The sequence below is a fragment of the Salmo salar genome, chromosome ssa05 (genome assembly GCF_905237065.1).
Source record: "Salmo salar chromosome ssa05, Ssal_v3.1, whole genome shotgun sequence".
Lineage (NCBI taxonomy): Eukaryota > Metazoa > Chordata > Actinopteri > Salmoniformes > Salmonidae > Salmo > Salmo salar.
In genome coordinates, this window is record NC_059446.1 from 73,658,218 (window position 1) to 73,770,485 (window position 112,268).

Here is a 112,268-nt window from a genome sequence, read left to right on the forward strand (position 1 = left end):
GAGAGTTTAGAAAGAAAAAGTAAATCTGAAACAATGAGGAAAGAATTGGAGAATATCAGTAGCAGAGGAAAAGTGGAATAAAATTCAGAAACAGAAGTTGGGAAAAGCAATGTTGTGTAAATAGAAGACAGCAAGAGGAAAGATGAACCAAGAAAAAGGACAATTTAGGGGAAAATAAAGGAGAAATGCTGTTGGGAAAATAGAGAAGAGGACAGCAGAAGTATGAGGCAAGGAAGGTAACATTACAGTGAAAGAAACTAGGAAATGTACAATTTAGAGAAATACATGATAAGATACAGAGTCAAGATGGTGAGGAAATGATTTGAAAGCGTCAAAGCAGAGAAATAAAGTTTAGAAAATGAAGACAAATGTGTCAGTAAAGAAGAAGACAAAGGGTGAAGAAAGAAAGCCTTAAGATTAATACAGAAAAGGTGAAACGGATCGAGTGAAGAAACACGAGAAACAATGTAACTAAATAAGTTTAAAATTGCTATTAGATTGAAAGAAGGGGAAATTATAAATCTGATAGCCATGCATAAAGAAAATAGGAAAATAAAAGACTTGAAAGCAGAGGAGTTTGAAAGAGAGAAAGAAAGAGCGAGAGCAAGAGAGAGGACAGCAGAGTAGAAGTAAAAAGGCATATTTTTCCATATTATACATTTTTACTAGATGTACAAATACCCTGATGAAGGCATCACAGTCAAACCGTTGTTGAAATTGAATAATACCATGGTAAAGTGTGACTTTAGTTTCTATTTCAAATTGATATTGTAGGCATGGTTATCCAACCCTCAATTATATCTCGTAGGGTTAAGGTTAGGGTTAAGCTCCCCTTAGAAATAGTGAGAAAAACCAGAACAACAACAGTAAAGCTTGGAAAGAGAAGTCTTTTTCCACTTCCAAGAAGATAGGAAAACGAAGCAGTAAAGAAAGAGGGGAAATTAGTATACAAAAACTAAAGCTGAACTTTGCATAAAGAAGAGGTTTAGCCCATAGGTTGAAACACACGCAGTAAGACCACACACTAAAGCAAGGCAGGCACAGGGCTGGGTGTCTAGGTACTATACTGTAGCCCCTCTAGAACCACACATACAACATTTGAGAAACTAAACTCAAATATGAAGTTATATGCGCTGATCTTACGTTAAGATTCAGTCCATACACTACAAAGGTACTGAACCAGAAACAGTTGCATAAACATATGCAGACAGTCATTTCTGTAAAACACTCACAACCTTTTTGCACTGGTATCAGTCAGCCTCAAAACTTACAGTTATAGTTGAGAAAAGGAACACTGAGAATATGTTTGAGCAGAAGAGTGAAGGACTGCAAAAAGAGGCATTGAAAAAGAGAAAGGAAAATGACATGAATCAAAGAGAAGAGAGGAAAGGGAAAAAGAAACAATGTTTTATTGAGAGGTCAACAGCAAATAAACAACAGTGAAGCTAGAGTACAGGATAGAGAAGGAGAGATGGACCCATAGAACTAGAACTCATCTGATTCTTTCTATGGATGGAACACAGATTCTCAAACAGAATGGAGAGATGCAGGCGAGAGAACAGGAAGAGGAAACCAGACACAACGTCATAGAGTTTAACAGGACAGAGGAAATAAGGGAAAGCACCATAGAGGTTACAGGCTCGTCAGGCAGAGCGAAGTAAAACCCAGAATGAGGCTGCCATAGAAAAATGATAAAGTGGGTTAGGGAAGTTTGTCGAATAGCTAGTATTTAGCATTGAGCATTATGTAAGCAGAGAGAAGATGGATAGAAGCTCAACAATGAAAATAAGAAAAAATGTTTTGTTACAGTTAATTTGTTGACAGAGAAGTAATGGCTCCTGAATGCTTTTTTGACAAGTGAAACATTTTTAGAATCAGAGGTAGATTATTAGGAAAGCAAAAACATAAGTACATTTTATGCAAACTATAGTTTTAGGGTTCTACAAGCATTTAAAAAAAGATTACTGTGCACATTAACAATACCAGTGACATTGCTGTCTCTCATAGCTTGTGCTTTGAATATTGATGTCATCACATACTCCCACACACAAGCACACACACACTTCAACGTCCTCAAACATCATTGACAAAACCAGTGTCATCAAAAAGAAGTAATTTAACTGTATAAAATGTCATTGTACTCTACAATTTGACTCTTGAAAAGTCAAAAGCTCAGACGTTGATCAAAACCTTTTTTACAAAGGTCACCATGTAGAGAAACCAGTATTGTTGTGCCACTTGAGTTGCAGTATTGCACCATGAAGTCCAGCCAATGAAAAATAAAATGGCTCACATTCAACTCTCTCTGTTAGAATAGTGAAAGAGTAGCTTATAACCCAGGTACAGAGGCAGAAATCTTTACATTCTTAAACCCTGGAACAAATCAGTGGCACAAACAATACAGATTAAGTGTAAAATAAAGGTTTTAAATAACTGTCTATACATTAGATCAGGCTCTTTATCCTATATGTATTCTCTGATAGAATAAATAGTGAAAAGCTACTACAGTATTTACACGTCCAGTCGGTTGGATTTGACCGTCTCCAAGTGGAGGGAGTCAGACAGGAGGTGACACAGAGCTCAGTGATGTCATAACCTGTCCTGCGTTGTTGTCCTGGGACTGGCCAATCCCGGACGAGGTGGCGGGGTCACAGAACGGCTTCCAGGCTCCCATTGGGCAGCTCAGTAAGGGGTGAAGCGGTTGTATCCTCCTCTGTACAGACTGGCCTAGAAATAAGTACAAGATATGATAGATGGAGGTGAACCCTTTTTGAGGCTCGATTAAAGTCTGTCTCGTGGCTAGAAACAATGGTCTGGATGACTTAGTGGGTCACATGAACACTTTAAACGTTGGTACTGCTTATGAGTATTAAAGAGGCTCACCATTGTTCCGACGCCGTATGTTGCAGTGGGTCCCACTGAATGGTGGTAGGGATCCGTTGCAGCAGCATAAACTCGGCCATATCTGATGGACAGACAAAACAAAACCCCAAATGAGAAAACATACTAAACCAGCATGGTCTCATAGACTAGACAAAACATAGTTAACAAGAATCTGGGACACTCAAGTTAGTATGATATGTAACGTTTGATACAGTTACATTAGACAGAAGGTTACTTAAGGCAAAACCAAAAGGAGGGTGGTTGGTCAGGGTGGATGGTTGGGCGTTTAACGCAAACGTCATGTTCGAATTTCGTCACGGACAACTTTGGCATTTTAGCTAGAAACTTTGCAACTACTTACTACTTTTTAGCTACTTTGTAACTACTTTGCATGTCAGCTAACTCTTCCCCTAACCCTTTAACATAACTCCTAAACCCTAACCTTAACCCTAGCCTTAACCCCTAGCCAATGTTAGCGTTAGCCACCTAGCTAACGTTAGCCACAACAAATTGGAATTCGTGTCATGCATATTGCAAATTCTTAACATATTGTACAAATTGTTGTCATTCGTAACATATCATATGAAATGGATGATGGACATCCACAAATGAATACATACCATACCAAACGTAACATATGATTCTAATTTGAGTGTCCTGGATTTTCATTCACTATGTCTGTCCAGGTTACTAAACAGGTGTGCTAGTATTGTGTTAGAACTAACAGTGAGACCCCATAGACCAGACTTGAAGACCACAGAACCTCAACATTAGAGTGCTGCTTATCTCATGTTCTAAGTCCCTTTTTGAAGGAAAAAGTCCTTGGAATCCTCATACAAACACAGTCAACATTGTCAGTCATTGGGCGCTGCTGCTCACCCATCACTGTATGTTGCTGTGGCAGCGGATGGTGACTGGGCAACTCTGTACGCTGCAGGATACCCGCCCTGATAGGGAAAAAGACATTCAGAGACAAGGTAAGCTTTTAGCTAAACACAAGGTAGACAGCCTGAAATAAGCTGAAATCAGAAGAAAAATGTCCACTTACATAGACTTCAGCTCCATATAATCCATCTTGGTACAGGACACTGAAAGGAGACATTCTATCATTCACACATTAAACAGTGAAAATGAAATCATTTACTTACACTCACAATGGAAATGGTTATTCATTTTAAAATAGATTTTTTGAAGCTAGAAATGATCTTACCCAGGGTAGGCGGGCATGGCAGTGGGTGCGGCTGCAGCAGCTGAGCGAATTGTGTTGTAGACAGCCCGGCCCCGCCCACGCAGTGGTGAGCCCCGATAGGCCAGGGTGGGAGCAGCTACGGGGTAGGGGAAACTGGCAACTGAGGAGAGAGAGAAAGAGAGAGAGCTTACAGTACCCACTAGGATATGTACTGTAGCCACCCTGCCTTTATAAGCAGGTTTATTGACTACCCCAAGGGAGCATGCTTTCTTGGAGCCATCGATAAGAGAGATTGAGTATCACAGGTGGGATCTGAACCTGGGTCTCCCGCTCGGGAAGCCCACGTCTTAACCATTAGACCAACATAGTATTCCTCCTTGGTGATGAGGTAGCAAGGCCTCAACACAAGAGTCTGACTGACCTCCGCTACAAGGGGTCATGAATTCCGATTGGGTTTGATAGGGATACAGTACTAGAACATATATTACAAGGACAAGCTAATATTGAAGTAATCAAACTCACCCGAAAACTCACATTGAAACTCACCGGTGTAGAGTTCAGGTGCATACATCGCTCCCATGACAGGGTTGATCTTCCATCCAGGGGCTACGGAGAGAGAGAGAGAGAGAGAGAGAGAGAGAGAGAGAGAGAGAGAGAGAGAGAGAGAGAAGTTAAGAGAGAGAGAGAGAAATAGAGAGAGAAATAGAGAAAAGGATAGAGATGTTGAGAGAAGGAGAGAGAGGTTAAACAACAAGTAAAGGAAGAAAGAGACAGTGGAGATCATGGAGATTAAGGGGAACACACAGACACAGTTCAGAAGTACAGAGTGCATGTCCAACCCCTCCCACATGCCACGGAAAGATGTGTCCAAATAACTTTAGGTATCTTACTTGAAACCTCACCATTCACAAGAGGTGTTTGGGGCTTCTTGGTGACGATTCTGGCTGTAGCATTGTTCACCTGCACAGACAGAGGGTACAATTTCTTAGACAGACAGACAGATAAACAGATATTCAAGATAGACATACTATAGATAGTTATTCCTCACTTCAACCTTCCTCCCCTCAACAATCGTTCCGTTCAGTTTTTCCCTTGCTCGGTCTGCCTCCATTGCGCTCTCAAAGGTCACGAACCCAAAACCCTGAGAGACGGAAGGAGAAACATTTCTGATTGTCCAACTTGTCATTGTCTTGGTAAGGCAAAAAACAATAGGGCAACCAGGTTTCATTCGTTCAGTTTGTAATTTCTGATATTGAGGGGTCTCTCACCTTTGACCCTCTCTCATTAAAGATAATCTCCACATCCAGGATCTTGCCAAATTGCTGAAAGACAAAACCAGATCACAATCTTGTCCACAGGTTATCACTGAGGTTATAAGAGATTACATAATGTTTCGTAGGATAATAAACCTGGACATAACCACTAGTTGTGTCTCTCACCCCAAACATCTGTCTGAGGTCCGGGTCTCTGAAGCGGAAGGGGATGTTGGAAACATGGAGACGCTTGGGCTGGGCCTTGCCTGACCCCTCCTCATCGCTACCACTTCCTGCTCCGCCCCCTGATGACACTGACACGCTCAGAGCCTGGGAGTCAGAGGTCACCGGAACCAGGGCATCGTCCTGGGAGACAGAAGAGGAGGAGGAGAGGAAGAAGAAGAGGAGGAAAAGGAAGAATAGAGGAGATGAGGAGGAAAGAAAGGAAGTGAAGGAAGGGGAAAGGAAGGAGAGAAGTGAAGGAAGAAGAGGAGGAAGAGAATAGACAGAGGAAGAGCAGGAGAAGAAGAACAAGAAGGAGGAGAGGAGGAGGATAGAAGGACAGAGAACAGGAGAAGAAGAAAAAGAAGGAGGAAAGGATGGGGAGAGGAGGAGGATAGAAGGACAGTGAGCAGGAGAAGGATATAAAAAAGGTTTCAAGGGAAAGGCAGAGAAAGAAGGGGGGAGATTACAGAGGAAACTAAGGACATGTTACCAATTGGTCCATGCACTTGTACACCTCTGAATAGACAACTAATACCATTCCATCGATTCCATTCCAGCCATTACAATGAGCCCGTCCTCCTATAGCTCCTGCCACCAGCCTCCTCTGATGTACATTAACAAAATATTAGGCTACATAGTCATGTTGATTCAGTTATAACAACCAGCCAATACCGAAAGTAACAGCTCCCCCAACAGAAATACTTTGGAGGAACTGTAACTAAATACAATATCATACTGAACATAATTGTGATGAATTATACTTAGAAATTCATAATAACTAGGTAGTTCAGGTGACATAGATTATATAGACACGTAAACGGTAAACCTGCAGGAATACATTTTCATAATATAATCTCATTAAAATGCCCCCATGCAAAACCATACAGGATATAGTAATGTGCTTCAAAACCAAAACATCCACTATCCCAAAATGCACCACGATGCCAGTGTCTGTCTATTGGTCCTCCAAAAACCAAGGGATTATATGAGTCCAAACAAGAAAATTAAGATGAAAAAAATATTACACCAAAAAATGAGTGAGCGAGAGCAGTGGGGGAGATAGGAGAGAGGGAGCAGAGTGCAATGTGAAAGGAAGAAATATCTTTAAATTGAAAATCAAAGTGAATGCAGGCTTGAAAGAAGTCAGATAAATATTAATGCAAATCAAAATACAGATCCTAATATGCAGAAATGAAAACAGGTATTATTAGCATAATATAGGAAGGCTGATAGAAAGAGATGTGCACAATGTCTTCAGAGCAACGATAAATAATAAATTAAACAAAAAGATAAAGTGAACAAGGCAGAAACTTGGGCAAAAAGCTTAGGTTGGGGTGAGGAGTGGGAGCTGGGAGGCATAGTGCCGGGCAGGGTCAAAGTTGAACGTTCTAAATGTCAGTTTGGGGTCACGGTGCTGCTTTTTTCTGCCAAAGGTTAAAGATCATTACTCAAGATTCCGAGGGGGCATGTATTAATAAGTGGGGTAGAAACAGAGGGAGAGGGATAGAGAGACACATTCACGCAGAGAGAGAGAGAGAGAGAGAGAGAGAGAGAGAGAGAGAGAGAGACAGCTTCACACAAACACATACAGTACATACAGGCTACTACTGTGTTGTTATATACTGGCTTCCCATGGCAGCATGGTTCACACAAACACCACCACCTCCTCATCATCCTCACACACACACACCAGAAACAGGCTTTGGGGAAGTGGGACAGTGAAGAGAGGGGAGGAGGGAGTGGAAGAAAGGGGTGGGTGGGTTGGGTTGGATGTTGGTGTCATGTCACGATGCAAAATTGATTTCTGAACCTGGCTGATATTTCGGAGGGGGAGGGGTCACCCGTTCGGCCTCCCCCGTTGACCCCACCTCCATGATGTGTGGCGGCGTCTCAACTTTCCCCGAAAATCAGGACGGACCTTGTAAGTCAGGGGCTCTAGTGATGGAATATATAAATGTGGCCATGACATCAGAAAGAGCTGCTGAGGCAGGGAAAAGGACTTCACAGTCACAATGCATTGACCTTTATTCACCATTCACCTCTGTCTTTGTCTAGAGTAATAACCTACAGTATATAAAACCTACCAGGACACTGGACATAAACATTCATGTTCATGTTTTCCTCATTATAAGTTCATAAACTGGGCCTTGTTCCTAATGAAAATACATAAGATCCCATCAAATACATGTCATTTTGTGCTGTAGGCAATATGAAAATAAATAGTAGGAAATATTACATTGAACCTTGATAACTTACCTAATAACTTATGCCATACAATATACCAAAATACATTTAAATTATAATCCTACATTTAAATACTGTGTTGTTCCATTCTCCTGTGTTTTCTCCTGTAACTTCTCCTTTCTCAACTTGCTTTACCCCAAACCCCTACCAGTAACCCGGTGCATGATTTTACACAGACATACTGCATGTTAACGGCTTTGGGATTACCTGCTCTATTTCCAGATAAATGGGAGAGGGAACGAGAGAAGGAAAGAGATAGAGAGAGATGGGGGGGATTCACTTTCAAAAATGAATCTCCTCTCAGCTGCCCCTATCTGCTCTGCTGTGCGCCAGAGGAGATTCCCCTACATGGGCACAGGAGTGGAGGTGGGGAGCTAAACATAGAAGTAGCAGGGGCCTCTGTGTGTGTGTGTTCCATGTTACTGACAAAGAATTTCCTCAAACTTTGTGTGACATGTTGTCGTTGATTAGAATAAAGTCCCCTCCTAGAAATAGGTTACAAACAACATGTGATTCCCCCATATACACATACAGTAGCTACATAATCTTGATTACAAAGTATCTCTGTCTCTCTATCTTTCCTGGACACTATTTCTATAGTCCCACACCTACAGTCTATCATGTTGTTCTTACCGTGCTAATGGCTGCCAGAGTGTCAGCCCCTTCGTGTTGCGGGCCCTGATAGACTCTGAGCTGGTGATGCTCCTGGTACTCTGAGTTGGGGTGGGCGGGACTATAGTCTAGGGGAGGAAGTCTGCCTGCAGGTGTGGGAGGAGCTTGTCCTGGTGGAGGGTATGAGGGAGGCTGGGCATAGACCTGGGGGAGGGTGGGGTCACCACTGCCGGGGCCGGCCTCCTGGCCAGGGCCTCCCTGGGATTGGATGAGAGAAGAGAATCAGTCAATAATCAATCAAAATAACATTGTCATAGTATCTATCCAACCTAGCTGTAGGATAAACCATATTGAAATTGTAATAGTGGGTGACACTTGTTATAAGAAACAAAATAATCAATTACTAATCACCAGATTATTCCTGAATTACATTAAAAATAGACCTTTTCGATTCACAGCATACATTCATTGACAATGTGTGACTGCCCATAGAATCATCTCTAATTTAAGCACAAAGACCTCGGGCTTCTTAAAAGTCATTTTCTCTGAGTCTTTGAGTCTAAATATCACCTGGGAAATGTCTTATGGTTGAGTGGTGCTGGGCAGCTTAGATTTGCACAGCTGGTACAAAACTAGAGGACCTTAAGAAAGATCCACACAACAAACCCATTCATACAGTACAGCTCACTGTGATATGTATACTATTCCTTTTGAGTATTCATTCAGGATTCAGCATCCTTTGGAAAAGAGTATCTGGCAAATATCCAATACTTTACCACTTATGCCAAAACAGTGCACCTACAAACACTTCATTGTAATGAAAAATCAACTCAGCACAAAACTTATTCCAGACTAATACCTTCAACATCATCATATAATCAATGTACCAAATCCATTCCAATCCATTGATTCTTCAAAGTACCAAAATAAACAGCAAGAAAGCAGAGAGTTCACACAGTGAGGTGACCAGTTCTCACACAATGAAAAGTGATAGTGGTGACACAGACACAACAGGAGAATAGATGATTGTCTTACCCCGTCACTGCATATCTGATTCTCTGGTACATTGTCCAACAACTGCCACATGTTTTAATGCCGGCTTCCACCCGCCCACTACACCGTAAGTTCTACTTAACCACCAATCACATGACAGGAGTGCTGGGGGGAGGTGGAGCTGGGGGGGCTATGCCAGCTGTGGTCATTTGTACCTGTCAATCACTTTTAACCGCCCCCCTCCGCACAGAAACACACAAAAAACTTAGGAGCTACACAAAAATGTGTAATTTCTACATGAAAAGCTAAAACTGTAGCCGTACTTCAAATTGCCCACTAAAAGGCCACCTCTAAGAATACTATCCTTATTATTACCCTGTAATTGCTGACGTACTGCCTTTTAAATATTCCTATGTCTTGTAAATATTCATATCATTCCAATACCTTCTTTTTGACCAGACTCTTTGAAGAGACAAAAGCAGGCAGGAAATATCTGGGTAGCTTTATATCTTTCACATTAAAACACAGTAATAAACCCTTATATCTCTACTCTGAAACTGACCAGAAGTCAACCAGAAGATTGGCAGAGCCATTAGAAGATTTTTATGTTGTCCTTTACAGTTGTAAACATAGTAAGTGTCACACGGTCTAAAGGTAATTTAATACAGATTCATGTTGTTCTCTCCAACCTCTTCTCCTCCTCCTCCCTCATCTCTCTCTATCTGTCCATCAGCTGTTGCACTCATCGGATGGGGGGAGATAGGACTGATGGTGAAATTGAAGAGGGCGAAGTGGAGGGAAGGTATGAAAGCTGATCTGATCATTTAAACCTTGTATGATCAGCTGATTCTGATATGTAACACAGGGAGAGTGTCCTACATTCTCATAGGTCTAACAGGACAGTGTGGCTACTGCAGGTAAAACCGCAGCATCAAAGGTCTTACTAAAATATAAACTAACACTCACACTTGTCTTTTCCTACTAGCACCGACTTTGCTGATAACTTCATTTATTGAGGAACAACGTAGTTAGTTTCTATGACAGTGATGTGTGGTTGTCCCACCTAGCTATCTTATGATGAATGCACTAACTGTAAGTCACTCTGGATAAGAGCATCTGCTAAATGACTAGCATGTAAATGTAATGCTAAATATAAGATATACTATCTTAGTTCACCAGGAGTGGAAAAGGAACACCTTGTCTGTGTAGGTCTCAGATTCTTCCTATCAAACATCAGGGGTTTTAGTACAAAGTACAGGATTTCTCTTCACAGACCACACAGGTGTTCCTCCTATACCTCTGAATTCTTACTTTAGAAATTCCACTAGAAGATGGTCAGGAATGAGACTGATACCATCTTGAATGTATTAGGTCCCTAGAATAGATTTACAGGCATATCATTTACAAGGTTAGTCATTTAGCAGATCATCTTACATAGTGCTTTCAAATGGGCCAAAACAACAACCATGTAAAAAGATCATAGTAAAACCTTTAAAGATAAAATGTTTTTACATGTACTACTCTGCATCCTGTCTGCTAATATTGGAAGGCATGGGTGTTGTATATCTGGGTTTATTCCAGGGTTGACGCATAATAATTCAGAAACTGTCCTTTTAGCTTTCACATGGCAGATCCTGGCGATCAGTACACACAGTAACTGGGCCATGTTAGAGGACATGTCAACACCGACACACATGCCTGTATTGTGTCCCCCGCCCCACCTCACCCCCCCAATATCTGACCTTCCCAAGCTCACACCATACATGGAGTGTCTGACAGGGGGAGATAATAGAATCTATTTGATACTAGCACTGGCCACCTTCACACACACTCCCTTTCTTTGTCTCCCACTCCCAGTACAGTATTACATTGTCAGCAAACAAACATTATACACAGTATCTCTCCATGTGTCTCAACTTTATTCCTTGCAGTCTTTTTTTGATTGCCATTTGTTCCCCTCTGTCCTTCCTCCCCCTATTCAGCTGTCAGGTCTCAGGGTCAAAGGTCACCGGCTCTGAGACAGGTGGTTGCTGGGACAGCTGCTGGAGGATTTACACTCCGAAGACGACAGGAAACTGCTGATGTGCCCTTTAAGAGGGCTCATATAGTGGGGGATACAAACGCACAGACAAAAAAACACTGACACACCCTATGGCCTACTTCATTCACTATGTTTACACTGAGTGTACAAAACATCTTTCCATGACACAGACTGACCAGGTGAATCCAGGTGAAAGCTATGCTACCTAATTGATGTCACCTGTTAAAACCACTTAAGTCAGTGTAAATGAAGGGGAGAAGACAGGTTAATGAAGGATTTTTAAGCCTTGGGACAACTGAGACATGGATTGTGTCGGTGTGCCATTCAGCGGGAGAATGGGCAAGACAAAATATTTAATAACGGGGTATGGTAGTAGGTGCCAGGCGCACAGGTTTGTGTAGGTCAAGAACCGCAACGCTGCTGGATTTCACGCTCAACAGTTTCCCATGTGTATCAAGAATGGTCAACCACCCATCCAGCCAATTTGGCACAACTGTGGAAAGCACTGGAGTCAACATGGGCCAACATCCCTGTGAAATGCTTTTGACACCTTGTAGAGTCCTTGCCCCGACGAATTGAGGCTGTTCTAAGGGCAAAAGGGGGTGCAACTCAATATTAGGAAGGTGTTCTTAATGATTTGTACACTCAAGTGTATATTACATAGAGTACAGTAATATGGAACAGGTAATATGATCACAAACACAGATCGTCAGACATTTTACTCCGCTGGTATGTTCTGATCATAGCACAGTACACTGGTCCTCATCCCCCTACTTAGGCTACACACTATCAGGATATCAGTGTCCCCCTTATCTGCATGACATGGGAGCCTTCTCTCTCTGTGTTAATCTACTTTTCAAGGAACAGGCTAAAAATACAGGGGCTGTGACACAGAGAGACAAGGAAGACAGATTCCAGACACACATCATATCTGTGCTGGCATTCACCAACGGGTTGTCAGGGACTCTCTCAAACACACACACACTAAAGTATTTCTATTTACTTCGGATCTGGAATCCCTCAACTGAAGATAACCAGCTAACTACCTACCAGCTATCAGTCAGCAAACCATTGCTAGCGGTCATCAGCGAACCTTTAGCTCGGAAAGCTCCCGCCAGTTCGAACAACGTGACTCAAACCAGACCATAACAGACCTATTATTATTATTATTTTTTAATTCTCCCATATCCCCGGATTCCTACCGCAAACTCTGAACATTTTCATCTGGATCTTCGCAAATAGCTAACCGCAATCCCGGGTGACTACTCCTGGCTAGCCTTTCCATCCCGGAGCAAGCACCAATTAGCCTGAAGCTAGCCCGGCCAGGGCTCCTGTGCTACCACCGAAGCCCACTCCTGGGCTACAATATCCGGACCCCTTCTACTGCCGTCACGGGGCACGGAACCCCGCCGATCCTCTACGACTGGAATACCGACATAATCTGCCCAAGGATTCCAACAGGCCCCTCAGGCGCGACGTCCGCTGAAGGCCCATTCTGCTAACCGCGGCCTACTAGCTACCTAGAGCTACTTAGAACCCTACTAATTCCACGACTGGTCTATCGACGTCACCGCACGAAGAGGCAAAAACAGACTTACCCCCATCGCGACGTCCCCCAAAAGCTAACTTGCTAGCCCCGGTCTGTTAACTGCTAGCTTGCTTGCCCTGGTCTGCTAACTGCTAGCTTGCCTGCCCCGGTCTGCCAACTGCTTGCTTGCTAACCCGGTCTGCTAACTGCTAGCTTGCCAGCCACGGCCTACTAACTGTTAGCATCGGCCTGCTAACTGTCTGAATCGCCGTGTCCCCAGTCAGCCCAACCACTCACTGGACCCATATGTTCACTTGGCTACGCATGCCTCTCTCTAATATCAATATGCCTCGTCCATTACTGTCCTGGTTAGTGATTACTGTCTTATTTCACTGTAGAGCCTCTAGCCCTGCTCAATATGCCTTAACCAACCATGTTGTTCCACCTCCTACATATGCGATGACATCACCTGGTTTAAACGTCTCTAGAGACTATATCTCTCTCATCATTACTCAATGCCTAGGTTTACCTCCAATGTACTCACATCCTACTTTACCTTTGTCTGTACACTATTGCCTTGAATCTATGCTATCGTGCCCAGAAACCTGCTCCTTTTACTCTCTGTTCCGAACGTGCAAGATGGCCAGTTCGTATAGCTTTTAGCCGTACCCTTATCCTACTTCTCCTCTGTTCCTCTGGTGATGTGGAGGTTAATCCAGGTCCTGCAGTGCCTAGCTCCACTCCCACTCCCCAGGTGCTCTCATTTGTTGACTTCTGTAACCGTAAAAGCCTTGGTTTCATGCATGTTAACATTAGAAGCCCACTCCCTAAGTTTGTTTTACTCACTGCTTTAGCACACTCTGCCAACCCGGATGTCTTAGCCGTGTCTGAATCCTGGCTTAGGAAAACCACCAAAAACCCTGAAATCTCCATCGCTAACTATAACATTTTCCGCCAAGATAGAACTGCCAAAGGGGACGATGTTGCAATCTACTGCAAAGATAGCCTGCAGAGTTCTGTATTACTATCCAAGTCTGTACCCAAACAATTCGAGCTTCTACTTCTAAAGATTCACCTTTCCAGAAACAAGTCTCACTGTTGCCACTTGCTATAGACCTCCCTCTGCCCTCGATACCATATGTGAATTGATTGCCCCCCATCTATCTTCTGAGCTCGTGCTACTAGGTGACCTAAACTGGGACATGCTTAACACCCCGGCCATCCTACAATCTAAGTTTGATGCCCTCAATCTCACACAAATTATCAATGAACCTACCAGGTACCACCCCAAATCTGTAAACACGGGCACCCTCATAGATATCATCCTAACTAACTCGCCCTCCAAATACACCTCTGCTGTTTTCAATCAAGATCTCAGCGATCACTGCCTCATTGCCTGCATCCGTAATGGGTCTGAGACCAAACGACCACCCCTCATCACTGTCAAACGCTCCCTAAAACACTTCTGCGAGCAGGCCTTTCTAATCGACCTGGCCGGGGTATCCTGGAATGACATTGACCTCATCCCGTTAGTAGATGATGCCAGGCTATTCTTTAAAAGTGCCTTCCTCACCATCTTAAATAAGCACGCCCCACTCAAAAAAATGTAGAACTAGGAATAGATATAGTCCTTGGTTCACTCCAGACCTGTCTGCCCTTGACCAGCACAAAAACATCCTGTGGCGTTCTGCATTAGCATCGAATAGCCCCCGTGATATGCAACTTTTCAGGGAAGTTAGGAACAAATATACACAGGCAGTTTGAAAAAGCTAGCCTTAGCTTTTCTAACAGAAATTTGCATCCTGTAGTACTAACTCAAAAAAGTTCTGGAACACTGTAAAGTCCATGGAGAATAAGAGCACCTCCTCCCAGCTGCCCACTGCTCTGAGGCTAGGAAACACCACCGATAAATCCACTATAATTGAGAATTTCAATAAGCATTTCTCTACAGCTGGCCATGCTTTCCACCTGGCTACCCCTACCCCGGTCAACTGCCCGGCACCCTCCACAGCAACCCGCCAAAGCCCCCACCATTTCTCCTTCACCCAAATCCAGATAGCTGATGTTCTGAAAGAGCTGCAAAATCTGGGCCCATACAAATAATCTGCCGAAATTGTTGCAACCCCTATTACTAGCCTGTTCAACCTATCTTTCGTATCGTCTGAGATTCCCAAAGATTGGAAAGCTGCCGCGGTCATCCCCCTCTTCAAAAGGGGGTGACACTCTAGACCTATATCTATCCTACCCTGTCTTTCTAAGGTCTTCGAAAGCCAAGTTAACAAACAGATTACCGACCATTTCGAATCCCACCGTACCTTCTCCGCTATGCAATCTGGTTTCAGAGCTGGTCATGGGTGCACCTCAGCCCCGCTCAAGGTCCTAAACAACATCATAACCGCCATCGATAAGAGACATTACTGTGCAGCCGTATTCATCGACCTGGCCGAGGCTTTCGACTCTGTCAATCACGACATTCTTATTGGCAGACTCGACAGCCTTGGTTTCTCAAATGATTGCCTCGCCTGGTTTACCAACTACTTCTCTGATAGAGTTCAGTGTGTCAAATCGGAGGGCCTGTTGTCCGGACCTCTGGCGGTCTCTATGGGGGTGCCACAGGGTTCAATTCTCGAGCCGACTCTCTTCTCTGTATACATCAATGTTGTTGCTCTTGCTGCTGGTGATTCTCTGATCCACCTCTACGCAGACGACACCATTCTGTATACTTCTGGCCCCTCTTTGGACACTGTGTTAACTAACCTCCAGATGAGCTTCAATGACATACAACTCTCCTTCCGTGGCCTCCAACTGCTCTTAAACGCAAGTAAAACTAAATGCATGCTATTCAATCGATCACTGCCCGCACCTGCTCGTCCATCCAGCATCACTACTCTGGACGGCTCTGACTTAGAATACGTGGACAACTACAAATACCTGGGTGTCTGGTTAGACTGTAAACTCTCCTTCCAGACTCACATTAAGCATCTCCAATCCAAAATTAAATCTAGAATCGGCTTCCTATATCGCAACAAACCATCCTACACTCATGCTGCCAAACATACCCTCGTAAAACTGACCATCCTACCGATCCTCGACTTCGGTGATGTCATCTATAAAATAGCCTCCAACACTCTACTCAGCAAACTGGATGCAGTCTATCACAGTGCCATCCGTTTTGTCACCAAAGCCCCATACACTACCCACCATTGCGACCTGTACGCTCTCGTTGGTTGGCCCTCGCTTCATACTCGTCGCCAAACCCACTTACTACAGGTTATCTACAAGTCTCTGCTAGGTAAAGCCCCGCCTTATCTCAGCTCACTGGTCACCATAGCAGCACCCACTCGTAGCACGCGCTCCAGCAGGTATATCTCACGGGTCACCCCCAAAGCCAATTCCTCATTTGGTTGTCTTTCCTTCCAGTTCTCTGCTGCCAATGACTGAAACGAACTGCAAAAATCTCTGAAGCTGGAGACTCATATCTCCCTCACTAGCTTTAAGTACCAGCTGTCAGAGCAGCTCACAGATCACTGCACCTGTACATAGCCCATCTGTAAACAGCCCATCTAACTACCTCATCCCCATACTGTTATTTATTTATTTATCTTGCTCCTTTGCACCCCAGTATCTCTACTTGCACATTCATCTTCTGCACATTTACCATTCCAGTGTTTAATTGCTATATTGTAATTATTTCGCCACCATGGCCTATTTATTGCCTTAACTTACCTCATTTGCACTCACTGTATATAGACTTTTTTTTATTTTGTTCTACTGTATTATTGACTGTATGTTTTGTTTATTCCATGTGTAACTCTGTGTTGTTGTATGTGTCAAATTGCTATGCTTTATCTTGGCCAGGTCGCAGTTGAAAATGAGAACTTGTTCTCAACTAGCCTACCTGGTTAAATAAACATGAAATAAAAATAAATAAATAAATAAACACACACACTAACAAAACCACCTGCTGGCACCACTGAGACCTGCAGATGAAATATAACTGCCAGTGTGTCATTGCATTTAAAACCAATGGGTTTGGCCCTATCAACAGTATTTAGGCCTCGATGCAGCCATTAGCAATCTCATGACACAAATCTACACTGGCAACCAGTTGCTGTGAACAACCACATCATTTTGCTGTGAACTACTCTGAACTAAACATCATAATTTGGATTATTTTGAAATCTAGTTCAATAAACCACTTTGCTATCATCATCATGACAAACACAAACAGTTTCATTTATAATGTGTAATACCGGGTCTGAATACATTTAATCTGAATGTCCCTTTCCATTTCACAAACAGGCCCTCCAACCTGTTGTTTGTGTCATGATGACATGTCATTCCCCGGGCCAGTGATTCAGCATATCCAGTGACTCAAAACCAAACTATCTCAATGACGCTTGAGATGAGAGCCATGTATACAGAATTCAATGGGGACCATGTTTGCACCAACAGCTATGCAGGATAGTTTGCCAATCTCTGTATGTGGCTCTGGGTCTACTGACAGAGTACCAAGAAAGACATCCAATGTTACACACCCGGCCTAAAACATGGTAGGAACAAGGAGAGAGAAGGAAAAGGAAAACAGAGGGATTGAGAGAAAGAGACAGAGGTAGATTACCTGTACTAGGCTGGGGTAACATTGGGCACCCTGGGGATAGACGGGCAGTCCGTAAGGCTGAAGAATCATTGTAGGAGAAGAGAGCATGGTGCACAGCCCGAAAACCACCAGGAGAGAGGGAACGGTGGGGAGATGGGAGGACAAGAGAAGGTGAAGGGGGAAAGGGAGAGGATGGTATGCTCAGAGGAGATGAAAAAACAAGGCAGGAAAATCTAAGAAGTTTGAGTAGAATCCAAGTGATGAAAACACAGAAGGTCCAAGTGAATGAGAGGAAGAGCTGTAAAGTCAGAAGGATAACTGTCAACAGTCAACCTCTCAGCTTTAAAAAATAAAAACAAACTCCCTAAACTAAGAAACAGCCAGCCTGTCTAGGTAGGAAGACAGGATATGGCAGAGAAGTTAGAAAGAACACTGCTGTCTGTCTGTCAGCCTGTCAGTTGGTCGGTCTGACAGACAGAAACACATGTAAAGGGTCTCGTTTCAGGGTGTTATAAATAATCCCCGTCTCTCTCCCTGCCACCCCCCTCAGTCTGTCAATTAGCCTACTACTAGGTACCATATGCACGCTCTTCTGTTGTGAGCGCACGTGCAACATGTCGTTTGAGTGGGTGTGGTGGTTAGTAGGCTATCACTTTTCTAAAAGCATTAGCTACCCTTACAAAAAAAATGAATGAATCAACACACTCAGACTGGTCCATTTGTGGTGTGTACATGTCTGCTCTCTGTCTCCCAGTAGCACTAACAGTGGTGGCTGTCAGAGATTTGTGACAACTGGGTCTCTTTCACACACACACACACACACACACACAGCCCCTACATACTATGCCGGGCTAACACACATAACGTTACAAATTTTTTGAGAGATTTTCTAAACAATGTTCAATAACCGAACAGACGCCTACACAACAGCTCACAAAATAATACATGGCATACCTAAGTGATCCAACGTTCATTCCGTGTAGTACATTAGACTAGATAGTTGTTTGAAAAGTTAGTTGTTCTTGTTCAGCAAGTAAACAGAAACGGTTTTAGTTTGACGAACAAAGCTGTAGTTTTAAAGTTGAACAACAGATGGAGCTATTTCACCAACTGCTGCTTTGAAGTGGTGTCGTCACATATTTATGGGAAATGTAGTTCGCGGGATCCTTATAAATATGGAGAGATCCAATTTGACTTCCTCTTTATCGCGCTGGCCTGTGGAACACAGGTAATAACGTACTTTGCGCTTCAGTTTCTTTTTTTTCTCCATAGAAGTAGGGTCGCAATGTTGAGAAGTAATGTTTAGTTGTGCAGTTCGGTTACACCGACCAACATCTTTTGTATATTTTTGGCATAACTTCTGCCTTATTCGGTCATGTCAGTCGTACACGCACTGTACAACGTTGTTAGCACGTTAACGTTAGCTAGCTAGTAAGAGTGACATAGCGCCGGTGAGGCCTGACATTACTGTGCTGTAGTTCTCTTCATCTTAAAATCTTTACACTTTATCAAACTACATTTACAATTTGAAATTGTATAGGTCGGGGAAACAAATTCCTTAATATAAGTGTTCTATTTGAGTCATTTGACACTAGTTAAATGACTAACAAGTTCCCACTTGGTTTCGCCAGCCAAGTTACGGAGTAACACTATCGGAGCCTCGGTGAACTGACCTTAATCAATACAATTAAATCTACTTATATTTTGCTAATAGCGTAAGTGCCTTATTAAACGTGTTAAGTATTAATGGGTGTGACTTAAAATGGTCTGCAGAATAATTAACATGGGTTGAAATTCAGTATAATCACTTGTGTAATCGCAATGTTGGAACTGAACAGACATCAATTCTTATTCCTCAGGCACTTTGATCCACCATGCCCGTTGCCAGGAGTTGGGTTTGTCGCAAAACATACGTCACCCCCCGCCGCCCCTTCGAGAAGTCTCGTCTCGACCAGGAGCTTAAACTTATCGGTATGTGTGCAAATAGCAAGTTTTGATTTATATTGAATCTGCTGGGCTTTAAATAAAATGTCGTTTTTTTCAGTAAATTGACTTTAATCTCTCAGGGGAGTATGGTCTGAGGAACAAGCGTGAGGTGTGGAGGGTGAAGTTCACCCTGGCCAAGATCCGCAAGGCCGCCAGAGAGCTGCTCACTCTGGATGAGAAGGACCCCAAGCGTCTTTTTGAAGGTACACCACAGTTAGATTGAGCTATATTTTGACTGTTTGTAGAAGTCCTTTGAGCTGTTAGTTAGTGAGATCGGCCAATGATTTAAATATTCGATATTCAGATTGTCTGTGGTGTCAAGAATTCCTCGTGAATGAGGCCGTCAGTCAGATTTCCAGATGCCTTAAATCGGGGGTATTCAGACTTTACCCTAAGAGGTCCAGATGACTGCTGGTTCTGTTCTACCTGAATTAATTGCACCCACCTGGGGTTCCAGATCTCAATCAGTCCCTGATTAGGGCCAGATTAGTGGGCCCTACTTTGATCAGTGACTAAATTGCTGCATCCTGTCTCCTAGGTAACGCCCTGCTCAGGCGTCTGGTGAGGATCGGTGTGCTGGACGAGGGCAAGATGAAGCTCGATTACATCCTGGGCCTGAAGGTGGAGGACTTCCTGGAGAGGAGGCTCCAGACGCAGGTTTTCAAGTTGGGCCTTGCTAAGAGCATCCACCATGCCCGTGTTCTCATCCGCCAGAGGCACATCCGGTAAGCTGTTGGCGATGGTCACTAGATGGCCATGCTAGAAAGGACAAGTCAGTAGGTCATTACACTGATCTGTTATTTTAAATAGGCTCTATGAGGAATTTGTGGTTGTTTAACCATTTTTAACATGTACATTTCTAAAATTCTCTCATGCCTTCACTAACTGTTCAGGTAACGTGTGAGTTTAAACTGCACAACTCACGAGTTACTTTCTCAATCCTTAGAGGGCCTCACAAACGATAGCTCATCCGAGTGTGGTTTAACATTCCAGCAAGGTCAATTCGGTAACAAACCGTATACCTTGTCTATGACTGCCCAGGGCCAAGCCTGCCCATCAACAGTAGGCAAACAGTTTCAGCAAGGTCAATGCAGTAAGACTGTATACCTTGTCTATAAGACTGCCCAGAGCCAAGCGAGAGGCAGACTGCTACTGTCTTATTTGCTGACAGGTAATGTATGGAGGATTCCACCTCAAGCAGATGTGGACCAATGGTCACAGCAAACTGTCAAGTGTATTTGACTTAAGGCAATTGCATGGTCTTCAATTTAGTTTGGTAAGAGTACTTTACCTCATCAGGCAGGCCAATGATTACAATTAATATTCAGACTTCCTGTGGTGTCAAGAATTCCTCGTGAATGAGGCCTATCATTGATGGCAAACTATTCCCATGTAGATGGTTATTTGTCTATGCTGTTAAGTGGGGAGGAACAAACCACTCACTGAGTTCTCCTTTCTCCCTCCAGTGTGCGCAAGCAGGTGGTCAACATCCCCTCCTTTGTGGTGCGCCTGGACAGCCAGAAGCACATTGACTTCTCCTGCGTTCACCATACGGTGGCGGACGCCCTGGCCGTGTCAAGAGAAAGAATGCCAAGAAGGGCCAGGGTGGTGCTGGAGGAGCTGATGAGGAAGAAGAGGATTAAAATGGAGGCTGACTGACACTTCCTGTTTTCCAATAATAAAAACATTTGACCACAAATTTAAGTGATAATTTTTACTTGATATGTGGTGGAAACTACGCTAGTTAAGGCCTCTGTACAATAATTGACTACATGTAATGGCTGCATTAGGGTTAGATGTGTGATTCTGACTTTTGCTCAGTTGGCTATTGGGAGTGACTAATCAAATGTTTCACATGCTTTGTAAACTAACTGAATTGGTTTATGGGCTGTTCCCAAAAGTGAAGAGAAATAAATGAAAAATAACTGACTAACCATAACTTGGCTAGAGACATGGTACCAGGTTGATGTGTGGTGGTATTAAGGAATTGAAGTAGATGGTAAGTGACTAGGCAATGGGATGAATGGTGACAAATCAAGAGGGCAATAAAGGGTGAATGCAGATCATCTATAGCTATTGGGGTGGCAGGGTAGCCTGGTGGTTAGTGTTGGACTAGTGGTGTTACAAGTTCAAATCTGTCGTTCTGCCCCTGAACAAGGCAGTTAACCCGCTGTTCCTAGACTGTCATTGAAAATAAGAATTTGTTCTTAACTGACTTGCCTAGTTAAGTAAAGTTAAAAAAAAATGGTTAACTAGCAGGTGGGTAGGAGCTGTGCAGTGTCTTGTTGGTTCCAGACTTGGTGCATCAGTTTTCTCTTATCAGAACTGTCTTGGGTGGCTGGAGTGTTAACAATTTTCAGGGCCTTCTGACACCGCCTGGGTTAGGGGTCCTGGATGGCAGGGAGCTCGGCTCAAGTTGTACTGGGCCATAAGCACTACTCTCTAGTCTAGCGACTTGTGGTTGGATGCTGAGCAGTTGCCATACCAAGTGGTGATGCAGCTGTAGAACTTGAGGGCCCATGCCAAATCTCTTCAACCTGAAGAGGTGTTCTGCCCTTTTCAACTTGTGTGGACACCAAGGAACTTGAAGCACTCGACCTTCTCCCCAAAAATGTGGATGGGGGCATGCTCGGCCCTCCGTTTCCTGTAGTCCACGATCAGCTCCTTTGTCTTGCTGAGGTTGCCCCAGCACCACACTGCCAGGTCTCTGACCTCCCTGTAGGCTGTCTCAAGAATAAGCAAATAGGACAGGGTAGGTGCTTTGTCTGCCATAACTCAACAATAGGATTGTGGATTCATGGGGAAGAAATGTAGTTAAAATGCATGTTTTATCATACAGCCTAGTTAGATTGACGATATTCACAAATGACACTTGAAATTTAGGCCAATCTGCGGTTAAAATGATAAAGCAGTCATCCCTCCACTCCTTTATGGGGCTGGAGAAATGTAAACACATTCATAGACGGCTATGGATGCAAGGAACAAATATCCATAATATGAAATGTTTAACATTGGTTACAATGGCATAAAACAAGCTTAGAGCCTTGGCGTGACCCAGGACAACACCCTGTCGTTCTCCGCTAACATCAAGGCGGTGACCCGATCCTGTAGGTTCATGCTCTACAACATTCGCAGAGTACGACCCTGCCTTACACAGGAAGTGGCGCAGGTCCTAATCCAGGCACTTGTCATCTCCCGTCTGGATTACTGCAACTCGCTGTTGGCGGGGCTCCCTGCCTGTGCCATTAAACCCCTACAACTCATCCAGAACGCCGTAGCCCGTCTGGTGTTCAACCTTCCCAAATTATCTCACGTCAACCCGCTCCTCCGCACACTCCACTGGCTTCTAGTTGAAGCTCGCATCTGCTACAAGACCATGGTGCTTGCCTACGGAGCTGTGAGGGGAACGGCACCTCTTCAGTCCCTACACCCAAAGAAGGGCACTGCGTTCATCCACCTCTGGCCTGCTCGCCTCCCTACCTCTGCGGAAGCACAGTTCCTGCTCAGCCCAGTCAAAATTGTTCGCTGCTCTGGCACCCCAATGGTGGAACAAGCTCCCTCACGACGCCAGGACAGCGGAGTCAATCACCACCTTCCGGAGACACCTGAAACCCCACCTCTTTAAGGAATACCTGGGATAGGACAAAGTAATCCTTCTAACCCCCCCCCCAAAAAAAAGATATAGATGTACTATTGTAAAGTGGTTGTTCCACTGGATATCATAAAGTGAATGCACCAATTTGTAAATCGCTCTGGATAAGAGCGTCTACTAAATGACGTAAATGTAAATGTTATGTTGGGTCCTGATGGGGAATATACACTGAACACAATGAATGGCACAACAATGGGCCTCATCGTGGTATCTCTGTGCATTCAAATAGCCATTTATAAAATACAATTGCGTTTGTTTTTCCGTAGTTTATGCCTGCCCATACCATAACCCCACCGCCATCATGGGGCACTGCTCACAATTTGACATCAGCAAATCGCTCGCCCACATGACGCCATACACGCTCCATGACGGGCACACTTCTCCAGCATGTCAATGGCCATCGAAGGTGAACATTTGCACACTGAAGTCGGTTACGTAGAACTGCAGTCAGGTCAAGACCCTGGCGAGGATGACAAGCACGCAGATGATATTCCCTGAGACGGTTTCTAACAGTTTGTGCAGAAAGTCTTAAGGTTTGCAACAACATTTTTTTTTTAATGAGCTGTCAGGGTGGCTGGTCTCAGACAATCCCGCAGGTGAGGTCCTGGGCTGGCTTGTGATCTACATGTGGTCTGCGGTTGTGAGGCCTGTTGGACATACTGCCAAATTCTCTAAATCGACGTTGGAGGCGGCTTATGGTAGAGAAATTAACATTCAATTCCTCGGCAAAAGCTCAATTGGACATTTCTGCAGTCAGCATGCCAGTTGCACACTCCCTCAAAACTTGAGGTATCTGTGGCATTGTGTTGTGTGACAAAACTGCATATTTTAGAGTGGCCTTTTATTGTCCCCAGCACAAGGTTATGTTATGTTATGGACAACTTGTTTAATTAGCTTCTTGATATGCCACAACTGTCAGATTGTCTTGGTAAAGGAGAAATGCTCACTAACGGATGTAAACAAATGTGTGCTCAACATTTGATAGAAATAAGCATTTTGCAACATTTCAGGGATCTTTTATTTCAGCTCATGAAACACGGGACCAACACTACAAGTTGGGTACGACAGTTGAACAAAGCTTATGAGACATTAAGTAATATTCCTCAAGAATCAATGGGTTCGCTATATTAATGTAAAATTCCAAACCATTTCAAGCAGAATGATTGATTATTTTTTAAATGTACTGCCTTCATTTATGGACTGTGCAGTGTCCATGGGAGCGGTTTTGGTTGTGAATGGCACGTTGTTGCGGTAGTAGGATTTACCAAATTATCACTGTACTTGAATATTTGTTCCAGGGATTGTTAACTATATTGAATGTCGGCCTGATTTTAAACGTGAGTACGTTTACTGTAGAAGTTTAGCTACATCCTTTGAACAGAGGTGTACATCTACAGGGAATACAATCATTGAGCTAATAGCTAACGTTGGCTGCTACTGTTGCAAGTTAGCTTGTTGTGGTCCTGGGGGATAGCTAGTCACATTTGTGCGTTTCTAGAATGAGTAACATCTCGCCTATAGAAGATCCTCTAGAACAAATATGTCCCCTGTCTTCTGTCACTGCGGTACTTGCTTTGGTGTCACGCACGGCTGCAGTAGCTAACTAGTTTAGCGTGTGTTAACATTTGTAACGCGTATGTTGCAATTCTGTGATTACTCCATCCATGGCATGATCAGGCGAGCTCTGATTCAGTCCACACACTAACTCACGTCAGTGGTGTAACATTTCTATCATGACGATGTGATGTTGAGGCATGTGTATGTTATAAACACTTTCTTATACTACTTAGCTTGTACCAATATTTGTGTATTGAGGAACCAACATGCATAGCAACTTCGAATATAACAGAGGTTAAGTTGTCAATCACAGGCTTTATCACTGTCATAATGATGCTGTATGCAAACTGCAGTCAAATTTCTCATAGCATTTTTCCATGCAACACATAGGACCTATTTAAGTTACCATGATCATACTGTATACTATGTGTGTGCAGAGAGATGTCTCCTGATGAGCTGGTCTACTTGAGAATTCTAGCTGCTTCCTTCCCCATCGGGTTCCTATTCCGGTACCCGAGTGAGTATTCTATCTGGGCCGTCGAATAAATTCACCTAACCTATATGGTGTCTCCTAGAATAGATGAACACTGAAAACAAAATCTTTATTTTCAATACATTCTGGTAACACGCAGGACAGAATAATGAAAAGGCAGTTGCAATCACGATAACATGTCTAAAAAATTTTTTTAACACATGATGCGTAATAGGCCTATCTGCTCTGCTCTGAAGGTTTATTGTAAGTGAAATGTGTGTGGGTATTATTGTTGCTGTAGGTCCTCCAGTGAAGCAGGGTGCAGCGTTGCTCCTGGGCCTCTAGATCACCATAGCAACCTGTCAGGTCTGTGCCCTCCACTCGCTGGTGACAGTGCTTGGAACATGGATCATCATCAAGAGCAGCTGGCGGTGAGACATTAGTGATGGGGGGGGAAGAAATCCATGCAGTTACATACCGAGATATTATTTTTGACAATATGTTGTATCGTTTTGACAATATCGCAATATTTTTTGCACTAGTTGGCTGTACCTGCAACAAAACTCCAGTATTTTTTTCTTCATAACTTGTTCTCCATCTTCTTTTTAAATCCGGAGCCTATTTGTTTTCAGCACTTACTTCCATGACTGATCACAACTTGTGTTCTCAATGGCTCTCTTGTCCCTTTGCAGCAGACATGGTGAGCAGTATGTTTGGAACATCGAATCGCAAAATAATTACAGTATCGAATCGCAATACATATTGTATCAGCGCCAAAGTATCGTGATAATATCTTATCGTGAGGTCCCTGGCAATTCCCAGCCCTAAGAGACATTATTCAAAATATACAAATGATATACAGTTGAAGTCGGAAGTTTACATACACTTAGGTTGGAGTCATTAAAACTCGTTTTTCAACCATTCCACAAATTTCTTGTTAACAAACTATAGTTTTGGCAAGTCGGTTAGGACATCTACTTTGTGCATGACACAAGTAATTTTTCATGTTGACGCAACATCAAGACATCAGTCAGGAAGTTAAAGGTTGGTCACAAATGGGTCTTCCAAATGGACAATGACCCCAAGCATACTTCCAAAGTTGTGGCAAAATGGCTTAAGGACAACAAAGTCAAGGTATTGGAGTGGCCATCACAAAGCCCTGACCTCAATCCTATAGAAAATATGTGGGCAGAACTGAAAAATCGGTGTGCGAGCAAGGAGGCCTACAAACCTGACTCAGTTACACCAGCTCTGTTAAAAGGGAATGGGCCAAAATTCACCCAACTTACTGTGGGAAGCTTGTGGAAGTCTACCCGAAACGTTTGACCCAAGTTAAACAATTTAAGGGCAATGCTAACAAATACTAATTGAGTGTATGTAAACTTCTGACCCACTGGGAATGTGATGAAAGAAATAAAAGCTAAAATAAATCATTCTCTCTCCTATTATTCTGACATTTCACATTCTTAAAATAAAGTGGTGATCCTAACTGACCTAAGACAGGGAATTTTTACTAGGATTAAAATGTCAGGAATTGTGAAAAACTAAGTTGAAATGTAGTTGGCTAAGGTGTATGTAAACTTCCGATTTCAACTATATGTGACTTATACATAACTTAACTATATGCCATGTGTCACGATCGTCCAAAGGAGTAGACCAAGGTGCAGCGTGGTGAGTGTTCATCTTTGTATTTATTTTAAATCAGAACACTACAAACAAAATAATAAAGACCGTAACGTCTTGCAGGCTTAACAAGCTGTACTAAAATAAGATCCCACAACTACAGGTGGGGAAAGGCTGCCTAAGTATGATTCCTAATCAGAGATAACGATAGACAGCTGCCTCTGATTAGGAACCATACTCGGCTCAACACAAAGAAATAGACACCATAGAATGCCCACCCCACAACCTGACCTAACCACATAGAGAAACAACCCCCCTCTCTCAGGTCAGGGCGTGACACCATGCGTCCTCCCAAACACAACCCAACCTAGCCGCACTGCTTCTTGACACAACGCACATCCAACCCGGAAGCCAGCTATATGCACTTGTTAATGCATACACAATCACCTCACATATAGGTTAAGTTTTCCCGAGGCTTTCAGCAATATCTAAAAGGCCTCGGTTCCACACATTTCTACTGCACTGGGCTAAATCAGTGTCACACAGAGTGTTTCTAGGTAGTCTTAAACACATCTACTGTGAAACTAAAATACACACCTCATACACATGGTTATGGGCTTAAAACAAAGAAGACCCCTGTACCATGTCAGATATAGGAGTTGGAATGTATTACATTCTGACATTGCATCCCAATATATGTTATTTTTATCTAAATGAATTATGAAATTATGAAAAATATGAATAACATTCCAGGGCTACTGTCGTTGTTAATTATGTTGCCTTCACATTCACCACATGGCCCTGTGACCCCTGTCTTTGCAGGCCACTTTGGCGGTGGTGTCCAGTCCTACTTCATGTTCCTGCGCTTCCTGGTGGGGCTCAACTTCCTGTCGTTCTTGCTGATTGCTGGGTTCATCCTCATCCCCAGTATCGTGTTCAGATCCACCAGCACCAGTAACATGACAGTGGACAGCACTGGTAAGGCCAGCACTGGAGGATGCATTTTCAAACCAGGCCTATGATTGGTTAAAGGGTGATGGCATTGGAGTGACATTCACTATCTCTATTCCAGTCCAGTCTATTAACATTATTCTGTGTCTCCAATATAAAACAATGTCTTCTCACTGTTCCCTGTAGCAGTATCATAGCAACAGATCTGCCTTAGAGGATGGGCTTTTAATTGAATTGAGGGATTGAAACTGCAAATATTGCAGTAGTTGTTACTGGTATTCTCTCACGGGTTTGAGAATGGAGTCCCTAACAAAGTAGCAGGTCATGGAACTGAGGTATTCGGTGCCAAGGCTGCGGTGGGAAACATGATCAAATGTGACCTTGGCTTATCTTCAAACAGCTGAGAATATGTGTGGTGTGTGTGTGTGTGTGTCTCAGGTCCAGAGAAGTGTAGGGTCTATGATCCAAATCTTTAAGATCTGGTGGTGTTTTACCAGTACTTCCTGGACTTACTCTCTGGAATGGTGAGAAAACACAACATGTGTAATCTAGTCCTGTGTACCACTGGTTACAGATATACTGAATACAGCACAGAGAACAACACTTCTCTGAAGTTCAGTATGCAAAACCATGCAGCTCTGTTTTAAGTGGCCTTTCACACACTTTTGTCTGTCTGTCTGCACATCCGTCTGTCTTTCTGCCTGTGTATGCTGGGGATTCTCTGATCCACCTCTACGCAGATGACACCATTCTGTATACATCTGGCCCTTCTTTGGACACTGTGCTAACAAACCTCCAAACGAGCTTCAACGTCATACAATACTCCTTCCGTGGCCTCCAACTGCTCTTAAATGCAAGTAAAACTAAATGCATGCTCTTCAACCGATCGCTGCCCGCACCCTCCCGCCCGACTAGCATCACTACTCTGGATGGTTCTGACCTAGAATATGTGGACAACTACAAATACCTAGGTGTCTGGTTAGACTGTAAACTCTCCTTCCTGACTCACATTAAGCATCTCCAATCCAAAATTAAATCTAGAATCGGCTTCCTATTTCGCAACAAAGCCTCCTTCACTCATGCCGCCAAACATACCCTCGTAAAACTGACTATCCTACCGATCCTTGACTTCGGCGATGTCATTTACAAAATAGCCCCCAACACTCTACTCAGCAAACTGGATGTAGTCTATCACAGTGCCATCTGTTTTATCACCAAAGCCCCATATACTACCCACCACTGCGACCTGTATGCTCTCGTTGGCTGGCCCTCACAACATATCCGTCGCCAAACCCACTGGCTCCAGGTCATCTATAAGTATTTGCTAGGTAAAGCCCCGCTTATCTCAGCTCACTGGTCACCATAGCAACACCCACCGGTAGCACGCGCTCCAGCAGGTATATTTCACTGGTCATCCCCAAAGCCAACACTTCCTTTGGCCGCCTTTCCTTCCATTTCTCTGCTGCCAATGACTGGAATGAATTGCAAAAATATCTGAAACTGGAGTCTAATATCTCCCTCATTAACTTTAAGCATCAGCTGTCTGAGCAGCTTACCAATCACTGTACATGTGCACAGCCAATCTGTAAATAGCACACCCGACTACCTCATCCCCATATTATTACTTACCCTCTTGCTCTTCTGCACCCCAGTATCTCTACTTGCACATCATCTGCACATCTATCACTCCAGTATTAATGCTAAATTGTAATTATTTTCACCTCTAGGGCCTATTTATTGCCTACTTCTACATTTGCACACACTGTACATAGATTTTTCTCTTTTTCTTTTTTGTTATTGACTGTACGTTTGTTTATGTATAACTCTGTGTTGTTGTTTTTGTCGCACTGCCTTGCTTTATCTTGGCCAGGTCGCAGTTGTAAATGAGAACTTGTTCTCAACTGGCCTAACTGTTTTAATAAAGGTGAAATAAAAAAATAACGTACAGTCTGTGTCTGCTTGTGGGTTTGTGTCATTTTGTGGGTTTGTGTTGTCTGGTACGCTTCTAGTCTAGTAGGCTCCACTCTCACCACTTTCCACCCTCCACCTATCTCCCACTCTCCCAGGGTTTCATGGAGTACTCCTACGTGTTCTAAGGTTACTATAACAACCCTGGCAGAGAGCAGTGGCTTCCACTACAACCTGCCCCTGAACTACCTCCTCACCTCCGTCTTCTACTCTGCCTTCTGTCTCATCTGCATCATCGCACGGTACCTTCTGGAATGCCCTACACTTCCATCTGCACAGAAATAAAATGGATAGAATGGACATTAACCCTATTGACTTACTGACCCCCCCCCCACTTTGATTTGTCACTTATACAGCATGGGGAGTACATTTTGCGTTGCTGTGGCAACAGGCAGTTACAGCAAGATGGTGTTCACTGGTTGGGACTACGGTTGCCAGGGAGATCGGGCCATCAAACTCAAACAGAAAAGCATCCACTACCAGCTACAGGTAGGAGTTCTCTCTGCCTCTTACTGCAGGGTCACTGAAGATGCACTCCTCTTTCCTCAAAACTAATTTCTCTGTATGATCTCTCCCCTTTATTCTTACCATCTCCACTCTCTCGCCCCTCCATCAGGTGGACCTGGAGGAGGAGAAGCTACAGAAAAAGGCTTTGTCTCTAACCTTAGGTCTGGGTCTGTGTTCTCTACACATCTTCCTCATGCTCGTCTCCCTCGCCCTCATAGGAGGAGCTTTCTTTGGCATCTTCAAGGCTACTGTCTTCAGCCAGGTCAGTCAAAAACACAAAGAAACAAAACAAAAACTATTGATTGGATGTTTGGCCTTTCATCCTCTCCATGTCATATTGAGTCAGTACAGGGAGGTGGGTATCCTGGGGCTGATCTAACCTTTTCTGGTTGACCTTTGCCCCCTCTCCTTGTGGTTTCTAGGCACAGGTTGGAGCAGAGGGCATTCTGGGCCTGTTCTGTTGTGCCCTTCATGTGTGACCAGATAGCCCTGTTTGAGAGATATTCTCCTAGTACCACCATCATCGTGGCACTGTTCAGGTGTGTGTGGTGTGTGTGTGTGTGTGTGTGTGTGCAGCCTCTGCCGAGTCCCTAGATTCAGGCATTTCTTTTACGCCTGCTACGTTAGGTTAGTGTGTGTGTGTGTGTGTGTGTGTGTGTGTGTGTGTGTGTGTTTGACCTTATCGCTTTGCTAGATCTTCACTCAACCAGTGTGTGTGCGTGCATACGTGTGTGTGTGTATGTCTGTGTGTGTGCATGTGCTCGTGTGTGTGAATATTGCCTGTGTCCCTCCCTCCTGTGTTCAGGTCAGTGTTTCTGCGTATGATAAGTCTGGGAGTGCTGCTGTTTACTCTGTGGAGTCAGATCACCTGCTTTAAAGACAGTCCAAAATGTGAGCTCTGCCAGTACAACAACAAGGAATATCCGGTAACCACTCTCTTAATACAGCATGGTAGCCTGGGTAGCAGTCAGGGTCTAATTTAGCAGATTGGTCTAGAAAAGGCTGAAAAGATGATATCTCCATCCGATTCTACCTACAGTACAGAACCGGTATCAACCATGTTGCATCATCTTCTATTCTTTCCCACCCATGCTATGTCCGTCTGTCTTGCTGCTGCCACCCAGTGCTGGGAGACGCGTGTGGGACAGGAGATGTACAAACTGGCCTTGTTTGACTTCCTCATTACCATCGCCATGCTTTTCCTGGTGGAGTTTCCACACAGGTAGTGTACACTGTAATCAAATCAAATCAAATGTATTTGTCACATACACATGGTTAGCAGGTGTTAATGCAAGTGTAGCGAAATGCTTGTGCTTCTAGTTCCGACCATGCAGTAATATCTAACAAGTCATCTACTAATTCCACAACAACTACCTTGTACACACAAGTGTAAAGGAATGAATACGAATATGTACATAAAAATATATAAATGAGTGATGCAATTACGGTCTCTCGATGTGCAAAACTGATAGAGACATACCCCAAGCGACTTACAGCTGTAATTGCAGCAAAAGGTGGCGCTACAAAGTATTAACTTAAGGGGGCTGAATAATTTTGCACGGCCAATTTTTCAGTTTTTTATTTGTTAAAAAAAGTTTGAAATATCCAATAAATTTCGTTCCACTTCATAATTGTGTCCCACTTGTTGTTGATTCTTCACAAAAAATTACAGTTTTATATCTTTATGTTTGAAGCCTGAAATGTGGCAAAAGGTCGAAAAGTTCAAGGGGGCCGAATACTTTCGCAAGGCACTGTATATACTGTACTCCATACCATCTATTACATCTTGCCTATGCCGTTCGTACATATGAGATGAGTATTGTAGGGTATGAAAACATATAAATCAGCATTGTTTAAAGTGGCTAGTGATACATTACATCAAGATGCAGTAGATGGTATAGAGTACAGTATATTCATATGAGATGAGTAATGTAGGTTATGAAAACATTATATAAAGTGGCATTATTTAAAGTGGCTAGTGATACATCTAATTACATCAAGATGGCAAGATGCAGTAGATGGTATAGCGTACAGTATATACATATGAGATGAATAATGTAGGTTATGTAAACATTATCTAATATAAATAATATAAAGTGGCAAGTGATAAATTGATTACATCAATTTTTCCATTATTAAAGTGGCTTGAGTTGAGTCAGTATGTTGGCAGCAGCCACTCAAGGTTAGTGATGGCTGTTTAACAGTCTGATGGCCTTGAGATAGAAGCCGTTTTTCAGTCTCTCGGTTACAGCTTTGATGCACCTGTACTGACCTCGCCTTCTGGATGTTAGCGGGGTGAACAGGCAGTGGCTCGGGTGGTTGCTGTCCTTGATTATCTTTTTGGCCTTCCTGTGACATCGGGTGGTGTAGGTGTCCTGGAGGGCAGGTAGTTTGCCCCCGGTGATGCGTTGTGCAGACCTCACTACCCTCTGGAGAGCCTTCCGGTTATGGGCGGAGCAGCTGCCGTACCAGGCAGTGATACAGCCCGACAGGATGCTCTCGATTGTGCATCTGTAAAAGTTTGTGAGTGTTTTTGGTGACAAGCCGAATTTCTTCAGCCTCCTGAGGTTGAAGAGGCGCTGCTGCGCCTTCTTCACCATGCTGTCTGTGTGGGTGGACCATTTCAGTTTGTCCGTGATGTGTACGCCGAGGAACTTAAAACTCTCCACCCTCTCCACTATTGTCCCGTCGATGTGGATAGGGGGCTGCTCCCTCTGCTGTTTCCTGAAGTCCACGATCATCTCTTTTGTTTTGTTGACATTGAGTGCGAGGTTATTTTCCTGACACCACACTCCGAGGGCCCTCACCTCCTCCCCTGTAGGCCGTCTCGTCGTTGTTGGTAATCAAGCCTACCACTGTAGTGTCGTCTGCAAACTTGATGATTGAGTTGGAGGCGTGCATGGCCACACAGTCGTGGGTGAACAGGGAGTACAGAAGAGGGCTAAGAATGCACCCTTGTGGGGACCCAGTGTTGAGGATCAGCGGGATGGAGATGTTGTTACCTACCCTCACCACCTGGGGGCAGCCCGTCAGGAAGTCCAGGACCCAGTTGCGCAGGGGCGGGGTCGAGACCCAGGGTCTCGAGCTTAATGACGAGTTTGGAGGGTACTGTGGTTTTAAATGCTGAGCTGTAATCGACGAACAGCATTCTTACATAGGTATTCCTCTTGTCCAGATGGGTTAGGGCAGTGTGCAGTGTGATGGCGATTGCGTCATCTGTGGACCTATTGGGTCGGTAAGCAAATTGGAGTGGGTCTAGGGTGTCAGGTAGGGTGGAGGTGATATGGTCCTTGACTAGTCTCTCAAAGCACTTCATGATGACGGAATTGAGTGCTACAGTGCGGTAGTCATTTAGCTCAGTTACCTTAGCTTTCTTGGGAACAGGAACAATGGTGGCCCTCTTGAAGCATGTTGGGACAGCAGACTGGGATAAGGATTGATTGAATATGTCTGTAAACACACCAGCCAGCTGGTCTGCGCATGCTATGAGAACGCAGCTGGGGATGCCGTCTGGGCCTGCAGCCTTGCGAGGGTTAACACGTTTAAATGTTTTACTCACGTTGGCTGCAGTGAAGGAGAGCCCGCAGGTTTTGGTAGTGGGCCGTGTTAGTGGCACTGTATTGTCCTCAAAGCGAGCAAAAAACTTGTTTAGTCTGTCTGGGAGCAAGGCATCGTGATCCGCGACGGGGCTGATTTTTCTTTTGTAGTCCGTGATTGGCTGTAGACCCTGCCACATACCTCTCGTGTCTGAGCCGTTGAATTGCGACTCCACTTTGTCTCTGTACTGACGCTTAGCTTGTTTGATTGCCTTGCGGAGGGAATAGCTACACTGTTTATATTCGGTCATGTTTCTGGTCACTTTGCCCTGATTAAAAGCAGTGGTTCGCGAGTTCAGTTTTGCGCGAATGCTGCCATCAATCCACGGTTTCTGGTTGGGGAATGTTTTAATAGACGCTGTTGGTACGACATCACCGATGCACTTGTTAATGAACTCGCACACCGAGTCAGCGTATTCGTCAATGTTGTTGTTCGCAGCAATGCGGAACATATCCCAGTCCACGTGATCGAAGCAATCTTGAAGCGTGGAATCCGATTGGTCGGACCAGCGTTGAACAGACCTGAGGGCGGGAGCTTCCTGTTTTAGCTTCTGTCTATAGGCTGGGAGCAACAAAATGGAGTCGTGGTCAGCTTTTCCAAAGGGAGGGCGGGGGAGGGCCTTATATGCGTCGCAGAAGTTAGAATAACAGTGGTCTAGGGTTTTGCCCGCCCTGGTAGCACAACCGATATGCTGATAGAATTTGGAGAGCCTTGTTTTCAGATTAGCCTTGTTAAAATCCCCGGCTACAATAAATGCAGCCTCAGGATATGTGGTTTCCAGTTTACATAGAGTCCAATGAAGTTCTTTCAGGGCCGTCGATGTGTCTGCTTGGGGGGGGATATACACGGCTGTGATAATAATCGAAGAGAATTCTCTTGGTAGATAATGCGGTCGGCATTTGATAGTGAGGAATTCTAATTCAGGTGAATAAAATGACTTGAGTTCCTGTATGTTGTTATGATCACACCACGTTTCGTTAATCATAAGGCATACACCCCCCACCCTTCTTACCAGAGAGATGCTTGTTTCTGTCGGCGCGATGCGTGAAGAAACCAGGTGGCTGTACCGACTCAGATAGCGTGCCTCGAGTGAGCCATGTTTCCGTGAAACAAAGAAAGTTACAGTCTCTGATGTCTCTCTGGAAGGCTACCCTTGCTCAGATTTCGTCTACCTTGTTGTCAAGAGACTTGACATTGGCGAGTAGTATGCTTGGGAGCGGTGCGCAATGTGCCCGTCTACGGAGCCTGACCAGAAGACCGCTCCGTCTGCCCCTTCTTCTGCGGCACCGTTGTTTTGGCTCGCCGGCTGGGATCCGATCCATTGTCCTGGGTGGTGGGCCAAACAGAGGATCTGCTTCAGGAAAGTCGTATTTCTGGTCGTAATGTTGGTGAGTTGACGTTGCTCTTATGTCCAATAGTTCCTCCCGACTGTATGTAGTAAAACCTAAGATTACCTGGGGTAACAATGTAAGAAATAACACATAAAAAACCTAAATACTGCATAGTTTCCTAGGAACGCGAAGCGAGGCAGCCATCTTTGTCGGCGCTGGAAGTTGAGTACACCACAGTACACCCTACTGTGGTGTAACTCAATCTATGAGCTAGTCATCCTCTATCACATTTTTTGATAATCTCTTATTCCATACTGTGGCAGGTTGTTTGTGGACCACTACTCCTGTGCACTGACCCGGTGGGTAGGTCGTCAGGAATTCTTGGTGCCTCCCAATGTGCTGGGTCTGGTCTACGGTCAGACAGTGGTGTGGACCGGAGCTCTGTTCTGCCCTCTGCTGCCTCTCATCAACACACTCAAGTTCTTCATCCTCTTCTACTGCAAGAAGGTCAGGCTGCTCTCCATACTGTACCAATAATGGATATGTAATCAATTCATTTTCTGAAAGGTTTCTCAAGTTAAAGTTTGGCCCCAGATCAGTTTCCCTTCACTACACAACCACAGTAACCCCCCCCCCCCCTTCCTCTTAACCTCTCCTCCTACTCCAGGTCACTCTGTTTTCTAACTGTCGTCCGGCGGTGAAGACGTTCCACTCCACCACCTCCACCATCTTCTTCATGGTGGTATTGCTGTTCGGCTGGGGCCTCGCCCTTGTCGCAATGATCTACAGCCTGGCCCAGTGAGTGACTCTGCCTACGTCTGAAATGACACCCTATTCACTATATAGTGTACTACTTTAGACCAGGGCCTATAGTCAAAAGTAGTGCCCTACATAGAGAATAGGGTGCCACTTCGGACGCAGCCTCTATCTCTACTGCAGCAGGAAGGAAGCCTGTTATACAGTGCAGGGATAGTAGTGGCAGATGGACCAGGTGTGGTAGTGGTGGTAGATGGTGAGGGTGTTGATATGTCATCCTCAGGATCCATCCCTCTATGAGCTGTGGTCCGTTCCGCTCTTTCACTATGATGTGGAGTATCGTTCCCAACACCTTCGACACTCTCTCCCTGACAACACAGGACTTCATCTTCTACATGGGCTCCCAGGCCTTCTCCATCCCTCTCTTCATCTTCTCCTGGTGAGTCCCCTTGTCTTACTGATCTATTCATTTTCTCCTGGTGAGTCACCTTGTCTTACAGATCTCTTCATTTTCTCCTGGTGAGTCCCCTTGTCTTACTGATCTCTTCATTTTCTCCTGGTGAGTGATTTAGTCTTACTGATCCGAGTGTCCATTGCAGGTACATGGGTCAGTGTGTTACTGTCTACCTTGTGTTTGATGATGTAATATTTCTTTGTAACTCAACAAATGGGAGGCCCATATCTGCATAGACTCATATGGTCAGCATGGGTTATTTCCATGTGTTCAGATTCCTGTACATAACATTCTGACTGTGTTTGTTGCATAAACATTGCTCTCCTCTGTCTCCCTGTCCTGATAGTGTGGTGCTGTGTTATGTAGCAGCTCTAGCCGCAGTCTATGGGAAGAGTGTTGATCTGCTAAAGGCCCAGCTTAAACTGGTAAGTGATGGATGGGGAGAAGTCCTACATGACATGAGAATGATGCAAAAAAATATGTTTGAAACAAAACCATGTCCATGACCCATACTTAACCTTGTACAACAGTGTGTTTAACAGGAGGGACGTGATAAGCAGTTCCTGGTCAAGCAGATTGAAGAGCTGAGTAGAGAGATGGGGGTTCCAACAAGGGACCAATTGGACACATTTGACACTGGTGCAGCAAACTGACTCAGACACCAGGCTCAAACCCATGGCCCATTTCCCAGCCCAAGGCACTTCTTGTAGATTTGAAAGGCTTAGATAGATTTTGCATGTGGCAATATCACAAAGCACATATCTACACCTTCACAATTCACTTTACAATTGTCACTCTCTAGTGTAGATAGCTACATTTATTGAGGCAAAGTTTTACTTATTATGATTGAGTGGTGGTTGTCTCACCTAGCTACGGTATCTTAAGATGAATGCACCAACTGTATGTCACTCTGGATAAGAGCTTCTGCTAAATGACTAATCGAAATGTGAAGACTACCATGGGGCTATGGGTTAGTATATTCAAGATTTAGTTTGTTACCATATTTCTCTTTCATAATACCTGTAACATCAATTGCCATGTTCATTGCCTTTGCATTCTCTTCCTCACCTCTTGCCTAAACATCAGACTGTGACCGTGTTTACCCCATGGTTATTCAGTGTGAAAGAAGTCGCCCTAAAAAAGACGCAAGAGCCTCTACAAGCCAGAATGTTGAATACAATTCTATTTACATTTACCGGTTGTCCGTGCTGTTGGTCCTTTTGACGGTAGGAAGTGGAGATACTTTCCTGTGGATATTGTATTGTTTACCCGACTTTTTTGCGGCGACAGAATTCGCTTGTATTTTCAATCTCCCGAGGCATTGTTGCACATTATGTAAACAGTAGCCGAACGTTGTCGACCGAAACACGTTCCCTCGCAGTCAGCTGGGTATAATTTGTGGAACGTTCCAACAGGAATCTGTTCCAAAAAGTTCGTAAATAACAAGGTTGCCAGCAAACAACGGATACAAAATTGTATAGCGGCAGAATAAGATACCGGGTAGGGAGTGGGCTATTTCATTCAGTTTTTCACTCACCACGTTTATTCCGAAAAATGTCTGTCCTCACTCTGGTAGCCTATGGACAAACATTAAGAATAAGCTACGTGGTGAGTTGATGCCTATTCGGCAGCTAGTTAAATAGGTGAATTTATCATGCTACTTTGTATACAACATTATACTTTACGACGTTTTTTAACAGATTCCTGTTGGAACGTTCCACAAATTATACCCACCCATCAACTAGAAGTGCTTGTGAAATTTGCCAGTTGATTGTGTGGGACAACGTTCGGTCTGTGATTCAATTAAGCTCGGCCATTACTCACATATTGTGCAAGTGTTTGTCATGTGCGAATTGTGCCAGTACTGAAAATACAAACGAATATACAGACCAGTCCAGCGTATTGAAAGTCAGGTTAACACTTCCCTGTTGATATTTTGTCTGTTACTTCCAGACATAAGGACACAATCAGCGGACAACAGGTAAAGCAAGTTAAAATAAAGATTATTCAATATTCTGACTTGTAATGGGACTGTTCGGGAATGCTGAACCTACATGTTAGATACAAGAGTGTAAGTGTTTCACTCTCGGATTCTAAAAGAGGCAACCTCTACCCCACCTTAACAACATTCAATGTGTTTATTTTTCTAAATTGATTTAAATATTGTTGACATATTTTTTATGTACTTCAGTTGAACAATTTCTCTCTCTCTCTCATATATATCTATATATCTATATATATCTATATATATATCTTGTGTATGCAGATCTCTGAAATAAATACAAAATTATAAGGAACAAAGTGCAATTATTATTTCTGTCATGTGCGACCCCTGCTGACCCGCGAGAGAACTTCTTCAAAATCGATTTAGTTACGTAGACGTTATGACGTAATAATATTTTCGGGTGTGTGTATCCGGTTGTGGTTGAATAGCTTTTTGGTTGCTTGTTTACCTTTCAGATGTGTTAAATATATTTTCTTTGGTTTTATGCAAATATTTTATTCATTCGGTAACAGCTGTACAAAACCCAGTGTCAGAATTATATCTCTGTGATTGAAATAGCTGTTAAAATGTTATTCTTTTTTTTTTGTTACAGGAAATAGGTTAAGACTAGCTAACGTTAGCTAGCTAGCGAACTGGAGTTACAGTCCAGACTGACTGAATTGCAAACAACAGAAGTCAGGGCATGTTACGTTTTTGACACATTTTTGTTTAACGGTACAAGCCCTGGTCAAAACAAACACTCGACTTTAGGAGAAAAATGAATATTCTACCTAAAAAGAGCTGGCATGTTCGCAACAAAGACAACGTCGCGCGCGTGCGTCGGGACGAGGCACAAGCCGCAGAAGAGGAGCGAGAGGTCCAACGCCGTGTGGAGCGAGCAGAGCAGGAGGTAACCATAGCAACGTTGCCTCCCCAAATTGCAAATTGATACATTCCTCATAATTGATTTAGCATAGTCTGAAGTGACAACCAAACTTTGTGTGATACGATGTATGACAGGTGCGATTTTTTTAAGAGAAGCTATGTAAGAGGCATTGTTAAAATAGTATCAAGTCATAAAAGTGTATATAAATGTGTAATGTACGTCATTATTGCCATTGAATGTTATGTAGGTAAGTAACCTCTTTGTTGTAGGCTCGAACAGAGCACCTGAGACAAAAGTCACGAGCTGCACTTCAACAGTCTGGAGGATGGAAGGATGAGGGAGGTGAGAGAGGAGGGGAGGGGAGTGGAGGAGTGGTGGAACACCTCAATCTATTTCCTCTGGAGGAGTCGTCTGAGAAGAAAGGAAATGCAGAGTACCTCAAAGACCAGAAAGATGAAAAGGTGACCTTCCTGTCATTCTGTTATGCTTTCCCCCCTTCACCTGTGTTGAAATCAAGTTTCTTTGTGCACATGGCTACTGGTTTTTGCATCCTGCTCTACGTAACAATGTTTACCTTTGAGGGCTTGTTTCTCTCCACTTCAAAGCTTTTCTCTAGTGGACCTAGCCAGCCAATGACAGTGCCTGGTTAATTTAGTCCAGAGCCATTTCTAAACAAAGATTGGCCAATTCAGTTTAAGATTTTGAATGTTGGCAATTGAGAATGCATATTGGAATTTAAATATCATGGAGTGTTCGGTGCTAATATGGAAGATTTTTGAACAGATTTAATGGACTGATGCTTATCACATCAATGGAAGGATCAGAGAATGAATAAATGTATTGAACTTTCCAAATAGTACACCTGAGATGGTAGCTGGTCCTGATTCCTCCCACAACAGATCATTACTTTGAATGAGAATATTCTACTTAATCTAATGCTATGGTGATTCTGTTGTTGTAGGAGCGCGAGGAGCGTGCTATTGGTCTGCTAGTGTCCCTAGGCCCCCAACCTGGGACAGAGGTAACTCCATGGTACATGAAAACAGGCCATGAAGAAGAGAAAGATGAAGAAAAGAAGAAAGAGAAAGACAACAAAGGAAAGAGACTGCCACTCAGTCAAGAGGAGAAGGAGAAGAGAGACAGACGACTGAAAGACATGCTGGACCCCTTGAAAGAGATGAAGAAAGCACTGGCGGTGAAGGATAGAAAAGAACATAAGAGTAAGAAGAGGGATAGAGGGGAGAGGAGAAGCAGTGGTGGAGAAAGGTGAGAAGTTTGAGTCTTTATCAAGACAAGGTGTCTTATCTGTATGTCTGGGGGTGTTTTGTGTTTCTTTGATCAATCATAAGACCAATTAGCTTTGACCTAAAGGGGCAATCAGCAGTTGCTACATACATTTTTGGAATTCTAAATTAATGACGTGAACCAATTCATTCTTGAAGAATATAAGTTATAAATGCCTCATTAGCTTAGTTTAACTGTCATACCGCATCAGAACTCTTTTACTCTGTTTGTAAACCAAGTATATGTAAACAAATACTATATTGCCCCAACTTTGTTATAACTATAATTTTGTGTATGGTCAGTCCTTGCATCCATAGCTCTGTCTATGAATTTGAGTGGTTACATTTCTTCAGCTTTTTACCGAAAAGGGCGGGGTGGTTCTTTGTTATTGTTTCAACTCCACTTGGATGCATATCCAAGAGACCAAGTACACTGAGCCAAGTGGATAAGTGCACAGCCAAGTGTACTGAGCCTCTGGATAAACATGTATGGTTGACGGTAACCACATCCTCTCTCTTTTCTAGCTCTATTGAAAGGTTGAGAGCGGAGCGACTGCAGAGAGAGACGGAGGAGAAGAGGAGAGCCCAGGCCCTGCTGAACCAGAAGAATGGAACAGGGAAAGAGAAGGAGCGACCAAGGGAGACAGAGGAGAGGGAAATGCCGTACAACAGTGCTTATTTCCCAGAGCTGGCCCGCAAGAGGCAGAGGAAAGACCGCAATGCCTGGAGAGATGGCATCTTTTGAAGTCATACATCATGCAGTCTTATTGTTTGGGCAACAGACACAGAACATTGAGGCATTCAAGATACATTTATTAGTATGTGAAAGACAACGAAGACTTCGACAAGGACTAGAGAGCCTGGAAGGTTATTCAGTTGTATTGTTGTGAAATGTGAGCCAGTGCTTTTAGCTTATTCTTGCAGTAACATGGAGGAGTTATGCGTGTAAGTATATACTGTAAGTTGTTGAACTAGTGAAGATGTGTACAAAAATAGCTCAAAATGCCACATTGTTTATTTATATAACATCTAGGCTATCCTGAGAATCCTAAGCAGACTTTTTCTTTTTTTTAAATGTATTTTTTTAGGGGTGGATCAGCTTAATATTGCGGAAAGAATATTGCTTCCATCAATGTAATTGTCTGCATCATTTCCAATCCCCCATTTATTTTTTGGGTAAATATATATATCCCTACACGCATGCATACATATACACATATATACATACACATACCTATATAGACATACATACTTTTTTAAAGAATATACCTTTATTATTATTCCCCGCAAACCCTACCACCGATCGCCCAATTGGAGTAAACTAATAAACACTTCGGCTTTTACCTTATTCATCTTATACACATTTTTCAGACCCAGTCTATTTTACAATAGTTCTTTTTTGTTTGTTTTTAGTCCTTCCTCTATTTCTGATGTCCAGACAGTTTGATTTCTATTTGTAACTGTGCTATATCACAAAAGTTCTGAACCTAAGCAGTTCTGAACCTAATTTGTCATTGAATGATCAATGTTATTTCTAATGAGGTAGAAAAGGAAAGAACCAATCAAGGGATTTGGGACAGCTGAGTGTAGTGTTGGTGTCTGTCTGGCACCCTGCTCAAGTGTGAGACAATACAGAGAACATTTTGCTCCACAACACAAGACCACTGTTCAAGTTGGAGTGTGTTTGATGTTTTACTATTGATGACAACATTGTGTCACAAATGTAATTGTGTCAATTCAAGTCTGTCAAGTCTATTTTGTTTCTGATAATAGCATGTGCCAATTTGGGAGGTGTGTGTGTGTACATGCATCTGTTCTATTTAACTATCTGACGTAGACAGAGTTTAGGGTGGTTGGCCTAACTATTATTGCACATTTTCCATTTCAATTAATTCAACAAAAATGATAGGCCTGCCAAATAACAAAATCCCGTGTTCTCCGTTATTTAGCTTATTTTATACATGCCCCATATCCTTGCACCACCGAAATGATTAACCGAAAACATTTTAATATAGCAATGTCAATAGATTGTGCTACAAAACAGAGTTGCGGCAGTATAATACATTCATTTGTCTAGCAGGTGCATACATACACAGACGCACAGCACCGCGAAATAAAACGGGCCCGAGACAGCAGAGTGTAGAAGCGAGACAGACGCACTCGCATGAAACCACGGGCGAACCATGATAATGCAAGCTCACTTTTGTCTGACGTAGCCGACGTTTAACGGGAGAAATACTACAGTCGCCCTCTTACTGGTGTCGGAGGGGAAAGAGCCGAAACGGGAAAAATAGCGGATGGTTTGACCTCATTGTGGTTATTTGTTGTTTTCGTCGCCCTTTTTGTGGAGAGACCACTGATGTAACGGTTCTGGATTTGATGGGTTGGGTTGGCAGGACGGGATGCACAAAAGAGCGTCTCTTACACCGTGTTTAGTTGCGGATTAGGAGAGGGGGATCAAACGGAGGAGGGGAAGAGGGGAACACAACAACAAGGAGACGTTCTTTATTAGCGGGGGGAGACAGCGCCAGACCAGGATACGGTAGCGGAGAGAAGGAGAAGACCGAAAGCGTCGCTCGAATGAATGTGCCGTGGTGGATCCCGCGACGATGCGACGACACTGCTGGGTGATAGTGCTGGCGGGGATGTTGTCGTACTTCAACCCGGAGAGAGCCCTTGGAGCCCCGCAGAGAGAATGTGAGTGGTGTCGGTGAGCTGGACTGATATTGACGCTGGGAGAAAGAAGAGAGGGGGAGGTGGGAGAGGGGATAGATTAGAGGGTTATGAATAGGTACTCGGAAATATTACGGCCAAAGCACACTGACACAGCCTCAACAATAATACGATATATGTTATCTTTCTTGGCTGATATGATTAGGCTATGGTAGGCAATATGCCTTTATAACACGGGATGAAATCAAAAAGACAATGGCCACATTATTATCATCAAGTAGCCTGGAGAATTCGGTAGGATCTGCGACCCTATTTCGGTGATATTTATCAATAGCATCGATGGCATGTCAAAACGGGAATTTGCCCAATGAATATTAAATTAATCGCCACTGTATCATTCATGGGTATATCAAACCTATATTATCCCACTTGGGTTTAATGCTAAAAATCTTTGAATTTCCATTTAAAATCCACAAAATCCGTTTTATTTTGTCCTCCTTTTATTAGACATCGCAGTATTTTGTTTGTGTATTGTCGTTTGCAGTCATGGTGTTCTAGTGTATTGTTTTGATAAGAGCTGTAAACTGGAGCTGGTGGAATAGGCCCCTGCTATGTGTACCTATTTATATGCAGTGTATGTCTGGACAGCTGTCTAGGGAAAGAATAATAGAATTTCCCAGGAATTGTGCATCTATACTGCCGATGAATAGGCTACATAAAATATTATTGTATTCTACATAGACTTATGTGAAAGAGTTTGAATTTCATATAGGCCAACATGTTTTTCCTATTTTAACAGTTTCCAATGTAATTCTACTGCCAGGCCATAGGCTTGCATAGGCTGCAGTCCAGTCCAGTACATAAGTCAACGAAATTATTACACATTTATGATGAGCCAATAATTCATGTATCTTTCTCAAATTCATACTCATGATTTTTAGTAGCGTTTCTTACTTAGAATTTACACGTCACTCTTGAATTTGTTAGAATAACATGGACCATTTTGTTTTTAGGCCTTCATAGAGGTCTGAGTGTTTTTCTCATAAAACAGCCATTGGAGGATGGAATCATACAGCATATCATTTCTGAGCTCAACACATCCTTAATGCTAATTACAATGTTCAATTATGTTATTTATATATTTAAAGCAGTGCTCAAAGTGCTTCATAAATGTATTTTTAGGGGTAACTTGCATTTTCCACTCACGAATGATCTCATGAAAATATTCCATTGATCAGAAAGTCTATTTGTGATTGGATTCCCTTTCAGTGTGTTATTGGACGTCTCTGTAAGATGTGTGTACTGTCTAGAGGGAGAGGCAGAGGAAAGGATGTGCCAAAATTGTTAATCACAGTTAAGCTTACACATTGATCTACCAATAGGGTAAACATCAATTAAAGCCTTTTGTTTTGACTATTACTGGACTGTTGATGCATCTTCACGCCATGCTTTCAGGAATCAATGAGCTCATGAAATGGATGGGGAAACGTATATTTGGTTTTGCATTATTCATTACTGTGTCGTAATAGTGAGTCAATATCTAGAAGTAGTGATGAATACAGGGCATGGTGGAATAGGATGAGCAGGGGAAAACAGAGTAGCTCTGGTACTTGTGTTTTCTGGTTCCAATGACACTGAAAATGCTCACACTGTGGTTGATATTCATAAGTACTGTACTGAATTGGCACTTGACCTGCAAGTGTATTGACAAGTATGTGTACTCAGAGGTTCACCTTCGGGAGTTGGAGAAGTGTTTTTGTAAAATTGTATATGGGGGAAAAACAAATAATATTGACAACAAGTTCATCTAGAAATATGCATTTTTGATTGTGGTGATGCTGGTTTTGATTTGAGGGTTTAAAATGTAAAGATACAACAAACAAGTAGTAGCCTACTGTTGTGAAGGGTTTTTAACCACCCTGCCCTCCCCCTTCTCTTTTTCACAGATGGTTCGCTCCTCACAAACGGCCAAGTTGAGGTACAAATATATTTTAAAAAAACGCCCCAAACTCCTCCTTCTCACCTAGGTAGCCAACCTCCCTGATTTGAGTGATTCTTTTCCAATTTTCCAACCCTCCCCCGGTAGCAATTTCCCCAAAATGACAACGCCACCCCTCCCTGCTTTTCAACTGTGTTTCCTGGAAGGAATGTTGTTTTTTATGTACCCCCCCTCCCTCCTTCCCCTCTTTCCTAACCGGAATGGTAGACTTCCCTGATTTTAACTTTAATTCCGATCTCTCCTCTCTTTTATTGATTCCGAAGATGGTTTCCTGACTTTCCTCCAAAGTTGATTTCCTTTTCCTGCTTCTCCCAAAACTCCAATGACAGTTGTTCATTGGGGATCCTCCGCTTTGTCTCAAACGTACCTTTATTGAAACAATTCCAACGGTTTTCCTCCTCAATCTCAATATGTAACAATGACTTTGACCCTTTTCAACCCAATTCTCCGAAGCCTCTCTTTCCCCCACTCACTCATCAACTCACCAACACTTCAACCTAACAACTGTGTGTTTCCTTCAGGAAGTACTTCCTGGCTGATTAACCGTATTAACCTTTTCCTCTCCTCCTTTTCTCTCCCGCCATATCTCAGTCTCTCAATCCAGGGCTGCGTCTCTCTCTTCTCCGCCCTACGTCGTCATTCTCATCTCTTGCTCGGGGCTCGTCTCCTTTGTTTTACTGCTCTTCACCTGTCTGTGCTGTAAGAAGGGAGGAGTGGGATTCAATGTAAGTCTCCATCATGTAAGAGACTTATTCACACGTCTTGTCTATTGTGTTGCACTGTCTGCATGCGTGTTGTGTAGATCAATAGATATAGGCATCATATTACACATTGGCCCTTAGGGAAACCCTAAACATTGAGGGCTGTAACAATGTTATAGCATATGGGAATGTCCTGACTTGTCATGGAAGGGCCCAGCACCCCAGGGGCGGTGGGCATCCCCATAATTCAAACCCTCTATGAATCTATTGTCTTTGAATCTGTGATCTTTGGATGGTTCATTGTTTCTTTGGCTGCATGTGCAGCACCACATTTTACCAGAACTATTACAGATGTTGCATGAGCCAGTAAGCTTAGGGTCTGTTTACATTTAATAGATTTCCTCATATTAAATCCAGATAGGCCTTTCTTTGTGACATCTCAGCCAGCACACTGGGTGCATCTCAATTATCTAAAGTGGCTCCCCTCCTTCATCTAAACTGATGTGAAAACATAGGCAACAAGGGGAAAGTAATATGGTGTCTGCCCACCAGTTATTTGTTTACACTTTCCCAATTTCTTTAGAAACGTAAACCACTTTAGGCTATTGACACAGCCACTAGAAAAGCGGTCACTAACCCTCATCCTGGAGAGCTTCGGGTGTGTAGGGTTTTGTTCCAGGACAGGCCAGAACTAACACACTGGATTCAACTAATCAACTACGGTAATAAACAAGAGTTTAATAAGCTGAATCTGGTGTGTTGGTGCTGGGCTGGAACAAAAACCTGCAAACCCTGTATCTCCCGGGACCAGGCTTGGTGGATCACTGCTTTTCAAACTTACAATATCTCTAAAGCTTCTACGCTTCCTCTGTTCTTTCCTGTCAAATCAGGAGTTTGACAATGCAGAGGGGGAGGAGTGTTCTGGGTGTTCTAGCCCCGCCCAGGAGGACAGTCTGTCCTCTTGCCCCTCCCTCCCGGAGGTCTACACCCTCCCACTCAGGGACAGGGCTAACTGCCCCGCCCTGCAGGATGGCTCAGGTAACTAAGGCAGACTCTCTGTAGCTGGAGCTGATGGCAGTATAAAGCACATGAATATTAGCAAGCTTGATGGATATCAGAAAACCCCAAATCATGTGTCTTTCTCTTTTCATCTCCTCTATTCTGTCTCTAAAGACTCTAAGTCGAAGTACTTCCGTAGGCACACTCTCAACTACCTTCAGGAAATAGGAAATGGCTGGTTTGGAAAGGTGAGATCACCAACTTATACCTCCACCCTCAGTTGTGATGTCATCATGTAATGGTGGTAGCTGGATCTGGCAGTTCTTCCAAATGTCTCTCAACCCATGTTTCCTCTAAAAGACACATCCTTTTAACAGCTTCTCAGTAAATCTAATATTGGCTTCCTACCAGCTCTCATGAGTTATGTCTTCTTCCTACACCACTATATTTCTGATCTCTCTCCCTCTCTCTCTCTCTCTCTCTCTCTCTCTTCCCTCTCTTCTCTCCCGCTCCCTCTCTCTCTCCTTCCTTCTCCTCTCTTTCCCCCCTCTTCCCCTCTGTCCCACATCTCTCTTTCTCCTTCCATCTCTTTCCCCCTACCTCTCTCTCTCCCTCTCCTTTCCTCTCCTCCCCTCTCTCTCCCTCCTCTCTATCTCTCTCCTGTCTTTCCCACATCTCTCTTTCTCCTTACCTCCTTCTCCCTCTCTCTTTCTCTCTCCTCTCCTCTTCTCCCTCCTCTCTCTCTCTCTCTCTCTCTCTCTCTCTCTCCTTTCCTCTCCATCTCTCTCCTGTCTGTCCCACATCTCTCTTTCTCCTTACCTCCTTCTCCCTCTCTCTTCTCTTTTCCCTCCTCTCTATCTCTCCTGTCTGTCCCACATATATCTTTCTCCTTACCTCCTTTTCCCTCTCTCTCTCTCTCTCTCTCTCTCTCCCTCCTCTCTATCTCTCCTGTCTGTCCCACATCTTTCTTTCTCCTTACCTCCTTCTCCCTCTCTCTCTTCTTCTCCCTCCTCTCTCTCCCCCTCTCTCTCTCTCTCCCTTCTTCCCTCTCTCTCTCCCTCCCTCAGGTGATCCTAGCGGAGGTGCTGTGTGACTGCAGCTCCTCCCAGGCCGTGGTGAAGGAGTTGCGGGTCAGTGCCAGCCCTCTGGAGCAGAGGAAGTTCTTGGCTGAGTCTGAGCCATACAGGTCAGAGAAACTGACATTTTGTGTCATCAGACACTTTTATTTAAGTTATTTGTTTTTGTGGTTTCCTGAGTGTACAAAACATTAGGAACACCTACCTAATATTGAGTTGCACCCTCTTTTTCCCTCAGAACAGCCTCAAGTCAGGGCATGGACTCTACAAGGTGTCAAAAGCGTTCCACAGGGACGCTGGCCCATGTTGACTCCAATGCTTCCCACAGTTGTGTCAAGTTGGCTAGATGTCCTTTGGGTGGGGGACCATTCTTGATACACACGGGACATTGTTGAGTGTGAAAAACCCAGCAGCTTTGCAGTTTTTGACACACTCAAACCAGTGTGCCTGACACCTACTACCATACCCCATTCAAAGGCACTTAAATCTTGTGTCTTGCCCACTCACCCTCTGAATGGCACACATACACAATCCATGACTCGATTGTCTCAAGGTTTAAATCCTTATCCTTATTTAACCTCTCCTCCCCTTTATCTACACTGATTGAAGTGGATTTAACAAGTGACATCAATAAAGGATAATAGCTTTCACCTGGATTCACCTGGTCTGTCTATGTCATGTTACGAGCAGGTGTCCCTAATGTTTTGTACATTCAGTGTATATAAATCACAGTTCTTGGGATTAACTTCACAGTTAAATCCCAACCTGTACTTCACTCTGGTTGATTTGGTGCTGTTTGAAAAAGATCTACATGGACCAAGTCACATCAGTAGATGTGTTTAATTGTCGTGTGTCATATTGAGATGCTGGTAGTTAGAGACTGCATGCTGCATACAAGTGGTGCAGTGTTAGAACTGTAACATGGAGTGACAGATGACTACTGGTCTGACCTATTTATTATGCTCAACTTAGATTAAAATGACACTTGGCCCGCCATCTCTCTCTCTCTCTCTCTCTCTCTCTCTCTCTCTCTCTCTCTCTCTCTCTCTCTCTCTCTCTCTCTATACACATTTACAGTTGCCTCTTTTTCTGTCACATATAGAAACACGTTTCTCCTTCATCTTTCTCTCTCGCTCCCCCTCTCTCTAGCTCTGTCTGTTTTCTTTCGTCCTCTCCACTTTCTCACTAACAAACCCACCTAAGTAAACATACGCAAACAAATGCGCCCAGATGTTATCCCCCTCTCCTCTTCCCTCGCTCACTTTAACTGCATATCCTCTGCTGCATTGCCTCTCTCGTTTCATCATCTTTCTCTCTCTCCCCTCTCTCCCCCCTCTCCCCCCTCTCTCTATTTTCTTGCCTTCAGGAGTCTCCAACATCCCAACATCCTTCAGTGTTTGGGCCAATGCAGCGAGAGCATTCCCTTCCTGCTGGTCATGGAGTTCTGTCAGTTGGTGAGGGCCATGTTGTTTTTACTACTATTATGAGATGGAGAAGAAGAGGAGGGCACATTGTAGAGGAGATCCAAAGAGAGGCCATTTTGTTTTGGAATGGATACATTTACTCCATTCCTCTTGTTTGGTCTCATCATTGTGTTTCTATCAGAGACTGATTGATACCTGAGCAACCAGCTGATTGGACTCTCTGGTGACTGGTCAATAAATGAGTCAAATGGATCAATTAAGTGACAAACACCAGACTGTAGCTTCCGTACATGGAAACATATGTTTGGTTAGTTTCCTTTCCCCCCATCAAATAACCATGTAAATACTTGGTGACGTTTCACACTTAGATATACCTTTTGTAGTATAATGTTATGCCAGTCGTTTCCAGCTCCAACACTCAACACCTGCTGCCTCTGTTTGTTTGCTTTCATTCTTGCTCTTTAATCAAAGACCGATTGAGACCTGAAATCCCAAGTGATTGGACTCTCTGGCCAATCAATGACTCAAACAGATCAATTAACGACCAGGGATGGGAGAGAAACAATACCGCAGCCCTTTACCAGAAGAACATAAGCTATAAATCCTCTGTACATTGAAACACACATCCCTTTATCATTTGAAGTATCTTATTCGCCTGTCCTACCACCAGTACAACCTCTATCTCTCTAATGATATTAACTCATTACCAATTCCCCTTCTGCTTTTGAGGACCTTCAGGTTCAGGAAAACACTTAGGAGAGGGTATTTCTCCAGCATAAATGTACAAGTGTACTTGATATATAGCTGAATATGTCCGGTCAAAGTCATAAACTATGTTAATTGTTCTTCTGATTGTTTTAAGTATCACATACTGTACATGATATTGGTAATGCTCATTGATGGTGTAATAAATTAATAATATTGGTAACACTCATTGATGGTGTAATAAATTATATTTGTGATGTGTTACCAGGGCGACCTGAAGAGGTACCTGAGAGCCCAGAGGAAGTCAGATGGGATGACCCCTGACCTTCTGACCCGGGAAATGCTGACCCTGCAGAGGATGGCGTTTGAAATCACCTCTGGCCTGCTGCACCTCCACGAGAATAACTATATTCACAGGTCTGTGAGGTCATATCCTGTCTCTCTCTGGCTCCAGTGGGGTTCCAATAGCTCCAGTGATTGATTGGTTGGTAATTGAGTGATTGATAGTAAATGGATTATGATTGTTTTGTCTCCAGTGATCTGGCTTTGAGGAACTGTCTCCTTACCTCTGACCTCACTGTCAGAATCGGAGACTATGGGCTGTCTCACAACCACTACAAGGTATGTTTGTGTGTGTGTGTGGGCGTGTGCGCTTACCCATGTACTTTACTTGAACCACCACAATCTGTAGACAAGTTATACCACTTTATACCATGGCATTGTTGAATAATAGTTTCTGATTGGCTTGTAGGGCATTCTAGAGAGGGCATTATTTCCTTATAATCCACAGTATATTTGCACGATAGAATTCACTGGGTATAGTTATTATATGTTCTATGCTTGAGCTGTATTTGAAAGCAAAAGTTGAAAACATGATTGGCATTGTTGGATTTGATTTTCATAATAGCAAGCTAGGACTCAAATTTGGTTAGCTAAACTAGCAAGTCTGTTTGTTTGGTTACCATGGCAACTACTGTCTCTATATAGTAAACTTGCTGGGTACTTCAGTGGATGTTGAACACATTTTCTACCTGCAAATGAACACATTTCTAGTTATAAATGTGTTAAATTATAACCATGGTATAAAAGGGATAATCAACTCGGGGCTCTATGCGTTCTCTGCAAAATAATGCAACTCCGTGGAAGGTCAGTTCCGCTCCTTTAGCGTGTCATGGAACACACCTTCCAGGTGGTTCATTATCTTCCAGAGAACACATAGCCCCTTGTTGATTATCCCTAACGTATTGGATGTCCCTAATGGCTTATCTTCAAGTCCATGCATCCCTCTGTGTGTGTTTATCTGTGTAGGATGACTATTACCTAACATCAGACAAGCTGTGGATTCCCCTGAGGTGGATAGCGCCAGAGCTTCTGGAGGAGTACAGAGGATCTCTGATCGTCACTGACCAGACCAAGACCAGCAATCTGTGGTACCTACCATAACACAACCTGCCTCTAAAACGGACAAATAAACAACTGAATATTTCAATAAGCTGTATTCTGTATTTCTTATCTAATTTGATTATTTCTCTATCCGCCAACTCTCTCTCTCTACTCCTATTTTCTATCTCTCCCTCTCTTTCCCCTCTTTATCCCACATCTCTCCCCTCTCTTTCCCCTCTTTATCCCACTTCTCTCCCCTCTCTCTCCTTTCTCTCCCCTCTCTCTCCCACTTCTCTCCCCTCTCGCTCCCCCCTCTCTCCCACTTCCCTCTCCTCTCTCTCCCACTTCTCTCCCCTCTCTCTCCCACCTCTCCCCCCCACTCTCCCCTCTCTCCCCTCTCTTTCCCCTCTTTATCCCACTTCTCTCCCCTCTCTCTCCTTTCTCTCCCCTCTCTCTCCCACTTCTCTCCCCTCTCTCTCCCACTTCTCTCCCCTCTCGCTCCCCTCTCTCTCCCACTTCCCTCTCCTCTCTCTCCCACTTCTCTCCCCTCTCTCTGCCACCTCTCCCCCCCACTCTCCCCTCTCTCCCCTCCCTCTCCAACTTCCCTCTCCTCTCTCTTTCCCATTTCTCTCCTCTCTCTCCCACTTCTCTCACACTCTCCCCTCTCTCTCCCCTCTCTCTCTCCCCCCACTCTCTCCCATTTCTCTCCCCTCTCTCTTCCTTTTCTCCCAGGTCTCTGGGGGTGGTGATCTGGGAGCTGTTTGAGTTTGGTTCTCAGCCTCACAGGCACCTGAGTGATGAGGAAGTGTTGACCTTCGTCATCAGAGAGAGACAGATCACCCTGGCCCAGCCACGGCTCAAACTCTCCCACGCTGACTACTGGTCAGTGGGCCATTTCTTGACTTTTGGTTCTCTAATGATATCTGCATTTGATGAAGAAAGTAGTCGATTACAGATGTGTTACTTTAAAGGCCTACTTTGTCAATAGATCATTAAGGTCAAAGCTAATATATGCAATCCCCTCAAACCTTCTCTTTTTTGGGGGGTGGTGGTAGATCAGCTTTAATATTGCAGATTGTAGTTTCCATCAATGTAATTGTCTGCATCATTTCCAATCCCCCTTATCTTTGTGTTTGTCTTTCCTCTTCCAGGTATGAGATCATGCAGTCCTGCTGGCTCCCTCCTTCCCAACGCCCCTCCATCGCTGAGGTATTCCTCCTCCTCTCCTCCCTTCTGGCTGCTGAGCGAGGGATGTCCCGAAGGAGTGTGGGAGAGGATGAGGATGATGAGGACGAGGAGTATGGGGAAGGGAGAGGAAGAAGAGGAGAGAGCGATGAGTCATTTGAGAGACGGTGGGATTCTCTCCGTCCTCCGGCCTTCCAGGCTGCAGCGAGTGAACGACAGAGAGAGAGGGAGTATGGGAAGGATGACAGGGGGAACTCCTACCCTCTACTGGACCCCGTGGGGAACTGCATCACCCCATCCTCCACAGAACTCGATGACATCCTGACAGTCACGGAGACCAGTAAAGGGTTAAATTTTGAGTACTTCTGGGAGAAGGCCCATGCGAGGCGGGGCTACCAACCACTTCCTCCTCCCCAGCCAATCCTGACGGTCAACCCATCCCACAGACAATCCCTGGACACACCCACTGTTGTCCCTGTGATAAGTGCACGTAGCCCCTCCCTCGCCAGCGAGTACTTCATCCGATTGGAGGAGCACACCCCTCAGGATAAGTCCCCATCTCTTAAAGGGAAAGCGCAGTCTTTCCGTTCTGACTCGTTGTGTCCTGGAGATCTGGAGCTAGTGGAGATACGCAGCGGGATGCTAGGCAAAGAACGCGTGCCGTACAGTTCTGATGAGGAGTACACTGGGCGAGGTGGGAAATCCATCCAGACCGTCCGATCCAGCGAGGTCCAGCTAAGGGTCCCCAACACTGGGGTGGCAGAGTTCAAAGACACCTCCAGTAGAGTGACTGACTTCTCTGTGGTGGATTTAGGAGATGATGATGAGGAGGAGGGGGGTGAAGGAGACAGTAGGTCATCCACTGGTTCTCAGGCTCCTGTCCTGCCTCCCAAGCCACGTTCTATGTCAACCTCCTCGGGCAACCACCTCCACTCGCGCCCCCTCCCTGCGCCTCCGTTGGGCTACCACCGAGTAGGGCTTGGGCTGGGTCACTATTCCATGAGTGGTAAGATAGAAACGATGGACCCTCTGATGGGCAGCTGCCTGCCATCATCATATGATCACTTAGGGTTCCACCGTCCTCGTCAGACCATGCCCCCCTCCCCGTCACTCTCCCCCTCCCTACCCCAGTCCAGCCACCCCATCTACCCCACTCCCCAAACATGTCCTCCCCCTCTCCCACCCCACTACAAGCCCCAAAGGGGCCTGTATCACAGCTATGGTGTAGGTAGCTTCTCCAGATACAGTAAGCCCCAGATGTACTCTCAAAGAGACCCACTATCCTGTGACTGCTCAGACCGACAAGGTGGTGTACGGCGCACAGCATCCTTGCACAACACAAAGGGAACATCCAATTTCCGCTCAAAAGACTTTGACTCTCCCGTACGACGCCAGAACGTATTTCGCCCTGTTTACCGCAACATCTCCCACTCCGAGTCCGGGGTCCACAGAATTGAGAGGCACTCGTCCTCCAGTCCCACCTATTCAGATGAGGATGATTCCCCCTTTATGTCCCCTGAGAAACCCAGTGGTGGAGGGACAACCGTCCCGACCTCTAGTTTGTCAGAGGATTCGGATCCGGCCACAGCCGAGCTCTTCTCCAGGGGTATGAAGAGGACTCAGTCACGCCTCGCCACCATCCTGCCTGCCATCTGGAGGGAGGACGCGGAACTGCAGGCGGATAGCGTAACCGACGCCAAGAAATCCCCCATGCACCTGTTTCTGACTGAGATCTCTAGTGTGTCAGAGTCAAATGATGCCAAGTCCAAGGAAGGGAGGACCTCATGGGAGGGAGAGACAGAGCGGGAGAAGAAAAGGGATGGGGAGAGGTCGGGGAACTTCCTCCAGCCCTTGAGAGGGGGGATGCGTCGGTCCCAGTCGCTGGTCACAGAGCTGGGCTCTATAGAACAGACATTGGGGCCAGACAGAAACACACAGATGGGGACAGAGTTGGAGAGGGTGAGGAAAGGCTCCATCCAGAGAGATCTATTCCTCACTGAGATCACAAACACAGGAAGGATGGATGCAGGCATGGAGAGAGATCCGGTGAAGTTCCTCCACCCTCCTGGCTCTCATTTGCGTCCCTACACCTTCACCTGCGCCCCCGGCCTCCCGTCCTACACTGAGGCCAAGGAGGCATACTCCAGGGGCATGAGGAGATCCCGATCCCTCCTCTCCGAAATCACAGTGGGGAGGCAGGAGTCGGAGTCACAGGAGACGGAGAAGGAGACAGAGAAGGGACAGATGACCAGAGAGGAGTTCCTGAAGGAGATCCAATCAGCAGAGACCTTTTTGACGGAGATCATATCCAGACAAAACACAACCGCCTTCAACAAGCATTGCGAGGACTTGTCTCAGTCACCCACTCCAATGTCACCAGAATACGAGTCAATATGCATAGATCCTGACTCCTCTCAGACCATCCGTTTCCAATCAGAGAGTTCCATACGTACATCAAACAGAGGCAAAGACGATGTAGCACCGGAGGCCATTTACGCCCAAGTGACTAAACGGGCAAAAAAGAGTGAGATAAAGGTCACTATACGGCCTGAGATCCCAGTACTGCAAATAGGATCAAATAAACAGTCTGTCAAACAGGAAGAGGAATGTCCCACAGACACGACCTGCCTCAAGGACTCACCCAGCTCACTCACAGATCCCACCGCTGACACCAACTCTCACCCAGACTCTCAGCCCCAGCATGGTGACTTTGTGTTCTCAGAGATAATGCCAAAAAATGGCCTCCTCCTTTACCAAACATTCCCCAGTACAAAAACAGAGGAGGACGTTTCAGAAGGTCCAGCCCTACCTGTAAGAGAAACACAGAGAGTCAGAGAAAGGGTTGAGCTCTCAAGACAAGCTCAAGTTCAGTCTTTATCTCAAGACAGTGTTACTGGAGAAGTGGAAGAATCTGAGAAGAAACCATGTAATGATGAGTCACCTATTTCTGCAGATGAGAAAGAGAGCAGGGGTCAGAATAATGTTGGGGAAAGGAATTGTGAGAGAATGAAAGGTGATGCTGAGGTCAGAGATACAGGGCAAGGAGGTCAGAAGCAGGACGTTGATGACATTTTACATGACTTAACAACAGAGACATCAGAAACCGATAGAGCATGTCAAATTGAATCTAAAGATCACAAGGAAGAAGGATCAGAGAGTTCAAAAGGTTGTGACAGTCAAATGAAGAACGACACATCACATTGTTCTAATGCTCAGTCACATAACCCAAATGTTGAAAGCTATATACAAATCAACAAACAGAATTCACAGATCAACCAGGAAGGAAGGTCAGACCCAAGTCAAAAGAGCCCTACAGCCGTTCCCACCACCCCAGACTGGGACCCATCCTCTGACCTCTCTCTCTCCACCATGACCCCCTCAGACTCATTCCTGTCATCTTTGACCCCCAGTTCAGCCGACTGTCTGACCCCAGGTGACCCGTGTGTTGGAGGTGAAGGACCAGGTGGTTGGAGGGTGCTGGGGACAGAAACCCCCCACAGAGACTCCGCCTACTTCTCTGACAGTGACTGGGAAGGGGAGGGGCTTAGCAGGAAGGGCAGTGATGGACTGAGTGTGACCAGACCCGGCAGCGGACGAGGTGGAGAGAGGGGGACGCTGACAGGAATAGAAGAGAAGACAGAATTAGAGGATGAGGGAGAAACCGGGGGAAAGAGACCCTTGAAGAGGATTTCAAATAAGGGAATTGACATTGAGAGGGAAAAGGAGACAGTTCTTGAACAGAATGCTCATGTGCAGGATATCTCTCAAAACAGTGATGATGGATATAAAGACATATCGAGTATTCAGGAGAACGATCTCAGTCTGAAAGAAGTAGAACATAAAACAGGGTTAGAATCAGAACAGAGAGAAGATTCTGGAATGTTCCACAATGAGAGCGGAGAGTCAGATGAAAAGGGCCTAGTCCATCCGGGACTACTGTCTGATAACTCACAGACCAAGGAGAACAATGAGTTTATAGCTAAGCTGTTCTCTAATTTAGATGATACACCTCTCAAAGGGTTCTCTTACAATGATGGAACTCAAATTTGTAATCATTACACAGAAGGTGTGATTTCTCATGTGGAGTCGAATGATTTTAGATTCCATGACTCCACAGACAAAGACTTGACATTGCCTTCTAATAATACCACTAAGACAGATTGTTTGAAATTAATATCTGCCATTCAGACAAAGGATAACAAACTTGAGAATGAAGAACTTCCAGGTATTGAAGAGAGAGAAAATGATAATTCCATGAAAGACACTACGGAACCAGTGACAGCGTTACATGGCGACCATGATAACAGAGAATCCAGGCTATCTAGGTTCTACGGTATTCAAACCAGCGAGGTCAAACTCAGTGACGATATTCCAGTAGTACTGGAGCCCAATGACGGAGAGAGCACCAATGACGAAGAGAGCAAACTGGCTTCTTCTTTCTGGGCCGAGGGGGACACTGAAGAGTCTGAAAGAGAAGACGGACAAGGTTTGGAGATTCAACACACAGACGCCAATGAGCTTGGCCTGAGAAATTTGTGTTACTCAGAGGAAAGCGAAGACGAGAGGGCCAAGGCCAAATCAGAGACAGAGAAACAGCTTGCCGCTGGAGAGCTGTGTAATGCCATGAAGGAGAAATCTCCTCAAAGAGGACCAGTGACGGGGAGCCAGAGTGGGTCTTTGAGCAGGGATGGGTCTGCTGAGACTGTGGACAGGGAGTCATCTAAGGATCTGGAGTTGAAGGCTAAAGAGCTGTGGAACACTCTGGAGGAGGGGGAGGGGAGAGGGGGAGGAGTGGTGAGGGGCGAGTTCGACTGTCACCGTTTCCAGCAGGGAGACCTGCACCTGTGGCCATCGGAGAACGACCAGTGGGCCTCGTCGGAGAGCAGAATCCAGGAAGCTGAACTCGGATTGGAATTCTTCTCAGCGTTCGGAAAGACCTGGGAGGAAAGGGAGCAGCTGGTGGTAGGCCGGGAATTCTGGGAGGCTGAGGAGAACGATGAACTGGCGAGGAGTGAGCCTCATCCAGCCGTCCTCCAAGATAGTGAAGATAATTCTAATGACGAGAGGCAGGGACGGGTAGCCTACCTGGAAATAAAGGGAGAGTTGTCCCAGAAACAGGCTCTTTCCAGTAGCATTGACAGCCAACTATCCCAGGCACTGGATGTACAGCAAGAGGAAAATATAGAAAATCCAGATAGGTTTGACGATGATGATGAGCAAAATGTTGAAGGTGATCAGCTAGTGGTTGAGGTGGAAAACCGAGAAATCCCAGAGCATGAGACCTTTGCAAGAGGGAGGGAGCAGTTCAGGTCACTCACTGAGACGGGTGGAGACAGTAAAAGTCAAACTGCATCTCTTCTAAACGACTTGGATGGAAATATTGCTCAAGATGAGGGAAATCAGAACTTCAACAGGTTGAATCATCTCAGTGAAGTGGAAGAAGGGGCAATGGCCGAAAATAGCCTAGAAAAAGAACAGGACTTTGAATTAGACAACCATCTTGCTCCCACAGTAAAGAGTATATATTTGGGTGTATCTATCTGCCTCACTGGAGTACCACAGGTAGATTTGTCAGGATTACAACATATTGAGCCAAGCATATGCATTGAAGAAGCTGACTCTACTTGCCAGCTTGTGGGGGAGGACAGAGAAGGGGGAGTAGACATTGTAAACACAAGTGAGGATTTGAGAGACATATCTCTTCTATGTGACCTGGTGTCTTATCCCAATGATAATGACTTGGAGGATATAGCATCTTGTACAGATCTGTCTGGTTCACAAGGAGACAACTTTCAGTTCAGTTCTGTAGACTTTCCCAGCCCTCCTCCTAGCATAGATCTTGATATGCAAGAAGACAGGTTGCAGAGTTTAGATGATTCTTTTCCTAGTCCCCCACCTTCTGTCATAGAAATAGACGACGATAGCGATCTTATAAACCTTGATTATTTAGGCTCAGATTTCATTACCAGTGCTGAGAGAGACCCAACAATGCCCCCCACTCCTCACACTGATATCCTAGAGCCACCACCCTTACAACCCACCACAACCCACAGCAGAGGGATCTCTGCAAACCTCAACCTTTCACCTGTACATTCAACACTTCCAGTATTCTCAGGTGAAAGCCAGAGCCAGAGCCGCCTCACATCAAACATGTCCGAGGATGACAGATATAACCTGTCCCAGAAAAACACAACCACCACCTCCACCACACTCCTGTCATTCCCCCAGAGTCCCCTCAACACCATCCCAGAGCTGTTGATATCTGAGTGGAAGGATTTGGATGAGGAGCCTCTGGAAGATTTTGAGAAACTGGAGCAGCTGTGCTGCATATCTGGGGATGAGGAGGACACCCTGGGTGACCTCTTCCTGGGGAATCTGGAGCTGTTGGAGTCTATGAAGAAGACGCCTGAGCAGAAAGATAAGGGTTCTGGAGAGAGTGATAAAGGTGAAGAGACCTGTGGGACCTCCATGCCTGAGGGGAAGAGGAGAGTGGAACTGAAAGAGGAAGTTGACGGAATCTCTGAGAGCGCTGACTGGCTGGCCAGGTCGGTTCCATCGGCAGTCCAGGACATCCCAACTGGGGCTAAACTTTCACCTCAAGAGGAGAGGCGTGAACGACAGTTCCCATCAACCTTTTCACCATGTCATTCTCCTGACTCCAAGGACCAGAGGTCACTTTCCAAGATGCCCACTAAAAATGGCCTAATGATGCAGGTGAGCATTAGCCTTGCATTTTAACCCCAAGTTGCACAACTTTGTAGATGTATGAAAGTATAAGCCTACACAATTTACAATATCCATTTTCCTGAATATGTTTAAACATTCATACCCCTATTATCTTCTTCTGTTTCCCTTTCTTCAGGTGTGTGAGGAGAGACTGCAGTTCTCTCTCTGTGAGAACGTTAAAACGAACGTCCTCCGGGGGGCGACAGTGAGCGACAGCGTCATTCTCCACCCATGGGGAGACCAGCCCTTAGATGGGGGTGGAGACACAGTCAGTGTGAAGGATGTAGGAAGGTATGCTCTCTCTATCACAGGAAGTTGGTGGCACCTTAATTGGGGAGGAGGGGCTCATGGTAATGGATGGAACAGAATCGGTGGAATGTCATCAAATACATCAAACACATGGTTTGATGCCAATCCATTGGCTCCGTTTCATCCATTATCATGAGTTGTCCTCCCCTCAGCAACCTCCACTGCCCTCTATGTATTTTGAGATTTATCAAACTGTTGTGTTCAATGATGGCAGGCAGACAGATAATAAAAGAAGATATTTTTTTTTCTGTTCTTAGCGAAGAGGAGCCGGACACCGAACCCAATTCTGAACCCCAGAGTGAGTCTGATGCGACTGACAGTGAACCACTGACTGTGATCCAGCAGCCAGAAGTTACACCCCCTCAGCCTGTGGCAAACCAAGCAATGAAAGGTAAAATGTGTATGAATAGGATGCAGCATTGTTCACATTCACCCACTCTGCAGGTGTGTAAATGACATGTTCTAATGGATAGATTGGTGCTTTTTGACACCATCTTTCATGTCTCACTTTATATATTCCTCTCTTTTCTTTCACAGCCAAACTGGCTCGCCTGTCCCTCTCCCTCTCCCTCCCTCCTCTCCCTCTTGCTCTCCCTCTCTCCTCCAGTCCCAAGGGAGGGTTCAGGGAGGGCGGGCTACACCGAGACAGGAGTGGGAGACGGAGGGGTGCGTCCCCAGGAAGTGACCCCGATGAGGATGAGGAAGAAGAGCAGGAAGACGAAGGCTCCAGGAGGGTGATTGTTGTCACGGAAACAGACGTTGGCAAAAGGGTGGGGCTCAGGAGTCTGCTGAAGTCGCCAAGGGAACCGATAGACAAAGAGAAAGACAGAGGGAGAAACGTGTCCTTTTTTGATGATGTCACTGTCTATCTCTTTGATCAGGTGTTTGTTTAGTTCCCCCCTCCCCCCTCATATATTGAGTCCCATGTTACTCTTGGGCTTTTAACACTTTCACTATATTGGATGTACATGTACTGTCTCTGCTCCTTTTCAGTCCCTGACTCTTCCTCTCTGTTTCTGAAACAGGAAACTCCAACCAGTGAGCTGAGTAGTTCCACCCGCACCAGTCCAGCTCCAGCTCCTAACAAAAGCACTAAATTTGATTTACATGGTACGTACTACGTATGCATGCATGTTGCTATTAGAAACCATATAACGGTCCTGTACATCATTCCCTTCTGAGAGCCAATAGAAAGCTTTTGATGAAATCACTACAATAACAAGCACCCATTGGACAGCTCCCATCTGATCCCCGCTCACTGAAATTGAGAACCCCTCACACCAACCCCTTTTCTAAATATGCGCCCCCAAAATGTATCTCTTGTAATTATCCCCCACGCACTATGACATGGGGAATGGAGTATGGACATAAATCTGGTGCTCAACAATGCACGTCTAAGATGTGTTTTCCACCCTGTCTCCAGAAGCCATCAGCTCTGTCTCTCCCACTGATCGCTTCATTTCACAGAATAATGAGAGTTTGGCTGATCCCCTCTGGGTGTTTTGAATAGACTGTATGTAGAAAAGCATCAACACCAAAATGATCTACTTTCATGATCTCTGTCAGCCTGCAGAGTTGAACAGTTCAAAGCTTTGCAAGGAGAGAGTTTATTTTTAACTTGGGAGTGTGGGCCTTTTTGTGCTTCGGTTCTACAAGAGGATGTTTGTACACACGTATAGATTATTTTAACTAATGATATACCATTTGTGTAATGTTTTTATCCTACGTATATATTTTTTAAAACATTTACAGTTGTATGCTTTTGTTTATGTTTTGTGTTGCAGGGGTCAATTCGATTTCATGAAATGTGTTGTAGTCCCTGAATTCAAATAGTGTTTACTCCAACCCTAGTACAGTATGTTTGTGTATGGCATAGTTGTAGTATAGTAATTCTTTAATTCCCTTACTTACACCATACTCCTGTCTTTCTACCAGGAGCAAACAGCAAAGGCAAAGACTCCAAAAGAAAAGGGGACTTGTCAGTCAAACCGAGGTCGCCCGTGGCGGCCAACCCAGTGACATCCTCGCGTTTTACCGTCAGCCCAGCCGATGACCCCCACTTGGTGTGAGGCAGGGTTCCGGAATCCTCTGAGTTGTTCTGTAACCCTCAGAACAGGGACCTTCTGAGAGTGGCCAGTGGATTCCCCTCCGTCCATAACCATTCTCAGAGGCTATTTTTTTATCGATCAGGCAACGGAAAGAAAAGACTCCCGTTCTAAAAGCTGGACACATTCCAGGTTTAACCAGCTACCAGTCCTTGTACGAGAAAGGTTGTTGATATAATAACTCCTCCCTTTGCCACTGTATCCTAGGGTCGATTTATAGACACTGGCTGGAAGTGGTTGATGGCAAAGGCAGTTTGTCCTAGGCGAAGAAGAGTCTGGAGCTTTGTAAAATCTGAAACGGATCTGACGGCTATGCAATGGGAGTCATTGTGTACCAGCTTACCTTCTCTTTACCTGCTTCTTTCGGTTGTCTTTACCCAGTATGTACTGGGGGATGCACTTTCTTTTAGTCATGTATCTGTCTGTGTGTAAGCTTGGATTGAAATCTTAACTTTGTAAAAACGATTTTCATTTCAGTCAGTCATACTTGTAGGCAGCAGTTGGGGCCAGAAAACAATCTTAACTCCTGTATTTGAGAGTACTCATTCAACATTTGTACAAAGATAGTGATACAAGTGTATACAATATAATTTTAGAGCTGTTTAATTTAGATGTATTCTTAGACTGCACGAAAAGATGAAAACAAGCTATGTTTCTATATACTTTTATTCTAAAAGACTATGTCTAGCTATTATTTATTTAATTTATTCATTATTTATATAAAAAATATTTCCATGCTTTGTAAATATTGTTTATTTATTTTGGTGCAATTAATTTATCTCAGAATTGTTTTGGACAAAATGCATCTAAGTAATAGCTTCTCGGTTGAATTATTCTTCATAACAAATAAAGCAAGATATTTTTCCCAACCCCCAAAAATATTTTGTCTAATTTCATGTCTTTATAACTGCCATCCTGTCCTTAACTTATGTCCTCAACTTGCAGGGTTTCCCAAACTCGGTCCCGAGGCCACCTTCTGGGTGCATGTTTTGGTTTTTGTCCTAGCACTACACAATTGATTCAAATAACCAACTCATTATCAAGCTTTGATTATTTTAATCAGCTGTGTAGTTGCTAGGGAAAAGGTCAAAACGTGCACCCAAGGGGGGCCCCAGGACTGAGTTTGGAAAACCCTGCTCTAATATATATATATAACATATTTCATTATTTTCTAATATGATTCAATGTATAATTGTCTTGTCATAATTTTACTTTGTTTGAGGACAATTGATGTATCTTAGCATGATAAAATGGAAGCTTCTCATCGGTAAATATCTCCAAAAGTTAATGCATTTGTTGATTTACATTAATTTTCTACTAATAGCAACCCATCATGCAGTCAAGCTCCAACTAGTCCCTTTGTTTAGTCTGTTTCAACATCCGTTTAAAACCTGTATTGTTGAAAGAATGGGTTTCATGGGATACTGTATAAAACCAGGGGAAATAAAAACAACATAAAAACTGTGAAACATTTATTGAACTGTTTGATGAAAATAAATTGTACTGTCTTATATTCTTAAGTCAGAGTATTCCTTTTGTTGTCAAAGGAGACTGGACTGGTGTTCAAACAGTAGGTCTTCTCTAGAGGCTTTATTGCATTATTTCTGAAATGAATGATCAAACTACTGTATTATGTAGCTAACAATGGATGGCTCAAGGGATGTTGCATAACAATAGCTAATCTTATTTCCCATCCCCCATCTCTGGTTATGGGGGCCTGATGCTTGTTATGAAATTGGGACAAAGGATGGTCAAGGATAAGGTGAATGATTAATCTCCAAAATACTCTACCCAAAGTAAAACACTTAATGACTAGCCATTGAATATAAAAAGCATTAAGACTGGAAATATGAGTGAGAGAAAGACCATTCACATTTATCCAGGTCTGATACTGGCCTATACTACAGATAAAAACAGCAATTCCCATAAAGCCTTGCTCAAGGCTCAACGTTACAAACCTCTGACCACCCATTGGATTATTTATGGTGATGCCTTTCGTCTGCGACTCGCTATAGAGGCGACGTTGATAACACAAGCAAAGATTTTTAACGTCGAACGCATTTCGAAAGTTGTTGGATTTGTAAGGTTTCTTTTGACGGTAGGAGTTTCGAACTCCGAAGGTAAGTTCTCATAAGTTTGTGCCGTATAATTTCAGCTAACTTGCGAACGTTTCCCCTGTTATTTATCTAGCTAGCTAGCTAGACTTAGCTAGCTAACTGCTGTTATAGCCACGGTTATCCAGCGAGGCCAACTTTTAAATATTTTGGCTTCAACCATTATTAACTAGGCAAGTCAGTTAAAAACAAATTATTATTTAGAATGACGGCCTAACCCGGACGACGCTGGGCCAATTGTGCGCCACCTTATGGGACTCTCAATCACGGCCGGATGTGATACTGCCTGGAATCGAACCAGGGTCTGTAGTGACGCCTCTAACACTGAGATGCAGTGCCTTAGACCGCTGTGCCACAGCTAACGTTAGCTAGCTATAAATTAATCAATTAACCATAACCAATTGTTTTTATGGTAAAGATTCTAGATTCTCACATTTAGCCTTTGCACACATTTTTACTCTAGGTCATTTACGTGTGTGTGCGCGCTCAGCTGTGGGCTAGCTAGGAATTGACTTCATATCCCTCCCCATGTCACATAGCCTTGTCCCACATTGTTGTTCCTTTCCTGCAGATGTCTCTGGCCGATGAGCTCCTGGCTGATCTGGAGGAGGCGGGGGATGAGGGGGAGGATGGGCTGTACCCGGGGGAAGAGGGGGAGAGTGATGGGGAGGCAGGGGAGGGACAGGTAGAGGGAGGTTTGGAGGACATCCCAGAGGAGATGGAGGTGGACTACAGCGGAGCTGAGAGTGTCTCGTCCATTGCTAAACTACGCAACAGCAAACAGGTCAGGGCAGTGTGTGTGGAGCTGGGCGCAGTCAATATACTAGAACAGGGTTTCCCAAACTGGGTCCTGGAGCCCCCCGTGGGTACATGTTTTAGTTTTGCCCTAGCACTACATGGCTGACTCAAATAACCAACTCAGCAAGCTTTGATTATTTAATCAGCTGTGTAGTGCTAGGGTAAAAACCAAAACGTGCACCCAGGGGGGGCCCAGGACTGAGTTTGGGAAACCCTGTTCTAGAACATATAAGCTATTTCCAAGGTTTGTTTTGAAAACCCACAATTTGTTTTACAGTTCTCAGAGATCATGGACAAAATTGCAATCTATGTCGAGAAGCAGCGCAAGAACTCTGAAGGTGATTATTGACTGTTTCTATGTTTTTGTTGTCACACACCGGATAGGATTGTTTTACTGGGTCAGTTACTTTGCCAATGCTCTAACCGCTAGGCTACCTGGCGCCCTATTGAAGACACAGCAGCTCTATAATTGTCTGTTTGGATATCTCGTTCTGTGGTTTATGTTCCACTCTGAATACAATGGTTTCTGATCCTACATCTTGTGGTTTTACTGACTCTCCCCTCTTCTCTTTCTCTTCAGTCTCCGGTCCGGTGGAGGCAGACCCAGAATACAAGCTGATCGTTGCTGCCAATAACCTCACAGTAGAAATTGAGAATGAACTGAGTGAGTCCACTAGGTTCATAAGTGATTGTGTGTCAATATGCTGCTGTAATTTGCTTGCATTGCGTTATGTCTAACGGTGTCTTTGTTTGTCTTTGTCAGACATCATTCACAAATTTGTACGTGACAAGTATTCTAAGAGGTTCCCTGAGCTGGAGTCCCTGGTGCCCAACTCTCTGGACTACGTCCGCACTGTCAAGGTGAGCTGATGTTAGAGGAGAATTCTCTTCCACATCATAATGTGTCTACATTGTTTAAACTCTTGTCTACTATTCATGTCCCTGCTGTTGGGCTGAACACTGTGTGTGTAGGAGCTGGGGAACAACCTGGACAAGTGTAAGAACAACGAGAATCTGCAGCAGATCCTAACCAACGCCACCATCATGGTGGTCAGCGTCACAGCCTCCACCACACAGGGGTAAGAGCAGGGACACGTCACAGCCTCCACCACACAGGGGTAAGAGCAGGGACACGTCACAGCCTCCACCACACAGGGGTAAGAGCAGGGACACGTCACAGCCTCCACCACACAGGGGTAAGAGCAGGGACACGTCACAGCCTCCACCACACAGGGGTAAGAGCAGGGACACGTCACAGCCTCCACCACACAGGGGTAAGAGCAGGGACACGTCACAGCCTCCACCACACAGGGGTAAGAGCAGGGACACGTCACAGCCTCCACCACACAGGGGTAAGAGCAGGGACACGTCGCAGCCTCCACCACACAGGGGTAAGAGCAGGGACACGTCACAGCCTCCACCACACAGGGGTAAGAGCAGGGACACGTCGCAGCCTCCACCACACAGGGGTAAGAGCAGGGACACGTCACAGCCTCCACCACACAGGGGTAAGAGCAGGGACACGTCGCAGCCTCCACCACACAGGGGTAAGAGCAGGGACACGTCACAGCCTCCACCACACAGGGGTAAGAGCAGGGCCACGTCACAGCCTCCACCACACAGGGGTAAGAGCAGGGCCACGTCACAGCCTCCACCACACAGGGGTCGGAGCAGGGACACGTCGCAGCCTCCACCACACAGGGGTAAGAGCAGGGACACATCGCAGCCTCCACCACACAGGGGTAAGAGCAGGGACACGTCACAGCCTCCACCACACAGGGGTAAGAGCAGGGACACGTCACAGCCTCCACCACACAGGGGTAAGAGCAGGGCCACGTCACAGCCTCCACCACACAGGGGTAAGAGCAGGGACACGTCACAGCCTCCACCACACAGGGGTCGGAGCAGGGACACGTCACAGCCTCCACCACACAGGGGTAAGAGCAGGGACACGTCACAGCCTCCACCACACAGGGGTAAGAGCAGGGACACGTCGCAGCCTCCACCACACAGGGGTAAGAGCAGGGACACGTCGCAGCCTCCACCACACAGGGGTAAGAGCAGGGACACGTCACAGCCTCCACCACACAGGGGTAAGAGCAGGGACACGTCACAGCCTCCACCACACAGGGGTAAGAGCAGGGACACGTCGCAGCCTCCACCACACAGGGGTAAGAGCAGGGACACGTCACAGCCTCCACCACACAGGGGTAAGAGCAGGGACACGTCGCAGCCTCCACCACACAGGGGTAAGAGCAGGGACACGTCGCAGCCTCCACCACACAGGGGTAAGAGCAGGGACACGTCACAGCCTCCACCACACAGGGGTAAGAGCAGGGACACGTCGCAGCCTCCACCACACAGGGGTAAGAGCAGGGACACGTCACAGCCTCCACCACACAGGGGTAAGAGCAGGGACACGTCGCAGCCTCCACCACACAGGGGTAAGAGCAGGGACACGTCGCAGCCTCCACCACACAGGGGTAAGAGCAGGGACACGTCACAGCCTCCACCACACAGGGGTAAGAGCAGGGACACGTCACAGCCTCCACCACACAGGGGTAAGAGCAGGGACACGTCACAGCCTCCACCACACAGGGGTAAGAGCAGGGACACGTCGCAGCCTCCACCACACAGGGGTAAGAGCAGGGACACGTCGCAGCCTCCACCACACAGGGGTAAGAGCAGGGACACGTCACAGCCTCCACCACACAGGGTAAGAGCAGGGACACCTGGGTTGAAGAGGTCCACCAATGGGACCGAGAACTTATTCGGTGGAGTACAAATTTACAGAATGTTCAGATAGAAATATGATCAATAGACCTTACATTATCTACACAACAGGGAACCGTAACAACCATTTGGTTGCAGACCACCTTTCCATCTCAATGATGTTGTAATATCAACATGACTTGTTTCCAGGACGATGCTGGGTGAGGATGAACTGAAGAGGTTGGAGGAGGCCTGTGACATGGCGCTAGAGCTGAACCAATCAAAACACAGGATCTATGAATATGTGGAGTCCAGGATGTCGTTCATCGCTCCTAATCTGTCAGTCATCGTTGGAGCCTCGACTGCAGCCAAGATCATGGGTCAGTGATTATAAGGATTTAGTTTTTTATATAATTTACAGGATTCTGACAATCATAAGGTCGTCTTCCTCCCTGTGGTGGTAGGTATTGCTGGGGGCCTGACCAACCTGTCTAAGATGCCAGCCTGTAACCTGATGCTACTGGGAACCCAGAAGAGGACCCTGTCAGGGTTCAGCAGCACTGCTGTACTCCCACACACCGGCTACATCTACCACTGTGATGTGGTCCAGACTCTACCCCCGGTCAGTGTGTGTTCCCAAGAGCTTTGGTTGACTGTGGCTTTACCTAAGTTAACAAGAGTTATCCCTGTGTTGTAGGACCTGAGGAGAAAGGCAGCACGTCTGGTTTCAGCGAAGTGCACCCTGGCATCCCGAGTGGACAGCTTCCACGAGAGTTCAGACGGCAAGGTGAGGACTGGAAGAGGGAAGAAAGAAGGGGTATATAAACGTCTGTTACATATTAACTCTGGTCTTATTCTCTCTGTGCAGGTGGGCTATGACCTGAAAGAGGAGATCGAGAAGAAGTTTGATAAATGGCAGGAGCCTCCACCGGTGAAGACTGTCAAACCCCTGCCAGCACCGTTGGACGGACAGAGGAAGAAGAGAGGAGGGCGGAGGTGTTTACTTTAGGGATGTGTAGATAACTGGTCCTGAGTTGGAGTTCTTTTCAAAGTGCGACGTTAAACAGTATTGATGGTCTTATCTTTTGTCTGTCCTTGTCCAGGTATCGTAAGATGAAGGAGCGTCTGGGTCTGACAGAGATCAGGAAACATGCCAACAGGATGACCTTCGCAGAGGTCAGAACAGCTCATCTGTCTTTCAGGACAGCTGTTACTACACTGCTCCAAAAAATAAAGGGAACACTAAAATAACATCCTAGATCTGAATGAATGAAATAATCTTATTAAATACTTTTTTCTTTACATAGTTGAATGTGCTGACAACAAAATCACACAAAAATAATCAATGGAAATCCAATTTATCAACCCATGGAGGTCTGGATTTGGAGTCACACTCAAAATTAAAGTGGAAAACCACACTACAGGCTGATCCAACTTTGATGTAATGTCCTTAAAACAAGTCAAAATGAGGCTCAGTAGTGTGTGTGGCCTCCACGTGCCTGTATGACCTCCCTACAACGCCTGGGCATGCTCCTGATGAGGTGGCGGATGGTTTCCTGAGGGATCTCCTCCCAGACCTGGACTAAAGCATCCGCCAACTCCTGGACAGTCTGTGGTGCAACGTGGCGTTGGTGGATGGAGCGAGACATAATGTCCCAGATGTGCTCAATTGGATTCAGGTCTGGGGAACGGGCGGGCCAGTCCATAGCATCAATGCCTTCCTCTTGCAGGAACTGCTGACACACTCCAGCCACATGAGGTCTAGCATTGTCTTGCATTAGGAGGAACCCAGGGCCAACCGCACCAGCATATGGTCTCACAAGGGGTCTGAGGATCTCATCTCGGTACCTAATGGCAGTCAGGCTACCTCTGGCGAGCACATGGAGGGCTGTGCGGCCTCCCAAAGAAATGCCACCCCACACCGTGACTGACCCACCGCCAAACCGGTCATGCTGGAGGATGTTGCAGGCAGCAGAACGTTCTCCACGGCGTCTCCAGACTCTGTCACGTCTGTCACGTGCTCAGTGTGAACCTGCTTTCATCTGTGAAGAGCACAGGGCGCCAGTGGCGAATTTGCCAATCTTGGTGTTCTCTGGCAAATGCCAAACGTCCCGCACGGTGTTGGGCTGTAAGCACAACCCCCACCTGTGGACGTCGGGCCCTCATACCACCCTCATGGAGTCTGTTTCTGACCGTTTGAGCAGACACATGCACATTTGTGGCCTGCTGGAGGTCATTTTGCAGGGCTCTGGCAGTGCTCCTCCTTGCACAAAGGTGGAGGTAGCGGTCCTGCTGCTGGGTTGTTGCCCTCCTACGGCCTCCTCCACGTCTCCTGATGTACTGGCCTGTCTCCTGGTAGCGCCTCCATGCTCTGGACACTACGCTGACAGACACAGCAAACCTTCTTGCCACAGCTCGCATTGATGTGCCATCCTGGATGAGCTACACTACCCGAGCCACTTGTGTGGGTTGTAGACTCCGTCTCATGCTACCACTAGAGTGAAAGCACCACCAGCATTCAAAAGTGACCAAAACATCAGCCAGGAAGCATAGGAACTGAGAAGTGGTCTGTGGTCACCACCTGCAGAACCACTCCTTTATTGGGGGTGTCTTGCTAATTGCCTATAATTTCCACCTGTTGTCTATTCCATTTGCACAACAGCATGTGAAATGTATTGTCAATCAGTGTTGCTTCCTAAGTGGACAGTTTGATTTCACAGAAGTGTGATTGACTTGGAGTTACATTGTGTTGTTTAAGTGTTCCCTTTATTTTTTTGAGCAGTGTATATTTTACTATGTGTAATTACAATAAATATGTATTGGTCTTTTTAAACAACCACCCTCTCTCTGTTTCTCTCAGATTGAGGATGATGCGTACCAGGAGGACCTGGGTTTCAGTCTGGGCCAGCTGGGGAAGTCGGGCAGCGGACGTGTCAGACAGGCTCAGGTCAACGAGGCCACCAAGGCCAGGATATCCAAGTCCCTACAGAGGAAGCTGCAGAAGCAGAACATGACGTATGGCGGCAGGTCCACAGTCGGCGGCAGGTCCACAGTCGGCAGCAGGTCCACAGTCGGCGGGAGGTCCACAGTCGGCGGAAGGTCCTCGGTCAGAGACAACTCCTCAGGAACAAGTTCCAGCGTAGCCTTCACTCCACTACAGGTAGGCCTAGTTGGTTTTTGTTTCACATTAAAAAAAGCTACACGTATTTGATTTTATAATTTCAACAAACGAAGCACTTCATCACCAGTAACGTTAGCGTTTACCAGCAAGGGTGGCCTCCTCGTTTCTGTTTGTGGGTGAATTGTACTTGAACTGAACTGTGTTCCTCAGGGACTGGAGATCGTGAACCCGCATGCAGCAGAGAAGAAGGTGGCTGAAGCCAACCAGAAATACTTCTCCAACATGGCAGAGTTCCTCAAGGTCAAGAAGGAGGGAGAGGGAAAGTGAGGAGTACACATACAATTTATCATATACTTACACACAGGAGAGACTGATATACAGACATACCAACTTGTATTTCAAAATGAATGCAGATGGAGTGAAATGCATTCACACTGACTGATTGATTAGGCATCATTGCATAACCATGGGGAGAAGATCGACCATGACAGTGAAGAAAATATATTTAGATTGTATATTTGTTTTAGAGCATGTTGTGCTTTTTTAAGAACGTTTTGACTCCATTTTGTTCCATTTTAATAAAATGAAACTAATACTTCCTAGTCTCATTACTGAAAGGTGCATTCGGAAAGTATTTAGACCCCTTGACTTTTTTCACATTTTGTTACGTTACTTATTCTAAAATTGATTAAATTGAGAGGAAAAACAATCTACACTCTACCCCATAATGACAAAGCAGAAATGGGTTTTTACAAATGTTTGCAAATGTATGTCTGTGTACGCACACACACACACAGAGTACCAGTCAAGTTTGGACACCTACTCATTCAAGGGTTTTTCTTTATTTTGACTTTTCTAACATTGTAGAATAATAGTGAAGACATCAAAACTATGAATTAACACATGGAATCATGTAGTAACGAAAAAAGGTTTTAACAAATCAAAATATATTTTAGATTTGAGATTCTTCAAAGTAGCCACCCTTTGCCTTGATGACAACTGCACACTCTTGGCTATTTTGAAGAATATAAAATGTTTTGATTTGTTTTGGTTACTACATGATTCCCTATGTGTTATTTCATAGTTTTGATGTCTTCACTATTATACAACGTAGAAAATAGTAAAAATAAAGAACGAGTAGGTGTGTCCAAACATTTGACTGGTACTATATATATTATAAAACTGTTTTCGCTTTGTCATTATGGGATGTTGAGTGATGAGAATTTGTATTTAATCCATTTTAGAATAAGGCTATAATTTAACAAAATGTGGAAAAGGGGAAGGGGTTTGAATGCGTTCTGAATGCACTGTAGCATTGGATTGCTTTGTAAAAAAAGAAAAAATGTATTTAACCTTTAACTAGGCAAGTCAATTAAGAATAAATTCTTATTTACAATGACGCCTACCCGATGTCATCGAATAGTTTTTAGGAATTTGCTATTTATGAAATGGGTTTATGGGTCTTCTAATACAAAATAATTGATGTTACACATGTCATTTATAGTCATCACAATTTCAGAAAAGTATTTTATTGAAATTTTACAATCCTGTTTTTACACCCACATGACATCTCCCATGCAGAAACGTGACAACTTCATATGATAAAACAGCCTGTAAATAGTTTATTTTCTTGAGAAATTCACATTTCAGCCTTCCCTTTCTCAAAAGCCCAAAAATAGAATTTATAAAAGGCAAAACTGAACTTCTCAATTCCTTTTTCCAAAAATCTCTTCTCTTTCAGGAAAGAACTGAAATGTCTGTTCTCAGGGACAACCTCTGAATGAACTAAATCACTGGAGACGGCTCAGGATAGTTTAATCAGACACAATTGATTCATCCATCTCACCACCAGCATTTTCAGAACATTCTAGGTTGATGCATGCTTCATATTCTATGAAAACAGTATTTCAGTAATTTTTTTCACTTGGTATAAACAAGTAGTAAATTGAACGCAGTGAATTAAGCTCTACTCAATATACTGCTGAAGTGTTACAAAATGCATAATAAAAATGTAAAAGTAATTTCCGATTGATGCGACATGAACAGCATTTTATCGTGAATGCAGTCTGCCAACGCGGGAACATTGCCTTTCCATTTTTATTAGACTCTAGCGCTGAACTTTTGAGATACGGATTGAACAGAGCCCTGAATGGTGAAACCAGGAGGTTTTGTTCAAATAAGGGTCTTTTAGAAGCGATTTAAAATAACAAAATTGAGTTGAACAGATTACTACATGCAAGGCTGAGATCTGTTGAAACCCTTTTGGGTAAATATACACCGTCTCAAAGGGAATTATCCTATTTCTACTGTTCTCATCCTTCCACTAGTAGTTACACTTTGAAGGGCAATAGTGGCTGTTGCTTCATGGTATAGAAACCATGAACATGATCAGCCAGACTTCATGTCAACACAACTCTGCTTCTTTCAGGTACAAATCCTTTATTAGCTAATCTCACAAACATAATGCCCCAATGACGATGCGTTTCCTTTCACAGTTAAACGTTAAAATATTTTATTTGTAAAGAGAGAGGGAGGCAGAGACCAGTTCAATTGCATAGCAATTTAATCCAATGTCCAATAATGCCTCTCTATCCCCATCAAAAGGAAGAGGCCATGTGGTCATTCTCAATCAGAGCGTTTTATCCACCAAGACAACATCAATAAAACTACTGATAATCACTCACTATCCCTAATAGTGACCTTAATCAACAGGCATCATAACATTTAAAAGGAGCCCAGTTTGCCCTGTCTGCTGGCTAGCTAGACAACTGTATGTCTCCATTCTAAACCACTAATTAGTCAATTCAAGCAAGATGGGCTTTTTTCACTTGTAACCAAATCCAATGTATGTTTGCTTGTTGTTGTTTAGTCCAAGGCTTCTATACTCCAGTTGGGGGCAGTACAGAGTTTGTTGTTGAAACAAAGAAAAACATAACATGGGGAACATGCATGGAGCTTCCTAATGTAATGCCACAAACTGAGTGCTCACACAGACAGGCACAGATCTGTAATGACTCCCTACTCCCCCCAGGACACTACTTCTGACCAGGTATAGGTAGGGGGTTCTATTCCCCACGTACTGTAGTGCACTACAAGGGCTTTGGGCCGGAGTAGTACACTATGTGGGGAGTAGGGTGCCATTAGACGCAGCCTATACAGACAACATCCTCCATTTTAGGAGCAGGGTTCTACTACACATCACAATCTCTATCCACAGCATGGAGTTAGGTCAGTCTGGGAATGTCAACAGCAGCACGCTTCTCCTCCGTCTGTCACTGCAGGTCTCGGTCTTCCAGGTACCTGTACTCAAAGGTGAACCCCTCCTTCTTCCTCTGACCCCACTTCTCATAGTCAAAGTAGATGTAAGTGCCCTGAGGGAGGAGGACAGTATTAATCACTCACTCTTTATGTTGGCTCATCATTGGCTCATTGTTCTATACAGACCCATGGTGCCTCCAACACTAACAGCACAGGAGGTACCAAGGTTCTACTGTACCTGTTCAAACTCATCAGTGATAGTCTTGGGTTCTTCGTGCCTCTGGAACCACATCATGTACTTGGTGTGGAACCTCCACGACTGCTTCTTCAGAGCCTTGGCTGACAGGTACTGAGCTTTAGTGCCCTGAGAGAGAGTAAACGAGAAACACAGAAAGGAGAGAGTGAGCAATTGGACCCCACAGTGACAAAGCAAGAGCGGACAGATGGGTGATGGTGTGTGTGTTACCTCCAGGTAGTAGAAGATGAAGAAGAGAGTCTCTGTGGACAGTCTCTGGTAGAACTCTATAGAGTCTGAGTGGTGGGGGGGCATCTGATGATGGAACGGCAGGGTGGGGCATGGGTTCCTCATCAGGTATTGCCTACAGGAGAGAGTAGCACAGACGTGCATGTTAATATCTCCTCAGAGAACGCCCAGTGTCTACACCCCAGTATTCCAGCGGACGGCGTTCTGTTACCTGATCCTCTCGGAGTCTGAGGGGTGCGGCATGTGTGTCCAAGCAGACTCCTGCATGGTCTGCTGGTACACCTGGTCCTTGGAGAGGGGAGTGGGACCCAGGGGACACACCCCCAGGGAAGGGGGGATGCTCACCTCCGATAGGGAGGGCTGGGGGGCCGCGGGCGTGCCGGGGGCAGCCGACGAACCAGAGAAGATGTCTGAGGAGAGACAGGAGGGGATTGGCTGAGTTACAGCTGGTGGGGATATCATCAACACAGACAGACAATTAGAAGTTATGTCACCTGCAACTGGCGTGTGCTTTGTCAAATTGCATGAATGTTTATTTGTGTAATGCCTTAAAGATGTGATTTGAAACTTGTTCATTGAGTTGATTCTGACCTCTGTCTGTGAGGTGCAGGTTGGGGATCTCTCCATCCAGACCTGATCCTAATGCTGCTCTCTCAGCCATCGCCTTCAGAGAACTCAGAGGCTCCGGGGCCTGAGAGAGAGAGGAGGGAGGGAGGGAGGGAAAAGGAGAGACGAATGGAACAGAGAGAGAGTGGGGTGAGGGAGAGTTTGGGAGAGCAAGGTGCAAAGATAAAAACTGTGAATTTATGAAAACCAATAGACCATTCAACAGTTCTTCCACCATGAGATACTAGTAGAAGCTTGGTACCAGTCCACCATCCATTCCCTGTATGGTGTGAAGCAACACACTCCTACCTGCAGCTAGAACCCCCACGGCCAGCCACAGTGACTGCACCAACACTGGCCAAATAAACCTGCCAATTCAAGATCCCATGGAGTCCTTACTAATTCAACACTATACACAATCATTACAAATACAGGCTCTTCAATCATATATCTTTTATGTTCTTGGTGTGTGGTGGAGGAACTAATCCAGCCACTTGGTAATGTCAATTTCACTGTGACACAGATTGTTTTTGGCTAGCACTGATATCTGACTACCTCAAACTTCTGTCTATATTTTTGGTGTGTAAGCGTGTCTGTGTCAGAGTTAGAGATTGTGTGTATTTAAATCTGTGTCATCTTTCTGTTTCCTGTGTTAGTGGCTTTGGGGATGTGTTTAGGAGTGAGTGTGTGTGTAAGTTGAGTATGAATGTGTCTATTTCCGTGTGTGTGTGTGGGTCTCTACCTGACACTGCTTTCTCTTTCGTGTGTTAGTGGCTGTTGCCATGGCCCCTGGCGGCTCTGGGGCCTGCGCTGACATTCTGGGCTCCATCAGTATCTGACGGAGGTCTGTAGGAAGCTGGGGACAGAGGGCAGTCTCTACAGGTTATTCTAACCTTATTACAATGCTATCATACATGTTCATTAACTAGGAAACAACAGAAACATGGTTATCTAGGAGATGCTTCATCATTGGAAATCTCCTGAATAGCTGACAAGATTTGCTGTGAATGGTGAGGGAGTTTTGTGATGTACAGCATGTTTGATGAATTTAATTTTCTTTATGCAGAGAAAGTTTTGAAAATTGTGTTAATTTCTAAACTATCAGTATTTTTGTGAGTTTGTTTGTTTCCAAGTTGTATTTATATTTTAGACAACCACAATTGGGTGAAAATGGCTCCGTGGAGGTTCTAGTGTTCACCAAACACTGTGTTCTCATACTGTTAAATGGCCAACTGTCTCCATCTGTTGAACTGTATAAAACCTCTCAGAGCCGAAGGGAAACAGTGGAGAGGAGGCCATTTAAGAACATCAGGACAAAGTGCTCATCTCAGCCTCACACCCCTGTCTGCCTGTCCTTCCCCTCTGTCTCCCCTCACCTTGAGGCCCTCAGAGGCCTGTGTGTAGGAGTGGGGTCCGTTGAGGAGACTCCCACCACCGGGGATACTGTCCGAAAACGAGGGGGACGGAGAGCTGGGGGGCAAGGTGATGGAGCTGATGAGGCTGGGACCGTTGTCCATACTGAGGGAGAGAGAAGACATAAGGACATTTTTAGCATCTTAAATGAACAGATGATTGTGGTCTTGGATGAATTTGACATCACTTACGGCTGACTGGCTGAGGAGGTCAGCGAGGAAGGCTGGCTGCTCTGTGATTGGCTGGGTGTGCTGAAGGCGGACTCTGCTGTGCTCTCTGCCACCACAGCACTGTAACCTGGGCCATGGGAAAGACGGCAGAAACAGTACTACTAATGCTCAGTCCCAAATCCAGAAACAGTACTACTAATGCTCAGTCCCAAATCCAGAAACAGTACTACTAATGCTCAGTCCCAAATCCAGGAAAGGTGCATAAAGAAACAGACAAACCCAGACAGCCACACAGACAAAGTGAACATACTTGTGCTTCCGTTCTGCTTCAGTCCACTGGGCGGTCTGGCAGGGGCTGCGTTCGACCCAACTCCTCCTCCGATTGGCCCCATGCTTCCTCCGTTTCCTCCCATCATCCCCATTGCCCCTCCAGGGGCAGCACCGACCGGGCTGAGAGGGATCTGAGGGGGCCCAGGGATCACACTCTGCCCAGGCACCAGGCCCAGGATCCCCCCAGTCAGGGAGCCGTGTGCTGGGCTGGACCCCAGCAGGCCCAGGCCTGTCCCAGCCCCGTTGGTGGTCACTCCACTGGTGCAAGAGGTGGGGATGGAGGAGCTCTCCACTGAGACACTGGACTGGGTGGTGGTACTCAGACCCAGGCCTCCCAACGCAGCTGCCTGGGCGTAAGGGGCATGGGTGGACCCAGAGAGCAGGCCTGCCATGGTGTTCAGAGAGGCAGACATCCCAGTCAGGCCCAGACCAGACATTGAGTTGGCACTGCTTGTCCCCGTCATGCCAACTTTACCCAGGCCTAACCCAAGGCCTAGGCTGGAGTTGAGGATATGACCAGACGAGACCTGGGGCAGGGAGTTTGGGGAGGCTGAGATAGGTGTGGGGAGAGAGGGGGCGGTGGAGAGGAGGGGGTGGCTGGGTGGGCTGGGGGTGCAAGGTTTTGTTTGGGGTTGTTGTGGTTGTTGCAGTGGCTGCAGGACTGGTTGCTGTGGAGGTTGAGGCTGATGTTGTTGCACGGCGCTGCTGAAGCTTCCTATTAGACTGTTGCTTGTGGGAATCCCAGGGTTGCCTCCGACAACGGCGGCCATGGAGACAAGAGAGGAGGAAGAAGAAGAGGACCCGGAATTGGCGGACGAGGAAAAGGACAACAACAAGGAGGAAGTGCCGTTCTTCGCAGGAGACTGAAAATGACACAGCATCAGTTTAGTACAAACAGAACAGGGAAACAGAAACTACATTTCTGAAGAAATCCAGTTCTCTATTGAGCTATAAACATATGATATTGCAGAAGCTCGGTCTCACCTGACTAACGTCACTGTCTGTCGACCGCCCTCTCTTCTTATCGTCCTCAGAGTTCTCCTGCAGAACACATTCAGGCACAAACAGTGCATGAGTAAGTATCAATGTACTTTTATGACACTGATCAAGTAAGTGATTGTAGTTTCTATACAAACGACCAATCAGTGAAGGCAGATGTGCTTACAGCAGTGCAGGTGGCCGGGGATGGAGGGATGGGGGAAGAGGAGGTGGTGGAGGTGGGAGTGCTGCTCGAGTGGAGGAACATCTCATCCTCTATGTTCCCCATGCCCGTCGGAGAGGTGGCCACCAGCGCTGCAGCTAGAGAGGGAGAGAAAGAGGGATAGAAAGAGTGAAGGGCATAAATCAGGGAGAAAAGGCTAGTGGTTTATTTCAATGATAAGATTTTCAGGGGAAATCTAATATATAAATGTTTTTTAACAATCAACATCCAGAGCCACAGAAACACCACAGATCAAGCTCTTCTAAACCGACAGTCAACCCAGCTAACAGATGTTGATTAGAGAACATCCATCCACCCAGACCCAACAGACGTTCATGAGGGACCATTCATCCAGACCCACAGCTGATAGCATGAGCATCATCATCATGATCATCCCAGGACTCGTCATCGAGCTCCTGGCTGTCCATGGGCGACTCACGGATGTCCTCCAGATCCAGGTCGTCGTAAATGAACTCGTTCTCCTCAAAGTCTGGGTCCTGTGACGACTCCATGTAGTACTCCACGTCGTCCTTGATCTTCTGGATGGAGTCCACCTGCACCGAGTCGTTGTCTAGCATGCGCAGGATGGTCTCCAGCATGCGAATGTGGTACCTATGCCTTTCTATAAACCTCTTTAGCTCCTCAATGCGATCCTGCTTCTACGAGACAGCCAGAGAAACAGGCACACGTGGTTATAAACTGTTCGGGTGACTTCTGTAATGCAGGAAGAAGTCATTCTTAGGCACAGATGTCAGATCAACTTGCCTTCCCCAAATCCTTTTAGGGGGAAATTCAAGACTGACCTTAGATCAGAGTCTAGGAGCAACATCATCCAACCCAATATCTGATTCATTATTATAAACTGGGTGGTTTGAGCCCTGAATACTGATGGGCTGACAGCTGTGGTATATCAGACCGTATACCACAGGTATGACAAAACATGCATGTTTACTGTTCTAATTACGTTGGTTACCAGTTTATAATAGCAATAAGGCACCTCGGGGGTTTGTGGTATATGGCCAGTATACCACGGCTAAGGCACTCCGTGTTGCGTCATGGCTGAGAACAGCCCTTAGCCATGGTATATTGGCCATATACCACACCCCGGGCCTTATTGCTTAATTAGACTACATACACAGCAAAAGTGAATGCATAGGGAATGAGATGGAAGGAGACTGACCTCTTTCTCTCCTTTCTTCTTCCTGGTTTGAATGAAGAGGGATTCCACCTCACTCTCAAACTGGTCCACCTGCATATTTAGAGTGTCTATCGTATTCTGGGGGAGAAAAAGAGAGAGTGGGGGAAAAGAACAGATCACCACCCAGAAAATAAGGCCGAGCCAGTGTGAACCATCTCCCCCTGACCCATCGTTCAGGAAACACTACTACTATGCATGAGTCAAAATACCAACGTCTCAGAGGCTGTTACCGTTAGCCAGTTTCCCGTCTCTTCTTTCTCCCTCTGAGCTGGGTCCACTTTCAGGGCGAGCCCCAGGCCTTCTTTAGAGTAGGCCTTCGTCTTTGTCTCCCGCTCTACCACCTTAAACCGCTCCATTTGCTAAAGGAGAGAATGTCAGATGTTATGTCAGCCAGGATCGCATACCCTCTCCATGAGCACTGAGATGAGTTCAAAGTAGGGCTGTGATGATACCAATATCACACAATTTTTCCATGGCAAAAATAAAAAAACTAAGCAGACCAAACTCTTTGGTCAAATCAAATTTTATTTGTCACATGCACTGAATACAACGGGTGTAGACTTTTCGGAAAATGCTTGCTTACGAGCCCTTCTCAATGATGCAGAGTTGAAAAATAATAATAAAAATAGTAACACAGGACGAATAAAATACACAAGAATGAAGCAACAGTACATGACCAAAAGTATGTGGACACCTACTCATTGAACATCTCATTCCAAAATCATGGGCATTAATATGGAGTTGGTCCCCCCTTTGCTACTATAACAGCCTCTACTCTTCTGGGAAGGCTCTCCACTAGTGTTGGAACATTGCTGCGGGAACTTGCTTCCATTCAGCCTCAAGAGCATTAGCGAAGTCTGGCACTGATGTCGGACAATTAGGCCTGGATCACAGTGGGCGTTCCAATTTATCACAAAGGTGGTCGATGGGGTTGAGGTTAGGCCTGTGCAGGCCAGTCAAGTTCTTCCACAACGATCTCGACAAACCATTTCTGTACGGACGTTACTTTGTGCACGGAGGCATTATCTTGGTGAAACAGGAAAGGGCCTTCCCCAAACTGTTGCCACAAAGTTGGAAGCACAGAATCGTCTTGAATGTATGCTGTAGCGTTAAGATTTCAATTTACTGGAACCAAGGGGCCTAGTCCAAACTATAAAAACAGCCCCAGACCAATATTCCTCCTCCATCAAACTTTACAGTTGGCACTATGCATTGGGGCAGGTAGCGTTCTCCTGGCATCCACTAAACCCAGATGAGTCTGGGTTTAGTGGATGGTGAAGCGTGATTCATCACTCCAGAGAACGTGTTTCCACTGCTCCAGAGTCCAATGGCGGCTTTACACCACTCCAGCCGACGCTTAGCATTGCATTTAGTGACCTTAGGCTTGTGTGCGGCTGCTCGGCCATAGAAACCCATTTCAAGAAGCTCCAGACGAACAGTTCTTGTGCTGACGTTGCTTCCAGAGGTAGTTTGGAACTCGATAGTTAGTGTTGCAACCAATGACAGATGATTTTTATGAGCTACTCGCTTTAGCAATTGGCGGTCCCGTTCTGTGAGCTTGTGTGGCCTACCACTTCACGGTTGAGCCGTTGTTGCTCCTAGACGTTTCCACTTCACAATAACAGCACTTACAGTTGCCCAGGGCAGCTCTAGCAGGTCAGAAATGTGACGAACTGACTTGTTGGAATGTCACTGAGCTCTTCAGTAAGGCCATTCTACTGCCAATGTTTGTCTATGGAGATTGCATGGCCGTGTGCTCGACTTTATACACCTGTCAGCAGCTGGTGTGGCTGAAATAGCTGAATCCATTCATTTGAATGGGTGTCCACATACTTTTGTATATATATTGTATATACAGGGAGTACCAGATCAATGTGCAGGGGTACAGTACAAGGTATTTGAGATAGATGTGTACAGAAAAGGAAAAGTGACTAGGCATCAGAATAGATAATAGTAAGAATAATGAACAGAGTAGCAGCAGCAAATGATGAGTGTGAAAGTGTGTTGTGTTGGTATGTGTGTGTATGTAGTGTATGTGAATGTGTGTGGGCTGTGTGAGTGTCAGTGTAGTATATATATATATATATACACACACATACATACATATACACACACACACATACACTGAGTGTACAAAACATTAGGAACACGCTCTTTCTATGACAGACCAGGTGAATGCTATGATCCCTTATTGATGTCACCTGTTAAATCCCCTTGAAATCAGTGTCGATGAAGGGGAGGAGACAGGTTAAAGAAAGATTTTTAAACCTTGAGACGGATTGTGTATGTGTGCCATTCAGAGGGACAACGGGCAAGACAAAAGCTTTAAGTGCCTTTGAACAGGGTATGGTAGTAAGCGCCAGACGCACTGGTATGAGTGTGTCAAGAGCTGCAACGCTGCTGGGTTTTTCACACTAAAAGGTTTCCTGTGTGTATCAAGAATGGTCCCCCACCCAAAGGACATCCAGCCAACTTGACACAACTGTGGGAAGCATTGGAGTCAACATTGGCCAGCATCCCTGTTAAAACCCTATACACCTTGTAGAGTCCATGCCTGATGAATTTAGGCTGTTCTGAGGGCAAAAGGGGGTACAACTCAATATTAGGAAGGTGTTCCTAATGTTTTGTACACTCAGTGTATAGTGCGTATATATAGTCTTGTGAGTATGCATAGTCAGTGCAAGATAATAATAGTTAACCAATAGCTAGCTACCTGGACTATCTGCATTGATCATTTTTGCACTAACTCTTTTGACTCAACACATACGCTGTTGTTACTGTTTATTATATATCCTGTTGCTTAGTCATTCAACAATTTCAAATATTTTACTAAGCTACAGTTCATATAAGAAAATCAGTCAATTGAAATAAATTCATTAGGTCCTAATCTATGGATTTCACATGACTGGGCAGTGGAGCAGCCATGGGTGGGCATATGCCCACCCATTTGGCAGCCAGGCCCACCCACTGGGGAGCCAGGACCAGCCAATCAGAATAAGTTTTCCCCATAAAAGGGCTTCATTAGTGACAGGAATACCTCAATTAGCTCGTACCCCTACACATACTCAGTACTGGTACCCCGTGTATATAGCCAAGTTATTGTTACCTATTGTGTATTTATTCCTCATGTTATTACTTTTCTATACTTTCTCTGCACTGTTAATCTACACCGATTGTTTACAAAGCATGTGCCAAATAGAATTGGATTTGAGATAGGGTTAATGTAGATAGTCCATAGAACCATTTATTTAACTATTTAGCAGTCTTATGGCTATGGTCCGTTAAAACCCTGCTGTATGTAAAACATTGTGTGCTATAGCTTGGAAAATAAATAAATGTCCCTCTGGACAACAATGATATGTATATATTTTTTTATCCACTTCGTGTTTTGTTTCCTTGCCACAGTACTAACGAGTATCGCAATACTGGTATCGTCCTGGCCCTAGTTGAAAGGTAAACACAATATGGTGGAGACCTATCCGCTCTTTTCTCCTATCAGTTTTAAACAAAGAAGCTATTTTGGAGAGTATTACCGTCTCTATGACCTTGCGATTCTCCACTAGCTGCCTTTTGTCTTTGATCTCATTTGATGCCACCCATGTTTTTATCTGATCCCTCAATCGCTGCAGGAGAGATGACAAGAAAACAACAATTAATACTTAAGTAAAGACCCGTAGCTTTATCAGTGTGAGCAGACAACATGGGATATTAAGACAGCTTCATATAATGCTTACTATTAGTAAGCAATTAGTCTTACCTGTAGCTTTTTAATCTCTTTTTTAAGGTCTGCCTCATATTTTTCCTTTTGGTTGGCATTGGCTGCATTGTGAAGCTTTGAAACAAAGTGACAAAGATCAGTTTGTTTGATAGGAGACAAATCCTTGTTTCATGCACAGTGAATATACAATGCATAGTGTTGTTAAGGAGTCCTCACCTTCTGCCAAATGTCTTCAAACTGTTCTACGCCTTCAGCTACCTTTTTCAAACATCTGTCAATTTCACCTGGGGAGAGGAAAGAAAGAGGTCATTATGAAAATATGCCAATCTATTTTACTGGACTAACATAGTACATTGAATCTCAAAGATGAATCCAATAATTTAAATAACTGATAATCGAAAGAGTGTGAGAGGTCAGTGGCCAGTCCATTACGTCCATCATCGCTCTATGCTAAGTTACCTTGGAGTTTTCTCTTATCAGCCATGGCTTCACTACGACAATGTCCTCATACCGTCTTTCATTGTGAGATAACAGATTAACGTTAGTTAAAAACATAATGCAAACAGACACAATGAACATTGATTGCATTGTCTGGTTGAAATTGTATCCAAGTCCCTAGCTAGCTTCCTAGCATCAACTAGCTACAGATAATAAAAACACTTGCAGCGAAATGTACCTCGGTTTAGCAAAGAATTAACATGCTGATAATTTTAGCGTACATCACTATTTTAATCAATCGTAAAACAGTTCAATAGATGTCTCGCAAGAAATGTCAGCAACATTAGCCAGCTAGCTAACGTAGCCAATTCACATGCTGTTTGGAAGGTTTCGACAACTCATTCCAATGCAATTGCTATTCGATGCATTATTATGCATGAAGTGTATATATTGCGATTATATTTTGGGCAAGTTGACGTTATGTTGGTAATTGTTGTAATGCTAGCAAATGTAGCTAGCTACTGCAAACACAATGCTAGCTAGCTGGTAATTTATGAAAATTAGGGAAACTGTGTCAACCAGCTAAATTCACATTTGTTTTAGACATTTACCTAGGGTTTGGGCTTTTCGTTTGTCTCTTTCAATTAGAACTAAAACTATTTCCCCAGTCTTCTTTACTTCCAATTTGTGTTTTCTTTTCGTCAATCTGGCTGTACAGTACACTAAAGATGGACGGTAGCTAAATCCCACCCACAAAATGTGGATTCCGCCCTAAACCCTACCTCCAAGCTATGATAGGACCAAATTCTCCACCGTCGTTGGACAACTTCCGCAGGTATACTTTCCTGTGATTGGTTTATCAGATGATTGATGGGTCAATGGTAAAATATATTTTTAAAAACTGCTGAATCCTGAAGTTCTGAATAAACATTTTATACGGAACATTTAGTAAGCATCACGTCGACAAACAAATCATAAAACATGTTCAGAGTATCCTGATAAAAGGTTCACATCAATACATGTACTGTCAATGTAACTTCCGCAATGACCGGACCATGCATTCTCTACTGAGCCGAATGGGTGGATTACCATGGTCAAGACCTTCAGCCATTTCCACAGACCATAGTTGTGCATAAATTATAATCATATCCACTACGTTTTTCATTTCTATCTGCAAGGTTCTGTAGACATCATCCGCGTAGTAGAACCTTAGATCAGGTGTAGCTTCATCCTATTCCATCGTTTCAGGACTCAAGCCCAATACAACTTTCAGAACATCCCAAAGAGCCCTGGCTGTATCTGTTTCAGTGACATCACGTCTGGGGAAGTGGGAGTCTAAGCAACAGAATGCTGCTTCATTTCTCCTCCCACTAGCAGCCGGCCATTCCCCTGGTCAGTGAGACAAAGCGGTTGGGCTGGGAAAGTCACTGAACTGCGTCTCTGCCAACATGGAGATGTCTGCTTCAGTCTGTGGAGAGGAGTGAAGATGATGTTAACAACAGAACCATTGTAGGGAAACAGACTGACAGATCTGTTGTCTGCCAGACTGGAGAACGCTGCAGTGCAATCTGTTCCATATGCACAGAATAGAATATGCAATGCACTGTCAGTGTCAGTGTAAAGGAGAAGCTGTCACATTTCTCTGCACATAGTCGCACAAATATTTCAAAATTACAGTCTTTGTTCATTCATTTAGTTTGGGTGTGCACGTTAATTTCACATTCAAGGTTTATGAGTACGTCTCACACACCTGTGGGTCTTTCTCCTGTTTTGGAACTCGATGCCTCTTCTTCTTGGATCCCACAGTGGATTGGAAAGGGACAGAGGGGGAGGAGCTAGGAAGGTCATTCAGCCTATCATCTTCTGCTCCAGGGCCGATGTCTAAATGGGCACCAGACTCTTCCTGAAACAACAACAGTGTTGCATTTAGTATAAAGATATATATATAGTATGTGGGGGGAAAACTCAGTTTCAGAAGAGTTCTCCAGTTTCATGCCAACAGAAAACCGCCCAGTTGACATCTTCTGCATCACCATCAAAGTTAATGGTGAAAGATTGAATAACGAATCATTGTTACATTTCAATATACGATAACTGTATATCATGGAACTCTGCTGGTTTATTATTAAAGAAACACAAACTTTTTGAAAATCTCATTCTCACCTCAAGCGATATGGTGAGCTGTGCATTTCTATAGTCATCTCCATGGGCGTCGAGGGTCTTCATTAGGAACCTACAGTAGGAAAGTTCAGTTGCTGTTGTAGTTGAGCTAGCCTGTATTTACAATGGAGAGGCCAATAGACCATAGACTGAAAAATACATGAACCAATGAAAGGACAGACAGAGCTTCAGTCCTTTTCTACCTTCTCTCTTTCTTCATGCGACGTGTTAGTCTTTGTACCTGGTGAAGGCGACCAAGGATCTTCTCATTCACCTGCAGAGAAAATGGTGAAAGGATTAGGGTTGCAAAATTACTGGAATGGTCAATAAATGCCCTGGTTTGCCCAAAATCCTGGTTGGAGGATTCCCAGAATCAGGAGGGAATAAGCAGGAAATCCAGAAACCTCCAACCAGGATTTCTGGAAAACCAGAAAATGTGTAGAACATTTTGCAACCCTAGAAAGGATTCATTATCATGCATTTCTTTATGCTACATGTGTGCACTGGCATTACCAACAGCAAACTATATGTTCACAGATGCTCATCCATATAACTTGGTTCTTAAATAGAGCACAACCTGAAGATACGATATTAAAGTCGCAATAAAAATCCACACTTGGCAGGGTCGTACAATCACCCACACATATGATTCCCCACAGTCACTTACCTGTTCGATCTCCTTACACCTCTTGATCAAAGCCAGGTACTTCCTTTTCTCCAATTCTCTCCTTTCCTCCTGCTGCTGCTGCTCTGGCCTTGCTCCTGACCCTTGACTTCTGCCCTCTAGCAACTCGCTGACCCCAGGGCCAAGCTCTACCTAATGATAAAAACGGTCATTTAGCACACACCATTTTTGTTTCTTTCATCATTCCCCTCTAAGCAGAGACTGATTTAGACCTGGGACATCTGGGGTGAGCAATTCATTATCAGGTAGAACAGAAAACCAGCAGGTTCTGGACCTCGTTGAGTAAGAGTTGAATACCTCGGCTCTAGCACCATATTCCATTTCCAACCGAGCCACTGGAATCATAATAGTCAGAGTCAGAACTCTTACTTACCTCCCCTGGGCCCAGTTCCACCCCACCTGGCTCCAGCTCTGCTTCCAGGATGTGGCCCCCAAAGAGAGGCGGCAGGGCCAGGCCGGAGAAATCTTCCATTATCTGAGTGAGGGGTGGAAGGAGGAATAAGATCGTTCACCCTCTCATAAATCACGTCCTAGACGGTGTCTCGAATCTACACTACATTTGACAAACAGGTAGGGTTAATTCCTTGACTCAACCTGACAGCATATTTTCTTTATCCCTACACTAAAGGACGCCTCGTCCTATGTGGGGATAATCTTTAGGAACGTTATAGCTAGTTACCATAATAACTATTTGCTTGCAGACAGCATTAGCTAAACCTTCCTCAACCCCAAATAAAACTACATTTAGGTGACCTAAGTTTGATTTGGTTAACGAAATCACAACTCGTTAACGTGAGCTTTTCTTGAAAACGATTAAACCGAGATGACAACACATTCGACTAGCTAATGTTAGCCTAACTTGCTAACGACGTTACTGAAAAGCATCTAACATGCGCAGCATTTTTGAATATTTACGACTAACTACTGTATCTGGATGGTCTGACGACACTTTAAACATATGTTTACCCGATCCATTGACCGCAGCGCTCAATGCGTCACCGCAGATTTCACACTGTCAAACAACCTTTTTGTGTTGTTGCAACTGGCGCAATAATTATACGACTTTATGTAGACTACAGTTCCCATGTTCCCCAGCCCAGCAAAACTACAAACAGCAACATGGCAGGTGGGTGAACTTTGCTATTAGCAAGCTAGCTAGCTGTCTCGTTTTATGCTTGATTCCTCTGTCAAGCAAACACTGGTGTTCTGATAATGCTAGTGTATGATTAATTGTAACTAAATATTGTATTCAACTCTAATTTTGTATGCATATTTTAATTTACCATGCCAAACGAATAATGTGACCTTGGACCAACATAGTGTTAGCCGATTTGTTTTAGCTGCATGTCACGTCTCCACTTCATTCTTTACCTAACCTTTTTTAGGTAAAAGCTCAAATCAAAATGTAGTAGTTTGATCATTAAATATCTCCAATCGGAATCGCTTGCATTCCACAGTCCACCGCTCTCTTCTGACTGAGCTGAGTGTAAACCTGGGCCACGTTCAGTTGTCGAACTTTGCAGATAGAAATCCCATTAATTAGAGCTGATGTGATTCTTATTCTACATGTCAGAGAGGCATGTTTGTTGTACATAACGTATTTCTATCTGAACGTTCCAAAACGTTGTGTCCTGCTTACCCTGGTGTAAACAGAGCAGTTGGATAGGGTTGATCTTCTAGCTTCATCTTCAGTATTTATCTGCCCAATGCTGTCATGTTTACAATACTGTATAGACTCAAACTAATGGGTATATGACATGTAGTTTCAAGTCATATAAGCCCAGCTAGCTATTTGTACCTAGCTATATCCTTAATACATTCATCAATCACTGGATCACAGATCATGCATAACACAGTGTGCATTTGTGCCACTGTAACTTAAATGTCTGTTTGCTTCCCCTGGCAGGAATTGGAGCTTTCCTGAAGAATGCGTGGAATAAGGAGCCGGTGGTATTGGCCGCCTGCGCAATTGGACTTCTCGGTCAGTACATCTCTCAAAGTATACATCACAGGTTGTAATGCTCATATCTTACAATATGCTAAATTCAACTGTAGTTACACCTTATGGATTCTGACATTACATGATACATATAAAATAAACTTGTGTGCACTGCCCTTCAGCCCTCCCTGAATTGAGTTGTGTGTTCACTTGGTGTAACATATCATTGATATTTCATGTATTTCTTCCCAGCCGTTACTGTTCCATTAGTGAGTCCCTTAACGAAGTACTCAGGCATGATGAATGCAGCTGTGCCATACAACTACCCAGGTAAGCCATTAAACCATTATGAGCAAATCATTAAGTCTGGCCCTAGACAGTTGGTGGCATAAACAAAACCTTTTTCCTCTCTCCCCAGTCCCTGTGCGAAACAATGGCAAGATGGACGATGTCCCCAGCCACCCTTGTGACCCTAAAGGACCAAACCTGGACTGGATTAAAAGCTTGTAACCGTCCACATTCCCTTCCCTGTACAGACCACAGCCCGTTGTTCCTGTCTCTCTGTGTCTGCTTCTCAGTAGATGGCCCTCAATAAAGATGATCTATTTAATACCACCAACTTTGCTCTTGGATTCTGTTGGGATGTTATTTGTTGTCAATATGATTTGGCCATTTTTATGAATATTGTAGCATGTGTATTGTAAAACACAACACATGTTTCCTTTTTAATAAAATGACTTATTCGAAAGGTATTCACAACCTCATTGGATTAATACACCCTTAATTAAATTCAGAAATTAATGTTAGGAAACCTAATAATATACAATGTATACTGCATTAACCTATTTTGTACTTTTATACAATAGGCAACAGACTTTTTAGAACTACAAGCTGCTAGCCCAACACACACACTTCAGGCATTACACAAGAAATGTCTGGCAGTCAAGTGGATTTGAGATGATGGATGACCACAAAAAAGGGGTGGAAAATTAGAATTTTAAATGTGGCTTTGACATCCAGAAAATGTATAAAAAAATAATAAGATTACAAAGCCCTCTATCATCCCCCGTTTGGGAAGTATTGGTTAATTGTGGCACCTTTGGTCTGTGCTTTGTGTCCACAAAGCTCTCTGCTCTCTCTTATCTATGGGTCTCCTGTGGGTGTCTCTGTCTGTGTTCAGGTTACACCTCTTCCTCACAGGGCTGAGGACCCCTTTATAAACCAACCTCAGGTCACTGAGGAACTCATAACTCTTGGCAACACAGAGAGAGCTTGAAAAAAAACACCTGCTCCAAATATAGAATCTACAATCACTTGTTCTCTTTTCTCCTGGGATATGATGTGGAAAGCAGTGGTACTAGCGTGTATCTGCTGGTGGCTGGGCTGCAGACGATAGACAGAAAAACATATAGAGGAAAATTAGAATTTTAAATGTGGCTTTGACATCCAGAAAATTATAAAAAAATTAAAAATAAGATTACAAAGCCCTCTATCATCCCCCGTTTGGGAAGTATTGGTTAATTGTGGCACCTTTGGTCTGTGCTTAGTGTCCACAAAGCTCTCTGCTCTCTCTTATCTATGGGTCTCCTGTGACTTCCCTCGAGACCCCTTCAGCTCCCATGACGAGGACTCATCAGAAGGCTGGAACCCAGACTCAGCCCCACAGGGTCCCTTCCAGCAGGCCACCTCCTTGGGGGCCCCTGGCTGGTCCAGAGAGTTCCAGGAGGCTGGGATGTTCAGCAGTCCAGCCTGCACCCTTATCTCAGAGGAGGTGCTGGAGGCTCTTCGTACATCTGACTTTCTCTGTTTCCCCACCAGCCACAAATATGGCCACACTTAAGAATTCAATCTGTTTATAAAATACATGAAATAGATTACATTAGAAAAATGTTATTGTCCATGCAATGTGGAAATGTGCTTTTACACATAAAAACATAATCAGGGCATCAGAATGCTTTATCATCAAGAACATAGACTACTGGGGCCTCCCGAGTGGCGCAGTGGTCTAGCTGCCTAGCTGTGCCACTAGAGATCCTGGTTCGAGTCCAGGCTGTCGCAGCCGGCCGTGACCGGGAGACCCATGGGGCGGCGCACAATTGGCCCAGCGTCGTACAGGCTAGGGGAGGGTTTGGCCGGCTGAGATGTTCTTGTCCCATTGCGCTCTAGCGAATCCTGTGGCAGGCCAGGCACAATGCACGGTGCAGTGTTTCTTCCGACACATTGGTGCGGCTGGTTAAGCGGGCAATTGTATCAAGAAACAGTGTGGCTGGGTTGTTTCGGAGTCCATACGGGAGTTGCAGCGATGGGACAAGAATAACTACCAATTGGATACCATAAAATAAAAAAAAAGACTACTGAAACTATTGCCTACAGTAAAACTGTACTGATTATGTGCATAGGGTCTTATGGATTAAGGAGTATAAGGCATTTGTGGCCACTCAATTCTACTGAAGTGGAGGAGATTTAAATCAAATACATACAAAATGGTTTGGTTGTTCAATGTGAAGATGAACACTGGGTATAGTGATTAACATGTTTATTGAAGTTTTCATTGGAAAGAAATACAATAACAGTGGTATCAGGAATGTGTGTGTATCCAAGGTTTTATACTGTGACCATGATTGTTGTGTGACTTGGAAAGGCAATGCTGTTTTAAAGAGAAAAAAGCTACAGATGAAGTAACAAAAAAATAATATAACAAAACAAATTAAAAGACCGAAATAAAAGTAGGGGCAGAGGCAATTGTTTCGTTCTTAAACACGCATTTAAGACAATCTTACTAACAGAGGCATCCTGAATAGAAGATCCTGAATAGTCACCAAGGCATCATTTTTCTTTTGACCTTTACAACTGGATCCCATTCTCATACAGTTAGATTGACATTGAAAGGTCATATTTTGAAGAAGGTTAGGACGGTGTAAAGAAAAGGTGCAAGGTTAAGGAAAAACAAAGTTAAACAAGATCAAAAACGTATTTTTATTTTTTTCAATTTGTACAAACATAAGTAAACTTCAACTATGTGATTTCACTATACTAAGTATTTAAATCAACAGCAATGTTATTTATTGGGTGTTAGAATTACCATAGCAACAAAGTCAATCATTTCACAGGCTAGGTTAGAGATGCAACTTAATACGATACAGAAACATGAGGAGAGAAGGAACTATACACTGTAAGGGCCGGAAATCAGAATAAAGATCATACAGAGAAACTCAATTTACCCAGCCACATATTTCCACCCTGAATCTCTCAACTGCAGTTTTCTAGATGACAGAGACACTAGCGAGATACCAGATGACAGAGACACTAGCGAGATACCAGATGACAGAGACACTAGCGAGATACCAGATGACAGACTAGAGAGATACCAGATGACAGAGACACTAGCGAGATACCAGATGACAGACTAGAGAGATACCAGACATGGAGAAAGTGAGAGAAAAATACTACTTTCTACATCTAGTTTACCATTGACACTTGCTCACACACTGTTCCACTTTCCAAATACTTTCCTCAACACTTTCAAAGTTAGACTTCATAAACACAATAAGTCTTCGCCCTTTAAATAAGGTTCTGTACTGTTTGCAATTGGTAAACGTGCAGCTAAAATCTGCTAGATGTGAACAATCTGTTGGAGTCGAATTTGAAATCAATCGAGAAGACACTAGTAAAAACAAACGAGCTGAATCCATCTCTTTTCTTATACTTTTATCCCTCAACACAATGCCAATTTCTCAAACCTACTTTACAGGAAAAGCCATCCTCCAAACCCTCCACTGTTTCTTTCCTTTTCTACCTGTCCAATACAAATAGAAGTACAGTTCACCCCACAGGGATGCATTGTTACAGATGTAAGATCTAAATTTTAGCCAGTTGCAGGAAAATAATCCTGCAGCAACAAGAAATGTGAATTAATCTACATTTTTTGTAGGGGTTGATAGACTCACTTTAGAAGCCTTTTTAAAACTAAAATACACTACAAGTTTGCATTTCCTGCTATGCAGGAACATTCTCACCAACAAAAGAGTGAGCAAATAAAGATCCTACATCTGTACGGTTGCTCCTTCTTACTTCTATTAATACGTTTCTGTAGATAACAGAGACTCTTGAAGGTAAACGTTCAATACAATCTACACATCATAAACTAGCAGCAATAGCTTTGCAATGCAACATATTTCTGTGTATAACATATCAATTGCCTTTGTAAATTGATCAGTTGATCTTAAAAATATAATTCCTTATACAAATCCTACCGCACATTAAAACAAATTATTATTAAAAGAATATTAGTGTTTAAACTTGAACTATTTCCTACCCAGCATTGTGCTGATGACATCAGTAAGCAACATCAATACACTTTTCTTTAAATCTCCATACAGAGAACATGTAAATGAAGTTGTACAAATGTGATAAATCAACAAGTGATTGGTAGGTCTGCATCTATCGTGAAAATACATCTGCCTAGCTAACAATGTGTTTAAACATACTCTTATTGAATCCCAACAATGAAAAAAAAATAATGACAATTCTTCAACATGTTTGGATTTTCCTGGATCATACACACATATCTCTGCATATCTCTTCTCAAAAATCCTCCTCAATGAAAATACTGATAAAACAGGAGCCTGTCCTTTAAGACAATTCCTAATGGTACAAGTAAAGTATGATATAATTCATTCAACTATTACCCGACTACAGGCTGCTACCAGGAACCAGTCCCTGAACGGGTACAGACAAAAAAACATAATGAACATTTTCTACCAAGGTTACTTCTAGAAAAGTGTTGTAAAATGAAAATAACATTATAAAATGATCAGTAATGCCCAGGGCTCAAATGTTAATGTTGGACATGCCGACAAAATGGCCGTCATCCGTTTGTGTTTTTACTAACATCACAGAGCTTTTTAAATTCCAATTCTCACACTCATCTTTTTACTCTATAATTCTCAAATACTATGGTGGATTTCTATTCAAGATCTAATTTTGTCCAAAGTGTCTTTGACAATTACTGTTGTCACTCAAATTTCAGCTTTGATTCTTCGATCTTCAAAATAAAACCACATAAGTGTCTGTAGTTTGACTTATGCCTGATTAATACACATCTAATCAGCACTTGTAAATAACCAACATGAACAGAAAGGTTTACTTAAGGCTTTCTCTTAAGGCTCAACAGTTGAGAACTCAACCAACACAGTTACTGGACTCTGAGAACAAATTCAAAACACATGAATGTTTCCTATTAACACCTCTCCATTGGTTGCCTGTTCAAGGAGACCATGTCCTATTCGATGATGGGTGCAGAGCGATCATTGGTCACCGTCTTTCTGAGCCGGACATGGGCAAATGGGTTGGTCCTGCCAGGGAGACAATGTGCATATCAGGCATGACAGAAGCTTAGACACGTTTATCGACAGTCATCCATCTAAAGTGGACCAGGGTTGGTGACTACTGCAATGCAGTATGTCTACTGTTTAAATAATATAATGAATGCATTTACCAGGTTGGGGAGGGTGGAGGAGAGGCGAAGTCTGAGGAGAGCTGTAGTAAAAGTGATGAAGATCCTAGTGTTATTAACCCATTACATATCATATCTACATTATATTCTGTCATTATAAGCCATCTATACCTCTTGCATCAGCATTGACAGAGCCGGTCGGTCAGGGGGCCCTGCCCACTCTACCCCTTCACCTCTGACCTTCGGCCTCAGGCTGACCTGGTTGGAGTCGGCCATGCTGTATGGGCGCGGGCGGAAGGTGCTGACCCTCTGAGGGGGGAATGAGCGCTCCTCCTCGGACTCAGGGGTCAAGGCAGGCAGGCCAGGAGAGACCAGCTTGTCTAACTGACCCGTACTGGTACTGTTGACCTTAGAGAGGAGCGGGGAGCTGGAGAGAAACCAGTGGTAAATGGTTCATTTTCAAGTGTCTTGCTCAACTCAATATCCTTAATGACAATAGCAGGCATATTGTTCTGACATTTCAGACTGAGGATAAATGGAGGAAAGTGGTCACGCTAACTCATCAACTGTACTGTTGATCTTGGAGAGCAAAGGGGACGTACGAGGTGGTAGAAGATTAGGACAGAGCTTAGGCAGATGGAAAGAAGGATGGCCATTCATTTTTATTCCTCTCTAAAGGCCCGATCTCTTTGCTTGGCATGGACACATCAAAATGACAATGACACTTAGAGAAAAAAACAGCATATCTGTGTCAAAGTGTCAGTGATCTCTCTCAGCTTCCTGTGAATAAGCCAAAATCATCACTGCCAGTTTGTAGATATCGCTATCATACTGACAGACAATAATGTTGACAACGCTGCAGCTAGGCTGTTAGATCAGAGTCAATACAGGGAAGGGTGGAGAGCATAGCGGAAGGATTTCTAGAGTTACAGTGTCAAGATTTAATCATAACCCTACAAAGTTGACTTCCATTTAAGACAATAACATTTTGAGGAATGAAATGACAATATCATAACAGTTCCTTGTTTCTATGGTGACAGACCTGCTGTCGAGGGGATCCAAGGTGTTGGGGTAAGGCTGAGTGAAGGAGAAAGGGAACCAGCCTTTCCTGTAAGGGAGAGAGGGAGGAATTGTTTTGGTATTATCCGTATATAACCTAGAAAACCCACGGATTGCCTGAAGATGTCATTTCAGAACAGTCCTCAGTTGGTGTTTGAAGAATTGTAGACTTTTGTACAGAATGGTGGGTTCTAACTCTTACCGTCCCGTCCGTTCGTTCTGGCCATAGTGCCACCCGTCTCTGGGCTCAGAGATGAGGAGGCTGAGAGCGTCGCCTGGCAGGAAGTGAAGTAAGCAGGCCCCGCCCACTCCACTGCCCTCTGAACCCCCAGGAGCGTGGGCAAATATGGCTTCCACACGAGACGGGCTGGAGAGAGGGAGAACTCTGTCTCTGGGCAGAGTGGAACCTGGAAGATAGAGAGGGACAGAGGAGAGAGGGAATGTGAAATGAATTAAATAGACATCACATTGGGAAAGAAATGGACAAGATGGCAAATAAAAAGTGAAGGGGGGTATCAAAACCTACCCATAAACCCTCCCACCCGGGCCTCGCTGACTGGTCTCCTAGGCAATGGCAGTGTAGACGTTCCATACATCTCCGCTGCCTTCATCAGCATAGGATTATGGGATAGCAATGGTGTGTTCCCTCCTCCTAGCACTCCCTGGTGGTGCAGCGAGGGGGTTATGGCTCTGGAGAGAGGTGCACTGTGGGGTAGTGGAGGACTGTGAGGGGCACTGAGGGACAGCGGTAGGGCCAGGCCCTGTAGGGAGGAGTAGGATGGGGAGCCCTGGCTGAGAGAAAGCACAGTGGAGGGGATTAGACTAGGAGAAAGGCTGGAGGTGCTGGTGGCCAGGAGAAGAGAGGTCTGCTGGGCTTGGCTGGAGCCAACCGTGGAGGAGGAGGTGGATGAAGTGGTGGGAGTGTTAGCAGTAGTGATAGCATTAGCACTTGTGTTGTTGTTAGCATTGGGGCTAGCTGAGACACTAATAGGTGTGCTGGTCTGCTGAGGGGAGCCTGCCCCACTCCCTCCAATAGCCCCTCCAGTGGCAGCGAGGGAGCGGAAGGTCTGGGGTCCGGGGGAGTTTTGGGGAGGGGGGATGTCACTCTGGGAAGAAGAGGGGATGGGTCTCTGCTGCTGGGAGCCACCATTCAACAAGGGAGGCACCTCCTGTACTGACAGCCTCTGAAAGAGAGAAACGGTAAGAGAGAGAGATAAGACAGAGAGAGGAGAAGAAACAATGGAATTTTGCTAAATGACTGAAAACCATCTGAATGCTGTCTAAATTACAGAATAGCATAATCTTATAATAATTTCACTTTATCTTCTGAAGTTCATGGAATTCAGACATTTGTCTGTGAATTCCTACTAATGAACTGAAACCCCTTGCCCTCACCTGTTCTGGCTGTGCAGCGCCCAGTTTGGCGTGTCGGAGGAGCTCAGCTATCCCAGATGCCCCAGAGCCCTGAGGGGCGGTGTGACGCAGCAGGTTGAGCGCCCGTTCAGGTAGTCTGGTTGGCTGGGAGCATGACTGTTGCCATGAGGACAGCTTCTGTGACAGGAGCTCTCTCACCTGCACACAGGGAGGAAGGAGAGGCAGATTGGCAGTTGGATGGGGATCAGGGACAGTGTGTGTGTGTGTGTGTGTGTGTGTGTGTGTGTGTGTGTGTGTGTGTGTGTGTGTGTGTGTGTGTGTACCTTGCAGTGGTAGTTGATGAGCAGCTTGGTGACGGAACACTGGCGGTCCACCAGGAAGCAGTATCGTCTCCTCTCCTCCGTCAGCGCCGAGCGGTAACCCACAGCAACCAGCGTGTCCAGCTCAGCCTGACGACGACTCATTAGCTCCACATACTGACAAGAGGTAAGTAAACACACACATAGAAATGAATGCAGCATAACAGAGGCAGCGGAGTAGGAGATATGTGACCTTCATAATACACTGTAGGAAGAGAGGCACAACTGAGGGACCAAAAGGAAGAAGTGACATCATATCCTGTCTGCTTAGCAGCGATAAACTAAATCCCAATCACAAAATATTATCCCTCACCTTCCTTAACCTTTTCTTCCATTGTCCACCCCTTTTTATTTCCTGTTTTCTCATTCCTAAGATTTCTCCTCTTTCTCTTCCCTATCCCCTTTTTTACTTCAGTAAGGACTGGAAGCCAAATCAGCTGAGCCAGATTGCTGTTTAATCTCATCCATACTTCCGCACACACAAACTGTACATACACACACAAACACTTGCCTGTGCCTTGTAAGCTGAGTAAGATGCTTTAGTCTGGTGGTGTTTCCAAGAAAATTCTACACAAATCTCAATTGTCAAAACACCATTGTATGCGTTTCAAAAATACACAAATGCATCATCGAAACCTTACACACAAAGCACTACTGACACAAAATGGTGTTGTTGGATGCCAGTTACCTGCATCTCCCTATCTCCGTACTTGTTGGGGTGGCGACTGCCCTGGCTCTTCCTGCGCAGCTTCTTGAGCTGTGATTGGCAGCGCTCGATAGATTCCGACTTCGACTTGCGCTCACTCTGATATTTCTTCAACGTGGCCTGAGATCGAGAGAGAACAGAAGCGAGAAAACCCGATTGAGAGAGAAACAGAGCAACAGATAGAAAAATAATTAGTCAGAAAAGTGGTTGTGCTGTAGAGAGAAGGAAATATGTTAAAGGAAAATGCATAGATAAACTCACGGTAAGATATTTAATGTCCAACTCCAGCTTTTGCTCCAACTGGGACAGCAGCTCAGAATGGAACAGCTTCAACTGTAGATCATATTCCACCATCATTCATACAGCATCACAATATTTAACAATCAATCATATCACCACACACACACACACACACACACACACACACACACACACACACGGTAAACACTCACCACGTCCTCCAGTTGAACCTGAATCTGCCTGTGCACCTCGGCCATCTGGAATAACGTGTCTCCTGGAATCCCCAAGAAGACACAGGATAGAGAATACGTCATCAACACAGGGATACAGAGCGGGATAAAAGGGCTGGGAAAAAAACACTTGTTGTGACTTCACATCGTCGGTATGTGCAATATTGTGTCTGAGGTGTCGGATCAATAAAGTATTATCTTATCTCACCTGGAGCTGTTAACTGACTGAATGATTGTATCTCTCAACTTCTCAGCCTATGATGTCAGCTGTGAGTCTGCCAATGAGGTAAAGGCTGTGTGTGTCTCTCCCACAGCACAGTAGTTTGTGGTGTCGGGCATCTCTCCCTCCCTCCCCCCTTCCCGACTGTTTGCAGCATTACAATGAGATCATGTGGTGTTGTTAATCTCTCAACAATCACCCCACTCTCTCCCTCTCCCTCAGTTCTCTCACAGCTCCCTCCCTACTTTCTCTCATTCCTCCACTCTCTAGCTCGCTTCTTCTCCGATAGTCCCTTAGTGTTTCTCACCCCACCCACCGGTCTTTCTCTCTCTCATACACCCACCCAGTCACTCACCCAGTCACTCACCCAGTCACCCACCCAGTCACCCACCCAGTCACCCACCCAGTCACTCACCCAGTTCTTTGGACCCTTGGCTGTCGCTGGCCAGTTCTCCCAGTTTGACCAGACCATCGAAGTATCCCTTGGCTGCTACCGTCACGCCTGAGAGGAAAACACCTTCAGTGAGGGGCACCATGTAACAAACACCCTCAAAATGGGCTTTAGGATTGGGCCTGGGTGGAATGCAGCTTCTATGCCAGACACCAGAGAGCCATCATTAAAATGTCCAAACAAACATGCCCTACCAACATGCCCACCCAACGCCACTAGATATACTACACCACACATTATACACTATACTGTGTGCACACCACTCTCTCACCGGTCAGGGCTTTCTCATAGTGTTTCCCCATGGTCACAAAGTTCTTCAGACTGGGGTTGAACTGGTCCAGAATCCCCTACAACACACATGACAACAAGAGACAATATTCATGTCTCCTCTTCAACTTACCACTTAGTCACAGTCTGTGATCATTGCTGCTAGCAGACTGAGTTTCAACAAAAGCGTTATATAGGGCACTCGCCTGACTACATCTACAGACTAATTCATTGCTTTTGGAGACAACAAACCTACACACACTGTACCTTATACACGTTTTCTGTCATCTTGTTGACCTCGTCTGAACGAGACATGGTGTTTCAGAATGTTTACGTCTTGTAGTCTCCTCCCCTGTATCTTAGGGAATTAGGCTTTACAACAGCAGACTGAAGTCCCCTGGAAACACAAAGATGGAGAGAAACAAGTGTTGGCAGGTAGCCTAGCAGTTAAGAGTGTTGGGTCAGTAACCAAAAGGTTTCTGGTTCAAATCCCAGAACAGACTAGGTGAAGAATCTGTTGATGTGCCCTTGAGCAAGGCACTGATCCATAGGAACATACAGGAGCAATGGTTAAGAGTGTCTGTTAAATGACTGAAATGTACAATTAATTCAAGTATAAAGAACTTCTATGAGAGGTCTAACCAGACACCCAAGAGAGGTATTCAGGCCGAGCTGTTTGGAGGTGACCTGGCAAATCAAACTCACCCATACAGAGTGAGATGGAGGGTTTTCATCTGCGGTCTATTATCCATACAGGAGGCAAGGACCAGATAGTTTATCCCTAAACTACCACCCTGCATACCCAACATGTTTGTGCTGTGAGTGACCCATCTTTTAGAGTTGTTTGGGACTGTGTTTAGTCTATTCCCAAGACTTCTAGCAGTCCTATGCCGTGACCCAAGAGGAATAAACCACAAGCCACCAGTGGGTCCGGAGCCAGTATTTGGGAACCCCGGCTGCTTCTCATCAAGAGGGTGACCTTCCAGAGCTAACGACTGGAAATGTTGACTTTTTGTCCTGCTCCATTATCCGATATGGGTCAACATTTTTCATGTAATCTCTGTAGGATAACAAAGGAGGGTTGTAAGGGGAAAAGCTGAGTTGAGCATGACTTTAGCCATTTAATCCAGGGGGGAATTCTGTCACTGAACAGCTTGGTCAGTTCAGCACCGGTTCTCTCTCTGTGGTCCAATGTTTATTCAGCGCCATGACACTTGTGCCTGGTGTTGGAAAAGTCCATTGTTCTTATCTGAGGGGTTATGAATGGTCTGAAACAAACTGATAGCAGAAACATTTGGCTTGCCCTAATGTAGGGTAGTGATAAAGTAATTGGTGGACTCAAATCACAAAAGTTAAGAAGTGCTGTGTAATTAACATCCATATGGAAGCAGGAAATACAACCTCAGGGCCTGGAATCAAAGGAGGGTCTGACTGCTGTTTTAAGACACGTTTTGGTAATAATGTTTTATGGGGGGGGGTTTAAGTTTTTTTACTTCATAACTCAGATGCAGAAGTAATAACAGACGTCCAGATGTATCACAGATCACATGACCTAAGTAAAATACACCAGGGTATCACTGTATAATACATGATGTCTGCAGTGGTGGAGCACCTACTGGAAAAAACAGCATTTGTTACTCTAACATATAATCCAATCAAATCAAAGTATTTGTCCCATGCACAGGGTACAGCCCGTTTAAACGGTACAGTGAAATGCTTACTTGCAAGCTATAGCACACTGAGTAACGGGCCATTCTAACTGTTCCACTATAATGCCTAACTTATTACATGACACAATCAGAAGATTGGTAATATAGACCACTTTAGGCAATACTTGTGTCATGCTTATGACACTTCATTACATGTGTTGGTGGAAATAGAGTGGGCAGAATAGACATAGTTCTGATACGGTATTGTAGAGCATCTCAGAAATAATTCTAGTCATTCAAGTTCTATTCTGTAAACCTACAGTACTCTAGCCATGATGAATGTACAGTGGCTCTCACACAAGCCTCTTCTCTCTAGTGTTACAGCACGGTGGTCCTCGTGTGGGACAACACACACACACACACACACACACATCTGACCTCACTCTACACTAAGGCTCACACATGCTCCTTTCAAACAACATCCTGTGTGTGTGGCATTCTGCAGCATGTCATGCATTGGCTCACTTGTTGATGTCAGTGGATGGTCATTGGGTAGACAGACTGTGTTGGGTAACACTGACTGGTCAGGCTGCTGTTGAATAGACCTGATGATATCATTTGATTCCACAGATGTATGGGTTACAGCTCTGTACAGTACAACTGACCTCCCATGGACTTTTTGCAAGTACAACTATTGTTACCAATGTTTAAGGAGGCTCTGAGCTTATGTTAAAGACGTCCTCTAGCAATTTGACATTTTCCTGTTGAATATCCCAAGTATAAATACAGTAATGTACACACACTTGAGGGTCATTTTTGGGGAGCAAAATAGTGTTTTTTTAGACACAACTGCAAACGTCAAGGATTAGGGCATTCAAGGAGTTACCCTTACAGAAAAAAAACATGTCAAATCTGGATTCCAAGTGAAATTTCATATATGAAATCATGTGAAAATGTGTTTTTGGAACACTTCAAATGTGATCACGTTTTCACATGTATTGTTTCATGTTATCGCATATTGCTTTCCATGTTGTCGCATTAACTTCACAATTCACATGTGATCACGTGAAATTCATGTGGTGTTTCCTGTAAGGGTTGGACTGATGGTTTGAGGTGATGTCATTGGCCTCCCCCCTTGTTAGAGGAGCAATAGAGAACCAAAGAGGAAAGGCCCACACCACACTTGTGTCATGTCATACCTGGACCACCTATTGAGATGTGCCTTTTGGTAAGTAAATCAGGTGTTGTGTGAGGGGAAAAGGAAACTGGAGTAAGACTAATTGGGTAAGCAGAAGTGTACAAAGAACTGTTATCAATATCTGAAGAAATCCAATAAAGAATGTCCTTGATCAATATCCTATTGTTGACCAGGCAGAAACACATTTTTTGGGGTGTCAGGTAGCCTAGTGGTTGGAGCATTGGGCCAGTAACCGAAAGAGTTGCTGGATTGAATCCCGAGCCGACAAGGTAAAAAAAACAATGCAGGTATTAACCCACTGTTCCCAGGTAGGCCGTCATTGTAAATAAGAATTTGTTCTTAACTGACTTGCCTAGATAAATAAAGGTTAAATTAAAAACCCAGGATTTCTTTCTAGCCAACTCAACACACTGGTTCTGGTTCCCCATGAGCGCTGATCTACAATCAGTTATGCTTGTTATGTCCTGACGGTTAGGATTGGGGTTTGGTAAACTGACCGTTAATCTGCAGATTGGGGCACATTCTCAAGGTCCAATTTAAGAGGTTCATTCATGTCTTGTTATTCAAACCAGGTTGGTCAATTGGGAACCAATTGTCATACCCAATGACAACATAGCCAAATATAGAATTACACAGCAAAACTATAATCAATGTACTAAAACACAAATGACCTGAAACGGCTTTTGTATTGTAGGTATTGAAATACAATTTTTACATTTGGTTGCCAAAGATGTTTCAAAAACAGCTACTAGGCCTACATAACGTCAACAACTGAAAACTCCTGCAGAGCTTGTCAACAGTATAAGTGATTACACTGGTATTGGCAACAATTACAAGTGTGACAGATGTAACATCATAGGTGAAAAATATAAACAAATGTCTGTGAAACAGGAACTTTATAAACAGATTGGAGGATTTCAGGTTGTGTTTATCACTTTGACTCGTATTGGCATACATAACTAAAATACGAAACATCTTCTCTAAACCATGTTAAACGAATTATCAAGATGTGAAAGTGGACGAAATGAGAGACATTACTCTCTCAGCAAACCAGTATCACCAGTCTATAGCCTCATTCAGCAACACCTGTTGATCTCTAGGCTTACATATAAAACTCAGCGCAATTCATTGAAAGTTAGATAAGCAGCAAAATAGTTGATACAAAGTGGAATTGTACCTTTTCTGAGCTCATTGTTGAAAAAAAAACAGATGACCGAAACGCCGTTTGCCTTTTTTCTTTTCTTCTATTGTTTTCCCCTTCGGTAGTGGGGGGTTGTTTCACCCAGCAGTGCACTAAATCTCAATCTCCCCCCCGACTTCGCTCTCTCTCCCTTTTTTAATTGTTACTCACACAAATCGGCGTCAGACTTTTGGTGCCGTTCTGTAACTCTACTCACTGTTGAGCTGATTAGCAACATGCCTTCACGCACACACCCCGGACAGAAAATTCACCGCGAATAAACCCCGACCGCTACATCAGACTCCCTACGGTTAGAAGCCTCAGTTCTCTTCCGTTCTCTGTCTCTCTTTACCACTCTCCCTTTCTCTCACAATGTCCTCACTCTCTCGCTCACTATCCCTCTCTTTCTCCCTCTCTCATTCGCTCACTCACTCACTCGGGCAGAATAACAATGAGCAAACGGGACCTGGGCTGAATAGCGGTAGAGAGAATAATGACTTGAAACTTTTTAAAGCAAGGATGGCAGACCCCGCAGTCACGTATCATTGGCCTACATCCGCCACCCCCTTCTCACATTCCCTCCATTCATTCTCTTAAGTGGGCAGTAGCCCTTTGGTTTATTATTCACATAATATTAAACATGTTGCCTATAGCCTATTACTTTAAACATGTTTTGGAGTGAGAGTGATAAATCAATAGGAGTAAAACATATTTGTCTAAAACGTTATAAAATAAAAAAAAAATAGTTTTTTACAAAACATTCAATACTTTTCAGGTGATTAATCTGTTTGGTATGTCAAGGGGTTGAGCCAGGGTTGAATATCGATCTAAAGCAAAGGTTAGTGTTAGGGTTATGCCAAGATAATGGTTAGAGTTAGGGTTACGCAAGGCTAGGGGAGGGATCCCATTTCCCTGTGCTGCCCTCAGAAGGTAATTCCTAGAGTGAAATCCATGGTAAAAAAAAGTGAATCATTATGCCAAGATTAGGGTTATGGTTATGCCAAAATGGGTTAGGATTAGGGTTAGTGATAGGAGTGTTAGGGTTGTGATTGAGGGTTAGGGTTAAACATATAGCTTTGGGTCAGTTTAAGTGGGTTGTAGTAGCTACCACTGACCAACAGATGGCAGTTGTGTGACGATAATCAGTGCAGTGCAACAAGCAGAACAGAAGCTGCTCATGAATTGGTCCATTTGGTAACTACAGTAGGAATAGATGTGAAACTGTGTTTGTGGTTCTGTGTCATTAGGTCTAGCTCTATGGAGGTGTTGGCCTGCTAGTATAGGTGGTTGATTGTCTGGTCTCGTGAGCCGGTGCCCTGGCACCTTGTATCGGAGCTGTAAAGCGGTTTGTCTCTGTTCACTTCCTCAGGCCTACTTTAAGACTGATTGACGCACAACATACTGACAGACGGCAGCACTACTGGCCTAGTAAACACCAGAATAACTCATCTAGATCTCTCTTTCTCTCGAGGTCCCTCACAGTCTCTCTCTCTGTCCTTTTCTTGCTCTTTCTACCTCTGTCTGTTTCTTAGTCAATTCAGTTGAAAGGGCTTTATTGGCATGGGAAACATATGTTTACATTGCCAAAGCAAGTGAAATAGATAATAAACAAAAGTGAAATAAACAATATAAAATGAACAGTAAATATTACACTCACAAAGGTTCCAAAGGAATAGAGACATTTCAAATGTCATATTATGGCTATATACAGTACAGTGTTGTAAAGACGTGCAAATAGTTAAAGTACAAAAGGGAAAATAAATAAACATAATATAGGTTGTATTTACAATGGTGTTTATTCTTCACTGCTGCCCTTTTCTTGTGTCAACAGGTCACAAATCTTTCTGCTGTGATGGCACACTGTGGTATTTCACCCAATAGATATGGGAGTTTATCAAAATTGGATTTGTTTTTGAATTCTTTGTGGGTCTGAGTATGTCTCTCTCTCTATCTAGCTCTTATTAGCTCGGCATTATTATGTCTCCCTCTGTCCCTCTCTCGGTCACATCCTGATCGCACACATCCGCTGCATCAGTGTTACGTTCTACTGAGGCTGACTTCTTTCTTGGAACTTGAAGGAAGTCTACCGTGTGTGGCGCTAGATGTGGGTCACCTAGAGCTGTTTTCCTGGACAATGTCCCAGTGTGTCAAATGTGCACCTAAGGCCAATCTCAGGTATCTTGGATCAAACAGTCAATTATTATAAAGCCACATTTAGGGGGGGGGAGGGGGGGGGTCAATGTTCAAACCAAAGCAGGGGGGGACTCCACATGATTATTGCATTTCCATTCTGGGTTTCTTACTGTATGTTGTGTTTACATTCAACAGCAGCTAGGCACCACATGATCATGCGTAGTGTTGACGTCAGACGGAAGGACCAAGGACACGGATGGTAAACACATGATTCTGCCAGTGTCTGTCGGTGCTGTTGAGTATCTTCGACTAAAATGTTAGACTCAACCTTCCTATTTGTTGATAATATTGGCGTCAGACTGCTGAAGGCACATGGACACATGGCACAAGAACATGGATGGTTGCTGTTATTGTACCTTTAACTTCCTGATGTTGTGAGATTCTCTCTGCTGTTTACAGAACACTGGTGCTGTGAGATCAGGATACCAGGGCCGGCTTAGAGAAGCAGTTGTAGCAGTCTGTCCTTGAGCTGTTCTTGTCTATTAATGTTCTGTATTATGTCATGTTTCATGTGGACCCCAGGAAGAGTAGCTGCTGCTTTAGCAGGGGATCCTAATAAAAAATACTAAATACTCATTATATCACACAATCACCAGTATGTCTGACCTGGGGTGAGACTTGTATCGAAGGACATGATCTAACAGTCTGTTATTATAAGGTGGAGGGTAAAGAAAACCAAAACAGGGCCAAATGTAGCACCTCAGACACTATAAATACCACACAGGCCTCAGATTGTGAATGTGACTTACAGGTCAATGTCATCTACTGTCTCAAATCAAATCAAATCAAATGTTATTGGTCACATACACATGGTTAGCAGATGTTAATGCGAGTGTAGCGAAATGCTTGTGCTTCTAGTTCTGACCATGCAGTAATATCTAACAAGTAATCTAACAATTTCACAACAACTACCTTTTACACACAAGTGTAAAGGAATGAATAAGAATATGTACATATAAATATATGGATGAGCGATGGCCGAAAGGCATAGGCAAGATGCAGTAGATGGTATAGAATACAGTATATACATATGAGATGAGTAATGTAGGGTATGTAAACATTATATAAAGTGGCATTGTTTAAAGTGACTAGTGATACATTTATTACATCAAATTTTTTATTATTAAAGTGGCTAGAGATTTGAGTCAGTATGTTGGCAGCAGCCACTCAATGTTAGTGATGGCTGTATAACAGTCTGATGGCCTTGAGATAGAAGATGTTTTTCAGTCTCTCGGTTCCAGCTTGATGCACCTGTACTGACCTCGCCTTCTGGATGTTAGCGGGGTGAACAGGCAGTGGCTCGGGTGGTTGTTGTCCTTGATTATCTTTTTGGCCTTCCTGTGACATTGGGTGCTGTAGGTGTCCTGGAGGGCAGGTAGTTTGCCCCCGGTGATGCGTTGTGCAGACCTCACTACCCTCTGGAGAGCCTTACGGTTAAGGGCGGAGCAGCTGCAATACCAGGCAGTGATACAGCCCGACAGGATGCTCTCGATTGTGCATCTGTAAAAGTTTGTGAGTGTTTTTGGTGACAAGCCAAATTTCTTCAGCCTCCTGAGGTTGAAGAGGCGCTGTTGCGTCTTCTTCACCACGCTGTCTGTGTGGGTGGACCATTTTAGTTTGTCCGTGATGTGTACGCAGAGGAACTTAAATCTTTCCACCTTTTCCACTACTGTCCCGTCGATGTGAATAGGGGGGTGCTCCCTCTGCTGTTTCCTGAAGTCCACGATCATCTCCTTTGTTTTGTTGACTTTGAGTATCTGTAAGTATGTAACCAGGTATTCATCTCTCATTATGTAAGGAGATCAGAGTGACTTATTGCTTCACACTGGGATTGACTCATTGGGTTATATGTACGATGTTCTATGACAGAATTCCACCAGGGATATTTTGTGGCAGAATTCTCATGATCTTCTATGGCAGAATTGTCATGGTGTTCCAGAATTCTCATGATCTTCTATGGCAGAATTGTCATGGTGTTCCAGAATTCTCATGATCTTCTATGGCAGAATTGTCATGGTGTTCCAGAATTCTCATGATGTTCTATGGCAGAATTGTCATGGTGTTCCAGAATTCTCATGATCTTCTATGGCAGAATTGTCATGGTGTTCCAGAATTCTCATGATGTTCTATGGCAGAATTGTCATGGTGTTCCAGAATTATCATGATGTTCTATGGCAGAATTGTCATGGTGTTCCAGAATTATCATGATGTTCTATGGCAGAATTGTCATGGTGTTCCAGAATTCTCATGATGTTCTATGGCAGAATTGTCATGGTGTTCCAGAATTATCATGATGTTCTATGGCAGAATTGTCATGGTGTTCCAGAATTATCATGATGTTCTATGGCAGAATTGTCATGGTGTTCCAGAATTATCATGATGTTCTATGGCAGAATTGTCATGGTGTTCCAGAATTCTCATGATGTTCTATGGCAGAATTGTCATGGTGTTCCAGAATTATCATGATGTTCTATGGCAGAATTGTCATGGTGTTCCAGAATTATCATGATGTTCTATGGCAGAATTGTCATGGTGTTCCAGAATTATCATGATGTTCTATGGCAGAATTGTCATGGTGTTCCAGAATTATCATGATGTTCTATGGCAGAATTGTCATGGTGTTCCAGAATTCTCATGATGTTCTATGGCAGAATTGTCATGGTGTTCCAGAATTATCATGATGTTCTATGGCAGAATTGTCATGGTGTTCCAGAATTATCATGATGTTCTATGGCAGAATTGTCATGGTGTTCCAGAATTCTCATGATGTTCTATGGCAGAATTGTCATGGTGTTCCAGAATTCTCATGATGTTCTATGGCAGAATTGTCATGGTGTTCCAGAATTATCATGATGTTCTATGGCAGAATTGTCATGGTGTTCCAGAATTATCATGATGTTCTATGGCAGAATTGTCATGGTGTTCCAGAATTCTCATGATGTTCTATGGCAGAATTGTCATGGTGTTCCAGAATTATCATGATGTTCTATGGCAGAATTGTCATGGTGTTCCAGAATTATCATGATGTTCTATGGCAGAATTGTCATGGTGTTCCAGAATTATCATGATGTTCTATGGCAGAATTGTCATGGTGTTCCAGAATTCTCATGATGTTCTATGGCAGAATTGTCATGGTGTTCCAGAATTATCATGATGTTCTATGGCAGAATTGTCATGGTGTTCCAGAATTATCATGATGTTCTATGGCAGAATTGTCATGGTGTTCCAGAATTCTCATGATGTTCTATGGCAGAATTGTCATGGTGTTCCAGAATTATCATGATGTTCTATGGCAGAATTGTCATGGTGTTCCAGAATTATCATGATGTTCTATGGCAGAATTGTCATGGTGTTCCAGAATTATCATGATGTTCTATGGCAGAATTGTCATGGTGTTCCAGAATTCTCATGATGTTCTATGGCAGAATTGTCATGGTGTTCCAGAATTATCATGATGTTCTATGGCAGAATTGTCATGGTGTTCCAGAATTATCATGATGTTCTATGGCAGAATTGTCATGGTGTTCCAGAATTATCATGATGTTCTATGGCAGAATTGTCATGGTGTTCCAGAATTATCATGATGTTCTATGGCAGAATTGTCATGGTGTTCCAGAATTATCATGATGTTCTATGGCAGAATTGTCATGGTGTTCCAGAATTCTCATGATGTTCTATGGCAGAATTGTCATGGTGTTCCAGAATTATCATGATGTTCTATGGCAGAATTGTCATGGTGTTCCAGAATTATCATGATGTTCTATGGCAGAATTGTCATGGTGTTCCAGAATTATCATGATGTTCTATGGCAGAATTGTCATGGTGTTCCAGAATTCTCATGATGTTCTATGGCAGAATTGTCATGGTGTTCCAGAATTATCATGATGTTCTATGGCAGAATTGTCATGGTGTTCCAGAATTATCATGATGTTCTATGGCAGAATTGTCATGGTGTTCCAGAATTCTCATGATGTTCTATGGCAGAATTGTCATGGTGTTCCAGAATTATCATGATGTTCTATGGCAGAATTGTCATGGTGTTCCAGAATTATCATGATGTTCTATGGCAGAATTGTCATGGTGTTCCAGAATTATCATGATGTTCTATGGCAGAATTGTCATGGTGTTCCAGAATTCTCATGATGTTCTATGGCAGAATTGTCATGGTGTTCCAGAATTATCATGATGTTCTATGGCAGAATTGTCATGGTGTTCCAGAATTATCATGATCTTCTATGGCAGAATTGTCATGGTGTTCCAGAATTATCATGATGTTCTATGGCAGAATTGTCATGGTGTTCCAGAATTATCATGATGTTCTATGGCAGAATTGATATAATGTGCTTATAGGCGTGTGTGTCTCTCTTTTTCGGTTACAGTCCTCTGTGACAGTGAAGTGTCGTGTGTGCCTGTTACAGTGCAATGTCGTGTGTGTCTGTGTAACAGTGCAGTGTGTGTGTGTCTGTGTATGTCTTTGTCTGTCTGTGACAGTGCAGAGTGTGAGGTATTTCCTGAACAGTCACTCTGAGTGTACCATGTGTTGGAGGCTAATAAAAGCTAACCAGGTTGTTCACCACCTCTCAGAGAGGGATTCTGCTTCAATCTGCCTAATCTGATCAAATGGGATATGATTAAGTGTGAGTGCTGGCACGATGTCTCAATGCCAGCTGGCCTGACCAGATGGCATCTGATATAGTAAGGCATCTACAGAATTCTACTTTCATGTGGATCAAACTCTGTAATTATTAGATACAATTCAACCTTGGTCTCTCTTGGAAATGTGAAATGTGAATTCAGTTTGATTAAAGCACCTCTCCAATTCTATGATTAATTATCATTATAGTTAAATTCTACTCCATTATGTATTCCAGTGAATGACAACAGTCGGGGCAGTCAGGACGTCAACATCATCATCAGTTAGAACTCTAATAAATGTTTACTTGTTGAAGACTAATCTCGGTTAACCCAGAGCTAAAATCTTGCGTAATTTGGTCAGATGCACAGTTTGTGTTTAGTCTGTCCACAAGAGATTAGTTGAAGACCAAGAGTTAAACATGGCCAGGGGCTAGTTGAGTGTATAGACAGTCGTATTGAACTACAGTGCATTTGGAAAGTATTCAGAACCCTTGACATTTTCCACATTTTGTTACATTACAGCCTTATTCTAAAATGTATTAATACATTTTTTTCCCTCATCAATCTACACACAATACCCATAGCGAAAAAATAAAAAACAGAAATTCCTTACTTACATAAGTATGCAGACCCTTTACTATGAAACTCTAAATTGAGCTCAGGTGCATCCTGTTTCCATTGATCAACCTTGAGATGTTTCTACAACTTTATTGGAGTCCATCTGTGGTAAATTGAATTGATTGTACATGATTTGGAAAGGCACACACCTGTCTATATAAGGGCTCACAGTTGACAGTGCATGTCAGAGCAAAAACCAAGCAATGAGGTTAAAGGAATTGTCCGTAGAGCTCCGAGACAGGATTGTGTCGAGGCACAGATCTGGGGAAGGGTACCAAAAAATGTCTGCAGCATTGAAGATCCCCAAGAACACAGTGGCCTCCATCATTCTTAAATGGAAGAAGTTTGGATCCACCAAAATTCTTCCTAGAGCTGGTAGCCCGGCCAAACTAAGCAATTGAGTGAGAAGGGCCTTGGTCAGGGAGGTGACCAAGAGCCTGATGGACACTCTGACAGAGCTCCAGAGTTCCTCTGTGGAGATGGGAGAACCTTCCAGGACAACCATCTCTGCAGCACTCCACCAATCAGGCCTTTATGGTAGAGTGGCCAGACGGAAGCTACTCCTCAGTAAAAGGCACATGACAGCCCTCTTGGAGTTTGCCAAAAGGCACCTAAAGAACTCTCAGACCATGAGAAAGAAGATTCTCTGGTCTGATGAAACCAAGATTGAACTCTTTGGCCTGAATGCCAAGCGTCACGTCTGGAGGAAACCTAGCACCATCCCTACGGTGAAGCATGGTGGTGTCAGCATCATGCTGGGGGGATGTTTTTCAGCAGCAGGGACTGGAAGACTAGTCCGGATTGAGGGAAAGATTAACGGAGCAAAGTACAGAGAGATCCTTGATGAAAACCTGCTGTAATATATATATATATATATATATATATATATATATATATATATATATATATATATTATATCTTTATTTTTTATACACTACCGGTCAAAAGTTTTAGAACACCTACTCATTAAAGGGTTTTTCATTGTTTTTACTATTTTATACATTCTAGAAAAACAGTGAAGACATCAAACTATGAAATAACACATATGGAATCATGTAGTAACCCCAAAAGTGTTAAACAAATCATAATCATTTTTTTTTCTTCAAATAGCCACCCTTTGCCTTGATGACAGCTTTGCACACTCTTGGCATTCTCTCAACAAGCTTCACCTGGAATGCTTTTCTAACAGTCTTGAAGGAGTTCCCACATATGCTGAGGCCAGGTCATCTGATGCAGCACTCCATAACTCTCCTTCTTTGTCAAATAGCACTACACAGCCTGGAGGTGTGCTGGCTCACTGTCCTGTTGAAAAACAAATGATAGCCCCACTAAGCCCAAACCAGATGGGGTGGCGTATCGCTGCAGAATGCTGTGGTAGCCATGCTGGTTAAGTGATGGAGTGCTGCATCAGATGACCTGGCCTCCACAATCACCTGACCTCAACCCAATTGAGATGGTTTGGTATGAGTTGGACCGCAGAGTGAAGGAAAAGCAGCCAACAAGTGCTCAGTATATGTGGGAACTCCTTCAAGACTGTTGGAAAAGCATTCCAGGTGAATCTGGTTGAGAGAATGCCAAGAGTGTGCAAAGCTGTCATTAGGGCAAAGGGTGGCTACTTTGAAGAATCTCAAATCTAAAATACATTTTGATTTGTTAACACTTTTTTGGTTACTACATGATTCCATATCTGTTATTTCATAGTTGTTATGTCTTCACTATTATTCTACAGTTTAGAAAATAGTAAAATGAAGAAAAACCCTTGTCCAAACTTTTGACTGCTACTGTAAGTAGTACTTTAAAGTATTTTTACTTAAGTACTTTACACCACTGGATTTTATTTGGTTTGAGTGTTTATCTGGCCTTTGCCTGAGTCTTGTTTGTGTGTGCTGAGCGTGTTCCTCTAATTGACCTGAATACGAGCAGCCATCTGTTGGTCTGAAGGCTCTGTGCTGGACAGGGCTGGGCTATAGGCTATAGGCTGCCAGTCAGACTGCCTGGAATATACAGGCAGATGAATCAGGCCAATTATCCTGTTAAGATGTAGGTGAACCACCGCGTGTGGCAGTGAAGATAGTAGAGTGTGTGTGTATGTGTTAGTGTTTGTGGATGAGTACATGGTCAATTTTAAGAATTGACAATCTGTAAAGTTGACAACGGGAAATGAGAAATGCAGCAGGTGTCTTCTGAGCATAATGCAATGTATTACCAACACCAGTGTTGTTGGGGTTA

At 44.2% G+C, this 112,268-nt stretch overlaps 10 protein-coding genes and 1 long non-coding RNA gene across 37 annotated transcripts; 7 read left to right on the plus strand and 4 right to left on the minus strand.

Annotated features, from left to right (window-relative positions):
* Nucleotides 1-1,385: 1,385 nt before the first annotated feature.
* On the minus strand, nt 1,386-17,993 carry LOC100194721 (RNA binding protein fox-1 homolog 1-like). Of its 12 annotated transcripts, none has more exons than XM_014201674.2 (12): nt 17,590-17,993; nt 8,428-8,664; nt 5,512-5,691; nt 5,341-5,394; nt 5,121-5,213; nt 4,975-5,032; nt 4,595-4,678; nt 4,094-4,232; nt 3,932-3,986; nt 3,763-3,830; nt 2,884-2,965; nt 1,386-2,727 (listed from the first exon to the last, which is right to left on the minus strand). In XM_014201674.2, the coding sequence occupies exons 1-12, from the start codon at nt 17,674-17,676 to the stop codon at nt 2,683-2,685; spliced, it is 1,182 nt and encodes a 393-aa protein (XP_014057149.1). In that variant the 5' UTR covers nt 17,677-17,993; the 3' UTR covers nt 1,386-2,682. The 12 variants fall into 12 exon arrangements, with proteins under 12 accessions (XP_014057149.1, XP_014057155.1, XP_014057157.1 ...); XM_014201680.2 differs by having other exon boundaries at nt 4,619-4,678; nt 17,590-17,992; XM_014201682.2 differs by having other exon boundaries at nt 3,932-3,971; nt 4,619-4,678; nt 17,590-17,991.
* Nucleotides 17,994-18,727: 734 nt separating this feature from the next.
* Nucleotides 18,728-21,253, plus strand: LOC106605760 (40S ribosomal protein S9). 3 transcript variants are annotated; one of them, XR_006769968.1, is made up of 6 exons: nt 18,731-18,796; nt 19,428-19,539; nt 19,635-19,757; nt 20,093-20,279; nt 20,501-20,725; nt 21,021-21,038. XR_006769968.1 is itself a non-coding variant. In XM_014201685.2 (5 exons), exons 2-5 carry the CDS (start codon nt 19,443-19,445, stop codon nt 21,211-21,213), a joined length of 600 nt encoding a protein of 199 aa, XP_014057160.2. In that variant the 5' UTR covers nt 18,728-18,796; nt 19,428-19,442; the 3' UTR covers nt 21,214-21,253. The 3 variants fall into 3 exon arrangements, 2 of the variants coding, with proteins under 2 accessions (XP_014057160.2, XP_014057161.2); XM_014201685.2 differs by lacking the exon at nt 20,501-20,725 and having other exon boundaries at nt 18,728-18,796; nt 21,021-21,253; XM_014201686.2 differs by lacking the exons at nt 18,731-18,796; nt 20,501-20,725 and adding an exon at nt 19,194-19,283 and having other exon boundaries at nt 21,021-21,253.
* A 2,924-nt stretch (nt 21,254-24,177) lies between these two features.
* LOC123743161 (uncharacterized) lies at nt 24,178-28,601 on the plus strand. Its single transcript, XR_006769969.1, has 4 exons — nt 24,178-24,543; nt 25,201-25,280; nt 25,537-25,666; nt 27,681-28,601. It is a non-coding gene; the product is annotated as an uncharacterized lncRNA (long non-coding RNA).
* A 1,280-nt stretch (nt 28,602-29,881) lies between these two features.
* Nucleotides 29,882-39,226, plus strand: LOC106605757 (transmembrane channel-like protein 7). The gene is given in 13 exon segments (XM_045717750.1): nt 29,882-29,919; nt 29,921-30,019; nt 30,134-30,266; nt 30,394-30,546; nt 30,707-30,741; nt 30,743-30,823; nt 31,090-31,210; nt 31,409-31,506; nt 35,536-35,719; nt 35,880-36,010; nt 36,252-36,407; nt 36,769-36,847; nt 36,965-39,226. Coding segments are annotated over 13 exon segments (1,419 nt in total). The 3' UTR covers nt 37,076-39,226.
* LOC106605758 (leukocyte receptor cluster member 1 homolog) lies at nt 39,021-42,502 on the plus strand. The gene is made up of 4 exons (XM_014201671.2): nt 39,021-39,316; nt 39,562-39,753; nt 40,254-40,558; nt 41,101-42,502. The coding sequence occupies exons 1-4, from the start codon at nt 39,185-39,187 to the stop codon at nt 41,318-41,320; spliced, it is 849 nt and encodes a 282-aa protein (XP_014057146.1). The 5' UTR covers nt 39,021-39,184; the 3' UTR covers nt 41,321-42,502.
* A 153-nt stretch (nt 42,503-42,655) lies between these two features.
* On the plus strand, nt 42,656-63,373 carry LOC106605755 (uncharacterized). 6 transcript variants are annotated; one of them, XM_045718818.1, is made up of 16 exons: nt 42,656-43,272; nt 45,195-45,226; nt 46,839-46,986; nt 47,122-47,195; nt 48,015-48,133; nt 49,390-49,477; nt 50,421-50,569; nt 50,689-50,773; nt 51,461-51,582; nt 52,268-52,417; nt 52,687-59,434; nt 59,583-59,737; nt 60,013-60,146; nt 60,293-60,636; nt 60,781-60,865; nt 61,691-63,373. In XM_045718818.1, the coding sequence occupies exons 1-16, from the start codon at nt 43,185-43,187 to the stop codon at nt 61,822-61,824; spliced, it is 8,655 nt and encodes a 2,884-aa protein (XP_045574774.1). In that variant the 5' UTR covers nt 42,656-43,184; the 3' UTR covers nt 61,825-63,373. The 6 variants fall into 6 exon arrangements, with proteins under 6 accessions (XP_045574774.1, XP_014057143.2, XP_045574772.1 ...); XM_014201668.2 differs by lacking the exon at nt 45,195-45,226 and adding an exon at nt 45,839-45,987; XM_045718816.1 differs by lacking the exon at nt 45,195-45,226 and adding an exon at nt 45,839-45,987 and having other exon boundaries at nt 61,701-63,373.
* A 508-nt stretch (nt 63,374-63,881) lies between these two features.
* LOC100380586 (pre-mRNA processing factor 31) lies at nt 63,882-71,200 on the plus strand. Its single transcript, NM_001173871.1, is given in 13 exon segments — nt 63,882-63,980; nt 64,546-64,758; nt 65,050-65,110; nt 65,353-65,436; nt 65,536-65,633; nt 65,745-65,851; nt 67,695-67,864; nt 67,949-68,106; nt 68,182-68,271; nt 68,353-68,480; nt 68,588-68,660; nt 70,345-70,644; nt 70,816-71,200. Coding segments are annotated over 12 exon segments (1,599 nt in total). The 5' UTR covers nt 63,882-63,980; the 3' UTR covers nt 70,933-71,200.
* Nucleotides 71,201-73,100: 1,900 nt separating this feature from the next.
* Nucleotides 73,101-84,180, minus strand: LOC106605754 (CCR4-NOT transcription complex subunit 3). 8 transcript variants are annotated; one of them, XM_045718823.1, is made up of 19 exons: nt 84,033-84,180; nt 83,443-83,497; nt 83,200-83,267; nt 83,023-83,097; nt 82,799-82,888; nt 79,496-79,624; nt 79,248-79,343; nt 78,507-78,720; nt 78,032-78,165; nt 77,851-77,907; nt 76,847-77,729; nt 76,558-76,663; nt 76,330-76,471; nt 75,696-75,809; nt 74,939-75,038; nt 74,559-74,757; nt 74,330-74,462; nt 74,102-74,227; nt 73,101-73,976 (listed from the first exon to the last, which is right to left on the minus strand). In XM_045718823.1, the coding sequence occupies exons 2-19, from the start codon at nt 83,465-83,467 to the stop codon at nt 73,878-73,880; spliced, it is 2,790 nt and encodes a 929-aa protein (XP_045574779.1). In that variant the 5' UTR covers nt 83,468-83,497; nt 84,033-84,180; the 3' UTR covers nt 73,101-73,877. The 8 variants fall into 8 exon arrangements, with proteins under 8 accessions (XP_045574779.1, XP_045574777.1, XP_045574778.1 ...); XM_045718821.1 differs by having other exon boundaries at nt 78,429-78,720; XM_045718822.1 differs by having other exon boundaries at nt 78,507-78,726; nt 84,033-84,175.
* Nucleotides 84,181-84,338: 158 nt separating this feature from the next.
* On the minus strand, nt 84,339-87,361 carry LOC106605753 (TCF3 (E2A) fusion partner). Its single transcript, XM_045718828.1, has 7 exons — nt 87,233-87,361; nt 86,640-86,741; nt 86,249-86,398; nt 85,785-85,855; nt 85,585-85,654; nt 85,172-85,324; nt 84,339-84,889 (listed from the first exon to the last, which is right to left on the minus strand). Exons 1-7 carry the CDS (start codon nt 87,239-87,241, stop codon nt 84,815-84,817), a joined length of 630 nt encoding a protein of 209 aa, XP_045574784.1. The 5' UTR covers nt 87,242-87,361; the 3' UTR covers nt 84,339-84,814.
* LOC123743162 (NADH dehydrogenase [ubiquinone] 1 alpha subcomplex subunit 3) lies at nt 87,339-88,820 on the plus strand. Its single transcript, XM_045718829.1, has 4 exons — nt 87,339-87,392; nt 88,173-88,247; nt 88,458-88,535; nt 88,624-88,820. The coding sequence occupies exons 1-4, from the start codon at nt 87,386-87,388 to the stop codon at nt 88,713-88,715; spliced, it is 252 nt and encodes an 83-aa protein (XP_045574785.1). The 5' UTR covers nt 87,339-87,385; the 3' UTR covers nt 88,716-88,820.
* Nucleotides 88,821-91,162: 2,342 nt separating this feature from the next.
* zgc:158689 (I-BAR_IMD_IRSp53 and SH3_Irsp53_BAIAP2L domain-containing protein) lies at nt 91,163-103,092 on the minus strand. 2 transcript variants are annotated; one of them, XM_045718831.1, is made up of 15 exons: nt 102,765-103,092; nt 98,834-98,963; nt 98,571-98,646; nt 98,264-98,350; nt 97,611-97,672; nt 97,420-97,491; nt 97,141-97,278; nt 96,417-96,569; nt 96,115-96,291; nt 95,246-95,903; nt 94,922-95,126; nt 94,703-94,768; nt 93,832-94,087; nt 93,703-93,743; nt 91,163-93,559 (listed from the first exon to the last, which is right to left on the minus strand). In XM_045718831.1, the coding sequence occupies exons 2-15, from the start codon at nt 98,879-98,881 to the stop codon at nt 93,487-93,489; spliced, it is 2,112 nt and encodes a 703-aa protein (XP_045574787.1). In that variant the 5' UTR covers nt 98,882-98,963; nt 102,765-103,092; the 3' UTR covers nt 91,163-93,486. The 2 variants fall into 2 exon arrangements, with proteins under 2 accessions (XP_045574787.1, XP_045574786.1); XM_045718830.1 differs by having other exon boundaries at nt 102,591-103,092.
* Nucleotides 103,093-112,268: the final 9,176 nt, after the last annotated feature.

What these genes read in the sequence shown, in the direction of transcription:
- LOC106605760 (XM_014201685.2), top strand. Translation starts at nt 19,443, where the DNA reads ATGCCCGTTGCCAGGAGTTGGGTTTGTCGCAAAACATACGTCACCCCC. An exon ending in CCAGGAGCTTAAACTTATCG is followed by an intron (nt 19,540 to 19,634) that starts GTATGTGTGCAA and finishes TTAATCTCTCAG; the next exon opens with GGGAGTATGGTCTGAGGAAC. An exon ending in ATCCGCCAGAGGCACATCCG is followed by an intron (nt 20,280 to 21,020) that starts GTAAGCTGTTGG and finishes TTCTCCCTCCAG; the next exon opens with TGTGCGCAAGCAGGTGGTCA.
- LOC100194721 (XM_014201672.2), bottom strand. Translation starts at nt 17,676, where the DNA reads ATGCTCTCTTCTCCTACAATGATTCTTCAGCCTTACGGACTGCCCGTC. An exon ending in TTGAGGGGAGGAAGGTTGAA is followed by an intron (nt 5,033 to 5,120) that starts GTGAGGAATAAC and finishes CTGTCTGTGCAG; the next exon opens with GTGAACAATGCTACAGCCAG. An exon ending in TATATGGAGCTGAAGTCTAT is followed by an intron (nt 3,831 to 3,931) that starts GTAAGTGGACAT and finishes TTTCCCTATCAG; the next exon opens with GGCGGGTATCCTGCAGCGTA.
- LOC106605755 (XM_014201668.2), top strand. Translation starts at nt 43,185, where the DNA reads ATGCGACGACACTGCTGGGTGATAGTGCTGGCGGGGATGTTGTCGTAC. An exon ending in ACCAAGACCAGCAATCTGTG is followed by an intron (nt 51,583 to 52,267) that starts GTACCTACCATA and finishes CTTTTCTCCCAG; the next exon opens with GTCTCTGGGGGTGGTGATCT. An exon ending in CTCTCCCACGCTGACTACTG is followed by an intron (nt 52,418 to 52,686) that starts GTCAGTGGGCCA and finishes TTCCTCTTCCAG; the next exon opens with GTATGAGATCATGCAGTCCT.
- LOC106605758 (XM_014201671.2), top strand. Translation starts at nt 39,185, where the DNA reads ATGAATATTCTACCTAAAAAGAGCTGGCATGTTCGCAACAAAGACAAC. An exon ending in AAGACCAGAAAGATGAAAAG is followed by an intron (nt 39,754 to 40,253) that starts GTGACCTTCCTG and finishes CTGTTGTTGTAG; the next exon opens with GAGCGCGAGGAGCGTGCTAT. An exon ending in AGAAGCAGTGGTGGAGAAAG is followed by an intron (nt 40,559 to 41,100) that starts GTGAGAAGTTTG and finishes TCTCTTTTCTAG; the next exon opens with CTCTATTGAAAGGTTGAGAG.
- LOC106605754 (XM_045718820.1), bottom strand. Translation starts at nt 83,467, where the DNA reads ATGGCTGATAAGAGAAAACTCCAAG. An exon ending in ATCGCAAGGTCATAGAGACG is followed by an intron (nt 79,625 to 82,798) that starts GTAATACTCTCC and finishes TCTCTCCTTTAG; the next exon opens with CAAATGGAGCGGTTTAAGGT. An exon ending in GAAAGAGAAAGCAGTGTCAG is followed by an intron (nt 75,039 to 75,695) that starts GTAGAGACCCAC and finishes TCTCTCTCTCAG; the next exon opens with GCCCCGGAGCCTCTGAGTTC.
- zgc:158689 (XM_045718831.1), bottom strand. Translation starts at nt 98,881, where the DNA reads ATGTCTCGTTCAGACGAGGTCAACAAGATGACAGAAAACGTGTATAAG. An exon ending in CAGAACGAACGGACGGGACG is followed by an intron (nt 94,769 to 94,921) that starts GTAAGAGTTAGA and finishes TCTCCCTTACAG; the next exon opens with GAAAGGCTGGTTCCCTTTCT. An exon ending in CCTCCACCCTCCCCAACCTG is followed by an intron (nt 93,560 to 93,702) that starts GTAAATGCATTC and finishes TCTCCCTGGCAG; the next exon opens with GACCAACCCATTTGCCCATG.
- LOC106605753 (XM_045718828.1), bottom strand. An exon ending in TGGAACTGGGCCCAGGGGAG is followed by an intron (nt 86,399 to 86,639) that starts GTAAGTAAGAGT and finishes TTTTATCATTAG; the next exon opens with GTAGAGCTTGGCCCTGGGGT. An exon ending in AACAGGAGAAAGACCCACAG is followed by an intron (nt 84,890 to 85,171) that starts GTGTGTGAGACG and finishes TCCTCTCCACAG; the next exon opens with ACTGAAGCAGACATCTCCAT.
- LOC123743162 (XM_045718829.1), top strand. An exon ending in CTGCGCAATTGGACTTCTCG is followed by an intron (nt 88,248 to 88,457) that starts GTCAGTACATCT and finishes ATTTCTTCCCAG; the next exon opens with CCGTTACTGTTCCATTAGTG. An exon ending in TGTGCCATACAACTACCCAG is followed by an intron (nt 88,536 to 88,623) that starts GTAAGCCATTAA and finishes CTCTCTCCCCAG; the next exon opens with TCCCTGTGCGAAACAATGGC.